This window comes from Eubalaena glacialis, chromosome 1, assembly GCF_028564815.1.
Source record: "Eubalaena glacialis isolate mEubGla1 chromosome 1, mEubGla1.1.hap2.+ XY, whole genome shotgun sequence".
NCBI lineage: Eukaryota > Metazoa > Chordata > Mammalia > Artiodactyla > Balaenidae > Eubalaena > Eubalaena glacialis.
In genome coordinates, this window is record NC_083716.1 from 8,044,113 (window position 1) to 8,166,008 (window position 121,896).

A 121,896-nucleotide genomic window follows, 5' to 3' on the forward strand; every position below is an offset into this window, starting at 1 on the left:
TGCTTTGAACTTTAACTCCGCTGCATACTGAGCAGTCATTTCCACGTGGGCGCACCAGGAGCATTAGAAATCTTTTGAAATGTGCATTGGAAACTTAGAATTTAGACAGCTTCTCTCTCCCCGTTACCACTGCCTCTAGCCCAGAGTCCCCCTCGCTTCTGGTCTAGACCATTCACCAGCTTCCGAACAGGTCCCCTGCTGCCAGAATGCCCCCCTCCTCTACTCTATCCCCTTCCAATCCATCCTCCACGCTGCCATGAGAATGGCCTTTCCAAAGTGCTCAGAGGACTGAATCACTCACCCGCTTAATACCCTTAAATAATTCCCTGTAGCTTTCAGGATAATTTCCTGCCTCCCTTAGCCTGGCACTCATGATTACCGCATGGTCTGTCCTTCCCGCAGCATCTGCAGCCTTGACTTTAAACACCCCCTCTCCACGTGTGCTTTAAACACCACGTTTCTTGTGGTTTCCCCACTCTATCTGCCCCACTACCCCTCAGCATCTTGGCTCATGCTCTTCCTTCCGCCTAGAATACCCTTCCTTCCTTCTTCATCTGATGCTCATACCTTTTCCCCTCAAGTTTAAAATAAAACATCTGGGCTTCCCTGGTGGCGCAGAGGTTGAGAATCTGCCTGCCAATGCAGGGGACACGGGTTCGATCCCTGGTCTGGGAAGATCCCACATGCCGCGGAGCAACTAGGCCCGTGAGCCACAACTACTGAGCCTGCGCGTCTGGAGCCTGTGCTCCGCAACAAGAGAGGCCGCGATAGTGCGAGGCCCGCGCACCGCGATGAAGGGTGGCCCCCACTTGCCGCAACTAAAGAAAGCCCTCGCACAGAAACGAAGACCCAACACAGCCATAAATAATAAATGAATAAATAAATAAAATAAAACATCTGTGTCCAAGGGTTATAAAGAATATCCTACCAAGCTTAAGAAATGAAGTAAATCAACACAGTCAAGGCCCTCTGTACCCCTTCCTAATCCTAACTCTCTTCCTCTCTTCTCCAGGTAACCACCATTCTGAATTCACTGTTTCATCATTTCTATAAAGATCTTTATATGTTTACCATGAATGTATGTACGCATCCCTAAGTAATATGCATTGTTGCTTAGAATGTTTAAAAACTTCATGCAAATGTCATTCTCTCTGTATTCTCCTATAGCTTGCAATTTGTGCCCAATATCATGTTTTTGAGATGTTTCATGTTGATGCATGTAGCCTTAGTTCATTCATTTTCAGTGCTGTACAATATTCTAGCATGTGCGTGCACATACGTGTGTTCACATCCATTCTTTTGTAGAAGGACATTTAGGTTTCTTTCTCTTTTTTTGTTTGTTATTACAAACCTTATTGCTATGAACACTATAAACACCTCTGCTTGGGCACATGGGCAAGAGCTCTTCAAGGGCATCCTACAGATGTGGAATTACAAATCACAGGGCAAGCATATTTTCAGTTTTATTAGGTATTGCCAAATAATTTGCTAAATTATTGGGGCAGTTTATACGCTCACCAGTGGTATATAAAGAAAATTCCCTCCAGTCTACAAGGTTGCCTGAACTTCCTAATGACACATTTTAAAGATTTTGACAACAAATGGGTATGAAATGAAATCCCATTGTGGTTTTGATTTGGCATTCCCTGATTGTAAGCGGATTGCTACGTTCCCCCTTCTGTGAAATGCCCGTTGGTAACTTCTGTTCATCTTTCATTTTTTTCCTCTAATAGTTTTTTTTTAATGTTTTGAGGAATTTAAAAAATAGATTCTGGATAATAATAGTTTTGGGTATAGATAGCAAATATCTTTTCCCTGTTTGTGGTTTGCATTTTTCTGTTTATGGTATCTTAACAGAAGTTTTAACAGAAACTTAACAGAAGTTAATAGAAGTTTAACAGAAGTTTTTTTTTTTTTAATTTAGTCAACTTCTTCTATTTTCCTTCTATTATTTATGTTTGTTTCCATATAATCTGAGGCAGGGATCCATTTTTTTCCATAATCAATTTTCCCAGCACCATTTATCCAAGTCAGTCCTTTACTCTTATAGTCAAATTTTTCTGTTGAATAAAAGCAGTGATCATAGACTTGTCTCATTCATCATTTTAAAAGGAATGTTTTTAAATGCTTTACTGTCAAATGTGATGTTTATATAGATTTTTAAATTTATTCTATCAGGTTAAAGTAAATTATTGTCTTTTTCTAGGTTGCTAAGAATATTTGTCATGAATGAGTGTTAAATTTTATCTAATGCCTTTTTCTGTCTCAATGAGATTATGATATAATTTTTCTTTAATCCCTTAATATAGTGAAATTTGCTATATTGCAATAATTTGCTAATAAACTATCTTTACATTCCTAGGATAAACCCAACTTGATGATTGTGCATTATTATTTTACAGACTTTGATAGATTTGGATTGTTAATATCCTGTTAGGACTTCTGCATGTAAACTTGTGAGAAATGTTAGCCAGTGATTTGCCTTCTCATACTGTCCTTCCCTGGTTTTATTATCAAGGTTATTCTAGCTTCACAAAATGGTTTCTCCTTTTATAGTCTCTGGAAGAGTTTAAATAAGATTAAAAGTTTGGTAGAATTCTCCTATAAAACCATAGGGGCCTAGCAGTTTTTCAGTGAATACAATTTACTTAGTGATCATAGAACTGCTCAGGTTTTCTATTTCCTCTGGAGTCCATTTTGGTGAGTTAATTCATTAGGACTTAAGACTGATCTCAGATGTCATATCCTGCAGGAAGCCTTCTGTGACCACCCCCTGCCCATATGGACTAAACTACCCTCCGTTAACTCCCACATAGCAGTGACATTTATTCACTGAAAAAACATTTATTGAGTGTGTACTATAGGTACTGTTCTAGATGCAAGGAAACAGTAGTAAACAAAATAGGCAAAATCACCATTCTTACAGAACATATATTCTCATAGGAGGAGGCAGGCAATAAACAAAATAAATGAAAGAAATTATAAGATATACTGGAGGGAAAAACCAAAACAGCACAGAAACAGTCCCAGGAGTGCCAAGGCAGGAGGGGCCACAAGCTGTGACACAGTGGTCAGAGATATCACTATACGTTCCTTCATTTAAGAAGTATTTATTGAGTAAATATTAGGTGCTGGATACTAGGATTAAAATGGACAACTGAATAGACAATGTTCTTGCTTTCGTGTTTATATTTTAGTGGGGAGACAAATAATAAATAAGTGAAAATCAAATAAGTAAAAATTATAGCTGTTGATGATAGGTGCTTTGATAGAGTCGGGAAGCCTGCATTGAATCAGGTGCTAAGGGAAGAAAGACCTTTTGAAGGGGTGGCCTTGAAGTTGGGGCTTGAAAAGTGAGAAGGAGACGGTTGAGCAGAGCATCACTTTGAAATAGTCTGTTCACCTCCTGTCTTTTCCTCTAGACTCTGAGCTCCTTGAGGGAAGATACCATGAATCATTCATTTGGGTATCCCTGACTGAGCATTGGGCCTGGCACACTGCAGATGCCCAACACACATGTGTTTAACTGTTAGGTACAGGAAATCAAGTGTAAGAGTTGAAAGACCTTTGGAAACTTACATTATTAGCTGGCTGGATGGACCAAAGTTTATAAAGCAAATAGCTGACCTCTATTCAAGTTGATGGGCTTCAGGTTGTGAGGGAGACCTCCCCTTGAGGGGTCATGATGTAGAAGGGGAGACAGACTGGGGTTTTTTTCTCTTTCAAAACAGAGTCCAGGCTCCCAGCAGCCTCAGCACAGAGAGGCTGGTGTGTGGAGTGGAAGCAGACCAGGGGCTGTGCCTCCAGTCAGTGGTGCACAGCCGGGGTGTGCCGCATCCCTTGGGATGCAAAGGTGGGCGCGGTGTGAGTGGTCTGGGTCCTCCTTGGTCCAGGGCCTTGGATATGGATTTGAGCAGTGACCAGACTCCACTGGCGGGTGAGCCCACGGACCCATCTGCTGGGTTCCTTGCGGACGGCAGGACACAAGCCAAGCCTGTTAAGGAGACAGCCCCTGCAGACATCACCCAGCATCCAAACCCTGCTTCCAACTGACTCAAAGTCTCTGGGGATGTTCCCCAGCCATCCAGCTGTTTAAATTGCAGAAGCCCTTGCTACCTTGTCTCAGGGAGTTTGATAGGACTGATGGGATGATTTGCACGCCGAGAGGGAGAAAAATGTCCTCCCCTGAGATGTGTCATCAAAACAGTGAGAGCATTTGGAATTAACTGGGCAGGTCCATGTTTCTTCATTTCCTAGCAGTGTCCAAGTGACACTTGCTGCCAGTTTGCTTCATGCAGCCCTCTTCAGATGGGTCAGAATGTGTTGATGTGCCTGGGCCTCTGATGGTTTGGAGGAGTCTGCAAAACAAGCTTTTAAAATATGCAATGACAACGTCTTGTTCCAATATTTACCTACACCTTGTAAATATGTGTTTCTAAGACTTAAAAACCTGGTAATTTCTTCCAGATAAGATTCAGTAAGTATGATATATTGAAAATAACAGAACACTCCTCTGCTAAAACAAAAATTAAAAAGGAATCTCCAGCTACTGTAAGCAAAGAAAGTAATTGACAATTTAGGACAGAAGTTAAATTATTACAAATGTATAGGATCAAGCAGGTACTTTCTCACATACTCTAGTTATCAACTGTCGGTGCTCAGTCAAAACCCAGCTTTGGGCACAGGCTGTCTCCTGACGGCTACAGGAACCATTTGGGGCCACAGGAATGCCCTGGGATGCTGGGATAAAAGCCGTGGTCAGCAGCACCCATCTGTTTGGATCCTCTGGCAGGAGGGACCTTCACTGCCCACCTTTTGTGGGGGTCACTGTAGCCCTCCACGCCGGCTCTGGGGTGCCCCCCGGGGCTCTGGCCTCCCTGGGCATGGCTGGTAAATCAGCAAGTGAACAACAAGGTCATAACAAGAGGCAGTTTTCCTAAAAAATTACGAAAGAGAGCCTATGACTGCCGCTTTTCTTACTTTTTCTATGTTTTCTCCCTTTTACCTTGCAATCACAAACAACTGATCTCTTTAGGAGGCTTGCAACCTGCCTTTCTCTTCTGCCTAAATTTAGTCAGAGCTTTTGACTCCTTAAAGAGCTTTATAAAATAGGCTTTATAAGCAAAAGTCAAACAAACAAAATTCTGTTCTTCTACGCAGAGTCAGGGTTTTATCTTCACTCCCTCATGGGGCTCGACATTGCTGGGCCAATGTCGAGTATCAAGTGTCGAGCTATCAAGCTACTTGATAGCTTTCAAATGAGTTCTTTTTTTTTTAATGCTTTTTTATTGTGGTAAAAGTCACATAATATAAAACATCCTATTTTAACCATATTTAACTGTACGGTTCAGTGGCACTAAGTACATTCACATTGTTGTGCAACCCTCACCATCACCCATCTCCCGGATTTTTCACCTTCTTAAACTGAAACTCTGCTCCCATTAAACACTAGCTCCCCATTCCCCCTCGCGACCCACCCCCATCCCCCGGCCCCCTGGCATCTACCAACGTACTTTCTGACTCTATGAATTTGACTGTTCGAGGTACCTTGTATAAGTGGAATCAAACAGTATCAAATCAGTTCTCGTCTTTGATCTTCACTGTCCTTCAGCTGGGTGTCCTGGTCAGGACTTGGCAGACACAGTTACCCCACAGCGCTGATGGGGAAACCAAGGCCCGGAGAATTCGGTTACATATCTAGCCCTACTCCCTCTTCTCCATCCTCACTGCCCTGAGATCAGACATCACCTTCTTGTCATTTTGCATTTGGAATCCACAGGGATCCCATCTCTGGCCTCAGTGCGTCCAGCTTTATCTGTCCCAGTCTCTCTGTGGTCCGGGACAGCTGTGGGTGCTGTCCTCAAGGCTGCCGCGCCAGCGCACGTGCCCTCCACCGTAGCAGATAGAACTCAGCGCTACAACCAGCACGGGGGGCGGGTGGGGGAAGACAGGAGGCAGGGACCGGGTCTCAGTCACAGCTGGTGCCTCGGTTGTCAGAACTGGCTACACGTTGAGTAAGGGGCTCAGTGAATTGTATGACTTACATGTAAGCAAATGCAAAAGAAAACTCTAAAAATGGAATAAGGTTCTTAAGGTTCCCTGGCTGGTTGGAAGCAGAGCTGAGGGCAGAGGCCAGGCCCCGATTCCTGGTCCAGGACCCTTCCTGTCTCCTTGTGATTCTTCTTCAAGTTCCGCCATCTTGCTTTACTTTTCACGAAACAGTATTTGTCAAATATGTGCTTTCTTTAATTTGCTTTTAAAGCCCAGGAGTAGCATAAAAATGTTCTTTTGCAGTCATCAATTTACAAAAGGGGGTTAAAAAGTGATCGCAGGCAGACCTCGTTTTATTGTGCTCCGCAGATATTGCGCTTTTTATAAACTGAAGGTTTGTGGCAACCCTGCGTCAGGCAAGTCTATTGGTGCCATTTTTCCAACGGCATTTGCTCACTTTGTGTCTCTGTGTCACGTTTTTGTAATTCTCGCAATATTTCAGACCCTCCATCAGCAAAAAGATGAAGAAGTTCTGAAGGCTCAGATGACGGTTGGCATTTTTTAGCAATAAAGTATTTTTAAATTAAGATGCATATGTTGGTTTTTTTAGACATATTGCTATTGCACACTTCATACACTAAAGTATAGTGTAAACATAACTTCTGTATGCAGTAGGAAACCAAAAAAATTTACGTGATATCTTGTTTGCAATATTTGTTTTATTGTGGTGGTCTGGAACCGAACAGGCAATGTCGAGGTCTGCCTGTACTGCTGAGATTGTGAAGTTCTGGTTGAAGGGTAAGTGCCCGCCTTAGAACTTGACTTTCCCTGTGATTGGGCCTAGGAGATGCCCAGGTGTGGGGGGAGGCAGTCTCTCCTCTCACAGAAAAGCTCCCCACTTGGCTACCTGGAGGGTAAGGTACTCAGTGCCAACCTGCCCTAGCAGCCAGATCCTCCCTGGGACACCTGGTGCCCTGTGCCTGGGCCCTCACGATTCCGACAGTCTCGGCAGGACTGCTGGGCTGCTGGCTGGGGGGGGGGGTCACCACTTTGTCCTCCCACCACCCCTGCCCCTGCCCAAATAACTGCAGGTACCACTGCCCCATCCTCTTTCTTCCCAGCCTGGCTCCGTCCAGGCAATTCTTTTTTAATAAATTTATTTATTTTATTTATTTATTTTTGGCTGTGTTGGGTCTTCGTTGCTGCGCGCTGGTTTTCTCTAGTTGTGGCAAGCAGGGGCTACTCTTTGTTGCCATGCGCAGGCTTGCAGTGGCTTCTCTTGTTGTGGAGTACGAGCTTCAGTAGTTGTGGTTAGTGGGCTTAGTTGCTCCGCGGCATGTGGGATCTTCCCGGCCCAGGGCTCGAACCCGTGTCCCTGCAGCGGCAGGCAGCTTCTTAACCACTGCGCCACCAGGGGAGCCCCGTCCAGGTAATTCTTATTGGAACAATGCTTTTGCTCTTTCTTCTGAGATGACAAATGGAGGGATTAACCTGACTGGTGGTTTGGGAAGTTTACTAATGTTAAAAATATGTAAAAATATTCCAGCAAGTTTAAATGGTGCCATTACCTTCAAGACCAAGCCAGGGATGTAGTGGGCGTGCCATCAACATTTGTGCAGTGAATGAATGGAAACGTCAACCCCTTGAACCACATGGGGCAGGAAAAATGATCACACGGCAGCTGAATTTCACATTATCGATTTTAGCTTGTTCTTGCTTTAAGAAAAATGCATGTGCTCATGTTAATGTTTAATATCTAGGAACTTCCAAGTTTGAGCTCGAGGCTAACTAGAAATATCAGTGACTCCGGAGAGATTTGGCAAAGTAACAGCAGAAAAAAGAAAGGAATGGCTTCCGCCCGAGGGTCTGCAGGGAAGTCCCAAGATGCTGAGTAAAATGCTACCAATGGTGTCATTTCAAAAGAGTTTTTCCTTATTTAATTTTTTGAGCTATTATGTATCCATCCTTATCTTCTCCTTCCTTTGCTCATGACTTCCAGGCTCCCATCTCTTCTCCTTATTTCCTATTTTAAGGGTTCATTTCAGTCCTCCAGGGACTAAACGGCACAGAGAATTTCTGCTTGTGATCTGAAACCCGGGGAGCACAGGGAGGCTGGGAGAGGCGTGAAGAGGCGTGAAAGGGAAACTGGGAAGCCAAAGAGGGGAAGGCGAAGAGGAAGAGGTGTTTTCTCCCCGCTGGTCCCCTGCCCTCCTGATGCTGGTCCCCGGGGGCCTCTCCCTGCAGCAGCCTCAGTACACCCCCAGACAGCGGGGCTGCAGCTGGGAGAGCGTTACTGGCCTGGCTTCTGATGTGCTGGCCATGGGCCCTGGGAAACTGCACACAGAGTCACACAGCCTTTCCCCACCCTAAGGTGACAGTATGCTGTGCATTCCGGGGTGGCTGCCTCAGTTTCCCTGCTCAGCGCTCCTGGTTTTAGCCCTATCCTGGACCCTTCCCTGAGTTGCCACCTTCTTGGCTGGAGCCTGATCAATGTCTTGGCAACCCTTAGGTCTTCCTCACTGCCCGTGGCCAGCCCCGCCCCGGCCTGGCCTCCCTCACAGCAGAGTTGTTTTCCAAAGTCCCTTAAATGTCTCTCCGACCCCAGCAGGCTAGCCTAGGATTCTGAGGTCCCTGTGCATCTCAAACCCAGGGCTATTGTGTGTGTGCGTGCATGAAGCTGTCAAGGCCTCTTTTTCTCCATCCTTCTATTTCCAGGGAGGAAGCCCTCCAGAGCCCCCAGCTTCCGCCCCGGAAGTGAGGAGAGAGCAGCCACCTCTCTCAAGTGTCTTGCAGGGAAAGGAGGAGCTCAGCACGGCGTGGGTCTGCTCGCAGAGCTTGGCGGCTTTGGGGCAGGGGAAGGGAACAGCATCAGGAGAGCTTGAGTCCAGGTCCTGCCATTCCTGCGCATGCCTGTGACACCAGGCAGGGTCCCTAACCTCTCTGGGTTCAGAGGGCACACCTGTAAACTGCAGCGGGGCTGACAGCCTGCTTCTCAAGGCTGCTGGGAGGCCCAGGATGCTGCCGGCACTGGGTTAAGGTCTGTGTTCCGGGCCAAGCTCCCGGACAGTGAGGATCAGCCCCTCTGCCCCTCTAGAACCCTCGGAATCAGGAAATCTAGTTACAAACAGGTCCTCCTTTGGAGAGCAAGAACGACTGTTTAAAAGCAGAGAGTAGAGGCTGAGAAATGGTGGCCTGGCGTCCGAGAGAACGAAGGCAGGGCCCTCGAGTGCAGTCTGCTCCTCGGTGACGGCTGTCCCCTTAACTTCTCGTGCCCTGGCACAAACGCCTGGACCCCAGCGGCGCCGGCCTCTTTTTTTAGTGATGAAAGGAACAGATGTGAGTGGACAGAACTCCTTCGAGGAAACAGATACTAAAGGCCTGGGTGCTTCTGGAAACATCTGAAGAGGATTTGCAGGGGAAATCAAAGTTGCAGCAAGAATCATAATTGGAAACCCCTTTATTACATTAATTACCCCTCTTGGAAACGAGAGCAAGGCTTCCCAGGAAGCTTTTAACATCCTGCATTATGGCCGTGGGCGTCTCAGGGCTCCACGCGGAAAGAATGGGGCTCATCAATTATACACGGGCCGTGTTGGCCGGAGTCGGCTCTGCTGGGAGTGGTGGGGATGGACCACGACCCGCTGGGAGAGGGAAGGGAACGTGGCTCTTCTCCAGGAGGCCATCCCGGCTGTGCCTCCCCTCGGGAGTGACTTGCGAGTGAAGAGAAAAATCGCTCAAGTGCCGAGGGTTAAAAGGGAAAATAATTGTTGGGAAATCTATGCAAAATATTAACGTGTGGAAGCAGAGGAGGAAGTGCCTGTGTTCGCACACGTGCTGGGCCCCACGGGTTGGATGTTTGGAAGGTTCGTGCTGGAAAACCCTTGGAGAGAGTCTAATCCATGCCCTCAATTTACCGATGAGGGTGCACAGAAGGGGATATGACTGATCCAGGGTCACACAGCGGTGGGAGGGGGTGTGTGAGACGTGGTGAAACACAGGGGGTGCCCCAAGGAGCTGCTTGGGAAAAGTGGGGTGAGAGAAGTGCCCCTCTAGGTTTTGTGCCTTCACAAACCTGGGAGCTGAAGACCTGCTGCTCCCTCCCAGCCAGACCTTTCAGGGCAGCCAGGACCCCAGGCCTTGCCTACTGCTCCCACCCCTTGGCCGTGGTGCTGAAGCGGGCCCTGCAGTGCCTTTCCTCCCGGCCCTTGGGGGGGCCAGTGTCCAGCCTGGCATCCAGGTGTCAGGGAGCCCAGGAGTGCCCCAAATTATTTCTGGCCAAAGCTGCTGCTAAATCCACAGACCCCAGAGCCCTGCCAGGTGAGGGGACAGAATGGTGGCTACAGCCAAGCAGAGAAGAGGACAGAATGTCCTGGGAGGGCTGACAGCTGGTCAGTGCTAGGGGAGGAGAGGCTGGGGGCTGGGCGGATGGGATCTCTCGAGGGTCACACAAGGGCTGAGGGCCTTGGGGTAGACCATCATTCCAGGGCTGGAGCAGCGGGGTAGGGTGGGGTGATGTTTGACCCCAGGGAGGTGCCCTCTGTGGTCTGCTAATATACACTGTGCAGATTGGATACATCATTCAAAGGCTTAATGTTTATCTCTGCAGGCGGCTGTGCTGCTGTATAGGTCTCCTGGGGTGAGGCTCAGCGGAAGGTGAGGCAGCCTGGCCCTGACTCACTTGCTTACTACCAGCTTGGTCACTTACCTGAGAGAAAGCTCTGATAGCCTGGCTGAGGACACAGAGTCCCTGGGGCCAGGGTGCCTCAGGCTTCACCGTCAGGGCCCCAGGGAAGGCTGGTAGGCTGGTGACAGGGCAGTGTGTGTGCTCCCTGGCAATCAAGAGGTGCCACCTGGCAGAACAGTAGGGCAAGAATACTCTCAGCCTCCAGGTGGGTGGTCGCTGGGGTGCTTGCGGTTTGCCTTTGTTGGGGTCCCAGGTCCAAGGGCTCGACGGCCAGGTGACCAGCTCCGGCATAGGAAGGCTCAAATCTTTTAGAATGGGAGCAAAATGAAAATTTCTAAAAATAGGACCTGTGGAAAGCAGCAGCAGAGGGGTTTTGTGCTTGCCTGGATAGGGGCAAGAGTGAGGGTTAGGGGATTCTCTGGGAGGGGGGCCAACTTTGGCCTCTCCCAGGACTACTGAGCTATCACAGTGTGAAATGTAGAGCTTGGTCTGGGTTCCGCCACTTGCCAGTTATGGGCTGAATGTTTGTGTCCCTCCCAATTCCTATGCTGAAGCCTTATTCCCTGTGGTGATATTTGGAGATAGAGCCTTTGGGAGGTAATTAGGGTCAGATGAGTTCATGAGGGTGGAGCCCCCATGATGGGATTAGTGCCCTTATAAGAAGGGACACCAAAGAGATTGCTCCCTCTCTGCCATGTGAGGACGCAGAGAGACGGTGACCATCTGCAGTTAGGAAGAGTTCTCACCAGAAACCAACCCTGTCAGCAGATGTTTAAGCTCCCCAGGGCGTGGTATTTTGTTATGGCCGCCTGAGCAGACTAATACACAAGCCACATGGTGACCTCTGCACCTCTCTGAATTGTACACAACATATTTTAGAGAGGAAGATACAGTGTGTGTTTATGTTTGGGTCTGCTCAGAATGTTATACCCCTTTCTTCGGGGGAATCTTCTCTCCAGTTGTGTGGCTCTGGGGGTACAGCTGAACAAATTCCATTCTTACAAGACACGATGGCATCTGAAAGCACTTGGCACAGTGTTGGCCGTAGAGAGGGCACTGGGTAAACACCCTCTCTCCACTGCTCCTTCCCCATCCACCACCACAAGGGGCCTGGGGCCGGGAGGCAGGGCTAGACCCTGTGCCCAGTAAGACCAGGCCACGATGCCCAGCAAACACTGGGTGATGAAAAGTGGTGGAGGAGAAGAGCTTTGAAGTCTGTTCTGGGCTTTGCATCCAATTCACCCTCCAAGGTTGCCTATGGGCCTCCCTCTGGTTCTTTATCCTTCACCAGAGCAGGGACAAGGAGGTCTCAGTCTCCTTCCGGAGGATCTAAACCCCTGATGGCTGGCATCTACTGCCATCCAGGACACTTGCTGGCTGTGTGTGTGAGTGATGGAGAGGCACCCTCAGGGACCTTGGCAGGAGGTCTAGGGCACATGCACTGCCTGATTAGCTCACTCTGGGGAAGAAGCTTTCTGTGAAAGCACACAGCTCAGAGGCCAAAGGAAGACCAGGGCTCGGTAGCTAAGAGGCCATACAACCAAACTCAAAGTGGGAATAGATTTGGCATCTGGCAAGAATGCCATATTAAGAGGTAATTTTTCTTCTGTTATAAATCCATTAGGAAATTAAAAATCTAGGCTGTGACCTTAAAATATGGAATGGAATTTGCTTCAGAGCCCTTGAAGGTAAGTCTTTTTCCCTTAGTAAATGCTGAAATCTAATGAATCCAAATCCCCTCACTAGGATAATGTTCCCAGAGGTGGCGTTTGCTTCTTAAGCATTCACTGGCTTGCAGCTAGGATTGTATTTTCAGAAATGTTAACATAGAGTCTGGCAGTATTTGCCCTGGGCTGGACCTGAAGCTGTGTTCATGAGTGTTAGGAGACACCTACTAGGTGGCAGGACCCACTGGGTGCTGAGCCAGTGTGGAGGCGGGAAGGGCCGACTCCCAGGTGGTTGAGGTCTGCTCAGATCCCACAGCTCAGGGTTGGTTTGGGAGACGTACATGAGAGAAACAATACACAAAGGTGCATGTCAACCAGGGCAAGTTAGAGTGCAACTAGGACTAGTTAGTTTTCAACCAGGGAAGTTAGTGTACAATCAGTTCTAGTTAATGTATAACCAGGTTAAGTTAATGTTAGTAGGACTAGTTAGTTTACTCCAAGGTCAAGTTAGTGTATAACCAAGACTAGTTAGCCTACCACCAGGGTAAGTTAATGGACTGCATGTAAGTGTTTTAATATTCCACCAACCCGGAAATCAGACTTTGAGGAAACCCGGGTTTAGAACAAACCTGAGGTCTGAGCTGGGTGTGCAGATGGGAGGCAGGGAGGCTCTGAGGAGCCAGGGTCTTCACTCTGAGTCTCTCCCCTCTGCCCCTGGGCTTCCAGGGAGGCCCAGGTTGGAGCAGAAGTGCATCTGCCAGCCTGAGAGGGGCCGTCGGACGGCAGCCGGAGGACCAGAGAAAAGACCCCCGCAGAGGCACAACGGATGAAGCAGGCCTCTCTGTATGAACTCATGCTCATAGGATAATCTTAAATCACCAAGAAAACTGTAGCCATCTACTGATGTCAGAATCCAAGAAGCACATAAAAATTTTAATCGAGGTTTTTGACCAAAGTGATTGAAATTTTAAAACTTCACGTCTGAGGGTGAATCTCACTGACCTAGGATATTTGATTTAGTTGATGCACATTCTCCAACCAGGCTGGATGGGTGTGAGAATGTGTGTGTGTGTGTGGTGTGGTCTGCGTGTATGTGGTATGTGTATATATGTGTGTGTGTGTGTGTGTGGTGTATGTGTGGTGTGGTGTGTGTGATGTGATGTGTATGTGGTTTGTGTGTACCTGTGTGGTGTGTATGTGGTGTGTGGGGGTGTGTATTGTGTGGGGTCTGTGTGTGTGTGGTTCCTGAGCACCGAATAAGTGCAAAAGAGGTGCCAACCAGGCAGGTAAACACGCAGGCACTGCTCTAAAGAGAAGGGGAGCTTGGCTGTCTCAAAGGTGGGCTAGGGCATTGGAAGTGGAAAAGACACAAGCAAATAAACAGACTGTTTTGATCCCAGATAAGATAACAGTTCTCTCAAAATATATTTACACAATTCAGTTGCATTCAATCCCGATCAACAAAGAGACATCTCCTCTGCCAATGTCCCAACAGTGGCATCGGAGGTTTACGAACGTTACAAGGAACCTGTGGATGTGGGGAGATCTGTCACAGACCCAATTGGGCATTAGGAGACCAAAGTCTGACTAGCTCTATGACCTTTCCGGGTCTCATTTTCCATAAAAATCTGTAAATTCTGTCTAGATGCTAGTGGATTGTAAGCAGAGTTTGTATCAGAATCACCTCGGATGCTTTTTCATAATGCGCGCACCCAGGTCACACACCTGATCTACTGAACCAGCACATACAGGTAGAGTTCAAGCACCTGGATGTCAAATAAGCTCCATATGTGATTTTAGTCTCAAGACAAAGTTGAGAACCCATTGTGTTAGATTATGCTACTCCTATAACAAACAACCCCCAAAGTTCACCGGTTCAACACAATTACAGTTTGTTCCTGGTCCTGTAACAATCTATGCAAATACCCCAGCAGCAATCTTCCCAGTGATGACTCCATCCTGACTCCTTCTATCCTGTGCCTCGGTCACCTTCAATATCATCTTCAGCCACATCTGTGGTCTAATTGGGGGTCGTCTCCATTCCAGTGGGCTGGAAGAGGAAAGAGTGTGGGGGACACATGGAGCATGGAAACCTTTGAAGGCCAGCCTTGGGAGGGTGCACGTCCTTCTTCTCACATCCCTCTGATGGGAAGGCAGTAATGGGGACACACGGGCACACGCACTGCAGAGCAGCCTGGGAAATGTAGTCTATAGGAGCTGAGGCGTTTTGGTGTCACGTGACTTCTTGCTGTAGCTGATTGGACAGGGATGACAATGACCCAAGGCCACTGACCAATCAAATTATTTCCCTAGAGAAATGGATTGACAATGTCAGCTCATGAGGGTCAATCTGCCCTGCTCGTGCTGTGTCCTGGCGCTTCACAGCACCTGGCAAACGGTAGGCACCTTGTAGGTATTTGCTAACTGAAGGACGAGACCAAGCAACTCAGAGGCTAGTCAGAGCGTCGTGGCCATTAAAACTGCAAGATCACATGTACTGTGGCAGATGGAAAAAGAGAGAAAAGAGAGGCCTGGAGAGGAGGGAGACCATGGGGTCCAGGGAAGAGAGACAGAGACAGATAGAGTTAGAAAGGACAGAGGTACAGAGATGCAGACAGACACAGAGAGAGACACAGAGACTTTGAATTCCTGAATTCTGCAGACCCTTAAAATAAACTCCCTTTCCAAGCTCTCTGTGCAGGTTTTGCTCTTAACCAAGGCAATAGCAGGGCAAGGATTAGGATTCAGGATCCCAGGATTTTCTCTACTAATCAACAGTTCCCGAACCTTGTATCTTTTTTCCCATCAGAGACCATATCAAAATCCCAGCCTCCTCTGTGAGAGAAATGGAAACCAGCTTTTCCGAGAGAATATTCTCAAGTCCTGGGCGTCCGGTGTCTTCTACAGAATTCCTAACATCTTCTATCTCAGCTGGACTCTGTCTTCCTGTCCTTTGGGGGTGCCCCTTCTGCCTGGAGAACTCCTGGGGGTCAGAAAGCACCCCTGGCTGCCATGGCCTTTGTTCCATCTGCATCCATGAATGGAGATCATCCCACAGGTGGCACACACACACACACACACCCCATATCCTGTTTTTCTTCGTTGTCAAGCCAGCCCGCTCCAGGGTTACCGCCTCTTCACACCAGCAGCATCTTAAACGCAAGGCTTCTGAATGATTCCACACTATTCCGGCAGTGTTCCAGTCCTGCCTCATTTCCTCCTATTGTTTGAAGAGGATGTGCTTGATGCTCTGTGTGTGTGTGTGTGTGTGTGTGTGTGTGTGTGTGTGTAACCGAGGAAATGGCTGCAAGATGCTCTGTTTGTCAGCTTTATTAGTGAGGGGACCACGGTTGTAAATTCTGATTCCTGGGGGAGAAGCTAGGAGGGGAGGCCATCCTATGTTCTCGCCTTCTGGGTGTTTTTAATGCACTGAACACGTGTTTGCAGAATGCCCACGCCCCCAGCCCTTCACCAGCCACTGAGCAATGCTCGGGGAAAAACAAAGAAAAATAACACCTGGACCCACGTCCTGGGGAAGCTGACGATTGGCAGGTGGTGAGGGGGGTGGGGGAGCAGGGAATGCCACCGACACTTGTGGAGCTCTCCCGTGTGCCTAGGACTGTGCCTACCTAGCCCTTTCCTCCCCTGCCACCCGGGAGGCAGTTTCCATTTTATAGATGAGGAAGTCGAAGCTCAGGATGTGACACAGCTATTAAGTGGGGAAGCCAAGATTTGAGCCCAGGTCTGCCGTGGCTGGGTCACCAGGCCAGGCCGACTTTGGAAATAAACAAAACTAGCAAAAGAAACACGCACAGACCAGGAGCTGGGTGCGGGCCCACTGCTGGGCCGGCAGGTGTGCAGAAGGGTTCGGGGAGGAGCCAAGAGTGAGGGCAAGGCTCCCAGGCCGAGGAAGCCCTGGGTCAGGTGGAGACGTGGCTGGTTCTCTGCTCCAGAAGGGAACCTGGGCGCCCAAGTTGGCTTAAAATCCTCATCCCGACCAAAGGGCTCGGAGGGAGCGGGCCCTGCCCAGGGGTCCGGGAGGCTGGGCAGAACCAGCCCTGCGCTGGGGACCATCCTGCGGCTTGAAGGGGACCTTGCTCTGGCAAACTCTGCTTCCCCTCTTCCCCACCTCCCCACCCCAGCCTCGCCCTCCTCCCTCCCTTCAGGCAAAGCTGGGCGGGGGGAGCAGTGTGATGCTGGGTCCCTCTGTGTCTGGAATGAGCTTAGATGTGAACCTGTTTCCTCAGGAGCAGAAAATTGCTTATCTTACAACGTGACAACGGGAGAGTCATCTTTCTCAACTTCGTGGAGCCCAGTCTTAATGAGGTACTCCCGTGGGGAAGGCAGGTGGCTTTAGAGTGTCAGTGTGCTCTGGTGGACTCACCCCGCTGATGGGAAATTAAGAGGACACGGGAGGACAGGACCCCACCTGGAGCCACGGCTCAGCCACTGGGAGGATTCGGGAGGTCGGCCCTCTTTGTGGGTCTTGCATGCTGGTCCCCGTGTCTGGTGCCACCAGCCCTGCATCAAGGCCTGCCTGGCCCGGGCAGCTTGGGGAGCTGGGGTCCAGCTCAGGCTTGAGATGAACTCGCAGTGTGACCTGGACAGAGTGCTCTCTCCTCTCAACCTCAGTGTCCCCATCCGTTCAGCGGGGCTGTGGGACCAGACGGTGGCCACACATCACCCCTGACCAGGGATTGAACCCGCGCCCTCGGCAGTGAAAACGTCGAATCCTAACCACTGGACTGCCAGGGAATTCCCCACCAGGGAGCTTTAAAAACATGACCAACGCCCAGCCCCAGGCCCAGAGATTCTGACGTAATTTGTTTGAGGTGGGACCCGGTTATTCGCACTTTTAAAAAATCTCCGCCAGCAGATCTGAACGCACAGCCGGCGTGGAAAAGCGTGGGCCTAGATGAGGGCGAGGGTTCTCCTCCGCGTCTCACCTGGGGGCGGGGGCTTTGCCTTGGGAAGGAGAAACAAGGTATTTGAAAGTCAGAATTATTTTCACCACTGATGGTCCTGTTTCTTTATTTTGTCCATCAACTCAGAGAATTTGTAGGTAACTTTATTGAGATATTGGCTAAAGCTTTCATAAAATTATCGATGAAGGTCAAGGGCAGCGAGGGTTGTGCTGTTCCTTACAGCAGCCGCTAGCCACACGTGCTGATTTAAATGGATAAAAGTTAAATAAAATTAAAATTTCAGTTCCTCAGTGTTCCATACTCCCACGTGGCTAGTGACAGCTGGATAGGACGGCAGAGCTGGATAGGGTGTGCCTGTCATCACAGAAAATTCTGCTGGACAGGGCTGATCTAGAGACTAGGTTCCAACTTTGCCATCCTACAGATGGGGAAACTGAGGCCCACAGAGGCTACGTGTCTCGCTCAGGGTCACAGAGCTGAGTGAGGCTGGGGCCCTGGGATCCTGACATTCTGTCCCAGATTCTCCACTTGAGGAGAACTGGGGAAAGAGTTTAGACTTTTGAGACTGGAGCTTTTGTGATCCACATGTTTTCTTTCTCACTATTGGCCTCCCCCATGAAAATGTCATGCTGGTGTCTGGTCGCCTCTGTCAGCCTGGCACACACTGGGTGCCCAAATATTTGTTGACTGAATAAACAAGGATCAGGAGGGTGGCTGGAATCGCACGGAGAGCAGAGAAGGGGCTGCAGGAGAAATCTTTTAAAAAGCAGGTTGGGGAGGAGCCGTAAGACAGGGAAGGGCCAGAGCTGTTGGAGCAGAACCAGGCAGAGAGGGAGAGAGGAGACTTCCAGGAGGAGGGTGACCACTGGTGCCTAAAGCTGCCAAAGGGCCAAAATAGGGACGAAGGGTAGGGAGACATCGGGGGACACTTGGTGGTATCGAGGCTGGCTGCGTTTGGGCGGCCGTGTTCGCTCAGACCTTGGTCAGCACCTGGCCGCATCCTGTCCTGCCAGGTGTGTCCCAAAGGACTTCCGTGCCCTTGCCCTGGGCCCATGCTCACAGATGCTGGCACAGGCCCGCTGCTGAAGGACCCTCGTCCCCCCAACGGTGCTAGTTGTGGGAAGAGGTGTGTCCCCCCAAGCCTCTTTCTCGGCTGGGCCTGGGGTCTGAGACAGGGGAGGGCGAGGCCTCCTCCCCGAGCCTGGGCCTTTCCAGCCGGTGCCCTGGGCTGCTGTCCGTTCCGGGGGCTGCTTCTGAAGCTGTCAGTGCTGAGCAGAGTGGGAAATGGATCTTCCTCTGCGGTCTTCCAGCTCTCAGCCCTGAAGCATCTTTACAAAAGGGTGTTGATTTTATCAAGCGTGGATCGGAGCCAAGTCCGTTATCTGAAGACAAGCCTGAGCTGGGCTCTCAGAAGCCAAAGGCCCCTCCCTCAGGCTCCTCCCCCTCCAGGCCTGGCCCAACCCCCTCCCGGAGCCTCCACCTCCTAGGCTTCAGGCTGAAGGGAAATTTCAAATGGAAGGTGTCTTTAGGATAACATCGAGTGGTTTTTAAAAAGTGCTATTTCATTTTCTATTCTTTTTTCAAAATCTCTGTGGAACGTATGAGCATTAGGGCTTTTTTAAAAAAAGTATTCAGGGGGCTGAGCTAAGGGCAATTAGAACAGTCACTTAAAATATTCCACGCCAATGCTCTGAAAGTGATGTGCTAAAGGGGATCGAATTAGCAGTGCGGGCAGGGTTCCCGCCAGAAGGAGAAAGAAGGGTGCAGCTATGCTGCGCTGTGCTCCAGTCTGTGACCTGGGATGGAGGAAATAATGTTGGCAGGAAGGTGTCCTCACCCCTGCGACTCAGTTGAGATGTTGCAAAACACGTGGCATCTTTTACATCCCTAGGTGTACTGGGAAGGGAGTCAGGATCGCTGTCTGAGAAGCAAGCCCTCTCCATCCTTAGGAAACCCTGGAAGTGCTCAGTGCATGGACTGAGGGGCAGATTGTAGCCCCATCGCCTCTCTCTGCTGATGGCCATGCACTTGCTTCCAAGAAAAAATTAGAGCAACCTAGGAGACTGTCCACAAGCTCCCCACCCACCTGCTTCTTTGCCTTCACAATCTTTGTCTTCTCTCCATGCAATGTGGATGGACCACGTCTGTGTCCAGCCATCAGGCACCAGATCTCATCTTATCTCTCTTGCTCTAAAGACACTGCTCTAGCAATTTCTCCTCCTCCCACATCAAGGCTTCCTTTCTCTATGGGTTCACCCTCATCAACATCGTACCATGCTGTGCTTCTCCCTGTAAACCAAAACTCCTCTTGTACCCCACTTCCCCTCCGTCTGCCACTCCATTCCGTTCCTTCCTTTCACAGCTATGCTGCTAGAGAATATCGTCTATATTCGCCGTTGCCAATTTCTCTCTGCCCAACCCGTTACTTCTTCCCTCCCTGATTTGTTTTTTCTGCTTACACGTCACTAGCATGCTACCGAATCTTAGCCACCTCCCTAGAGTTAATCTCCCTGAAGGCAGGGATCTGGTCTACTTTATTCATGGCTGTCACCTTACTACCTAGAACAGTGCTGGTCTAGAGCAGGGGCTAGATAAATATTTTTAAAATAAATGGATGGATGAATTGTAGATGACAAAACGTTTCCACCTACATTAGTGAGGTATTGCAAGGGATTTTCACAACCCGCCCTGAGGTTGGTCTCGGTCTATCTCATTTTGCAGAAGAGGAGACAGAAACATAGGGGTTGACTAGCTTCCCCCAGGTTGCTGGGTCAGGATGGTGGCTGGTCCAGCTCATGTCTCTGACTCCTAGTTTAATGCTTTCTGCTTTACCCCACAGCTGCCTCCAGCAAAGGGCCCCTGCTTCTGTGTCTCTAATGCCCTGGTGGGAGCCACCAGCTTTGCAGATGGCAGCCACCAGCTTTGCAGATGGAAGCCAGGACTCAAGCTGCGGGTAACATGCATTAACCCCATCACCCAGTGCCTTAGCGCTCCCCTCCCCCCATCCAGGGCTGACCTTCCATTGCCTCCCAAACCTCTCTAGTTCAGCAAAACATCGATTGCATGATGCGTTGGTTAAGATATTACATTTGGGGGTGTAATTATTTCAAAGGCAATTAGGTACTCGATATTTTTTATTCTGCCCGCCAGTAGGAATTAATAGAAAACCTTTCAATCAGGAACAACTGCAAAACAATTTCTGGCCCCAAAGATGATCAATATGACCCAGCAGAGCATTCTTCGAGCTTCAGGAGGCTATTCATTTCTGGTACTTTCAAAATAAGAGGGGAACGTTCTACTTCCATATTCATCAGAAGCCCCTGCCTGCATTCTTTACATACAGTCTTTAAAAAGACACTGAAATCTATATGGCTTTTTCTGACCATCCATCTCCATGTCACCTTCCAGGGTGCAGGTAGTTAGTCCTAGAAAACCCTACCCAGTGGCATTGTGAGTGACGTTCATGTTATTAGGAACACGAGTCACTGCTTTGTCCTGAGCTTTCCGACCAGACTTTCCAGGGCCTGAGATGGGATATGAGACTCTTAACCATCCACTAGATGGTACGTCCTAGAAGCCCCCCAGAGCCCACGGACCTGGCATCCTCCCAGGAGCACCTCCGGAGGGGTTGGTTCCCTCCCCTCTGTGGTGCAGGCCCAGTCCCAGGGCTGGCCTCTGTCTCAGTTTCCCTGCTGTCATGAGGGTTGGTGTCCTGCCTGCTTGGTGAGGTCCCCGACATCTTGTCCAGCTCTGGCCAGGCCCTCCCCAGGGTGGAGACTGTGTGTGTGTGCGGGGGAGGGGTGGAACAAAGGTATATTGTTGGATTCTGCTCTCTCTATCCCTCTGCCCCCTCATTTTTCTGTGTTCACATCATGTTCTGTTCTTAAGTCTGCAGGAATTATGGTGGAAGGGGAGTCACCAATGATGGCAATCAATGGAATGGGAAGATTTTTCATATGTTAGTAGGGGCAGTGATCTCAGACCACCATTTACATACAACAGGGTAAGGGACACTATAGGGCAATCAGGTCAGAGGGAGAAATGTAGACAATGTTCTAGAACAAAGGCATCTTTTGCATGGACTTCTTGGATAGGAAGATTCTGTTTCCACTGGAACCAATGTAATTTCTGCACTCCCAGGCTTTCCCATCCACAAGTGTGTGAAAGTCCCACACCTTGGGTTCATCTGTAATCTATAATGCTGGCTGCATAGGCTGCGGTCCTGGAGATGCTGTGGCAGACTTGAAAGCTGATGGAAAAATGAACCCACGAACCCTTTTCAGAAAGGAGATAGGGACCTATGAGCCTTAAAGGTTTGAAGTCAGAGGTAAATGGGCAGGCTCTCTCTATGGCCAGCTGAGCACAAGTGTGCTGAAGCCTTGGGGGTCCATTGGAGCACTACCTTTTCCAGGTTGTGATGATGTGGATTCAGGAGGGCTGCGGCTCAGCTGGGCCAACATGCAACGCATTTTCAAAACAATCTATTTAAGCTGAACTCAAAGGTGTAATAGTGAATCTATGGAAGAGAGTAAAATTTTAGGAGGCTGAGAACAGAAAAATGTTCATTTCTAATTATAAGCCAGAGAGTCCCCTCTTCCAGCTTTGTTCTTCCCCTCACGTCCCCCCTCCCTCCACCCCACTTTAATCCTCCGCCTTCAATTCCTCCAAAAAGCCATGGCCCTCCCCTCTACCTGAAGAGGATCTAACCCTTGCAAAAAAGTGTTTGGGGAAACCGAGGTGCAGAGAAGTAAAGTGATGGCCTTGTGGTCACCCAGTCAGGAAATGGCAGAGCCATGATGTAAACCCAGGGGTGTGTGATTCCATGTGACTCCCCAGCAAAGACTTCCAAGAGATTTGGGGTTAGCTCCACACAAACATCTGGTGAATGCCCTGAGCATCCTGTGGTCAATTCACCAAACATTTAATGAACATTTAGGGTACAGCAGGCGACAGTCTCAGGCTGAGTGACTCATCAGAGTAGCACACACAAGATCAAATGTCCTAATTTGATCCATTCTCTTCTCTGAAGACCCCACACTGGCGCTTCCTGGGCTTCTGATATGAGATTCTCCCATTGTTTAATGGTAAAGGGAATTAGGAGGTGATGGCTGTGATTACGTGGTTGTGTTTTCAATTAAAGATGCTCTCCAATGACCGCGTGTTGACATGGCAGGCACAGCGCTGTCTGTGGGCGGAGAGGTGATGGGCATTGTGCCTCTGGTGGGTGCCCTATCACGTTGGATGTCTGATGACCTTCTAGGCTGTGGCACATTCCCAGTGGCAGGATGGGTGAACTTCCCATGCCTGGTGAAGTTTCTTTCCCAGGTGGGGGGTGGCGTGGGCTGGTGGCTTCTAGCTCCTACTAGATGCCAGTCCTTCCTGCTCCTAACTCCCAAAGCCCCCTTTGCAAGACCCTGTATCCTTTATGGCAGCCTCTTGTTTTTTGACCAGGCAGTGGCTGTCTGTCCATCTGTTAACACAGCGGTCCCCAGCCTTTTTGGCACCAGGGACGGGTTTCGTGGAAGACAATTTTTCCACGGACGGGGTGGGGCAGGGGGATGGTTCAGGCGGTAATGCCAGTGATGGGGAGCTCACCCACCGCTCACCTCCTGCTGTGTGGCCCGGTTCCTAACAGGCCGCGGACCGGTACCGGTCCGTGGCGCGGGGGTTGGGGACCCTGTGTTAACACATCAGTCCCCCACCCATCCATCCACCACCAGATTTTCCACCTGTTCTCCACTGCCTCCAGGATAAGACCCAGACTCCTGGTGCATCCATTTAGGATGATTTTGCTCTGAGGAATAAGAGGCCTCAATCCAAACTGGTTTCAACTGTAAGGACATTTGTCATCTCATAACCCAGAAGTCCAGAGCAGGGCATGCTCTAGATGGGATGTCAAGGCTCTGACCTCACTTCCCCCGATCCCATCAGCTCTACCCAATCCTGCATGATGGATTTGTCCTCAGGCTGGAAGCGAGACAGTCACAGCTGCTCTGGGCATCCCACTGTCCCAAGGAAGAAGAGGGACCCTTTCTTCTTCTGTCTCTTTCGATGGCCTTTGGTTGTGGATTGTCTCATCCCCCGGAGAGACCATGAGCCAATCATGGGGAGTGAATTCAAATCCAATTGGCTGTCTCAGTGGGTCTCACATCAGGCCAGGCTGGTGGAAAGAGACAAACAACGACTTTCAGCTGATTCCTGGAGGCCAAGCGACTGGGCAGCTGAGCACAGCCGTTGTAAGATGCCCCTGTCCGCTGGGCAGCACTGAGCCTCTCTCTTCTCCCAGAGCCTGGCATCACACAGCCAGCCATTAAAGCACAAAATCCAAACTGTCTATTCACCTGGCAGCTCTTCTCCCAGCCTCCAAGCCCCCTCCAGGAACTGGCCTCCCTGGGGTCTTTCAGACAGTCTTCTCACTTGTTACCTTGGGTTCGATTTTCTTTTTGCCCAGGAAGGAAGACAATCAGCATAATGGCTCCCTTGTGCTAAATGTGACACCAGAGACAGGCTACCATGGCTGCCTGCAAGCTCCTCTCTCTCCCCTCCTCCCAGTGGTCATGACGACTGGCCTCAGGGCCCAGCCCAGCAATCCTCCTCTGCCCCCCAGAGCAGAGGCAACGTGGGGCTGGGAGATCATGTGGCCTCTGATGTCAGAGGGACCTGAGCTCAAACTGCAGGTGGGCTTCTCAGGAGCTGGCTGGGTAGGGGTAATTGCCCAACATCTCTGGGTCTCAGTGTTCTCATCTAGGGAATGGGGATAATAAGTCTGTATCTCAGAATCAAATGACATAAGATGCTTGAAAAGTGCTTTACACACGGGGAGGGCTGTGCAAATTTGGGGGTGGTGGCCAGGGGGCTATTCTAGGACTGGAGGGGCCAAGGCCTCTGAATCCCAGTGTCAGAGTAGAAGCAAGTGATGAGGACTGTGTCCATCCCATCCTTTCACAGTTTCCTTTCAAAAACAAAACAGAACAAAACAAAAAACCAGGCTCCATCACACACGAAAGTCTTCTGCAAACTGAGCTGAGAGATAATGTTTGGTGTGAGCTGCCCTGGAGGGAGAGGGCGTGGTGGGGATCTTTCTGGGCATAACTTGCCACTTGTCCCAGCACCAGGGGGAAGCCCCACCTCTCCCCTGAGGTCTACTACATAAAAGGAAGGCCAGAAAGCAAGCATCATTCATGAATTCATTCGACAAACTTCAGCGAGCACCCACTGTGTGCTAGAATCTGTGCTGAGTGCCGGGCATAGAGAAGCGGATAAGGAAGGGGTCCAGCTGTGGGCTTGGACAGACCGTCCCTTGGCACCTGGGCAACTAAACGAGCCACGTAACCTCTCTGAGCCTCAGTTTCCTGGTCTGCAAAATGGGAAGAAGAAATAGTATACACTTGATCATGAGGATTAGATGAGATGTGGTATGTGCGTACAGCATTCAGACAGTCATCATGAAATGATGAACGATGGTGATGATGGTGGTGATGATGGTGATGGTGACAGGGACTACAATGATGGTGATGACAAAGTTCCTCCCTTTGGGTAAATCGCAGGACACTGTAGAAGCATAGGCTGGGGACCTGAGTTTCACTGGCTTCTAGAGGGGGTGGCTCTTGAGTGTGTGGAAGAGGGAAGGGAGCTCCCCAGGCCATGAATCTGGGTGGGCGAGGCCTCTGCTACAGTCACTGCAACACTGACGTCTCAGGGGATTGACACATACAATTTGTTTCTTGTTCACACACAGGCCATGTATGTTGAGAGACTGGACATCAGGTGTCCACCTTACGGTGACTCAGTGATGGAGGTTGCTTTGGCCTGCGGGGTCCACCCCCTCCCCAGACAGCACAGGGAGAGTTCCCACCTGCTCTTCTGTGCTTCAGCTGGAAATGACACGCGTCATCCTACAGGCAGTCCCCTGGCCAGAACTCATGTGATCCCATCGAACCGCAGGGAGGGCTGGGATATGGGGGAAGCCATGCAGAGGGTGTGGGCGGGGAGAGCCCCCCAGGTGGAGGGAGGGCCCAGGGATGAGAAGAACAGTGCTAGAAACTGAGAGTCGATCAGGGCTCCTGCGGTTAGGAGAGCAAGGAAGGTGGGGGCTTGGGGCAGGGTGGAGGCAAGGAGACCCACTGGGAGGCAGGGATCTGGGCAAGGGGAGTGGAGGCCTGAGGCGGGCCCATGGCAATGAGGCGGGAGGAGGAGACAGCGCCTTGAACCATCAACAAGCAGAATCAAGAGACCCGTGGGAAGTGGGGAAGAAGGGATGAAGGGCAATTCCCAGCCTCCTCGCCTGGGGGACTGCCATTCCCTGAGGTGGGATCAGGGAGGCTGGGGCAGCTGGGCACCAGATGAAGTCTGGTGCCTCTGCCCCGGCCACGGGACATACAGAGCTTGGGAGAGAGGCCTGGGCTAAAGAGCAACCAATCCACAGAGCACAGCCGTCCTGCCCGTCCCATCTCCCGGGTGCCACACCAAACACCGCCTGTCACCCGCCCTCCGTCCACAGACCCCTGCTGGGCGTGCTTGGAGGAGACAGGGAAACCAGCCAGGCCTGGAAGAACAAAGGCGGGGGGTGGGGGGGAGATTAAAAAGCACCACGCGTCATCTCAGCTGCTGAAGTTCTGAAGCTGGTGATCAATTCCCAGGCTGAACACATCCGATCCCGGGGCAGGCTGGGAAGGGTTGGGGGACAAAAATTGAGATGCTAATTATGGCATATGGAAGTACAGCTTTAACACAGAGGATGGCCGGGACACATCACATCGGTATCAGTCTTTGCAACCGTTGAGGTAATTGAAACATGATTAACCCCCCGTCTTTGGTCTTTGGGATTTGGAATCCAATATACTGTAAAGGGCTCCCTTCTGAAACTGGCTCTCTCACCCGGTCCTCCGCAGACAGGAGCTACTCACATAAGCATCATCAAAAGCCTCGAGCATTATTGAATAGGAGAGGTAGCTTTCGTGTGCCCTGATGTCTTTTGTCGTTTCCTCTGGCATTTCAAAGGCTCTTTTCGAGTCAACATAGAGCCACGTTCAGCCTCCAGGGAGGAGCCCCCTGGCCCTGAACATGGAGGTTATTTGAAGATGAATCAGAGGCAGGCTCTTTACAAATCAATCAATACCTGCATTTTATTCTAGCCATTTCGCAGATGGGTAAACGGAGGTGCAGATGGGTCAGGTCATTTATTTGCCAGCCTCACCGAGGAAAAGCATATTGGGGTGAAAATAGGAACTGGAAGTTTTGCTCTGGCTTCCGTAAATTGCGGCTGCACCCGGCCTCTGCAGAGAGAAGACAAAAACCCTGCTAGAACAAAAGAGAAAGCAGCTTCACCTGAATCCTCCTGCACGAAAGTGACAGGCTTGGGAAGGACAGCCACACTTGTGGGAGCTTCTCTGCCCTGTAGAGAGGCCTGACCGCCTTTTATTAAACAGAGGACTATTCAACAATAAATATTTTTCACACCCGGCCAGAGAAGTTACCACTATTGCCTCTTTCCCAGCCTGGTTGAGTCAGCAGGAAATTAGCCAAGGTGCAGAAAACCTTGTGTTCTGTGGTTCTGGTGTGTTGATATTTTTAAAATACTGAGCTGGAAAGCAACAGAACTAAAAAACACCCTTGAATGCCATCACCCTTGTGGGTCCCTTATCCCGGAAAAAATGGGTCAGGGTCCTAGGGTGCCAGGAGCCTCCTTAGGGTGAAAGGATGGGTGGGTGAATGTTACAGGGGGTTTGGGAAGTGGCCCAAGGTGACGCTCTCTCAGTTACAGTTTCCTTATGTATAAAATGGGTGGAATAATGTACTTTCCTCAGGGCCGCGATGAGGCTGAGATTTTTCTGCTGAGTGAAGAGGGTTTAGTAGGGAAAGCACTGGCCTTGGATTGAATCCTTCCTTTACAGTTAGGACTTCTGAGCTGAGTCCTTGGGCAAGAACCTTTCTCTCGCTGAGACTACTGCTTCTTTATAAAATGGTGCATTAATATGTCGCATATGGATCTTTAAGAGTTAGGTACAGGGGCCCAAAGGACTGGACGAATGCAAAAGTGTCTGCAAATTGTAAAGCCCTAGAGGTACTCCAGGTATGATTTTTTTTTTTTTTTTTTGGTGCTGTTGTTACCGTGGCCTCTACCGAGGGCAGGTCCCGAATGAGGTCAGGCAGCGGCTTGTGGGACCTTGCTTATTTGTGTTAGGCTTTTAGCAGAGTCTGGGGACACCTCCTTCACTGGGGCTTAACAGAAAAAAAACGACAAAAACTGGTTCTGTTGTTCCCTTCACATAATTAATATTCCAAAAAAGAATCATGCAGTCGTTTCTATGAATATTTGATTCCTTGACTCCTCAAATATCAGCTTAGCTCTCTGGCTGATTTGAAAGAAGAAATAATTGTTTTCACACCGACCCGGACAGACCAGCAGCTGTAGGCCCTGATCACGGCCTGAGGAGGGATGACTTAGTTTGGCTGACAAGATACATTGTACAAATGTCTGCATCCTGGTTGCTGAAGGGGGAGAAGCACCCCTCGGCTCCTTTTGAGGTGAGCATCGAAGGGGTGGACTTCGGGGGTCCTGGGCCCCTGTGAAGCAGGAGGGAAGCCCGGCAAGAGGCTGGTTTCAGGGGGGCCCCATGACAGGACACCCAGGACTCACAGAGACCCAGCCTTGCGGGGAGATCAGTGCCAGTGCATGGAGAAGGCGGCTTATCTCCGATGCAGCCCCCAGTGGGCACCTGTGGAAAAATAGTTCCTCCCTCAACTGGGCGCAAAGACGGTGGGTCCTCCCGGCTCAGGAAAGAGGGACAGCAGGCCTGCATATGCTGCAGCGCACACGGGTCTCTGGGTCCAGACCCTTCTCACTTCTTGACTCCTTCCTCCCAGAATTCTCCCTCCTGCAGGCCAACCAGAGGCCAGATACATCACAACTACCATGATACAGGCTGGCTTGGCCAGGCAAAAAAGGGAATACACGAGAAATGACAAACTGCTCTGAGGATTGTAATTGTAACATTGTCATCTGAGAATGCTCACAGTCATTGGCGTGTGCCACTGGTGTGTAAGTATGCAAATCGGGAGTGAGGTGACTGGTGGCCTCTGAGGCTCCTGGAGGAGACCTCTGACTGAGTGCTCCAGCCTTTTCAGAGCTAACCTTCTGGATGGGACTCTTAGGTGACTTCTGGTCCACTTCTGGGTTGGGGGGGTACCCCAAACAGAGCACTGATTCAAGGGGCAATGGGCCCCACCCCATCTCCTGCTCTGCTATTTGCAAAGCTGTGTGCCTTTGGGCAACTATCTGAGCCTCAGTTTTCTGACCTGTAAAATGGGATGATAACCTCTTAGCCCCTCCCAGACCTTCACAGAAGCAGCTTGCTGAAGTGTCAGGAGCCATTGGTACAGAGCTACGGAAGTGGTAGCCTGTAGACATCTCTCCTGCAATCTGAATGGGTTGGTTCCCACTGTGCCATATAATTTTTTTCTCTGATTTAGTTGCCAATCCAAGATTACTTTTAAAATTGAGCTATTTCACAATAAAACTCAGATTTCTGGCTCCCATGCCCCATCTAGCAGGAACTGAGACCCAGCTATCTCCTTGGATGGGTGTGTGTGCTCCACAGTGCCCCAGACCCCACCCTTCCCCATTGCCCACCTCTCGTCCCCTCAACAGTGTCTCGGCTGGAAGGAATGTGCACGGCCCCCAGCAGAGTGCCTGGCAACAGACAGGTGTGCAAGAAACATCCTCTTCCCCTGTCTCTGTGCAGCCGTGAGGCCGGGAGAGCACCCTGTATTCCCGGGGAGGGACTGGTCCTACTCTCTCCCCTTCCCTCCCCTGTGGCCACGGTATAGCCAGGCAGTTGGCACATCTCCTTGCTCTGCCCGTGTCCTTGGGAAACTGGGGTGGGTTGGAGACCAGGTCACTGCAAAGCACCAGGAAGTCATCAGGCCTACCTCACAGTTGACCAGAAGGGCCCACAGCTCAATTCTGGATGGATGGACTTGGCGTGATGCCAGCGTCTTGTTAGTTCCACTGATGCGGCCCATGGGTTAGGCCTTCAAGTCGTGCCTTGGCTGAGTACCTCCCATCTCAACCTCCTCAAATGTTCAGGATGCCTGAGACTTAGGAGATAAAAAAGCTACCTGCAGTCTCCTCTGAGACCTGGGGATGGGAGAATGGCCTTCATTAGACATTCATTTAAGGTGTGGAGGCCCCCAGGCTCTTTCCCAGGGCCAGCTTGCGGTCGGGGTATGAGCAATGCTTTGGATCTTGAGTCTTGAGTCGTGAGGGGAGTGAGATTTGGAGAAGAGGTTCAGGTGCCAAGGTCAGAGGAGGGCAAACTCGGAGCCCAAGCTTTCTTCACCTAAGGGGACTCTCCCTGGTGGCCTGGGCTGTTCCTCTCCACCCTCTGACCCCTCCCCATCCACATCCCCTCTCTGCACACACACAGTTACAGTCTGGGACACTGCAGAGTCCAGAGGGGCCTCAAGAGCTTGTCCAGGCCACAGGGGACTTTTAGGGATACATGGACCAGGCATTAAATATAATGGAGATGCTTACTGGGAAAGTTAGATCAGAAGGATTTAAAGAAAATTGTGAAGTCCTCTTAAAAACTATCCCAGTGCGAAAGCTCACTGGGTTCTAGTCCTTAAACTCTGACACTTGCTAATTTTCCTAACAGGGAGTATTAACAGGGAGAAAACACCTCTCAGTACCTGGCTGGAATTTAACCACTTTGTTTTTTTTTTTTTTTAATTATATTTAATTTTTGACAAATTTTTATGGTGAATGATAGTGGTTTTTCCATTCACAAGGAAATAACTCATCTTTTATAAGAATAATTTTTAAACTCTTTTTACTGTGGGGCTTTCCAAACACAGACCAGAAATAGAGATGGGTGCCCAACACCCCACCTTCCAGCTCCAACCGTCATCAGCCCGTGGCCAGTGCCATTTCTCTGTGCCCCAACCTCTTCCCACACCCCATTATTGAAGCAACTCCCAGCCACCTTACAGCTTCATCTGTATATATTTCAGTATGTAAATTGCTTCTATGTGAGCATATTGAAAGAACGTGGTAAGTGAATCACTGTTCCAGATAAAGCAAAATCTGAGAGCACCCTGGATGACTGGGGGTTGGGGACGCTTATGCAGGCCAGCTTCTTATTGAGTGCATGACAAAGCTGCCCCCCCCACCCCCCCACCCCCCCGGGCCCCTGCCCCAGCACTGGCACAGGCTTGACACTTGGTTTTCCCTGTCTGTGTCCTTTTAGACTGTGAGCCTCTAGAGGGCAGGGCTGCTGTTCTGGGAGCTCATGAGTGGTGTCCCTGGACCCACTCGGGAAATGTTCCCTGAAGAAGTGATGCGGGCAAGAGCCGCTAGCCTTTTGGCTAGCCCAGCAGCAAAGCTGGGCAGGAAGGGGGTGCAAATCACCAACAGCTGCTTGGCGCCTCTGAGTGTGGGTGTGTCATTCCCCTCATCCTCCCAAGCAGGGCTTTGTAACATGTGACTGCATTAAATGCTCAGCCAGGAAAATGAAACGTGTTTAGAAGGCTCAGGTATTTCACAGCTAGGGCAGGCAATGCTACTTTAAATTTACTAAGTCAACAGCTCATTTTTGCTGTTGGGTGGGTTGGAGATTTTATGACAGAAGCGAGTAAGTGAAAATGCTACCAGCTGTAAACTTTATCTTACTGGCGAAATGTCTATTATGCAGCTAAAAACATCCAGTTAATAGGCGACGCCCGCCAACAGTTGGCAGCAACGGTCTTAGGTGGTGATAACAATGACATTACGTCTCTTTCATCACCTGTAGGTTCTTTTTATCACCAATTACTGGCCATACGCTCACTCGTGCAGGATGAAGAGGTGATGATGCTGTCATCACTAAAACCACTTAGAGTCTTCATCTGATTTTCCTTCAGAGGTTTCTGCCTGTGCTTTTTGGATCCCCAGTCTTCATTGGTGGGGAAGGCATTTGATTTTAGAAAATAATTTGGTGGACAAGTCGCTAATCAAGCCAGGAAATTCCACCTGGGTCATTCACTGGATGTGTCCGTTGTGCCAGGCTCTGAGCTAGGGGCTGGGAACACAGAGACTTACCCGACCCTCTTCTTGCCCTCAAAGGGCTTACAGATTTCCCTGGAGGGAACTCAAAATAGAGTTCTAAAACCTTTCAGCTGTGGCAGCATCTTTAGAGTAAGTGAACTGACCCCCGGGGGGGGACCCCATTAGAATAGGCAATGCTCGTGTAAACACACCCATTCCGACGTTTGTTTAAAACTGGCCCCATTGCTTTCTTCACTGAAGTTTCGATACAGAGTTGAAGCCTGCAGCTTTAAGGAATTTGTTATTATCCTAAATCTGGTTGAGGTTTTGGATCGAGTGTAGGAAATTTTCACAAGAACCTAAATTTCACGTTGATTTGTGATGGATTAGCATACCAAAATTGGCTTCAAGTGCACTTAATGGATGCATTACTGCAGAAGGGATCTGTCTAACCACAGTATTTTTAAATTTATGAAATTGAAATGCACTTCAGGTTACTGAGCAGTCTAAATTCGTCAAAGTCACAGGGCTGGAAGCAGGTCGCTGCTGGTGGCAGAGATCTGAAGCCAGCTCCAACGAAACAAATTGGAGAGCCTGTGCACTGATCCCCAGGGGCCCCATGGCCCTCAGGAGCAGCCCTTCCCAGCACAGGAACTCTGACTCTGGCAGTCCCCACCCCCCAATGCCGTCCCCTTGGAAACAACCTCGAGTTGGGGAATAAGCTGAATGTGAATTGAACTTCATCCCAGTCTCTGCTAAAGTGTTAACTGAAAATTAAGGCGTTAGCTGAAAACTAAGTCCTCTGACATGTAAAAGGGGCATTCCATTCTAACAGAAGTTTCTTGGAAGACCCCAAATGCTCTGGTCTTAATGCTCACATGGTGGAATGACCAAAGGCAAGGTTGCGGCTGTTGAGTTGGGGCTTGTAATGAGCAGTGCCCATGGCCCGACCTTATCTCCTTTCCCCTTAAGTGGTCTGTTGTCCCCACTTTCAAATTACTGGGCCAGTTCCTTGCACTGTGATTCCCATCCCTTAATCCCTTTAAAATGAACTTCCAACAGCAATGCCTCTTGAATCAAGAGCTTTAGAAGATGCCAGAGCCGCAGCTTTCAAGGTCCTTCTCCCCTGCATGTGGGGAAACTGAGAGTCAGAGAGGGGCTCAAGGGCTTACAGAAGCAGAACTTGGGTCCCCCAAGCTTCAGTATTTCTTAAGCAAATTGCACATAAGACGCCTGGAGAGTGACACAGCGGTGTTTACTTCTTTATTCTCACTACGCTTACCTGATGGGTGTGCCCACCATGAACTTGAATTCACTGGTACGAGTGCACACTAAAGGTATAGGAGTGGGCTTTGGTCTTTTCCTATGTTGTTTTTTTTCCTGAGCCTCAGTCTCCTCACCTGAAAAATGGGGATTAAATAATATTGGCTCACAAGGCTGTTGTGAAGGTCAAATGATGTAGCACGGGGAAGTACTTAGTAGTGTTTGTCACATGGTGGGGATCTGTAGGTCTCCATCCTCAGGAGGGTTTGGAGACTTAATCTTCTTAGTGGCTCCAACATTCACTCCAGTGTGTGGCACAGAGCAGAGGTTCAGGGAGTGTCTGTTGAATGAATGAATGAATGAATGAATGTAACTTGGGGATCATGGCAGGTCCCTGGTCTTCCAGTTTTCTGATGTGCTTGCATTCTCATAGAATCTTTACTCAAGTAATACTTGTTCATTAATTCAATTAACCAGTTCAATAACAGTTCTTATGTGACTATTATATGCAAAACCACTTTCAGTAATATTGATTACTAATAATAGCTAATATTTCTGAGCTCTTACTAGGTCCTAAGAATTATGCTTAATGTTTTTCAAACACTGTATCATTAGTCTTCACACCAGCCCACTGAGGGAATGTATCAGTCAGCCACTTCCACAATAATGCTATGTAACAAAATTTCCAACATTCAATAGCTTGCAACAAGCATTTCCCCCTTGTTCATGTGTTTGTAGGTCAGCTGAGGCAGTTCTGAATCCAGGCTGGGTCACTTGGCTCCAGGCTGCAAGTTGAGTTCAGGTCTGCTCCATGTGTGTTTATTCTGGAGCCTTGCTGGAAGAGGCAGCAGCTTCTCAGGATGTGTTCTTCTCATTATGGATCCAAAGCACAGGAGAGCAAGCCCAGCCCTGCAACACATGTCAAGCCTCTGATTCAGTCACATTCTTCAAAATCTCATTGTCTAAAGCAAGTCATATGACCAAGTCCAAAGTCAAGGGATGGGGAAGCACATTCCATGTGCTATGAGGCTGTGACAAAGATGTAGAAGCGTAATACCCCCATGGGGTCAATAATTCAATTTACTGCTTGTAGGGGCTATTATAGGCCCCAGACTGAGGCAAAGAAAGAAGTGACTTGCCCAAAGTCACTCAGCTCGTTGGTGTCAGCAATAGGGGTTGAAGCCAGACAATTTAATTCCAGAATTATGGAGGCCTACGTGTGCATATGGTGAGGGGATATTTGTTTTCTTAAATTACTTGTATTTTTTTACCCATTAGTTGCCAATGTCATGTTGGCACCAGCCTCTCTCACAGTTACCCATCCATCTACTCACCCACCCACTCACTCACACGTCTGGCCTTTGGGTATTCTCTCAACTCTCCAGAATAAAAGACTCAAGTGCAATTCTTGGGTGATTTTTTGAAATTGATGTTGAGGGGAAAAATTGCCATCCAGTTAATCTCAGTCACGTATATAAATACCTTTAGAAAGTCCCTGGTGGAATCCATATCAAAGCGGCACCGTGATTTTACTTAAAAACAGTTTGTTCTGAGTCAACTGAGATTTCTGACACCTGAATCTGAAAGTGATCTGGGTGGGCCCTGGCTGTCTCCACAACGGAGTGGTGTGTTTACTTGGAGGGAGGAGAGGAAAGACGAGGTATGTGTGGCTGTGGAATAAGGTTCCACACACGCTTACAGGAGGGGATTTCCTCCTCCGTGTTTCCATAGAACCTTCCCTGTGTTTGTTTAAGCCCATTGCACACTCTGGTCTGACAGCTGCCTGGCCCAGGGCCTTCCTTGCAGAAGCATGCACAACCAACCTTCTTTAACAGCACCCTGCACTGTGTCCCCCGAGGCAATTACTTGAGTCTATAAACCTTACTGAAAGGCAGGCTTTTCTTGGGAACTAATAAATAAGCCTCAAAGCCACAACGTGGGTAAGACCTTGAAAAATGGCATCATCATCATCTATTGGGAATTGTGAACCCTGCAAAAAGCAGCTCATTGTATTTTCAGAAAAAGCTTTTTGTTTAAAAAAATAATAATGAACAAAACCCACCAAGTGGAGTCTATATGGAAAAAGCAATCTCGTCTGAGATTCTAAGGCTGGTCTCTTTGCTGCATTAATCTTTCTTCGTAGACTTTATGTAAGAGGCATGATTTGCAGGAAAACAAGATACCGTTTTGAAGAATTCCCCTCTCATCCCAGCTTTCCATCTGCAGTTATAATCCTCTGATTGTGACCTCTGCATCAGTTGAGCAGAAGTTTGTGGCCTCAGGATGGGTTATAGTTTCTTGGGGGGGGGGTGAAATGAAGCCTCAAGCAATAAAAGTCACGTATTTCCAGAAAGAGAGGAAAGGGGGAAAAGGCACCCTCAGGACGCATCCCTCAGCGGTGTGCCAGCGCTTGACATTTATGGAGCATTTTAGCTCCACTCTTGGTTGCTTTGTTGCTTTGAGGACAAGATGCTGGATTGTAGCCATGGGGACACGGGCAGGCAAAAGGCTATGTGACTGAGGACAAGGATTTTTTTTTTTTTTTCTGTCCCTTGGACCTGTTTCCTGAGAGGCTGGGCTTGAGTCGAGTCTTCCAGAATTCAAAGTGTCTTTTCTTTAAGTGACGGTATCTTCAGTCAAGAGCCCGGGAGTCGACCACTGGTGCCGCTTCCTTGACCTCGGGCAGCCCAGGTGGTTTCCTGGAGCTGCCGCCCCCCTGGGCCACTGCGGCCGGCCGGGCTCGGGGTCCCGCTGAGCCTTCCCTCACCGTGGAAGCAAACAGGCTGGGCCGAAGAGCCTGGGAGAGCCTTCTCGGGATGCAAAAATACAACAGAGGGCGCGGAACCCACCAGCGCCGTGGCCTTGAATATCAACGTATGGGCTGGCTCCAGACCGCCAAGTTCGTTAAAAATGTCTCTGGCAGGGTGTCATTGGCCGACTTTAGGGGTTTCGGTTTGCTTTCTATTTGGAATCACCGCATCGCACAAGCCGTGTTTACTTGGAAGGGGAGGGGGCGGGAACCAAACCCACCGCTCCGCGCACACGCCTTTTTCTCACATTCCAGACTCGAGCTGATGTGTGTCAGCGCGACACGGGGCGGGGGGAGGGTTCTTTTCGGATGTTTCATTCGCCATCCGCACGTCACTCCCAAACTTTTCCTCCCTGCGCTCGGGGAGTCAGGTTGACGCGCCCTGGATGAGGGGCTCGAGGCGCGGGGCTGGGCGCGCTCCCGCGGAGCCGGAGCCGAAGAGGCTCCCGGGCTGGACTCGGGCTTCTCAGGTACAAGTTGGGTGCCAGGCGCGGCGGCGGGGGCGGCGACGAGCGGCGGGTGGGTGTCTGGCTCCGGGCTCCGGGCTTCGGCGCCCCTCCGCGTTCTGGCCGGGCAGCGCCGGGGGCGGCCCGGGCTGGGCGTAGGGAGTCCGGGCTGGCGGAGGCTGCGCGCAGCCTCACTCCCCGCGGCGCTCCCGGCGCGGCGGCGGCGACGACGGCCCAGGCAGACAATGAACTTGCGAGCGCGCGGAGCCGAGGCAAGTTTGGGCCCCGCGACCCTCGGCCCAGTCTCCCCGAGGCAACCGCGGCCCCCAGCGGAGGGCGTCCCCTCGCCGCCGGTTCTGGCCGCGCTCTGGGCGCCCCGCGCGCTGGGGACCCCGCGGGAAGGGTCGCACGCCCCCCTCCCCGGCTCGGGAAAATGCGGTCGGAGCTCGGGGACGGGGGAATCGGCGGCAGGGTGGTGGCGCTGCGGACAGCCGGAGGCCGGCGGGGGGCGCACGCCACAGGGCACGCACGGGCCGGCTGTCCAGGAGAACGACCCCAGGAGTCGGAATCGGGGCGGCGCGCTGCAGGCGGAGGACCGACGGACCGACAGATCCGTGCTTTCACCTTAAGAGCGCGCTTTGGGTGGGGATGGGGGTGGGGATGGGGGTGGGGGTGGGGATTCCCCAGCCATGCGCTCCGCTTCCCGGCGCACTTCTGGGAAGTTTCCAGGCGCGGCCCGGGGCAGGTAGGTGTGCATCTGCCACTCTCTCCGGGACTCCGGTTCAGAACCGCCTCCTCGCCCCGGCTCCAGTCCCGCGGCCGCACAGGGAGGGGAGGCCTGGGGGGTGGGGTGTCCCAGGCGCCGAAGCCTGTGGGACCGGGTTCCGGGAGGGGGACCGCGGGGGCGGGCCTGGGAGGAGACGAGGGCGCGGCGAGGCCCGGGGCGGCCTGAACTTTTGCCCCCCGCTCCCTCTTCCTGCCCCCTCCCAGCGCCCCGCCGCAGCTCAGGAGGCGGCGTGACTCCGGAGTAGCCGGCGCTTCCCGGCTGCGGTGGCGGCGGCGGCGGCGGCGTCCCCGGCCGGCCTGGGCGCGGCGAGCCGAGCGCTGCAGGTCTGAGCCGAGTGGCGCGGCGGGGCGGCCGGGCGGTGGGGCTGCGGGGTGACGAAGCTGTGGGGAGCCGGGGTGGCAACGGCCCCTGCGCGGGGGCGACGCTGCCGATCGTGATGGGGCGCGAGTCTTTTGGGTTGTGTGTGCGGGTGGAGAGGACTCGGCGGCCGTGGGCGGATGGCGGGCGGCTCGTGGCGCAGTTGGCCCCCTTGGAGCCCCCTAGGGTCTTGGGATGGAGGCGCCCGGGAGAAGGGAACCTCGCCTTTGGGGGAATGAATGAAGAGCTATGGAAGCGCCTTCCGACTCCTCCGGGCGAACGGATTGGCCGGCGCGCGCGCTTGTGTGTGCGTGTGTGTTTAGGATTCGGAGCCGCCAGGGTCCAGGGCGCGGCTGCTTGACCGCCCCGTCGCGGTCCTGGTGCCCACGCTGCCCGTCCGCCCTGCGCCCGGGGTCGGCCCGCGGGGCTGGCGCGGCGGGTGTGGACTGAAGGCTGGGGCTCGGGTGCCGGCTGTAGGCAGCTGGGCGTCCGCGCCTCGAGCAGGGAGGTTCGCGAAGGAGGCGGCAAAGGCTGGGGCTGAGACTCGCTCCTCCGGCCCCCATATTCCGGTTCCCCGAGGCCCTTCGCTGCATTCACGTTGGGTGAGTTGATGGCACGGAGTTTTGGGGAATGAAGTTGTATGTCCAGGAAGCCGCAGGACGCCCCGGGAAGGGATGTGGCGCGCTGTTCTGTGAGGCTGAGCCGAGGGGTTCGCAGGGCCCCAGCTCCTTTTTATCAGCTGCGGTTCCTAAGAGGGCAGCCAGCCGGTGTTGGAGCAGAAAGCAGCCCGGGGGCACGTGCACCCGCTGAGGCGCCCAGGTGGAAACTGAGGCCTGGAGATTTGCCCCAAGTTCCTCTAGAACCTCGCACACCATTTTCCATGCCCAGCTTTCCTACTCCCGCCCCCCTCCCAAATGGTGCAAAATCAGGAACCCTCCCTTCCAGAACGTGGCACTTATTAATTTTACCAGCTGTATGTTGAATCAGGCTGTCTTGAGGTGCAAATCATATATGACTTTGTTTAAAATAGCATGGGAATAAAAATGCCTTTTTATTAGGTAGTTTTTAATCAAGTACGTTTTTCTCTCTCATACTCCTGAAAGATTGGCAGGAAAATGTTTTCCTTGCCTCCTGCTGCATGGGGAAACTGAGCCAGCAAGGTGAAGCAGCTTGCCGTGGTCTCTCTCTCTCAGTGCATAGGTGCGTAGTTGAGCCAGAAGTGGAGCTGCAGGGCTCTTCTTCCCTCCCAGGTGCAGCTCCCTGGGAGAACCATTTCTAGGGCCCTCTGAAGGAAATTCAATAATGTTCTTATGTTTTTTCTCTCTGGGTATTGCATGACTGCAGTGAGCAGGGTTAATTCATCCAGGATATTGTGTGTGGGAGGTGGAGAGGCAGGTTTGTCCATAGTGGATCCCACGTGAGCCTTGCTTTTCTTTGACGGTTAGATGGCCAGGCATCCCGGCACTGTCACTGTGGCTGCCGTGAGGGCTCTGTGTCTGCACCTTTCTTCTCCTCTGTTGTTGCTGCCCCTGGCCAGAAGAGGTGAGGAATTTGATTTTCCGCTGGCCTGAAGGAGAGAAGATTAATCCCTGCATCTGGAAGAGGCTATGTTTACAGGAAAGTTTGGGAGAGGTTGGGAAGTGGACTCTGCTTATTTGGTGTCTGGAGAAAGAGCAGAAAAGAAACTCCAAGTCAACCAGCTGGGCCACGGGAGCCCCAGGCTCTTGGAACCTGCACTAGCAGAAGCTTTACGTTAGGGCTGGGTTGTGATTAGACTGTGGCTGTCCAAGGCCACCTAGGGCTTGGCTGGAGGTGGCCGGCTAGCATCCGCCTAGCATCTGCCGATGGCATGGCTAGCATCCGCATCCGGGCTAGCTCCAGGGGATGGGGAGAGGGGAGACACTCTGGGGCTGCCCTGGGCAGGTGAGCACATGCCCTACCTAAAGAGGGCAGCTTCGACTCAGCTCCCGCCAGTTGGGGGAAAAAAAAATCAACTTGGCAAGTCTTGTTACTTTTCAAGAGAATTCTCGAGCCTGGACATTTAAGTGTGGGCTCCAGTTCTACAAGTAGGGGGTGGGGTGAGTGCTCTGCCAGGAGGTCTGAAGCTTGACATCTGGCCCTGTGTCTGTGTACTGGGGAGGGCATCCCACTGTCAGAGACATGTGACACCTGACAGGGCATGGGGATCGCATCTCCCCGAGGCCGAGGGACTGAGAATTGACGGGTGCCCAATATGCCTGTGGCCATGTGCCCGGCTCCTTCATGTGCTGTGTGTCATGCATCCATTCAATAGCTATTTGATGAATTCTTTTTTTTTTTTGAATTTTATTTATTTATTTATTTGTACAGCAGGTTCTTATTAGTTGTCTATTTTATACATATTAGTGTATATATGTCAATCGCAATCTCCCAGTTCATCACACCACCACCACCCCCCTTCCCCCCTTGGTGTGCATACATTTGTTCTCTACATCTGTGTCTCTATTTCTGCCTTGCAAAGCGATGAATTCTTGTCATGTGGAAAGAGACACCCTGCCTAAAACTTTTCATATAATTTCATTATCAAATAGTATACCATGATAAGACAGAGTCCCAGCCCTCGTAGGAAGGGAGCAGGCAAAAATGCCTGTACCTGATGGACAGATGAAAAGCGAGCTGCGTTCAAAGGTGGGCAGGACAGTAAGGCAAGGAAAGTGAGAGGTGGGTTGTGGAGGAGGGGTCTCCTTTTACTGATGTGGAAATTGAGGCTCGGAGCAGTGGGTCTGAAGTCACACAGCCCAGAAGTGGAAAGTCAGCCCAGGTCTCTGATTCTCCAGCTCCTGGGCCGGCTCTTTCATCCCACCCTGCTGGGCTGGAGCCTCTTGGAAACTTCTAGATGAATGGACATTCGCTGTGGTGGGGAGCTCTTGCTTCCTGTCCCTGTATTCAGACCCTGTCCTGGTCCCCAGGTCTCAGCAGGCCCTGGATTGCCAGGTGTCATTTGGGACGCATTTGTATGAGAGAGGAGTTTCCTTAAATTCTAAAAACAGAAACTATTTGGAAACGTAGCTGGCCTGGGAGTGTCACTGTGTGAGCCCTCTGTCACTGGGCATCTCTTTAGCAGCACGTGATTTAGAAGCGACACTTTCAGCCACTGGTGAGAACGGTACATCCACCTGAAAGTCAGGATGCTCAGGTGATGTTGACTGAGTTCCGCCGTAACTGTGTTGCTTTGCTGTGAATCCAGAGCCTGTCTTCTCACTTAGCTAACAACGTACTGGGAGACTGTTTTGACTTGCGCAGGGTCTTTCGTTATTGTTCTCAAGTGCTGGGGTCTGATTTCCTTCCTGAGGCGCTCATCCTTTAAAATGAAGCACTGGGACGAGATGATCTATGTGTAGACCCGTGTCTTCACAGCATGAAATGAAGCATAGAGGTGGAAGTTTTCTACTGAGTATCCAGTCTCCATATCTAGGAAGAAAAGTAAAGGTTTTCTGTGGATTTGGGCCAAAACAGAATATATATATTTTTTAAGTACGGGGGTTGGGGAGGAAGACATTTGGTCATAACAGCTGTCATTTGCCGGGCCCCTACTGATTCCCAGCTGGCCCTGTGCCAGCCAGGTCAGACAGGTGTCCCCCTTTGTCTCAATCAGAGGGCAGGGAGACTGCTGGAGATCACAGGGAAGAAGCTTTTAGCCATCCGGATGTGCAGGAGCTAGGAGCACAGAATGGCAGTGGAGGAAGGAGGGAAATGGGGCTGGAGGTGGAGAAAAACAATCGTGGCTCTAGAAGGGGAAGGCGGGTGTGAATCAGCAAGTGGTAAGGGGCGGGGAGGTGGCAGAAGAAAGCAGGTTCTCAGTCTCTGCTGATTTCGAAAAGGATGTACTGGAAACGCGAGCAGCCTCTTTCATCAGCAGCAGCTACATGCAGCATTTACGCCTTCTTCCAGGTGCAGGCCCAGGGCCAGGTGCGTGGGAGCTGAGAGGCAGCACTCAGAGTAGTGGGCGAGGCAGAACTTGCGCAAGTCAGAGTTACACAGTGCTGCCCAGAGTGCGGCAGGAGCCTGGGTTAGCGACTCTGACATTGGAGTGGTCTGGGGCGACTTCACCCCTGGCCTGAGGGCTGGGGTCCTATACATGACAATACCTGCCAGACACTTGCAGTGGTGCCTGACATACAGTAAGTGCTTAAGAAACATCGGCTTTTGTGGTGTTCTTTAGCTCTAGAGCTCATAACCAGGGACGGGGGACGTCTCTGATCTCTCTGAAATTGCACGTACAGATTTTTATGTAGATGTGTATATTTCTTGGTGTGTGTGTGGGGTGGAATTCTAGCATATTCTACCTCAGAGGGCTTCTCTGACACCCCGTAAGGCCAGGAGCCCCAGGACACATTGGATTCTAGTCAGGCTGGTTGCTTCACCTCTCTGGGCTACTTCTTCATCTGTGCAAAGAGGGGGCTGGATCCACAGTTGCCCTCTGGGATGCTTCCAGCGGAACGCTGTGGACAGGCTGTAGGTCCGTTTGGCTGTGCTCCTATGAGATGCGCTTAAGCCCAGGGCACACCAGGAAGTGTGCTGGGGTGGCTGGCTTTTGAATGTTACATCTTGAGCACCACTGCAAGCTTCAAAGAGTCCTGAGCAGGTGTGGGGGGGGGGGGCCTTTTTGCCGGGGCAGGCTCTCCCTGACACCTATGCTACATTTCTAGAGTTTGTCCTGGTCCAGGCCTTTCAGGTCTCTGAAGAAAGTGAGGCTGGCAGATCCTCAAAAGCAGAGAGTATCATTATAATGGAAACCTGGACACTTTCCAGAATTGTGTTTGTGATAAAAATATTGAAACAGGCAGCCTAGTTACCCAGGTGCCTGCAAAATACCCCAACATGGGCAAATAATTGGATTACAGGGCAGGCGCAATTGTTTTTTCCAGTGATATTCGGGAACCTGGTGGTTTCACGTCTTCTCTTGAAATGGGGTATGTGTTTGCTGGCCCTTTTTGCTCCCTGTGGTCGAAAACGTAGTGGAGTTGCCTCTGAGGGGGAAAGGGCCTGAGAGTTGGCAATTCTATCCCTCTCGGGGCAGCCCTGGATCTTGGGGGAAGTTCTGTCCCGCTGTGCTGTGCCCTTGTAGGGTGCTGCCCCAAGGGCCGGGGCCCGTGGCACATTTGCTGTGATGTTAGAAGGTGCATTTCAGAGTCTGAGAGGTCTGTGAAGGCGTGTTATTTTCTCACCCCTTGTTGAAAGGGGTCTGGGCAGCTCTGTCTGCCCTTCGTGACACACGTTAACTGACTCGGGCTGGATGAAGTAAGTTCGGCCAGCACCTTCATTTTCCAATCAACCAAATGTTTGGTGCCCATCATGCGGATGTTCTTTTAGCCTGGGTGTTGAATCCTGTATAGACCCTTGGAGGTGGTGGGGTGAGCCTGGGCACCACGTTGACCTGCGTTTGATCATGACCCTGGGCAAGTGGTTTAATCTCCTTGTGCCTCGGTTTGCTCATTTGTAAAGTGGGGTTAATAATCTCTACCTTGTCCTTGTAGTGTAGTTTGAGTACCAGTAGTACAAGTTAGGGTTCAAGGGAGCTCCCCAAACTGAACCCCTCTTTCCTGGCCAAGTTCTGAACCTACTGAGAGAGAGGGGAGGAGAAAGAGGGGTGGAGGTAAAAATGCAATGTTTGTTCCCGACTGAAGTAGACATAGTAGAATGTGATCGAACCGGTGGGCACGTGGGCATCGCAATCCTCAAGTGAGAAGTGGGCAGTTAGGCCGGCTGACCTCCCCTGAGTCACAGGTTGAGTGGGAAAGCGGCAGCCTCTCCCTGGGGCGGCCCCCTTCCTCCACAGGGCAGCCAGCAGGGGGCAGTGCCTACTCTGTGTGGGAAGAGGCAAGGCCAGGCTACCTATGTCTAGGTCCTCCTTGCACACTCCTGGGATGGGGGTGGATGGACACCACCAGGTGTAGACACAAGTGGTGGTACACAGGTGGCGCTCTCTCCACGAGGAAGGAAACATCAGGAGTGGGCAAGAAGATACCCCCCCCCCACCCCCCGATCCCCCACCCCACCTCTACACACAGCAAATAATAAGTACTTAGCCCAGGGCCTGACCCACGGGGGCGGGGGGGGCGGGCAGGGGTTTGGGGCTGGCACGTGGCACCTATTGGGCATAAGTTGATAAGGGCAGCATTAGATATGCAGTTGATAAGGATATTGAGGGGGACATTGAGATTAGGAAGTGAGCCTGTTAACCAGGCCTTGTTATCTGCAGAGCATGGCAGTGATTAGCCAGATTGAGATAATGGTTAGCCTTTGTAACACACATGTAATTTACAAGGGGGGGGGTGTGTGCCCACGGAGCCAGGGGCTGACTGACAGCCTGGTAGCCTGAGTGGGAGAGCCTTTTCTGCCTCCTCTTGGTTCTCCCTCCTGGTTCATCCCAGAGGGGAACTGTGGATCCAGCCCCCTCTTTGCATGGCCTGAACCTTCATCAGCCCCCTGCCCCCCCTCCCATCACCACCTTCGGGAAGCTTTGCCAGTAATTCTTACCATCTCTCCATATCCTCCCATCCAGGTGTTACCATCCTCCTCTGAGCGTCTGCAATTCTACGCTATTGAACTCAACCTACTTTATACCACGTTCTTTCTAGTTTTCCTGGGTGTGGTCCACTCACCCAGGCCCAGCAAGCCTCTCAAGGGTGAGGAGGCTGTCTGGGGGCCCACTCAGTCACGAGAGACTGTCATTTGTTGAATTAATGCATCAAAAGCCAGCTAGTCCTGGAGAAAGGGCTGTGATGGATTTCATGTGGGCCTCTGGGTGTGCAGCCAGAAGACAGAAAAGTATCCCCAATTTGGCAGCATGGTGCAGGAGAGTTAATGCTTGTCACTAAATTTCTGAAGGAGTCAAGAGCCTAATGTAATAACCTTGGATTTCCTGACACTAGATTCTTGGGCTATTAAAGGTAGTGACCACAGTTTTTTTTGTGTCTTGAGAGTCTTGGGGATAAACGTTATGGAATTTTGGTTGGTATTTCAGGAATAGAAGCAGGAGCCATTTACTCAGGAAAGAAATGTGGCGGCCGTTAGTGTTTCTTATGGCCAGTATAAATAGCTTGTCTTTAAGTTCCATGCTCCTTTGTTTGGAATGTAAATATTTGCATTAAAAATATAAAGTATGTCCTGGCACGTATTTATAGGGACCATAATTTCCAAACCAAAAATCAGAGTATTGGTCTACAGAGGATTACTGCCTCCGATTCATGAACCTGTTTATATAAAGTCTTCCAAATGTACACACACAGAACCGTATTTGCTTTGTGCACGTAAGGGATCTCCAGGATTACAAGAAAGCAGAGTTGCCCCGGGGAATTGGGTCAAGTAGTTGGGTTTCCCGGCAGACACTTATGATCACGCTGTCTATTAAGTTGCAACCACCCCGGGCAGGGCGAAGTTTTGGCCCAGGTCCCGTGGGACCGGCCGGCTTCTCTGTCCTCAGTTTCCTAGACATCCAGGTGGGAGTTGGCCGCAGCTGGCTCATCTCTGGGTCATGTAACCAGACACCTGATTTCAGAATTGCTGTTGCTGTAGGAAGATGTGAGAAGAATGCGGGGATTGGTGTTCTTTCCGCCATCTCGTTTCTGGTTCAAGGATGAAGTCTGAGGGCCCCTGGAGGATGTCATCCTCCATCAGATTCTTGGGGCAGTTTAGCTTTTTAATTTTCCATGAAGAAAAGTGCAGATTTGTCAGACATTTGCTGGAGGCAGGATATCACCACTTATTTGGTCTCTGCCCTCTTCTTTGCAATGAGAGATTGGGGGCTGCAGTCGGGCTGGGCCAGGGCCTCTGCTCCTGGCACTGTGTGTGTGTGTGTGTGTGTGTGTGTGTGTGTGTGTGTTGGGTGGGTTTATTCTCCAAACTCTCTGTTGGCAGCCCTCGATGGAAAGTCTCTCTCCAGATTCTCAATAGAGTGGGGGATGTCTGGTCTGTTGGAGAGGGCCAACATAGTCCATAAGCCAGCCCTGAATCCAGGCTCGTCCCCCGCCTGGAAACCTCCCTATCATCACAGGGTGAAGGACAAATGAGTGGGGACCCAGGGGGGTCTTGGCAGGGCCGGGGCCCCCAGCTCTGGCCTCTGTTTGGCTGCTACCAGGACCTCCTTTGTATGGCATCCCAGCCAGCCCACGGCCCTTCTCTCTGGTGGGACCAACACCTCCTCTCCCACTGGGCACTGTTGCCTTAGGACTGGGACTCAGTTTTGAGGTAGCAGGACTCCTTCCCTGTCTTGCAAAGGGCATGGTGTCCTGGCTATAGGAGTTTCAAGCATCTTTCTGCTTGGGGTCCCAGGATGCTGAGCCCCACCCAGGGGAGGAAGTAAAACAGGGTGGTGGTCTGAGGGGAGGGGCGTGGAGAGCTGAGTTGTAGGCCCACGCTGCCTGTGTACCATCCAGCATTAAGCACTAAACTTCCCCTGTTTGCCTCTTACTTTGACCCATCAGTATTTCTTGTCTGAAAGAAACACCGTGTGGGCTTAGAAATGGTGAGTCCTTAGGGAGGACCATCTTCCTGTGTACCTGGGTGTTCTTGAACCGTGGGAAGCTCACGATTGCCTTTTCTTTGGTCATCTGTAGCCTGACCTTCAGTGATGGGACCTTCCCTTATTCTGTCACAACTCTCTATAAAGATAATAGTTCCAGGAAGGCCCCATCCAACGCCACTTCAGGCTAGTAATCCAAGTGCACTATATTGAAAGTCAGAGGAAATAGCTGCTTTTAGGACATGTTGAACTTGGCTAAGAAAGTTATCAGCAGCACTAAATGAGAGGATGAAAGAAGGCTCCGATTAATGAAAGTGGGATCAGCCTGATATCTGTGTTGCCCTAACTTTGAAAAGCTATTTATACCTGCTCTGTAGCAGTTTCTGTGAGAAATTAGATATGGAAAGATGTACAAAAGGGAAGAGTGAGCTTAACAAATGTGGCCTCTTTATTGGAAATAGCTTCCAGGAAAAAAAAAAATCTTTTGCCCATGGGTCGACAGCTGAAAATCCACGGATCTTTTGCATTGTTCACAGTTTGGCTCAGAGAATAAAAATGATGTATTGGAAAGTAGATGAAACCTCAGTTGCCATTTAGATGGTAGAAAATAAATTTGCTTTTGGCTGTTAAAACTGAAACAAATCAATAGAAAAATGCAGGCCTGCCCACTTTTAAGTCAGCAGTTTCTTTTTTTCTGTGTGTGTGTGTGGGTTTATGTACCTTTGGATCAGTTATGAAGGTACAGGATTGTTTAGGGAGACGTGTGTGTGTGTGTGTGTGTGTGTGTGTGTGTGTGTGTGTGTGTGTATTTATGTGTATATATATTTTATGAAGTTCTCATCTGATTTTTTTAATTTGAATTTTATTTCTTTTATTTTTTTATACAGCAGATTCTTATTAGTTATCTATTTTATACATATTAGTGTATATATGTCAATCCCAATCTCCCAAATCATGCAACAGACTTTTTTGCCCATTCAACCTGTCCTTTTTATAAAACAGCTTTAACGAGATGTAATTCACACAACATAAAATTCACCCATTTAAAGTATACAATTCTGTAGTTTTTAGTATGTTCACAGACATGTGCAACCAGCACCACATGTAATTTTAGAACACTTCATTGTATCAGAAAGAAACCATGTACCTATTAGCTTTCAGCCCTCTATCTCTCCATTCACCCCCCACCCTCCAGCCTTAAGCAACCAGGAATCTATTTTCTACCTCTATTGATTTCTCTATTCTGGACTTCAGATGAATGAAATCATATAATATGTTTTTTGTGTGGGTCTGGTTTCTTTCACTTAACATAATGTTTTATGGTTCATCCATATGGTAGCTTACATCAGTACTTCATTCCTTTTTATGGCCAAATAATATTCCATTGTATGAATAGACCACATTTTATTTATCCATTCATCTGTTGATAGACATTTGGGTGTTCTCCACCTGTTGGCCCTTATGAATAGTGCTGCTATAAACGTTCATTTATGAGTTTTTGTGTGGACACGTTTCCATTTCTAGAATTAAAATTTATGAGATATTTTTACTTGCTTTTAATAATAAGATTCATTTACTTTTTTATGTGCTTTTTCCCTGGCCCTAGAGAAGGCTTGATTCTCAGATGAGGTTCTGATCCCCACCTGAATTGTCTGAATTCTAGAGCTTGGAAAGGGCTTCAGGGAAACATAGTGCAGCCCCATTTTGTAGATGGGGAAACCGAAGCCCAGAGAGGCCACACAGAGTCAGGACTGAATCGGGGTTTTCAGAGTCAGTCCAGTTACCCTGAACGTTTTCCCTGAGCGCTTAGTCAAACCGCAGGTCACCCTCTTGATTGGCTGGCGACAGTAAACACAGGCTGGTCGGGTGGACAGACGGTGCCCGCCTGGCCCAAGCCCACCGTTCTAATCCCCTTTGATCGGCAAAGGCCCCAGAGCAACCCATCCTCCACCAGCTGCCAAGGGAGAAGTGCAGCTCGTGGCTCATGGCGCCAGTGCCTTCTGAGTCCGTCCCCTGCAGCCATGGGAGGCCAGCGCTTATCCGGAGAGTAATTAAATTAGGAACCAATTCAGAGAATGAAATTTTATCTGATCTGGCCGAGCCCATAAACAAGGGGCTGTGACTGTGACTCCAGGGTACATTATGAAGTTGTTTTTTAAAGAGTTAGGCTGGGCCACAGCCAGGAAGGAAATGTGCGGGACCTGCGGGCAGCTCTCCCGGGTGGGTGTGTTGCAAGGGCTGGGGGTGCGTCCCGGGGTGTTGAGCTGAATCCCCAGACTAGCTTTTGTTTTTTTGTTCTTTCCTTTTTTTTTTTCTAGTTTTACTGAGATATAATTGACATATAACATTGTATTACTTTAAGGTGTACAACATCATGATTTGATATATGTTTATGTTGCAAAATGATCACCACAATAGGTTTAGCTGCCATCCATCACCTCACGTAGTTGCAATTTTTTTTCTTGTGATGAGAACTTTTAAGATTTACTCTCAGCAACTTTCAAAAACACAATACAGTATTGTTAACTATAGTCACCATGCTGCACATTCAATTCCCCAGGACTTATTTATCTTATAACTGGGAGTTTGTACCTTTTGACCACCTTCACTCATTTCCCCTCCCCTCAGGCTTCCCTGCCCCCCAACAATCACCAGTCTGTTGTCTGAACCTTATCATTCAGCCTCGCTCTAGCTCGTCTCTTTTTTTTTTTTTTTGAATTTTATATTATTTATTTTTTTATACAGCAGGTCCTTATTAGTCATCAATTTTATACACATCAGTGTATACATGTCAATCCCAATTGCCCAATTCATCACACTCCGCCCACCACCCCCACCCCCACCCCCCAGACTAGCTTTTGTTTTGTGACTGGAATGTTCTCAATGCTTAGGAAAGTTTACCTGCTAAGCTCCTCCTGGATACATTTCACGCTGTTATCATTGACCTCTACAACTGTAATCAGAAGGAAACTTTGCAGGAGGCTCGTTGACTCTAAATCCAGGGTGCCACATCAGAACTCCTATGGGGCGTTTTGAAAGAAATATGCATACTCCAGTCCTACATGAGTTCTTCAGGGGTTGGCCCAGGGCATCTGTGTGTGTGTGCTCATGTGTGGTCACATGTACTCATGTTCGTACGTGGGCGCGTGTGTTAAGCTCTTTGGTTAAGATGGAATGTAGCAGTGATTGTAATTGTTCTCCTGAGGAGGATTTCCAGTCCTTCCATGGCAAAGATGGGGGACAGATAATCAGAAATCTCAGGAGTGATCCTCTTCTGTCCTCAGCCTGTCCTCGACTGTGACTGTCTTTGGGTTTCTTGATCAGATTCCCTGGATGTAACTAACATCCATGTTCCATCACTGCAGCATCTGTGGGTTTTAGCTCTGGTTTCCTTCTCTGCATGAATGGCCCAGCCGGAGACCCAGGAGTCTCCTTGGCCCTTATTAGCTGGTCAGTGCAGGAATTACCTCCTTTCGCTCTCTGCCACTAGAAGGTTATTTGTCCCTGTAGGATAGGAGGTGTGTCTCACTCAAGGTTATATCCCCAGGACCCAACCCATGGGAAAGAATGATTGGATGGATGGACAAATGGATGAAAGGAGGAAAGGCAAGAATACATTGATTGATTGAAAACCTCGACCCACAGTGCGGAAACGGCAAGGGTCTTACCGGTCGTCTGGGTTGTTTTCCTGTCCTGCTCACCCCGCTTTTCCAGCTGGAGAAACCGAGACCTGCGGGGGTGAAATGACTTGCCCCTGATCCTTCAACTTCGTTAACGAACACCATTTGAGAGCCTGACCCTTCATCTTCAACTCTTCTGACTCAGGCTCTGCACCCCCTTTAAGAGCCATCCTCCAGTGATTGAGGACCTACTGTGTGCCCAGTGCTGTCCTAAGAGCTGGGAATCCAGCAGTAATTAGACGGACAGGGTCCCTGCACTCACAGAGTGTATATTCTCATGGATGAGTTCACGAATATCAGAGAACAGACAATAATAAGTGCTATGGGATGGGAAGTGACTGTCTGGGTGATCGGAGAAGGCCTTTCCAAAAAGGTGACATCTAAGCTGATTCTTGAATGACAAGAAGGCACCACTTTCTGGAGCTCGGGAAGAGCATCCCAGGCAGAGGGAACAGCCAATGCCAAGATCCTAGGAGGGGATCAGTTGATGGGATGGGATCAGGTAGGCTTGGGAGAGCTGGTCAGAGGACTTGGTTTAGAGCACCCTTGGGTTGATGCCCGTTGTTTTCTGTTCTACATCCCCCGAATTTTCCTTTATAGCTTCGCTTTCTCACTGTCTCATCTCTGGGTGAAGAACCCTTGTCCCATGCTGGCTGGCCCACAGCTGCTGCAGTTTCAAAAAGCAGGGCTAGTGAGAAGCAAAGAAAACCCCCATCCTCCTTGTCCTCTCACTTAGGGTTTGAGAGCAGAAGTTATTTTTATGTAAGCACATGCTTGACGGGGGAAGTCTTGGGTGGGCAGCTGAAACCACACTCATAAAAACAAGACTGAAATAGTCTGTGAAGTCCCAAAGGTGAGCATGTGGCTGTTCACTTGAATTCGGTGACAGCTCCAGGCAGCCCACTTCGGGGAGAGGGGACCCTTTGGAGGGGGGACCAGGGCATAGCAAACTCCCGTGCTGGTGCGGCCCCTGCCTTGAGCATCGCTTTCTTCCCCTGGCCTTGACCGAGTCCCATCCGTCCCTCAGGACTTGACTTCCTCCTGTATGCTCTCACGTGGAGGTTCTTCCTCCCTCCCATGGCTACCCCCAGATGTTTTGACATGTTGAAGACTTGCCAAGAGTCCCCTTAATCTTTTGGCGCTCCTAGATTCTGCCTCATAATTTTATTTTTGCTTTTTATTTTGAAATAATTTTAGACTCACAAGAAGTTGCAAAAATAATACAGAGTTCCTATGTACTCTTCAACCAGCTTCCCCCAATGATAACATCTTACATAACCATAGAACATTATTAAAACCAGGAAATTGACATGGGTACAATGCCATCACTAAGCTACAGACCTTATTCTGCTGCCATCTAATTTTATTAAACCTAGGGACCCACAGCACTTTGGAAGCATTTTAGAATTTCATGAACTTCAATGTTGTCATTTATCTTTTAGATTGTTTTTGGATTCCTTCCAATTGGCCATCAGTTAAAATTAGTTTTCATCAGATCAAAACAAATTCTGGAAGACCCACAATTTATGCATTTCATGTCTCCGTGTGCCCACCTGGTGCTCTGTAGGTGCCTCATGCCTGGGGTGTGCACACACATAGCCTTCTTCCCTAGATCTGGGAGATTCTCAGAGGTAAAGAACCTATAATATAAAGAACAGTTTGGTGAAATAGAACACAAGACAGGGAATTGAGAAACTTGAGTTCTGATAATAGTAACCCACATTTGGGTACTTAGTATGTCCTGGACTTTACATTATTCCATTTACTCTCAGCAACCTTTGAAACAAACACGATTAACACCCCCATTTTACAGATGTGAAAACTGAGGCTAGAGAGGGTCACCCTGCCCAGGTTTTGGTAGCTTATGAATGATAGTATTGAGACTTGAACCCAGGCAGTCTGACTTTAGAGGTTGCTGGCTCTTACCTTGTAGGGCTGCCCTCATTTTTTCAGGCCGTTGCATCTCTGGTCCCAGTTCTCACTGACTACTCTGTGTCCTGGGGCTGCTTACTTGACTTCTCTGAGCCTCTTTCCTCACCTGCAACACGAGGGGCTTGGCTAAGAAGATGTCATGTCCCTTCTGTCTTTGAGTGCAGTTGATTTTACTGGTGAAAACAGTTATATCAGTAGAGGAAGAAACACTCCAAAGAGCTGAGTGAAATTTCTACCCTGTACCTTGTAGGGACTTTTAAGGTTGGGAAGATTTCTGCTGCCTAATTTGGTTTGATGGGAACCTCAATTCCGATTGAATTATGCTCTGGTGTATTTTAATTGAACCATCTACAAACTGATTTCTTAAAGACGCAAAATCCCCATGCATTATGCTGTGTCTGAACCCCCTATGGGGTCAGAATGGGTCAGAATGATGCTTGTAATAACGAGAAGGTGTTGTGTGAAGCCGCTCACGGTCAGCCTCATGGACTGCATTAATTGTGAGATGCCACCAGAACGTGATGCGAGGACGTTATCAGCAGATACGTAATTGATTTTGCATCCTCCGCAAAGGAAGGTTAAAATGAAGCTTGTTGGTAAATGGTATTTAAACCTCTTTGTCTGCGGACGAGCTGTAAAAACTAACAGAGCAGAGCACTTGTGGAAGGGCTTAATTTTTTTTTTTCAGATTGTGGAATGAGTTCATCCCTCAACTAAGGTAAAGATTTTCCCATTTAAAGGGGCTGGAAGAGCGTAAGCTTCAGATCATAAATTTCACAGGCGGGGCCTCCACTTGAGAGCCTCTGAGATGGCTAGACTCTGGGCTGGCTTTGTAATCACATTAGCTTGATAAATTAAAGGTCCCCGTAATTTTAAAATCGTCAGGCCGAGCTGCATTAGAAAAGGTGCTGTTATAGACCAGAGTTATGATAAACAGGCTCATGGAAACTGATTTTGCTAACTTCACTCCTGGTATAGTATGGAAGATTCTGATTCTGCAATGACCCTGGAAAGGTCTCTCCTTAAACCAATGATGGGATTAAACCCAGGGTGTAATGTCATTTCCAAGTATTCATTTGTACTTTAGCTGTTACATGTACCAGGAATAAGAGAAGCTCTCTGGATGTGATTTTTCTCTCCGTTTAATCCTGACTGTATTACTCTTTCGGTATCTGCAGAACTGGCTCTGTAATTTGCAGGCCTTAGTACAACATGAAAATGCAAGCCCCTTATGAAAAAATTATTAAGAACTTCAAAATGGGGACAGTAGAGCATTAAACCAAGTGCGGGGCCCTTCTGGGCACCGGGCCCTGTGTGACTGCATGGGTTGCAGCCCTCGGAGCTGTCCCTGGGCATCTTGTATCATGCTCATCCTAGATCACCTTGACCTGTAGCAACTTGTGGGAACAGTAGATTGTAAGCATCAGGAGGACAGGGCTGTGGCCACGTCACCTAGGTGTGCTCTGCGGGCTCTGGCAGGGCTCCTGACCCCTGTACATGCTTAGGAGAGATTTGCTGAGCTGAATCGGTTCATGGAGGGATTGTCCTGGTCTGCTGGTGGGATTTTATGTGGCTTTCTGAGGTTCCATGCATCAGGAATCTGGAAAAATCCACCTTTGGACTCTTCAGAATGGACAGGTACAAGGACCAGAATTCCTACTGTGTGACAGTTCAGCTTGGAGGAGGATACAAAACCCTTCTAGATTTTGGGTGTGTGCGTGTGTGTATGTGTGTGTATAAAGCCAGTGATTTTTCACTGCAGAATATAAAAGGCTGACAAAATCCAGCACCTCGCAATGGTTAATGTGTGTTTCTGTTTGTAACCCTGTGCCTCGGTCCCTAGAGGGCCAGCTCCATCCTATCTTGGCTTTCATCTCTGGTGTCCACTGCTTGGGCTGTGCCCTCCCAGCTGAGTGGAAGGCCTCTGGAGAGGTCCAGGCTCTCAGGACCCCTGTAGGTCACCCTTCTCCTTTTCCAACCCTGGAGAGAGCCAGTGTGCAAAGTCGGGGGTGGGAGGGGGCGGACAGCGCATCTTGGCGAGGAAACAGACTCCAGCGCCTGAAGCATCCCTCCTCTGGAGCAAGTGGCTGCAGGGCTTGGAAGGCCCGGTTCTTCTTTGTGTTAAGTCTTTGTTCTCTCCCGCGTGTTGAGCTGGGACTTGTACAGGCTCAGCGGGTGCCAGTTTCCTCTTAGAAGCCGGTGGAGAAGCAGAAAGTAGCATCCAGGGCTGCCTGCCAAAGAGAGGGGAGGTTCCAGCAGAGGAGAGCCGGGACTTGCAGGTTTTAAATTGGAACCGGTGATCTTGAATGAGGATTAAAGTTATTTTTTATTGGGGGAGGAGCTTGGGGGTTGCTCTGCTCAGAATCCCTAAGGAAAGCTCTTCAGAGGCACGTCTCGGGGGAGTTACTGCCACCGCCACTGGATTCCCCGCCTTTTGTTCTCAGTTTGTACAGAGGTCACTGGGGGTGTGTGTGAGCTCAAAGGGAGCCGGGACGCTGTGCTCTCCTTTCATTGTCGCAAGCTGATGGGTCTGAATGGGGCTGTGATGCTCGAAGAAAGAAAGAAACCGTCTTTTATACATCTCCTGGCTGGGGAGAGATTGCTGGTCAGGAATCAGGTTCTGGAGGCCATAGCTGCCCTTGCTGAGCCCAAGACTGTCTGTGGTACCTGGGTGGCCGGAATCAGGTCCTCCCTTTCAAGGCTACACTCAGCCAGCACTTAACTTACTCAGGAAATGACAAGTTATAGCACCTTGGTGTGCAAACAAAAGCTGGTTTTATTTATTTTCCCTGTGAAGACATCTGCAATCATTGTTTTTATTTTGAAAAGAAAAATAATAGGAAAAAAACCTATAATATTTTTATTACCCGGTGCGGGAGTCTTAGATAAATAATATGTTGGGTTTAAAGCTATTGGGGAAAAAATCTTGATGCATAAACCAAAAGAGAGAGAGAGAGAGAGAAACATGAAAAGATGAATGTGCAAACAACCTCTCCCCGCTGCAAAACCTCACAAACACCGAAGCGGCTGGGATCTTGTCTGTGGGGTCCACCCACTGTGTCCCGTGCCTGGGCCAGCTGCACTGAGTGGAACCTGTTAATGAATGAATGAATCAGGTGCTGGATCCCTGTTCTGGCCTGCGAGTTGGCCTTCTTGGACAATGGCCTCAAATGGAAGGAAACTGTAAAGATACAAGAAAATAATGCTATCATGTTTGAGACACTGTGGTCAGTGATTAGCCTAAGTCAGTCTCCCCTCCAGCCCTGAGGGGTAGATAAAGCTCAGAGAGGTTTGGTAACTTGCCCAGGGTCAACCAGCTGGCAGCGGCTGGGCTGAGATTTGATTCTAGGACTTGCCTCACGGCTGCACACCACTCTTTCTACAGGAGATGTCAAGGAGAGGGAGAAATAAGATTGATGGAGAGCCAAGTGTTGGGAATGCCTTGGTGTCCCCACTCTGAGCCTTAACCCACAGATGGACACAGACAAGGAAATAAACATCGGCTGCTGGGAGCCGGTGGTGGCTAAGACATGCCCAGCCTCTGCCCTCATGGAGCTTGGGTTCTGTTGGGTGGACGAGGTACAAAAACTGAGTCAAATGATTATTTAATTTCAACCGTGATGAGTGCCATGGGGAGACGTGGGGGGCAGGGGTGATATGTGAGCGTGCCTGTTGGTACATTGAGCCAGCGTGACCAGGGAGGCGTCAGAGAGTTCCAGGGAATGATGGAGGAAACTTGGAGGAGAGTGGGGCACCAAGGAAGCTCTGAGCCCAGAGGGGAGGGAGGGAAGGTCCTAGAAGGCCTCCTGGACGGGCAGAGTCTGTGATGTTGGGTGAGTGACAGGGGTGGTTGTGGTGAGCTCGAGGCACATGCATCCCAGGGGGGTGCCAGGACGTGGGGTTCTCTCTCTTCAAGTTTCAGAATGTGGGGACTTCCCTGGCGGTCCAGTGGTTAGGGCTCCGTGCTTCCACTGCACGGGGCATGGGTTCGATCCCTGGTCAGGGAACTAAGATCCCACAGCCGCACAGTGCGGCTGAAAAAAAAAAAAAAATTCAGAATGTGGTGGGCTTCTGGTTCCTGGGCACTAGATTGATTCCAACTCTCCCCAGGATCAAAGAGCGAGCTCCCTTCCCTGGGGTTTGCTGTTGATCTAGCAGCTTCTGCCCCAGAAAGTCTTCTATGGAAAGTGGCAAAAAGAATACATGAGGGACAGACCTTTTAAGCCTGCACTTTAGACCTGATGCCTGCCGGGGTGTGCCCGGCCTGCAGGGGGCTGACAAGCTGAGCTGGCCACATGACGTGGCCCGGAAGGACCGGGGCTTGTCGGCCTCCTTGCCAAGTCCACCCTGGATGGAGCCCTTTAAGACCCTGGAAACCCTTCGAACCTGGGAACTGGAGGTCATTATCCTCTGGACTCTGTGCTGGGTCGTAAAATCAGCCCTGAGTGGTTGTGAGCGGAGGTGACTTTGGTTTGGTGCCTCTGAAAGGAAACGGGGGTCGATCTGATGGGAGGACATTGCCCTTTGCAAGGCCAGAGAGCTGGATTGCATGTGCGCTTTTACGCTCGCGTCAAATTGCCTGCGTACCCTTTGCTGCTTTCTTGGGTTCTTATGGGGCAGAAACCTACCACTGCCCATTCTAACTTTCTTTTCTTTATGAACTTTTTTCCCCCGTGGTGTGTAACAGACCTAATTAGAGAGCACCTACCAGATGCTTACAGCTCGATGCATTTGCATAAACAGAACTCACCTGTACAACCGGCACCTTGGTCAAGTGTGTCAACAGCACCCCAGAAGCCCCCAGTTCCATTCTGCTCACTGACCACCCCCCGAGCCCCCAGTCAGGGGAGATCACCATCCTGATCTCCACGGCCTCTGCTGGTTTCGCCTGTTCTTTGTACTTTATATAAACGGAACTATGTGGCATGTTCTCTTTTGTGTCTAGTTTCCTGCACTCAATACTACGTTTGTGAGATTCTTTCCTGGTATTGCTTGTGGCTTTAGTTTGGCCTTACAGCGGGGGCTCTGAGCATCCTAATTCTAGTACATGCCTTTGATCAGCATTGGGATCGTTTCTGTTGGGCGCATACCTAGGAGTAGAATTGCTGGTCTTTGGGAATCAGTGTGCTCAGCGTCAGTAGATGTGGCTACTTTTCCAAGCTACTGTATCAAATACAATTCCCACCAGCAGTGTGTGAGTCTCCTGAAAGATGAAATAAGAGCCTGGAAAAAACATGCCGTGAAACTGACGCCCGTTTACCCCCTGCTCCCCGCTCCAAAAAACCCCGGGGGATAACTGCTGACTATTCCTCAGGTTTGCATTGAATGGATAAACTGGGAACTGAGTAGAGAGTCCCTATGATGCCCCAGAGAGATGTCCATCCCTACTGGGATTCTGCACCCCATGGTCACGGTTCACTTGGAGCCAGTCTGTGTGCCTGAACTTGGGAATGGGGATTTGTTGGCGTCTGGGAAGAGCCCAGAATCCAGCATTTAGTCACTGCACTTTGGGGTGTCTGCTTGCATTGAAGTAGAGCCTCCAGGCTGATCCTTGAGATGAAAGTGGCTGGCCTGGGGTTCCTCCCTCCTGGAGCGGTGGGCAGGGGAGGGGGCTGCCACCACTCAGAAAGATTTTATTTGCACATCAATCCAGTCCCAGAACCAACTGGTTCTGCACACTCCCTCCTTTTGTGTAGCCTGACCGGCCAGATTTTTCCACCCCATGTTCAAGGTGGGGAAAGAGCTTTTCCTTCCCCCAAGGCTGATGTTCAAGGTGACTGGGGGTCCAGAGCAGTGAGAAGAGGCAGCTGGCATTTCCTGAGCGTCCCTGTGTGTTGACAAGAGCTATGGGCATAGGCATGTTGGTGTCCCTGATACGCACAGGGAACTCAAGGAGAAAAGACTCTATCCCTGAGTGCAGGGCCAGCCCTGGCTGAGTTCCAAGGTGTATGGGCTGTCCTGGCTCCGTCAGATTCCTGACTCACACAATGGCCGTGGCTGGATAAGGGAGTATTGGAAAGAAGGAAAATCTGTGGCCATTGGCTTGAGGCTTAAAAGTCACCTGGGGTGATTGCCCACCTGCCTCCCCCTGCCTGCAGTAGATTCTGCAGATCTGGGGCAGGGGTGGAAGCTGTGTTTTTTTTGGGTTTTTTAAAACATCTTTATTGGAGTATAATTGCTTTACAATGGTGTGTTAGTTTCTGCTTTATAACAAAGTGAATCAGCTATACATATACATATATCTCCTCCTTCTTGCAGACGCTGTGTTTTATCTAGTACCCTAGGAGTCTTACATCAATTTTGGGAAACAGCGATTTCCCAGTGCCTTTTTTTGGGAGGCCAGGTCAGGAGAGGAATGAAGGAAGTAAGAAACAGACCTCACCCTCAAGAAGCTGTCTGTCCTGAGCAGTAGAAATTTCTGGGACAGTGGAGATACTCTGTATCCGTGCTGCCTGGGCTAGTAACATGAGCCACACGTGGCCAATGAACACTTGAAACGTGACTAGTTTCGGTTCCACCGAGGAACCGAAATTTTGAATTGCATTTACTTTTAGTTAACTTAAATTTTAAAACATATACGCAGTTCAGTTATTGGAAAACTTTTAAGAATGTTTGGAGCATCTTGGGCATGTACCTCTCCATTTTCAACTGTAAATTTTATAAAATCTATATACAGATCAAGTACTTCCAATGAAAATTTAGCATCCAAGTTGAGATGTGCCATAAGTAGAAAGTACAGGACTTCCCTGGTGGCACAGTGGTTAAGAATCCACCTGCCAATGCAGGGGACACGGGTTCAAGCCCTGGTCCGGGAAGATCCCACATGCCGCGGAGCAACTAAGCCTGTGCGCCACAACTACCGAGCCTGTGCTCTAGAGCCCACAAGCCCCAACTACTGAGCCGGCATGCCACAACTAGTGAAGCCCGCGCGCCTAGAGCCCATGCTCCACAACAAGAGAAGCCACCGCAATGAGAAGCCCGCGCACCGCGACGAAGAGTAGCCCTCGCTCGCTGCAACTAGAGAAAGCCCGTGTGCAGCAACGAAGACCCAACGCAGCCAAAAATAAATAAATAAATAAACAGATAGATAGATGAATAGATAAATAAAAAAGGAAGTACACACTGGATTTTGAAGACTTAGCATGAAAAAAAATAATGTAAGCCGCATAGCACAGGGAGATCAGCTCGGTGCTTTGAGACCACCTAGAGGGATGGGATAGGGAGGGTGGGAGGGAGACGCAAGAGGGAAGAGATATGGGGACATATGTATATGTATAACTGATTCACTTTGTTATACAGCAGTAACTAACACACCATTGTAAAGCAATTATACTCCAATAAAGATGTTAAAAAAATAATGTAAACTACATCATTAATAACTGTTATACTGTATACACGCTGAAATGATAATATTTTGGATATATTGGGTTGAATAAAATATATGGAAATGAACTTCATATGGAACATTTACTCTTGGGTGTGAGGCTCATGTTCTCTTTCTTGGGCACCGCTGCTCCAGGGATTCTCCCCTCCCTTCCTGGGATTTGAGCCAGAGGGCCAGGGAACGGGGAGATGAGCGATGCCCCTCCTGTCCGCCCACGGTTGCGCTCATCTGGGTGCGGGGTTTCGGGCTGATTACGCACCTGGCCTCAAGGGTGCCTTGTCCACAAGAGGAGGAGCTGTCCTGGGGCTCTGTCCTTCCTGCCACTTCTCTCTGGTGGTGCCTTTAGAAATGAGCATCTGCTCTGATGCTCCTCACTAGGAAGGAAGCCTTAGCACATGAACGAGCCCATCTGCAATGCAGTCATGCGTGGATGGGCCACGACCAGCCACCAGCCAAGTTGAGAATTTTGCCTTGACTTTTAAATTAAATTTAACCTAAATCTCTACCCCGACGGGATGGAGAGCCCCTCCAAACTCTAAGCTACAGAAATGTGGTCCAGAAAGTGAAGCGGATTTCATTTCTGCCTCCCTCCTCGCCCCACCCCCATTTCTGGGGGACAGTGGGAGTCCCCGGAGGGAGTCCCGTGGAAGTGCAGAGGGTGGTGAGGCGGATGTGAACGCATTATTCTGTCAGCAGCTCGTATTCACCCATGGCACTCAGCCCATCTGACATTTGTCTTCTCTGTGGGATTCTGGATGCTTCTACCACTGGCCTGCAGGCTCCCCTGGGCATGGCCTTGTTCAGTTCACCGCTGTGTCCCTGGCTCTACACTGGGGGCCGGCACATAGTAGGGGTTGAATGAACTTTGTTGACTGGGTTAACTTGGAATGTACTGTCTTCATCTGAGGGTCAAATATGGTCTTTAGGGGTCAAGGGATTGGAGCATACCTCAGTGGATGGGCGCGGGATGTGGAGGTGGTTAGGAACTTTGGATCTACCTTGTGTTTAGTCTAAAACTCCAAGTGCAGGGTCTTCTTTTCTTTTAAAAACTGTTTATTGGATGACACCATAACTTTTATGCAGAGAAAAGAGAACTCTCCCTGTCTGTACAGACCTCTTCTTTCTACCAAGCCCTCCCTCCACCGTGGTCTGCCATTTGCTCTGACAGCACCCTGGGTGACATCAGTATCTTCATGTGGTCCCCGGAAACAGGTGGGGCCATGTGGCCAGAGTCGAACGGCTGACGGGGGTACAGCCGGAGCTTAGATGCGGGGGAACGCCCATCTTGGGGTGACTTCTTCACGATTGTTATAGCCCACACTTAATGCGACCTAATGCATAAATCCTGGTTGATCAGACCCTAGGGAAACAGGAAATGTCAAAGTCAAGACCGAGAGAGAGAAATCTGTGCCCCTCAGAGGGGAGGATGGGGTCTGGTTAGGCAGGGACGAGCTGGTGGGCTGGGGAGGGCCTCAGGCTGGCCTCTGTGCTCAGGTGTCCCTTGGCGGGAGCTCGTGGCAGGACACTGGTCTTGGTGTATTGGTCCTCTGCTCTGCCTCACGTGTTCAAAGTCAGTGACTCAAATTTCTACAACCTGAAGCCGTAAACTCATGAGTCCTGCGGTCCTGTTGGTCTCTGGGGAAATACCCGGCTCCCCCGCCCCCTCAGCCTTCCCCCGGCCACAGGTCCTGCACTCTGCTTGTTTGGGTTTCTCCTTCCATCACAGTGTGAGGTGGGGCACCCTTCAACTTGCCAGAGACCCTGGGCTCCCCCGCCCAACTGCCGAGGACCAGCCCTCGTGACTCCTGCAACGTCACACCCTCTGCACCACAGATGGTGTCTGAAAACTGCAGGGATGAACTTGAACTTCACAAGACTGTTGCGTTTCTTGGCTGTATTATGGTTTGTGTGGACTTGATTTGTGCTAGAGCTAAACTTGCAGAATTCGGTTGAACCCAGTTCTCCCTGTATTTAGGGGTACTATGGGATGTGGGAAAGCAAGTGATATGTTGGTTTGGGGAGTTTGCACCTTTGCCCCGGGGAGCCCGAATTTCAAACTCACTGCCTCCATGGGAGGGGCCTGTGGGGCATGATGCTGAGCTGGATGCAGGGACAAGGGACATCTTCTCACCACTGAGAGGCAGAGTCGCCACCCTGACTGGTTGTGTCCCACTCACATCTGCCCGCGGCTTAGCCCAGAGAGGGACGTGTTCAGACCTGTTCAGACACTTTCTTCCTAGCTTGCATTATCTCCTTGCTCTGCCATCTTTGTGGGCTTGGGGCCCCAAATACCATCAAGACCTAACATTTAAAATAAAAATGATCCTGTTTTTATTGTTTGAATTTATGTTTCTTAATAAAATGGAATTGAATTTATGTTTCTTATTAAATGGAATTTATGTTTCTTGCGAATGCTTTGCAGTTATTCACAAGATAAGGTCTTTTTAAAAGAATAACTGTTTCCTCTTTCTGATTTTTTTTTTTTTTATTTAAGAGTAGGGCTATCAAGGCAGGTGATATGAAAGCAGAATTTTTAATAAGAGCGTAGCAATTCTTTTTCAGCAGGCTTAGAAGACATTAAAATAAATGTATGTGCTTTGATCTTCTTTTTCTGGATTAGAATATGAAGAATCAGTTGTTGCAACAGACAGCAAAGTAACTCGTTTCTGATACCTTTCGGCGAGCTGGCATTCTAGAAGAGGCCAGCATGAAACATGGAACTGCGTGACACAGACCAGACCAAAGACATGCCGACATGTTCACTAAACACAAACCCTAAAAGCAGGTGGTAATAGGAGTAATAGTGAGCACCTACGGGGTACCAGGCTTCTTGCTCAGCGCTTTCCAGGGATCATCGCAGTCCTTCCCACAATTCTGTGAGACTAGACGTTATCATCATCATCCTGTTTTATCAGATGGGGAACTGGAGTGGGCTTGGGGTCAGGCCGTGGAGCCAGGATGAGGACCCTGGCCCCCTGGATGCCCCCCGTGCTCGTAGCCACCACCCTGCTCCCCAGGAACTGCTCACGAGTGGCGACGAGTCTCCACCACCCCCTTGGCTCTGCCTCTGACCCCCAGAGAAGGTGAGGACTGGAGGCGGCTATTCCTGGAATTAGCCATATGCTCATTTTTTTGCCTCAGTTATTTCACTAATTGAGGCAAAGGTTCTGGGAGTTTTGACGTTAAGTAACTGGATAATTGTCTCAATACGTCATTTTCATTTTACATGTTTGGACACAACCTTTAATGAAATTTGAAAACCCAGCTCTACTTGGGGAAACGATAATTACCTTATATTTCTAACTTTGTTTGCCCAAACTATTTGACGGATTAGGCTTCCAGTTATAAGTTTAATTGCCCAACACATAACCTCCTCCCAATGCCCTGTTTGTTGAAAGTCAGCTTGATTTGGGGCAGGTTCACTGACCTTTCCTTACCTGGGAAATGAAGACTTTTAAAAAGATGATCTCTCAGGTGCCTGGCTTTGGTTCTGAGGTTCTGTTCTGGTGGCTTCTATGCCTAACTGGATTGCAGGTCTTAGGAGGGCAGGATGGAAGTCTGCCCTTTCCTTCGTCCCTCCTCAAGGCCCAGCACTGATGACTGAACAGATGGGTCAGGACAAGTGTGAAGATGCCAGTGGTTTCACTGAATGATGTGAATGTAAATTACTGGCCAGAAAATATCCAAAGAAGATAAGTATCTAAGAGCTTCACGCTACCTTTGACATTTTTTCCCTAATTTCTGCTTTGAGATCCCCAAAGAGAATTTTAAAGAGACTTCAAGTATGCTGCTTGCAAGAGTCCTGGCACATGATCGTATCCCTGGAATAAGTGCCGAATGTGACGTGTGGGGTGCTATTGTCACATCACTGGGGATTGGGGTCTGCATACCCACTGATGCTTTGAGAAGCCCAGCCAGTTGCTCTGGGATGTGCAGACCGCTCCTCTGCTCCGGCTACAAGGCGCCTTTTGGGTCAGATCTCAGTGGGAGTGGGGGTGAATGGGGCAAGAGGAGGTCGAACCCCTGGTACATGCTCACACAATCCTGCTGTCACCAAAAGGCCCTGTCTGGTCCCAGGAAGCTGTGAGGGGACCAGAAGGGGAGCTGGGGGAGGCAGCCCTGAGAAGGAGCTGCTGCTGTGTGGACCCACCCCTCTGGGAGGGAGGTGATTGGAAGTCCAGGTAGGGGTGCCCCCTCCTCCCCAAGTTGAAATGCCTCCATCTCCTTTCCATTGTAAAGTGAATGCTGCTGGCCATTCATAGGGAAAAGCATCTTTGGAGTCTGTTCATAATCATTCATTTCTGCTCAAGGTTTCACAACTGCAAAAAAGGGTGTGAAAACCTCAGAAGAACTGAGTTAACCAAAGACGGTCCAGCAATGTCATAAACTGTTTTGTCATCACAAGGTGAAAATAATCCCAGGGTAAGAACATTCAGAAAAAAAAAAAGTCAGCCCAAATTGCTTTGTGAGAACGTAAACTTGTTTCTTGCAGCCAATTTCATAGGAGGAGGCGTGGGTGAGGGCTGGAAACAGAGGAAGAAGCAGTGACAAACCTATTGAGGGTTCACTCAAGAGGCTCCAGAAGCATCAGTTTCCCCCTGCCCACCCTAACCTGCTGGAACAGAGCTGGTTGACACTTAAACTTTTCCAGCCCTGGCACTCTGTAATGCCATGAATAATTATTTTAACCTAAAAATCTGGTTTCTCCCACCCATAAAAAACAGTAAATCCTTCAAGTTAATTAAATGGAGGAACTCATTTAATTACATAGTGATTGGTATTTTTATCTCTTTTAAATATAGATGGGAGGAAAGTAGCTGAGGAGACCAAAAAAAAAAAAAAAAAAAGAAAGTAAAAGAGAAGGAAAGAAGGGAGAAAGGTAATTTGGATTTTTAGTCCATTCTGAATACTTGATGTTTTTGAAACATTTCCAGATTTCCTTTACAGGAAAGGAATGAAAATGATCCAAAAGGAGGAGGGAATTTTTTTTTTTTTTTCCTTTTGTCCTGAACTCAGTCCTGGGGTTTTGTGGCATGTGCTGAGAAACTGGGTAGACAGAGTGCGTTCAGAAATTTGCCCGAAGGGGTTGTAAGAACTGAAAATGAGTAAAAACAAAACAAAATGGAAAAAACAAAAAGGAAAAAACATCCGGCCGCAGATAAGAATCATGTAATTTGCTAAGACATATCATTTTGATGTTTTCTTGAGGATGAAAGCTAATTTAGAAAGGCAGGGAGGTACACTTGTGGTTCGGGGGAGTGAGATCCACTCCCGGGCCCTTGGAGGCCCTTGTTTCTGCTCTAGCAGAACCGGGGGCGGGTGGAGGCAGCTCTGTGGGTGTCAGAACCCGGGGCCAGCCCACCAGACAGTCCCACCATGGAAACCAGTGCCAGCTGCAGGCCCGAGAGATACCAGGAAATGGGTTTTCAGTGCCATCAGGACTAATCCTAGAGAGGCAGACTTCAAAACCCTGCAGAATTTAAAGTCCTATTTTAAACATGAACCCTGCCCCACCTTCCCATCATTGGGAATTCTCTGTTTATGACTGTGCTATATTTGTGTAAGTGTTGCCTGCTTCCTGCCTGCCTTTCTAATTTCCTTTTTTAGGAAATATTTATAAAAGTCAACAGAAGAGACACTCTTGCCTTCATGGAGCTTATAGTCCAGTGGTCAAGGCAGATGTCAGCCCAAAAAGCACACATGAAGATGAGAAGTAGAAGGGGTTTGGCGGTTGAGGGCAGGGGCTGACTTGGTCTGGGGGCTGGTGGTGGGGGGAGCTTGGCTGACATCGGAAGGGGGAGCGGGAGTTCATGGGTCAAGCAGACCAGTGTTGGTGGTGATGGTGGCCATCCAGGGAGGCTGGGAGATGCAGATGGAGACAGACAGAAACAGAGGCGGTGGGATAACGATAGCCAGAGGAACAGGGGCAGCACCCATGCGGGGCACAGTCCCGCTTCTTTCCTTGGGTGGTGAATGTCCCCATTCACAGCGAGGCAGCTGACCAGGGCTCGGAGTTTAGGTGACCTGCAGGTTAGGCGGCCGGCCCAAGGTCACCTAGTCGGGCAGTTGTTTCAGGACCTTGTGGTGTAAGAGCCATCGAGTCAGGTGTGTGTCTCCTCTGCTCGCCATGTGTCCCCGTGGACTCCACGTCCAGTGCTCGTTTGGCGGCTCCATGGCCTCTGCTGGGCCTGGGAAGGATGGGCATGTCATCACGTAGGCACTCGGATTCTGTCGGGAGAAGTTCTTATTGACTCTGAGCTGACTCTAGGTCTGAACATCTATGTGCTTTGGCCAAATATTTATCTGAACCGACCAGAGCAGTTCTTGACAGAAAGTCAGCTACGGGGATTTTTTTTTGGCCGTTTTTAAAAATTTGAGACTTTTTTTAGCCCAGGAAGAAGTCGGCTCTCTGCAAACAAGTCCCAACCTTCGGAATGAGGCCTGAACGCTTTCCAGATCTTTATGGAAAAGATTCCGCTCTTCCGTGGTTAATTCCAAGAGGTTACTGAGTAGCACTGAGTTCGCAGGGCAGCTCGTGCAGCCCAGCTGTCTGCTTTTATACCGTGTATTGCTTGCTCTCCTGTCGCCACTCTGCTTTACCTCGTTGCAGAAGGAGGCTAGTCCTCTCCGTCAGCAGGGCAGCTGTGGAGGGCTCCGTTGAAGCAGCATCTTAGCGGACTCCAGGGAAATGTGGTTATTCTTGGAGAGCATGCCTTTGTTATAATGTTTATTGAATGTCCACCTCTCCAGCTTCAAGTATCAAAACTTGGAGAGATGTTTTTTGAAAGAAATCATACCCCACCAAACACTTTGAGCGCCTCTGCTTAATGGAGAAGAGAAGAGAACTCCTTTTCGACAGACTGATCTGTGTTTAGCGTCTTGGGTGATATGTCTGTAAATAAATACTTACTTGATCTATTTATTTTACAGAGGTTGGGAATCTGGATTTCAGATTTGAGTGGGGTTATTAGAAACTGGGTCTCTTCTCTAAAAGTGTCAAGGAAGTTATTAGAAGGAGAGTTTGAAACTACCATTTTAAATGATTTATTTATTGAATACTAAGGAGTTTTATTTTGCAATTATTTTAACCGGTACGACTGCGTATATTTTGGTTGCCATTTACTTTTTAAAAAAGGTTATGTTCCATTTATAGTTATAAAATATTGGCTAAAACTACCATTTTTTAAAATTATTTTTTTCCCTGGGTCTTTCCTTGCATCCAAAATCTAGTTCTTGGCTCTGGGTGTCCTGGTGGGACCAGCGCGTTTGTCGCCGTGTCACTGCAGGACAGGGTGTATCTCAGTCAGTCTCGTTCAGACGTTGCTGACCCACAGCCTTTGCAACTTTCCTTCTTCCTATTTTGCATCCAGGCTTGGCTGGGTCTTTGTACCTCGGGTGAGAGTCCGTACTGCGGGGCTGAGATCCTGTCTGCAGAGATGGGAGGGACAGAAGGAAGAGAAATGGGGGAGGTGGTGGTGGTTTGGTTGCTGTTTATGGAGTTTAGGGTTGGGGGTCGGTGTTGGCAGCACCGTAGAGGCATTTTGCACGGACCATCCCGTTTGATCCTCGCAGCTCCCTGGCGGTAGGTAGCACCATTGTCTCCATTCGACAGATGAGCAAACTGAGGCACAGAAGTGTAACGCGGTCTGCACAAGGGCACAGAGCAACCAGATGGGCGGGTGTGTGTGTGTGTGTGTGTGTGTGTGTTCACATACTTCTGGGGTATGGACTTTCATCTTTGGTCCCCACCACCACGCTTCTCTTTCCATGGGGGCAACGTGCCCATTCCCACCCTCTGTAGCCGTGTGAAGCAGGATCCTGCGTCAAAAGAGTTAGAGGCTCATTTGGCCTCAGCAAACAGTCAGTCATGAGAAATTGTCGTCTAGGGTCCCACTGTCCTTTTTGCGTGTTGTCCCTTGGTGCTCTTTTGGAATGTGCATGTTTATAAACATGGATGCCCACTCTGGGGAATTCTGTGGTCGGCTCCGGGATTTCCATGGCTGTGGCAGAGAGGGCAAGGGAGATGTCCCTCCTGGACTCACTCCCAGGCATGTCATTCTTAGCTCAATGGGAACTGGATTTTTTTTTACAACAGTCGAGCATTATAGTATATCCGGTGGGGGGGATATTAATGCAGAGATAACTTGAGAAGTGAGGGGATGAAGTGGGGCTTGGATGTAACTTCCCATTTGGCAGTTTGCATAAACCCCTTCCGTGCCATGACACCTTCCCTCGTATAGCCCTGCAGCCTCATTGCCATCCCTTGTGCCACCTGATCTGCAGAGAGAGGCAAGAGTGCACCCATTTTCAACAGACGAGGAAACTGAGGTTCAGAGATGGGAACTCATGTCCTGGGGAGCTTGGCCCGGCCCATTTGCTTTTCTTTAGCTTTCTTTTTTTTTTTTTTTAACATCTTTATTGGAGTATAATTGCTTTACATTGTTGTTAGTTTCTGTGGTATAACAAAGTGAATCAGCTATACATATACATATATCCCCATATCCCCTTCCTCTTGCGTCTCCCTCCCACCCTCCCTATCCCACCCCTCTAGGTGGTCACAAAGCACCGACCAGCCCATTTTCTATTTGCCACTCCTGTTTGTCAGCATTTATTATCATTGTTTCATCTTTCTCATCTTTGTGGTTATAAAAGTAATACACTATGTAAGTAAAGTTGGAAGCAAGGTGATTGGAAACTATAATGTGCATGTGGTTCCCACCCTCCCTGCGGGGAGGGGCAGTTTGGGCTTCAGCTTGTGTTTTTTTTCTAAATAAATTTATTTATTTTTGGCTGTGTTGGGTCTTTGTTGCTGCGCTGTGGGCTTTCTCTAGTTGCGGCAACGGGGGCTACTCTTCCTTGCAGTACGCGGGCTTCTCATTGTGGTAGCTTCTCTTGTTGCGGAGCACGGGCTCTAGGCACGCAGGCTCAGTAGTTGTGGCGCACAGGCTTAGTTGCTGCGCGGCATGTGGGATCTTCCCGGACCAGGGCTTGAACCCGTGTCCCCTGCATTGGCTGGCGGATTCTTAACCACTGTGCCACCAGGGAAGTCCCTCAGCTTGTGTTTAAATCCAGATCTGCCACTTACTTGCTGTGTGATTTAGGACAAGCCACTTCGCTGCCCAGAGCCTCGGTTTTCTTGCCTGCAAAATGGAGCAATTGCATCTACTTTTAGCATCGCCTCAAAGTCGGGGTAGATGAGAGGCAGCATAGTGCCTGCCGTGGAAGAAGTGTTCCGTTCTTGTTAGTTCTCCCCCCTGGCCCTATATCAGTGCTTCTCAAACTCAACTCCAGGAGAGCCTGAAGGCAGAAGATAATAAATTCTCACTGGAGTGCCATAGTCTGCCCACAAGCAGCTTGCAGACAGGAAGCAAGCTGCAACATTGTGCAGATTTTGTATCACTTAGTTATGTATCTGAGTATAACTTAATTTAAAAACAATGTTTCAAATGCTTAAATATTTTAAACGTGGAAGCTTCAAACTGTCTTGTAGCTTCCTGCAGCTCCTGGAGTACCTCTGCACAGCCCTGGGGGGCTGGCACACACCTCCCCACAACCCTGGGGTCTACACACCCAAGCTGGTGTTGGTGCTGGAGTTGCTGTCCTTGCCTCTTGCCACACCTCGTAAGAGCTAGAGCTGTCTGTGGGTAGACAGTGGATGTTCTGGAGAAATCCCATTTTACCCTCACCTTGTTCTAAAACCCTCCAGGGGACACTGCAATTCAGTCAGATGGCTCACTTTTTCCATCCAAAAGACATAAATTCCAAAGAAGTGTTTTCAGGCGGTTCTTCTTGTTCAAGGGTTAACCAGATTCTTATTTTGCTTATCTTTGGAAATAAAACAATGTTTAAAACTATTCCGATCAGCAAGGCCATCTGGTGGGGAGTATGCAGCTGCTCCCCATTCAATTGTGCCGCCTCTAATGTATTCATTGTCGGTCCGCCGTACAGCTGCAAAATCATTATTCGCAGTTGGTTTTGAACAATGAGCTCTGTGTCTGGGCAAGACCTCTCTCCTCCGCCTGTCCTGAAGGACATTTGGATTGGTCACCTTCTGATGTTTGGCAGCCTTTTCACTCTTCCTGAAGTCACATCAAAGCAGGTGAGAGGGTTCTGGGCGCCCAAGTGAGGCGGGACAGAGCCCCTTGCTCCTTTTGGCCCTAATACTTAGTCTCTGCGTTATGCTTGGAGCCACTTCTCCTTTTCATTCATTTTCCTATTTGTTAAGGAAGAATTGTGGGAAGGCAGCTAGAATCTTCCTCTCATCTTTGTGGTCTAGTTGCACAAGAGCCAAAAGGACACACTAGTCTGAAAATGTGTGACTTTTTCCCCCCAGTAGTTAAGGTTTTTTGTTGCAGACGTTTGAATCCTTAAAAGCGTACAAAAAGAATAATAAGAGAATTTATCAGATACCTGGGCTCCTGAGATCACTGGACTCTGTGATGATGTGTCGTACTTTGAGAAAAAGAGAATGAGGGTCTAAGTGGTGCTGGGGTTTGCTTATGGTCACGTGGCTGGTTAGTAGGTGCGGCAGGTGGTCCACCCAGTCCTTTTGATCCCCAGGCCCTCTCTCTGTCCTATACTCTGAGTCATGGGCGGGGGGAGGAGGTGTATAGCATTAAATTCATCTGTAAAATGGGAGTACTCATTGTGCTTTCCTTTAGATTATCATGAAGTATAGACAGAATTATCCATATAAATCCCAGCCTGGTGTCTGGACATCAGAAGGCCTTCAATAAATGTAGCTCCTGTCACTTTTGTTGTTGTCACTAAGTGGCAAGAGCCCTGTCCTGGATTTCTGCCGAGAGTTTGCTCCTTCATTCATTAATTTAAGAACTATTCAGGGAGCACCCGCCCCCGTGCCAGGCATGGTTGATGTACAAGGAAATCTAGTACCTGCACTGATTTGATTTCAGGTTGAGCATCACTGACCCTGTCCTTGTAGAGCCGACAGTCCCATCGGACAGTCCCCAACTCCAGCCACACCTCCTTGCCTGGGAGACAGGGTGGCCGGTGGGCTGGGTGAAAGCTGACCTTGCTGCTCTTTGAGCCTCGAGTTCTGAGCAGGTTTCTCCCAGAGCTGCCATCTTACATAATGGTGTGTTATGGGGAAAGATCATAGGCTTTGCAGCCAAACAGATTTGTGGTTGGATTTTGGTTCTGCCACTGGCTGGCCATGGGGTTCCGGGGATGTTTTTAACCCTGTGGTGCCTCAGTTTCCTGCATTTAACTTGGGGGTCGCAGTGCTGACCTCAGAGGGTTGCCATCAAGAAAGGACCTCGCGTGGTGCTCTGTGCGTGGCAGCGGCTGGATCAACATTTGTCACCTACTCTTTTCACCATCCCTGGAGTCACTTAAAACCCTAAACTGGGCCCATGTTTCGAAGTATACATCCTCATCTGCACAGAGAGTGATATTTCATTTCTAATTTCAAATGTCTTCAAACAGACTGCACATTGCTTCCTTGACACACTTTACGTTATAGGACTGTCCTTGCTTTCTTGCCGAGAGCCATGTAGGTGGGCGGGTTTCACAGCAACCTGGTAAGCTTGTCTCAAGTAGGTTCTACTCTAATGGAAAACCACCACCGTAGGTGTACAGGCTTGAGTGGAAAATCAAGTACCTAAATCCAGCACCAATTTACATTACAGTTACTACTGGAAATAATAAAATGAGTGGTTAGAAATAGTTCCTCCTCCCATTTGCTTTCAGAAAAAGAAAATTGTCAGTTGTGTCACAAAGACCTTTAGAATCTTGTGCCCATTGAAATTGCTGGGTGACCGTGCAAAGTGAACGTAGTGGCAGCCTCTTGTTCACCCTGCTGCTGGTCGTTCTCTGCATTTTAGAGAGACTGGGGCACTGGCTGGGTGTCGTCCATACATCTGGCGGTTGCACAAGGGTGCTGGAGCAGGTTACCCTATGGGAGAGTGAGCCATCCCAGAGGATATTAAAAAGATCCCATTTGCCCTCCCGCCTTCAGCTGTCGGATATCCCGTGGGTCAATGAGGCAGCCCCATTGTTAGGGTACATTTTGAACCAGCGCTGGTTTCCCAGCTCTGCAGATGCTCAGGGGCTGGTGGGCTTTGGGGCTGCCCTTGAAAGGGGATCTATGATTCTGAGTGTGGGCTTTTTTCTGGAGCCTTTGTTCTGGAGTTAGATGGGATGTTACAGAGGACCTGGGCTGTACATTTTTCATACTTGTAGCCTCAACAAACACAGTGCCCTGCACACCGTGGGTGCTTGATAAACATGTGCTCACCGGTGTGGGCTACTAATAAGGAGAGAACACTGTGTGTTTGGGGGTTAATTGTCCAGCTTTTTTGCCTAGCATAAGGCAAGTACTGCACCAGTTTTTCAGTGCTTGCTGCAAAATTTTTGGCTTCTTAGCAGCCCAAAGACATAACAGATGATGATACTGGGTTTTTATTAGGGAGGAGTTTAATTGCAAATCATCCACTCAGGAGTGTTAGGGCTGAAAGAGGTAGTCCTGACTCCATATTTTACATACAAGGTACAGGCTCAGAGATGCAGTGACTTGTCCAGGGTTACCAGCCAGGTGAATGTCAGGTCTGGATGGGGACCACGCTTGGGAATCTCAGCTGAGAGGCCACACCCCGTGGCTCGCTGCCTTGTTGGAGACAGATGATCACTGTGAGGGGGGTAAGCTTTTCCCAGGGTGCACCCACAGCTGTCCCAGGCTCTCCAGCACTCCCCACCCTGGTTATTGAGGCACCTGAATGATCCCAGTCAGCTCTGCTTTTCAACATCTTGTTTCTACTATAAAACTTGGCTGTTATTCCTGCATCTGTGTGCCTGCCTGTAGCTGCCACCTGCCTCTTCTCACTCATTACTTCAGATTAGTTGCAGACAGGAAAATCAGACATCTATGCTAGAACTATATATACACTGAAAGCAGGTAGCCTGGAATGAAGGTCTGAGGGTCTCTCCTATAATAATACAAAGAATACATATCATTTATTGTGGCTTGGTGTGTGCTAGATGCCAGGTTAAGCATTTTCTGTATATTATCTCATTTCCTCTTCACATCCATGCTGGGAGGAGATAGTTTTATTCCCATTTTACAGATGAGGAAGTAAAGTCACAGAATGGTGAAGTTAGTTACCTGAGATCATAAAGCTGGCACAGACTTGAGTCGGATTGAAATGCAAGTCTGCCTGAGTCCTTTGGCAGTCTGACTCCTGTAAGGCTTTGTTTTGACTGCTCAGAGAACATTTTTGCTACATCCCAACTTTCTACCAAGTTGCAAAGCATTTGGTTCCCTAGGCCAGATGCAGAGGAGGAGCTGGCTGCGTATTTGTGGAGATTTGGTCTCAGAGAAAATGCCTTGTTTCGTAAAGATATATTTTATGTAATGAAATAATAGTTTAGAATGTGTTTTCTAGACTGTAATGCATGTGAAGTGGTCATTACTAACAAATAAAATGTTCATGATGAACTTAATGTCGAGTCAAGTATGCTTTAAAAATAACTTCAAAAAACTGCCTGTGTTTTGTATGACACACATTTTGAGTGAGCCAGGAAGATTCTGCAGGCCACAGTTTGAGATCCCTCTTTTAGACAAAGCACGGAGAAGGTGTCTTAGTCATCAGGAAAGACGAAATCTGGCAAGGAAACCATGAGCACAGGATGCAGGAAGGGCTTGCTCAAGGAGAGGAGCAAGGAGGAAATTATAGTGAGTCCAAAAATAGGCAGGGAGGAAGGTTCTTCATCAGGGACTGGGGAAAATGTGGTCAGTCATCTGATGACTAAAACATAACAGCTGTGGTTCTTGTAAGTACACATTTTGCCAGAAAATAACCTGATGTGTGACATTTGGGTAGTTTTGTCTTGATTTGGGAACAGCTGCCATCTGCGTTTCCAGCATTATTTTGGCATATCTGCTTCTGGTGTTAGCCAAAGCATTCTTCAAGGCCACAGCATTGATTCAGTTGATTCACTGGGTCTTTGGATGAATTGCTTTGACCTGAATTGCTCACTTTACTCAGATAAAGACACTTTTGGAACTCTTAAACTTATAATGATACCAGCTTAATTTAGTAACATCTATTGTTTGTAACCTGTAGAAGAGTGTATCAGTTAGCTTTTTTTTTTTTTTGAGTTAAGAGATTCTTTTAAATTTAATCATTTTGGTTGATAATAAAGCTTATTTACACTTGTTCTTCCCTTAATAGGAACAGAAAATAACCACCCACTATCAGTCCTACATTATCCAGTAACATCTTAAAGATTAACCAACTCTCCCTACATTTTTTTCTTTTATTTTAATGAGGTTTTTTTTTTTAACATCTTTATTGGAGTATAATTGCTTTACAATGGTGTGTTACTTTCTGGTTTATAACAAAGTGAATCAGCTATACATAAACATATATCCCCATATCCCCTCCCTCTTGCGTCTCCCTCCCACCCTCCCTATCCCTCTAGGTGGTCACAAAGCACCGAGCTGATCTCCCTGTGCTATGTGGCTGCTTCCTACTAGCTATCTGTTTTACATTTGGTAGTGTATATATGTCCATGCCACTCTCTCACTTTGTCCCAGCTTATCCTTCCCCCTCCCCATGTCCTCAACTCCATTCTCTACATCTGTGTCTTTATTCCTGTCCTGCCCCTAGGTCCGTTAGAACCTTTTTTTTTTTAAGATTCCATATATATATGCATTAGCATATGGTATTTGTTTTTCTCTTTCTGACTTACTTCACTCTGTATGACAGACTCTAGGTCCATCCACCTCACTACAAATAACTCAATTTCATTTCTTTTTATGGCTGAGTAATATTCCATTGTATATATGTGCCACATCTTCTTTATCCATTCATCTGTCGATGGACACTTAGGTTGCTTCCATGTCCTGACTATTGTAAATAGGCTGCAATGAACATTGTGGCACATGACTCTTTTTGAATTATGGTTTTCTCAGTGTATATACCCAGTAGTGGGATTGCTGGGTCGTATGGTAGTTCTGTTTTTAGTTTTTTAAGGAACCTCCATACTGCTCTCCATAGTGGCTGTATCAATTTACATTCCCACCAACAGTGCAAGAGGGTTCCCTTTTCTCCACACCCTCTCCAGCATTTGTTGTTTGTAGATTTTTTGATGATGGCCATTCTGACTGGTGTGAGGTGATACCTCATTGTAGTTTTGATTTGCATTTCTCTAATGATTAGTGATGTTGAGCATCCTTTCATGTGTTTGTTGGCAATCTGTATATCTTCTTTGGGGAAATGTCTATTTAGGTTTTCTGCCCATTTTTGGATTGGGTTGTTTGGTTTTTTGATATTGAGCTGCATGAGCTGCTTGTATATTTTAGAGATTAATCCCTTGTCAGTTGCTTCATTTGCAAATATTTTCTCCCATTCTGAGGGTTGTCTTTTTGTCTTGTTTATGTTTTCCTTTGCTGTGCAAAAGCTTTTAAGTTTCATTAGGTCGCATTTGTTTATTTTCATTTTTATTTCTGTTTCTCTAGGAGCTGGGTCAAAAAGGATCTTGCTGTGATTTATGTCATAGAGTGTTCTGCCTATGTTTTCCTCTAAGAGTTTTATAGTGTCTGGCCTTACATTTAGGTCTTTAATCCATTTTGAGTTTATTTTTGTGTATGGTGTTAGGGAGTGTTCTAATTTCATTCTTTTACATGTAGCTGTCCGGTTTTCCCAGCACCACTCATTGAAGAGGCTGTCTTTTCTCCATTGTATATTCTCACCTCCTTTATCAAAGATGAGGTGACCATATGTGCGTGGGCTTATCTCTGGGCTTTCTATCCTGTTCCATTGACCCATATTTCTGTTTTTGTGCCAGAACCATACTGTCTTGGTAGCTTTGTAGTATAGTCTGAAGTCAGGGAGCCTGATTCCTCCAGCTCCGTTTTTTTTCCCTCAAGATTGCTTTGGCTATTTGGGGTCTTTTATGTTTCCATACAAACTGTGAAATTTTTTGTTCTAGTTCTGTGAAAAATGCCATTGGTAGTTTGATAGGGATTGCACTGAATCTGTAGATTGCTTTGGGTAGTATAGTCATTCTCACAATGTTGATTCTTCCAATCCAAGAACATGGTATATCTCTCCATCTGTTTGTATCAACTTTAATTTCTTTCATCAGTGTCTTATAGTTTTCTGCATACAGGTCCTTTGTCTTCTTAGGTAGGTTTATTCCTAGGTATTTTATTCCTTTTGTTGCAATGGTAAATGGGAGTGTTTCCTTAATTTCTCTTTCAGATTTTTCGTCATTGTGTATAGGAATGCAAGAGATTTCTGTGCATTAATTTTGTATCCTGTTACTTTACCAAATTCATTGATCAGCTCTAGTAGTTTTCTGGTAGCATCTTTAGGATTCTCTATGTATAGTATCATGTCATCGGCAGTGACAGCTTTACTTCTTCTTTTCCAATTTGGATTCCTTTTGTTTCTTTTTCTTCTCTGATTGCTGTGGCTAAAACTTCCCAAACTATGTTGAATAATAGTGGTGAGAGTGGACAACCTTGTCTTGTTCCTGATCTTAGAGGAAATGGTTTCAGTTTTTCACCACTGAGAACGATGTTGGCTGTGGGTTTGTCATATATGGCCTTTATTATGTTGAGGTAAGTTCCCTCTATGTCTACTTTCTGGAGAGTTTATTTTTATCATAAATGGGTGTTGAATTTTGTCAAAAGCTTTTTCTGCATCTATTGAGATGATTATATGGTTTTTCTCCTTCAATTTGTTAATATGGTGTATCACGTTGATTGATTTACATATATTGAAGAATCCTTGCATTCCTGGGATAAACCCCACTTGATCATGGTGTATGATCCTTTTACTGTGCTGTTGGATTCTGTTTGCTAGTATTTTGTTGAGGATTTTTGCATCTGTGTTCATCAGTGATATTGGCCTATAGTTTTCTTTCTTTGTGACATCTTTGTCTGGTTTTGGTATCAGGGTGATGGTGGCCTTGTACAATGAGTTTGGGAGTATTCCTCCCTCTGCTATATTTGGGAAGAGTTTGAGAAGGATAGGTGTTAGCTCTTCACTAAATGTTTGATAGAATTCACCTGTGAAGCCATATAGTCCTGGGCTTTTGTTTGTTGGAAGATTTTAAATCACTGTTTTAATTTCAGTGCTTGTGATTGGTCTGTTTATATTTTCTATTTCTTCCTGGTCCATTCTGGGAAGGTTGTGCTTTTCTAAGAATTTGTCCATTTCTTCCAGGTTGTCCATTTTATTGGCATATAGTTGCTTGTAGTAATCTCTCATGATCCTTTGTATTTTTTCAGTGTCAGCTGTTACTTCTCCTGTTTCATTTCTAATTCTGTTGATTTGAGTCTTCTCCCTTTTTTTCTTGATGAGTCTGGCTAATGGTTTATCAATTTTGTTTATGTTCTCAAAGAACCAGCTTTTAGTTTCATTGATCTTTGCTACTGTTTCCTTCATTTCTTTTTCATTTATTTCTGATCTGATCTTTATGATTTCTTTCCTTCTGCTAACTTTGGGGTTTTTTTTGTTCTTCTTTCTCTAATTGCTTTAGGTGTAAGGTTAGGTTGTTTATTTGGGATCTTTCTTGTTTCTTGAGGTAGGATTGTATTGCTATAAACTTCCCTCTTAGAACTGCTTTTGCTGCATCCCATAGGTTTTGGGTTGTCGCTTTTTCATTGTCATTTGTTTTTAGGTAGTTTTTGATTTCCTCTTTGATTTCTTCAGTGATCTCTCGGTTATTTAGTAGCATATTGTTTAGCCTCCATGTGTTTGTATTTTCTACAGTTTTTCCTGTAATTGATATCTAGTCTCATAGCATTGTGGTTGAAAAAGATACTTGATATGATTTCAATTTTCTTAAATTTACCAAGGCTTGATTTGTGACCCAAGATATGGTCTATCCTGGAGAATGTTCCATGAGTACTTGAGAAGAAAGTGTATTCTGTTTTTTTTGGATGGAATGTCCTATAAATATCAATTAAGTCCATCTTGTTTAATGTATCATTTAAAGCTTGTGTTTCCTTATTTATTTTCATTTTGGATGATCTGTCCATTGGTGAAAGTGGGGTGTTAAAATCCCCTACTATGATTGTGCTACTGTCGATTTCCCCTTTTATGGCTGTTAGTATTTGCCTTATGTATTGACGTGCTCCTATGTTGGGTGCATAAATATTTACAATTGTTATATCTTCTTCTTGGATCGATCCCTTGATCATTATGTAGTGTCCTTCTTTGTCTCTTGTAATAGTCTTTATTTTAAAGCCTATTTTGTCTGATATGAGAATTGCTACTCCAGCTTTCTTTTGATTTCCATTTGCATGGAATATTTTTTTCCATCCCCTCACTTTCAGTCTGTATGTGTCCCTAGGTCTGAAGTGGGTCTCTTGTAGACAGCATATATATGGGTCTTGTTTTTGTATCCATTCAGCCAGTGTATGTCTTTTGGTTGGAGCATTTAATCCATTTACATTTAAGGTAGTTATCGATACGTATTTCCTATTACCATTTTCTTAATTGTTTTGTGTTTGTTATTGTAGGTCTTTTCCTTCTCTTGTGTTTCCTGCCTAGAGAAGTTCCTTTAGCATTTGTTGTAAAGCTGATTTGGTGGTGCTGAATTGTCTTAGCTTTTGCTTGTCTGTAAAGGTTTTAATTTCTCCATCGAATCTGCATGAGATCCTTGCTGGGTAGAGTAATCTTGGTTATAGGTTTTTCCCTTTCGTCACTTTAAATATGTCCTGCCACTCCCTTCTGGCTTGCAGAGTTTCTGTTGAAAGATCAGCTGTTAACCTTATGGGGATTGCCCTTGTATGTTATTTGTTGTTGTTCCCTTGCTGCTTTTAATATTTTTTCTTTGTATTTAATTTTTCATCATTTGATTAATATGTGTCTTGGCATGTTTCTCCTTGGATTTATCCTGTATGGGACTCTGCATTTCCTGGACTTTATTGACTATTTCCTTTCCCATATTAGGGATTAGGGAAGTTTTCAACTATAAGCTCTTCAAATATCTTCTCAGTCCCTTTTTTTTCTCTTCTTCTTCTGGGACCTCTATAGTTTGAATGTTGGTGTGTTTAACGTTGTCCCAGTGGCCTCTGAGACTGTCCTCAATTCTTTTCATTCTTTTTTCTTTATTCTGCTCTGCAGTAGTTATTTCCACTATTTTATCTTCCAGGTCACTTATCCGTTCTTCTGCCTCTGTTATTCTGCTATTGATTCCTCCTAGAGAATTTTTAATTTCATTTATTGTGTTGTTCATCATTGTTTGTTTGCTCTTTAGTTCTTCTAGGTCCATGTTAAATGTTTCTTGTATTTTCTCCATTCTATTTCCAAGATTTTGGATCATCTTCACTATCATTACTCTGAATTCTTTTTCAGGTAGACTGCCTATTTCCTCTTCATTTGTTTGGTCTGGTGGGTTTTTACCTTGCTCCTTCATCTGCTGTGTGTTTCTCTGTCTTCTCATTTTGCTTAACTTACTGTGTTTGGGGTCTCCTATTTGCAGGCTGCAGATTCATATTTCCCATTGTTTTTGGTGTCTGCTTCCAGTGGCTAAGGTTGGTTCAGTGGGTTGTGTAGGCTTCCTGGTGGAGGGGACTGGTGCCTGTGTTCTGGTGGATGAGGCTGGATCTTGTCTTTTTGGTGGGCAGGACTGCGTCCGGTGGTGTGTTTTGGGGTGTCTGTGACCTCATTATGATTTTAGGCAGCCTCTCTGCTAATGGGTGGGGTTGCGTTCCTGTCTTGCTAGTTGTTTGGTGTGGGGTGTCCAGCACTGTAGCTTGCTGGTCATTGAGTGGAGCTGGGACTTATTGTTGAGATGGAGATCTCTGGGAGAGGTTTTGCTGTTTGATATTATGTGGAGCCAGGAGGTCTCTGGTCGACCAATGTCCTGAACTCAGCTCTCCCATGTCAGAGGCACAGGCCTGACACCCGGCTGGAGCACCAAGACCCTGTCAGCCATACGGCTCAGAAGACAAGGGAGAAAAAAAAGAAAGAAGGGAAGGAAGGAAGGAAGGAAGGAAGAGAAAATAAAGTTATTAAAATAAAAAATTTAAAAAATTATTAATAATAAAAAAAATTAAAAAGTAATAAAGAAGGAAAAAAAAAGAAAGAAAGAAGACAGCAACCAAACCAAAAAACAAATCCACCAATGATAACAAGTGCTAAAAACTATATTTAAAAAAAAAAAAAGGACAGACAGAGCCCTAGGACAAATGGTTATAGCAAAGCTATACAGACAAAATCACACAAAGAAGCATACACATACACACTCACAAAAAGAGAAAAGAAAAAAATATATATATCTATATATAAAAAAAAGGAAGAGAGCAACCAAATCAATAAACAAATCTACCAATGATAATAAACTCTAAATACTAAACTAAGATAAACATAAAACCAGAAACAAATTAGATGCAAAAGTAAACCCCAAGTCTACAGTTGCTCCCAATGTCCACTGCCTCAATTTTGGGATGCTTCATTGTCTATTCAGGTATTCCACAGATGCAGGGTACATCAAGTTGATTGTGGAGGTTTAATCGCTGCTCCTGAGGCTGCTGGGAGAGATTTCCCTTTCTCTTCTTTGTTTGCACAGCTACTGGGGTTCAGCTTTGGATTTGGCCCCGCCTCTGTGTGTAGGTCGCCTGAGGGCGTCTGTTCCCCGCTCAGATAGGACGGAGTTAAAGGAGCAGCTGATTCGGGGGCTCTGGCTCACTCAGGCGGGGGGAGGGAGCGGTACGGATGCGGGGCGAGCCTGCGGCGGCAGAGGCCGGCGTGACGTTGCACCAGCCCGAGGCGCGCCGTGCGTTCTCCCGGGGAAGTTGTCCCCGGATCATGGGAACCTGGCCGTGGCGGGCTGCACCGGCTCCCGGGAGGGGCGGTGTGGAGAGTGACCTGTGCTCGCACACAGGCTTTTTGGTGGCAGCAGCAGTGGCCTTAGCGTCTCATGCCCGTCTCTGGGGTCTGCGCTGATAGCCGCAGCTCACGCCCGTCTCTGGAGCTCATTTAGGCGGTGTTCTGAATCCCCTCTCCTCGTGCACCCCGAAACAATGGTCTCTTGACTCTTAGGCAGGTCCAGAATTTTTCCTGGACTCCCTCCCATCTAGCTGTGGTGCACTAGCCCCCTTCAGGCTGTGTTCACGCCGCCAACCCCAGTCCTCTCCCTGGGATCTGACTTCGGTTAACTTTTATCACATAACAAAACAAGGCTCGGTGACTTAAAACAGAAACCGTTTATTATTTCTCATATGTCTGTAGAGATTGGCTGGGGGTCAGTAGGGTATTGGCTGTTCCAGGTTGGGCTCGGCCAGGCGGCTCTGGTCCACGTGTCTCTCATCCTCCTCCTGGCCAAGCCGCCATGTTCTTCCCACAGCGATGGTAAAGGTGCAGAGGGTAGGTGGACACACTCGACCCGTCTTAAGGCCTGGGCTTGGGACTGGCCTGCTATCACTGCTGCCTCATTCTTCTGGCCAAAGCAGTTTCCAAACCCAAGCCAAAGGCTGGAGAAGTGTATTCCACTCCTTTGATCGGAGGAACTGCAAAGTCATTTATGTGGTGAAGGTGGTGAATATAGGGAGGGATAAGAAACTGGAACCAAAATGCAATCTGCCATAAATAGTAATAAACTGCTACTTATCCAATACTTATTGTGGGCCAGGACTATGTATATATATTAATAACTAACATTTATTTAGCACTTACTGTGAGCCAGACACTTCTACGCACTTGGCATGAATTGTTTCATGTAATGCTCACAGCAGTGCTATGATACAGACCCTAAGATTATTCCCAGTTTCCATCCAAGGAAACGGGAGGAGAGAGGTTTAGTGACTTGCTCAAGGTCAAAGCCGGGTAACCCTGCTTGAGCACCCAGGCTCCAGCGCTGTATGTGATCTGTTACTATCGTCAAGGACTTTTGAGAATACAGAGGCCTAGATCACTTAAGGGACTTGTCTGCAGTCACTAGGTGGACACAACTTGAGCATCCTGGCCCACGTGACTGCTGACTGTATTCTTCCCACTGTGCTATCGGCCAATGAGTTTTAATTGAGGAATGTAGCTTTATTCTGTTCACTGACTGTGATGTGGTCAAAGGCATAAAATCCAGGTATGAGACTGAAGCTGATCATCTGTTGTTTGTCCAGAACCCTCCAGTCTTGTTAGCTTTCATCTCAGTCCCAGTGACAAACTTAGAATATCTTTGAGCTAAATGTGAAAGATGTTCCTTTTGCCACTTGTTGATTAATATTCCTTGAAAAAGACTTATTTCCATATGCATAGCCCAAAGAGAAATGTCAGCGGTTAGACATACTAATCAGAAGAAGGCTTTGTGTTTTAGTAAAGGTTAATTAAGACCCATCAATTTTTTTTTCTTTAAAACATTAAAGTAAAATAATGTAATTAGCTATTTTTTTCCTCTCTACTCCCAGAGGGCAGATGTAAATGTTCTACCTAAATGAAGCTATTTATTTAAATTCACCCAGATTTCTTTGGAAGTTTTGTACATCTTTCTTCTGCCATATCAGCTTAGAGCTACAATAATTTAATAAGTTTTTCCTAGGGTGAAATTGGATGCCCTTTATCGATCTTACACTGAGGGGGCATTCAATTACTTAATCTGAAGTGGTATATCTGGGTCTCTCGATTACAATTTTGTTATAAACGGCTTGCTAATGATGTTCAGGGTGCATAGGTTAATAGGGGCCATCCTAGCCAGGGCTGGGTAATTGAATGCTTTCTATTTTGGGACCAGTTATGTGATCTCTTACAGTGGTACTAGGTTCCCACAATTACAGCCTGCATCCGCAGGGCACCGTACTGAGCCCAGGCTGGGGAGCAATCTCACTGAAATGTATACCTGCGAACTCTGGTTTAATACCTGAATGGGAGCGCCAAGGGTCCTGTCTCATCTGAGTCCACTGGCACCAAAATGTGGACATTCCAGACAGGTGAAGTGCAGTGATATCCACGGCTTATTTCTTAAGAAAGAATAACCTGAGTGTTAGGTTTCGGAATGACTGTTCTTGGGATAATTTGTGGCATATGGAAAAGGCCAATCCAGGAAAAAAGGAGCAACCCATTTTCCTTTCAATCCAGTCACATGAATTTGATTTTTCTTCACCGAGTTATGTTAGTTCATAGTTATATTTATTTTAAAGATCTTTTTGAAACCATATATAGTGTGCATCTATGTATTTGGACAAATACAAACACTCTTTGTGTTTGGACAAATCCTAGCCCTGACCCAGCCTTCCAGGCCTTCCAGAGTCTGGTCCCTGCCTTTTCTCCCATCCGTTTCCCCTGCCCACACCTGCCCCATAGCCCAGCGGTCTGCTCTCCTGGTGGTCCCCATGGGCTTTGATCTCCAGCTTCTCTTCTTCATGGGGTCTTTACTTCCCTGATCTCCACGTAGCTGGCTTCCTTCTCATCATTCAGAGGTCCCCTCCTGAATTAGATCTTCCCTGGCCATCCTCTCTACTCTATCTCCCCTTCCGCTAAGGCATCAGCTCTCCCAGGGGGTGGAAGCCAGGGATGCTGTTAAACATCCTAAGTGTACAGAACAGCCCCTGACAACAAAGAATTATCCGGCCCTGGTGTGGCATTGAGAGCTCCCGTTCAAGGGTTTCCTTGTTTTCTCCCTTTATATTTTCTTCCTACCCTTTATTAGCATCTGAGATGATGTTATTCATTTGTGACTTTTTATTGTCTGTTGCCCTGCAGCCCCTAACTCCTGGTGGAATATAAACTCCAGGTGGAGAAAAGCCCTCCCTGTCATGGTCACTCCTGCACCATTGCCGTCGAGGCTGACAAGGGTGGCCTGGAAGCCTCCAAGCTCCAGGTCCTGCACTTACAAAGGCTCACAGCAATGTATTCACCTGGTTATATGGCTGTTGTTTTTATTTTTATTTATTTACTTAATAAATTTATTTATTCATTTTTTATTCTTGGCTGTGTCGGGTCCTTGCCGTGGAGCGCGGGCTTCTCATTGCAGTGGCTTCTCTTGTTGCGGAGCACGGTCTCTAGGCGCGCGGGCTTCAGTAGTTGTGGCTCGCGGGCTCTAGAGCGCAGGCTCAGTAGTTGTGGCGCACGGGCTTAGTTGCTCCGCGGCATGTGGGATCTTCCCGGACCAGGGCTCGAACCCGCGTCCCCTGCATTGGCAGGCGGATTCTTAACCACTGCACCACCAGGGAAGCCCTGGCTGTTGTTTTTAATCAAGTATTTGACATACTATACGCTGGCCGTATGTTTTGATGGAATTTGTAAGTGTAAGATTTACATTTTTTTCCTCCAGGAGAGCACCCCCGGGGTTTTTTCCCACACCAACAAAATCTCCAACTCTTCAGACACCAGCTGGGTGTCCTACAATTCAGTTGAATTCTTACAGTAACTCCCTGGAATTAGCACAGACTTCACGGGTCAGGGGCTCAGTCCTCTGAGACTGCCCCCACTTCAGGCCCCAGTCACAAGTCTTGGGTCCCCAGGCTTACCTACACTTCTGTCCTAATTGGCTGCAAATTCAGAGGTTCCCACAGCCCCCTCCTCAGGTTCCACAATTTGCCAAAATGATGCACAGAACTCAGGAAAGTGCCTTACTGACTATTACAGAGGAGATGATACAAGAACAGCCGGATGGAGGAGATGCACGGGGCAGTCTGCGGGAAGGGTCTTGGACCTTCCATGCCCTCTCTGGCTGCACCACCCGCCCAGCACTGCCATGGGCTCACCAACTAGAAAGCTCTTGGAATCCTGTCATTTAGGGGGTTTTATGGAGGTTCCACTGTGTAGGCACGAGTGATGAAATCTTTGGCCATTGGTGCTTAACTCAATCTCCAGCCCTTCTCCCTTTCCTGGAGGTTGGAGAGGCAGGGCTGAAAGTTCCAAGCTTCTAATCAAGGTTTGGTCTTTCTGGCTAGCAGCCCCATCCTGAAGCTGTCTGGGGACCCCAGCAATAGTCACCTCATAAGCATAAATTGAGGTGTGATTGAAAGGGGCTTGTTATGAATAACAAAAGGTGTTGTCCCTGTCATCCCCTATCACTCAGGAGGTTCCAAGGGTTTTAGAAGCTCTGCGCCAGGAACAGGGGACAAAGACCAAATAGGTATTTTTTGTGACATCACACCCCCCATCACATCCTGGTTTCAGGCCTCCACACCGGGACTTGCATCTCGGGCAGTGCCCAGTGCAGTCTGCCTTCAGAAGGGATCTGGTGAATCCCAGAAGGGATGAATGAATGAATTATAGGAGAGTGTTTCTTTGAGGCCCTTAAGGCATCTGGAATTGTCTCCCCAGTTCTCTGCTCCCCGTTTTACATTTAAAAAGTGAGACGTGGAGTGGGAGGTCTGGCTGGAGGGTGCAGCCTGCCCAGGGGACAAATCCTCTGGCTCACCACGTCCCAGGCCTCTCGGTTGAGACTGTCAGCGTCCCTGCCTACTCAGGTCTATTTGTTTATTTTGCTTGTCAAAGGAAACCTTTGTTCTTGTCGAGGAATGTTTTGCCCATCCTGTTGGGTCCAGATTTTGTACATTCTTGTCTTGGAGCTTCAAAGACCATGTTTGGAAAAAAATTGAATTAGGCCTCCTGTAGCCAGAGAGACAGAAGGGTGCGACTGGCTCCTCGCTGCGATGCTGGTTGGAGCCTCATTTTAACCCCACTTGGCTTTGTTTTTGGCGTGTGGAAAATGTTTTCCTGGCCTAGTGAGGGGGTTTCCAAGCAGGGGAGCTTGCCCTGTTGTTTCTTCTGTTGGGGAGAATTGTTTGTACCCAGTGATGGGTCAGGGGTGGTTGAACAAGTTGGGGGCAGAGGTTTGAGCCTTGAGGTTCCCGACACGTCCCTCCCATTGCTCTCCGGGACGAGCGGGTGGCGGAGCCCGAGGTGCTGGCCTGGTTCCGGGGCCGAACCCTCCCACAGCCCCTGCTCCTCTGCGTTTCTCAGAACTGCTCTGACCCGCATCTCAGCCTTTACTCACTGGCATTCCTCAAATTGTTTCCTTGAGACAGTAGTGAGAGTTCTTTGGCCAATTATGTTTTGGAAACGTTGTGTATTATATTCTTCTCCTGGGAAAAGTCCTACTCTAAAGAGGTCTGTGTAGTTTGGTCCATCTCACCTTTTCTCCAGGTAATTTAAGCACTGAAGACCTATTGACAACACGCAGGACATTTTGTGGAAGACATTTTAGGAAACTGCTTGGCTATTTCTTGGTCATTGTGTTTTGACAAAACATGGGCCTTTCGGTCCAAGGGAAGGGAATATTTCTGCTGGTGAGTTCTGATTGTTCAGCCTTTCAGCCAATATGAGAGGGGGCTTAACGCAGGGTTAGTTAATATCACCTTCTCTAGGATTGTTGGAGGAGTGTGTGTATGCAGAATTGGAGGTGAGTCTGCCACCCTTGGGTCATTCTCAGGTGCTAAGGAAAAATAATGGGATGGGATCACCCATCCTTGATTCCACTTCAGATGTTCTCGGCATTCATTGACAATTAAAAACATAAGAGTAATAGTCATTGATGATGCTATTATTATTCATGTTATCTACCTTTTATGGGATGCTAAATATGCGTAGGCATTATGCAAAGTCTTCACATGCATTAGCTGATATAGTACTTGTTACACACTTGAAAGGGAAGTACTTTTTATCCTACTTTGACTGGTGAGGAAACCAGAGCTCAGAGAGGTTATATGGCTGGCTCAAGGTCACATAGCTAGCTTGTTAGCATCGTTCTACCACTGCTGGAAACTAAGTAGGTCTCCTTTTTTGCTCTTTTTACAACATCCACAAAGAAGTGTCATTTGGGCAACAATACATTTTATAACCGCAGGATTCTATTAATGGATTTTGAAGATTCATGTTTTCCCCAGGATGATGAAAGTGAAAAATTGTTTTAGGGTCTAAAGTGTTTTGTTGCTCAGGGGAATAACTGCACGTTGGATTTAATTGCTTAATTACTTAAAGTCAAAAAAAATTTTTAATATGATACATTCTACTGAAGGAGAGATTCATTTCAGTGTTTCTAAATTTTCATTAACTTTTGCATCCTAAACTAGTCATAAATGTTAGCTCTAGGTTAAGAGACTATTGTTGCTACTGGGAGAGTAAAAACCATTTTCTCTGCCTGCTCCCACCCTAAACATCCTCCTTCTTGGGTTTTTTGTTGACTTAACAGCACTGACATTTCAATTCATCCCTCAAATTCATAGTGTGACTGTGCATGAATCTGAGAATGACTGCAAGTCCTGGGATAGGGGGAATCCAGTCACTTAGATGTGTCAAGGCAAAGGCATTACAGAATATGTGGGTTGTGCAAAGTAGGAGGTGTTTAATATGGTGCTGGTGGCGCTGGTGTTGGGGCCGCATTTGGAGGCAGAGACTGAGCTCCAAAGCCAAGCACCAAAGACCCGAAACCTCTCCCTTTATCCTATATGATTTTCTGTAACTTGCTTGTGACCCAGCCGGCTTGGCTAAAATTGAGAAGTGGAAAAGAAGCGTGAACGTCTCTCCTTGGAAGATGGTCCCAGGGTTATTGCTTTCATCACATAATGTAATAATAAAACCTCTTTTCTTTGTGTTTTAGGTAATCTGACATCTTAAAGATTTTGAAGAGGAAACATTTCAAAGGAACACAGGCTGTAAAAGAAGAAATCTTCATGGACTCTGTGTGGATGGTGCACCAATCCATCCTTCATTGAGGCCATGAGCTCTTCTAATCCCTTGGGTGTTCCCATGTTCTCCAGTGAGAACTCCTCCACTTCATTTGGTGCCATGGGAAAAACCTGAAGGACAGGAAGAATTGCTCCCGACCTTGTGGCTTTTTCCAGGATTGCAGTGGCTCTTACAGACCATGACAATTGGAGATCATTCGTGTTGTCTTTCGGAGTCGAACCAAAGAACACGCTTCCTCATTCTCTGGTGTTTTAGCGCCTGATCATTTTTATATTTGTTTCTGTTGCTCGTGCCTTTCAACCATCTTATGTGATCACGAGACGTCCTTGAAGTTTTCCAGCACGACTTGAAGGCATCCGGACTCCTTGGGGGCTCGCCCATGGCTCGGCGGGCCAGCAGTCCAAGGGCATTACGATGAGGCACTGCATTAATTGCTGCATCCAGCTCTTGCCCAACGAAGCACACACACAGCAGGTCAGCTGCCGAGGAGGCCCCCATCACAGTCGCCAGGAGTGCCCCATGTGCAAAGGAGAAAACAAAATTGTGTTTCGAGTGGACGGTAAGCAGATGAACTTGCTTGCCATTCTCGAAGTGAGGGCTGAAGGGAATGAGAGCTGGAGTGGGTTTTTGCGCTTCAAGAAGGGGAAGCGATGCAGCCTCGTTTTTGGATTGATAATAATGACGTTGGTGATGGCTTCTTACATCCTTTCTGGGGTCCACCAAGAGCTTCTGATCTCATCGCCTTTCCATTACGGAGCCCTCCCCAGCAATCCCAGCTTGATGGACGGTGAAAATCCGAGTGACACAAAAGAGCATCATCACCAGCCCTCTGTAAATAATATTTCGTACGTGAAGGACTATCCAAGCATTAAATTAATTATCAACAGCATCACAGCCAGGATTGAGTTCACAACCAGACAGCTCCCAGACGTGGAAGATCTCAAGAAGCAGGAATTGCACGTGAGTAGCCTGGTGCTCATCTCTGTGGACTGATTCTTAAAGAATTGCTGCTTCCTTTCCTGTCACCACCTTTGGGAAGAAAATGACCAAAACTTTCTCAAGTGTAGCAATGGTAATTTGACAGCCTTATGGATGAGAGTTCACTGGGAGGTCTGTGTCCACGCTGTTAGCCCAAAGAAGGGAATTCTGTACTGAATGGCGCAGTAAGCAATGTTGAAGGACGCCCCTCCTAATAATTCCTTTCCGGGACTTTTTGCTTGAAATGTGGCCCTGGCAGTTAAAGTTGCTTTTGTAGATCACCGTCATCTTGTTTCTAGTCTGTCCTAATCACGGTGTTTGCCTCTAACGGCCATTTAAATATCCAACTACATAGTCAAAAGTTCCAACTCTTTAATTTAGTTAGATTGCTGTGTGTGTGTGCGCGTGTGTGTGTGCGTGTGTGTGTGTGTGCAAGATAAATCATGGTAGAATGGATTTTGATTGAACTTTTATTTTCATTCTCTCCAAATTTTATTTTTATTTGGGGTTAAGGAAAAGCATGCTCATTGGCTGTTTACCAAGTTTTGCTTTGTTTTAGTATTTAGTCATCCTCCAATAATACTTCCAATGTGAACGCTGTAATAAGTCTCAGGACAGGATCATGCTGTGGACAGAATGCGCTTGTGCTAATGTTTTCCCCTCGGTGCGTCTCTCCCCCTTTTTGTCTTTTTGACTGCAGATGTTTTCAGTCATCCCGCACAAATTCCTCCCCAACAGCAAGAGCCCCTGTTGGTACGAGGAGTTCACGGGGAGGAACACCACCGACCCCTACCTGACCAACTCCTACGTGCTCTACTCCAAGCGCTTCCGCGCCACCTTCGACGCCCTGCGCAAGGCCTTCTGGGGCCACCTGTCCCACGTGCACGGCAAGCACTTCCGCCTCCGCTGCCTGCCGCACTTCTACATCATCGGGCAGCCCAAGTGCGGCACCACCGACCTCTACGACCGCCTGCGGCTGCACCCGGAAGTGAAGTTCTCCGCCATCAAGGAGCCGCACTGGTGGACCCGGAAGCGCTTCGGTGCGTGCCAGCGTGGTCCCCGGTCCCCGTGGCGAGGGTGCACGTGGGGGGTCTCTCACCAAGCTCGGTGCATCTGCCGCCTTCATCCAGTCGCTCCTTACGCGCACGTCGGGGTCGGGATCAGGGGTCATCGTCAGGTTCGGGGTCACGGTCAGGGTTGGCGTGGGAGCCCTGAGACTGACCCGAGCAGGGCTGTGCGAGGCCCCAGGAGGGATGCAGGGTGGGGAGATGGGAAAACACGCCGAGATGCAGCGATCAGACAATTCTCTGGTTTAGGGATCCCCAGGCAGACATCCAGCAGGACCGAGCACCCAGCTCCCGACCACCCGGTGAGCATGCATGGAGCGGTGTGTAGGGCGAGGGAAAGGGGGCAGCTCTTCTTGTTCGGAAGGGCACACGCAGCACCCGGGAGTGGTGAGTGCTGGCCGGGTGGACGTCTATCGGGGGCTGTCCGTCCAGCTCCCAGCTCCGTGCTGTTCCTGCTAGAGCGCGGCACCCACACGCCCACCCCCGGAGGTGGCAGGAGAAAGAAAGATGGCTGCATGAGCGGGGTTTCCGCTTCCTGCTGGTTCATCCCAGGGCCCTGAGCCTGTCATTGAGCTGCTTCGGGCTTCTTTTCTCTGACCTGACCCTTCGGCTTCGCAGGGTCAGAATGAAAGCCCCAGGGAGATAATTCTGGGAGACCCTGCTCACAGCACCCCACCCCTTTCCCACGGGGTTGGCATGCAGGCTGCTTACTGCTGGAGCCACCCGTCCGCCCTTGGGTCACTGTTTCCTCTCCTTAACCTTTTCCCTTCTGCCAGGAGACGTTTGGTCACTGGAGCTAAGGGATGACAAATGCCAAAGTTCGGGAAGCCCTCGAGGGTGATTTCTGTGCAAAGGACCTAGGTTGCTTGGAAGGGAATTTTGAAAGTTTTTCTTAGTACAGCCTAAGTTGAGACCAACTCTTAATGTGTTTCCCAACAAACGTTTGACTTAATCCCTTTGATGTTCCTTCTGGAGTGAACAGAAGCGTAAATGTGTCTTTTGTGCTTGGCAAGGGCAGCTGTGGGAGCCAGGGTTTCTCTACTTGTCTGAAGAGCGGCCTCCCCTACACAGCTCACCATTTTCCCCCGTGAAAACCAGGTTCCCACTGGCAGAGGAGAGAGAGGCACAGGGGCATGTGGGCCTCTGGAGTCTGGGCTCCAGTGTCACCTTGAACCTCTTGCTGTTTTGCCCCGGATGCTCTCTCTCCACTTTCCATTAACCTTGGTGGCTGTGGTTTAGGGCAGTGTGTTGTCAGTACATTTTCAAGTGAAATGTACCCACTTCTGGGGCAAGGGCAAAATTTAGGCTGCATGTGGCTGATGCCAGAATAACCCAGGTGTCCGTCCGGGGACCATCGATTCCCCTTATTGTTTGGACAGATGGACAGACTGCTTGTTGGAATAGAACCTCAGGAAGGTGCTGGTCGGACCTGGTGAAGAAGACTCATCTGAGCTTCAAAGGATGCTGCCCCTCCGATGGGCTGCCTTTTCTTTTGATCCAGTGTGTGTATCCTGACACCATTGCTGCCCCGCCCCTGGGGGGCCTCACCTGGTGCACATGTTAACCAGCCCCAAACTCTCTGTCCCTCCAAGTAGACTCGATTATAGTTCTTGAACAGGCATGCCAGCCTTTCAGTGGCTACCGTGCAGCTTAATGGTGGTGCATTCCACCCCTCGAAGTGCACGTGGGTTAAAAGATCATGGCCCATTCACAGACGGCCCTCCCTCTCTTGCAGCTCCTTGGGCTGAGCCTTGGCTGCTGCAGCTGGGCCCTTGGACCTTTCCATCCCCCCGTGGTCACTCCCCGGCAGCCATCAGCCCAGCCATGACAGCTTTGTCCTAACTCCTGCTTCCTGGTTCTTGTAGGAATCGTCCGCCTGAGAGATGGTCTGCGGGACCGCTATCCTGTGGAAGATTATCTGGACCTCTTTGACTTGGCTGCACACCAGATTCATCAAGGACTGCAGGCCAACTCTGCAAAAGAACAGAGCAAGATGAATAGAATCATTATCGGTATGGCTTCCGTGTAACTCCCGCGAGGGCCCCACTGCTTCTGCCCTGGGCCAGGCCGGGCTTCACTGCACCTGCGAGCATTTGCATGATGCCTGCCGGCAGCTGCTGAGCGTGCACTTCCCCGCTAGCCATCACTCTTACCCCCGTGTAAAATGTTCATAGTGCTCGTGCAACTTCAATAAAGCAGAAATGTTTAGTAGACTGTCTAGTTCTGTGGAGACTCAAGCATACCTGAACTGGCTTTTTGAAAAAGTTGCCATTTCTTTGCTTTTACTTGAAATAAGCTTGCATGCTTGATTTTTTTTCATGATACACCCACCTGAGTAAGTTTGGTTGGGGGATCATGAATGTAAAATGAACCAGTTAGTCATCAGTTTAATTCTTGTGGCTTTTGTACTCCCTGGCCGCTGGGACCCTGCAAAGACGGAGGTGGCCTCTCCTGAAATAGACGCCGCCCTATTGCATCGTGGGTGACTAACTGCTGTTGAAAAAGCTTAGGCCTTGTGAAGCTAATGCCTTTAGACATTCAAAATGAGGTGGTTTGATTAATAGTCATTTTTTAAAAATTTACAAGAGTGTTTTATAGAAAACATATCTATTCACTCTCTCTATTGGATTCAGCTTAGGAGAAGACATTTATCCACTTACACCTCTGAAAGGGAGAAATCGAATCACGTATTTTGCTTAAATTGATTACCTGAGGCAGTGATCTATTTTTTTATTCTCCTAAATCTGTTATATTTTGATTCTCCAAATTCGGTGACTATATTAGTGACTAAAAGGAATTGTAATCAACCATTTGAAAGATGGATCTTTACTTAACTCCCATATCCAGGGGGACAGGCTTACATGCCTAAGCCCCAATTTATTTATTTATTTTTAACTCAAAGAAATCAAGTCCTAGGAGCCGGATGAGATCACACCCTCTCACCCAGTGTGAACTGGCTACTAGCTATTTTCTTGCAGCCTTGAATTCTAACACCCCAAATTACAAATCTTAATCAATATTTGACTGTGACTCCCATACCATATGCCTCTGGGAAAATCTCATGTTCTTAGGAAAGAGCTAAAAATATGCATCCTAGGGTCAGGAAATAGAGCCTAAGATAATGAATGAAAAAGGAAGGCTTTAGTTTGGTTTCCTAATTTTATTTACTTCTGGATTTAGAAATGAAAACTAAGGAATATATCTACTGCTCTGATGTTTACCTGAAGCAGAGTTTATTGAGTTTTACGGTAGATGGAAAGCTGGCATCCAGCTCTGATCGTGCCACCAGGCAGCTCTGTGCCATGTGACAAGTCGGTCTTTGTGTTCATGAACTCAGTCTGCTCATCTGTAAAATGGGCTTGTTGGACCAGATCAGTTCTGGGCTCCTCCCAGCCCTGAAATGTGATTTAACTCTGCTTCAGCTTCTTTCGTTAGATCCTTGGTAGAAGCATACTGGTCTTTTTTCATCTTGGCTGATGGGTCAGAGAGGGTCTTGTCTTAATGGTCTGGGCTAATGGCTGGAGTCATGAAGGACTCAAGTGGCTGGGTTCTCTGGGCTGGGGAAAGGCCAGAGAACCTTTCCCCAGCGCAGAGAAAGGCCCCTGCCTCTGCTCTCATGGCCACCCGGCTCTGCCCTGTCAGAGTGCTCACATGGGGCTCTGATTGTTTATTGAATTATTGATCTTCCCCTAGATTGTAAGGTTTGAGAGGGAAGGGGATTGTCTGTCTTGTTTCCGGCATCTATCCCCAATGCCAAGCATAGTGCCGGGCACATATTAGACACCAAATCAGAGCTTTCTGCCTGGATGGATGAAGGATGAATGAAGGAAGGATGGATAGATGGACGGGTGGATGGACAAGCATAGAACCAGTTCATTTATGGGACTGACAAAATTTGTGCCAACTTAGTTTTAGATACTTCCCTTGTCCTAATATTCCCTTATTCATTGTGAGTAGAATTTTCAAAGGACTTCTGATTGACTTGTTTTTTCTGTATTCTATGGTATTATCTCTTAAAAAAAATAGAAAGAAAGATCAGAATAGTAATGCTCACCTGGACACGATTGCACATCCAACAGAATAAATAGGGCCCTGCTAACACTCTGCATTACTGTGATGTGCTCACCACTGATCAAAGAGACTTAGTCTTTTGGCTCAGCTTTTCACTGAATAAGTGACTTGGAGATGTATCATATAGTCCCATGTACCATGTTGGGAAATCGAATGTATAATTAATTGATTGATTTGTTTTTCTTTCTAAATCTCTGAAGACTGTCCTGAAAAAAAAAAGTCAGGGAATTGGTTCAGTTATCTGAGACAGAAATGTCGAAATGTCTGTGTCTTGGCCTCTCCACTGTCCTAGAATGTGTGTTTAACGTTATCATGCTTCATTCACACAGACTGTGATCAAACGGGGGCTAGAACCAGCTTCCTGTTCACGCAGTCAGCACTGAGTGAATGCCACCTGTGTGCAGGGTGACGGGGTGGGTGGGCACGCAGGACCGAGGTCCCATGAGCCTTCCTGCAAAGCCTTCCTCTCGTTTGGTCTTAGAGTGTGCACTGGGACTGACCCTTGTGATTTCAAGGGAAGATCGATGCAGATTGCATGCAGTTTCCTAATGAGAAATGGGGATAAAAACAATGCTGGAAGCAATAACTGTCATTGAGAGGGAGAAAGGTAAATGATCAGCGAAAAAGGCCACCACAGCAATTTCAAGGAGCAAAATTATTAATCCAGAAGTTCGGATCCCCGAACTTCTCCTTCATCCCTGACACTTTCTGAAGGGAACCATCTAGGACAATCTCAGCGGGCCCTTAGAAGGCCACAGAGCTACGCACCGTTAGCAAAGTTAAACATCGTGAAATTGGGAGGCCAGATGCTAGTAGCGGTTTCTTGGCACATCCTGGAGAGAGGAGCTGGGAGGAAGAGGGATGCTCAGTGTTGCGTGGATCACCTTGATCTCCAGATGGAGGTCCTGGAGGGGAGGGGGTGACACGGCGGCAGAGGGTGGTCATCAGCCTCCTTTTCCCGGAGCCCCGTCTGCCAGCGTGGCAGACCAGCTCACCCGCTCGCACCTATTTAAGAAGGTATCACAGCCAGGGTTGGCCCCTAATTCAGGCTGCTCTGTGGGAGCCCGTAACTCAGCACTGCTCACTCGTTTTCTGTTTCCAGGGGAGGCCAGCGCCTCCACCATGTGGGATAACAATGCCTGGACGTTCTTCTACGACAACAGCACGGATGGTGAGCCCCCCTTTCTGACCCAGGACTTCATCCACGCCTTTCAGCCAGACGCAAAACTGATCGTCATGCTCAGGGACCCCGTGGAGAGGTGAGCAGTGTAGATTTTTCGTTTTGGGAAAAGAAAAGGCAGTTCTGAAGAACAGTCTTCCTTCTCATCACAAACAAGATTTTGCTGCTGCTGCTGCTTCTTTTTTTAAAAAATAAACAAGCTTAACTTGCAATGTTACTGCTATTTCTTATGTAAACATTATTCTTGGGGCAATCTTCACTGCATCTAAACAAACCGAGGATTTTTTTCTTAGCCATTTTGACCCTGGTCTCTGGGCCTTCAGCCTCGGCCGGTCTGACCTCGGGACATGCCCCTTGGGTGATGTCCGGCCATGAAAAATGCCCTTAGAATCGGGGATATCGAGGTTCTCCGCAGGGTTTAACTCCTAGAATTCCTTGTCTCCCGACCTGATTGATGCCTTTATCCTGTTGGCTCTGAATGTGCAAGCTCCACCTTTCCTTGAGACACCAAAAGGCAGAAGACGACAGACAGAGCTGCTTTGTTGTAGAGAACAGGAGCTGCCCGGTGTGAATGAGGCCAGGCTAGCACGGTATCAAACCGAGGGCTGTCTGACGGTGGCCAGGCCGGCACTGGGTGATGCTGAGGTCACTGACGACGCCTGTGTGGATGGCAGAGTCTTAGGGCTGCCAGGACCTTAAAATCATTTAGTCCACCCCTCCCCCCCCCCCCGCCCCCACCCCGACCAGTATCCCTACACCAGAGATAAGAGGCTCCAGTATGGTCCAGGAGTTCCCCACCCAGGATGGCCAGTCCCGCTCAGACAGCTCTGAGAGAGCATCCTTCCTGTTTTGAGCCCAAGTCTGTCTTTTGGGAGCATCGACACTTCAGACCCATTTCTTCCCTACGCAGACCATGTCTAATCCTTCTAAATGGGAGAGCCTGCCAGATATTGAAGACGGTGGCCATGGCCTTGTGTCTTATTTTCCTTTGAGCTAAATGCCTCTTGTTATGGGTTTAATTAATTAATTACACCCTCGCCCACAAAGATGTATGTGAATGTGACCTTGTTTGGAAATAGGGTCTTTGCTGACGGACTCAGGTTAAGATGAGGTCACATTAGATGAGGGTGGGCCCTAATCCAAGAGCTGGTGTCCTTATGAGAAGAGAACATTTGGACACCGAGACCTGCAGACACAGGGAGGACACATGTGAGGACGCAGGCAGAGGTTGGAGTGATTCTGCCAGAAGCCGAGGCTGCCCGGGGAGGCCGGCAGCCCCAGCAGTGGGACACAGGCCCAGAACAGATTCTCCTCAGAAGCCCCAGAGCGAACCGGCCCTGCTGACACCTGGATTTCAGACTTCTGGCTTTCAGAACTGTGAGAGAATAAATTCCTGCTGTAATAAGCCACAAGTTTGTGGTAGTGTTACAGCAGCCCTAGGACACTACTACCCCCCAGTTCCTTCCTTGGATGGCATACATTCCTGGCCTCGTAGCCTTGCTGATGATGACAATTTTAAAAACACCTGTAATCTCCCACCCAGATAGTCATTATTTTTATTTTGCTTAGTTTCTTCCAAAGTACTTATCTTTGTAGATAAGTGTAGTGTGTGTGTGTGTGTGTGTGTGTGTGTGTGTGCGCGCACGCGCGTGTGGTGTGTGGTGTGTGCAGCTGTGTGAATATGCAGTCTTACATCTTGCTTCTTTCATTTCGAATTGTCGATTTACCTCCTTGTCCCCCTCGTGGCGTCTCCGAATGGCCCCCGGGCACCACAGTCATCTGGCCAGAGAGCTGGATGGCCCTTGCTCCATCTCCACCCCTGCAGCCCTCCCGTGTCGCACCGTGGGGCCTGTCTCGATGCTGCACGCGGTTCCTCGCTGCCCTCTGCATCTCCTCCAGCCTCGGGGATCCATCGGCTCTGCTGACGAGGCAGCCCTGACCTCGGAGCAGCTCGCCGCGTCCTACCTGCTGGTTCCCGTACCTCGGGAGGCAGGCATTTGGCCCTTCTGCTCCGGGCGTGGGCTGGTCCCCCTCGGCTTGAGAACACTTGACACAAACCAGCCATGCTCTTGTGTGGACATGATTACATAACCGTCAGCCTTGAAAGGCCTGGTGACTAAGTGACCCCACGCTGCCCACTGAGGTGTTTTCACAGCTGCTCTGCCATGCCCCCCCCCCCCGCCCCCGGGCCGCCCCTGCTGCAGTTCACGAGGCCGGAACATTCTCTCTCGGGGGTGCTCGCTGCTCACCCAGTGTCTTCCTGTCACATCTCCCTGTTCCTCCTTCTGTGGGAGGTCACACTGCCTTGACTCCAGAGGGCCAAGAGGGTGAAACTTCAGCCTCTGTCACTCCCTGGGCACAGAGGTGGGAGCCTTGGGGATGGGGCGCTCACAGGCGTGGCCGTGGTCGTTACCGTCTGCGGTTCAGCCTGGGTGGGGAGGGAGGGCGAAGTGTGGCACCGAAGAGGGAAGGAGCTCCTAGTCGGGGGTCCAGAAAGGCCGTTCTGGAGGAGCTGAGGCCAGGCGGGGTTTTGAGGGCTGTGTAAGAGTTTGCCAAGTGAACAGAGTAGCAAGGTGGTCAAGGGGAAGGAGCGTTCTGAGTAGGGAGAACGGAGAGCACAAAGGGAAGGACCGCGTGTTCTCTTGGAGAGTGGGGCCAGCTTCCCTGAGTGTGTCCCTTTCTCCCCGCAGTCCTGATTCCACCTCTGAGGACACACGCACCATAAAGGCGAGCTTTTAATAGGTAGGGTCGTCATGCTGCCTGGGTTCAGACACTGAGTGGGGAGCTGGACCTGCCTGACTCTCCTCTCAGACCCCAGCCCGAAGTCCCCCTTTTAGAAAGCTCTCGGGCCCAAGATCGCATCCTCTTGTTTCCTTTTTTTTTTTTTTTTAAGGAACAAATACTCTATTTATACCAGGAACTGAAGGTTCTTACCTTCCTGGTGCTCACTTAACAGAAAGAGTTCATCAGTTAAAATGTTCATTGATTCCCAGTCACATGCTGGGCACCGTGCTTGGTGCTGAGCAGACATGTGTAGGTGCCTGTCCTCCAGGAGCTGCACTTTGTCAGGAAAGCGAGACATTGACTCTCATGATGCATGTGATGGTACCAAGGAGAAGGGCAGGTTGCCATGGTGACAGCCTCATCAGGAAGCTGACCCAGTCGTGGGGTTGCCTACTGTATTTGTCATCTATTGCTGCGTAACAAATCACCCAGAAACTTGGCTGCTTAAAACAACACACTTACTATCTCACACTATCTTCTGTGGGTCAGAACCTGGCACAGCTTTCCTGGATCCTCTACTTCAGGGTCTCTCCCAAGGTTGCAGTCAATGTGTCACCAGGGCAGGACCTCATCCGAAGGCTTGACTGGGTAAGGATCTGCTTTCAAGCTCGTGTGGTTGTTAGCAGAATTCAGTTCCTCAAGAGCTGTTGGAAGGAGGGCCACCGTTCTTTACTGGCTGTCGGCTAGAGGCTGCCCTCGGTACCTTGCCACTGGGCCTCACCAACATCAGAGGTTGCTTGCTCCATCAGAGCCAGCAAAGGAGGGAGCTGCTACCAAGTTGGAAGCCTTCATCTTTGGTAATCTGAGCATGAGAGTGACAGCCCATCACCTTTGCCACGTTCTCTTGATGAGAAGCAAGTCACGAAGTCCAGGCCATAGTCAAGGGGAGGAGATTACAGGGAGTGAATACCAAGAAGTGAGGCTCTTGGGGACCATCTTAGAAGTTACCTCCCGGGACTTCCCTGGCGGTCCAGTGGCTAAGACTCCACGATCCCAATGCAGGGGGCCTGGGTTCGATCCCTGGTCAGGGAATTAGATCCCATGTGCCGCAACTAAAAGATCCCACGTGCCGCAACTGAAAGATCCTGCATGCCGCAACTGAGACCTGGTGCAGCCAAATAAATAAATAAATAAATAAATAAATAAATTTTTTTTAAAAAGGAAGTTACCTCGCACACCTCCTTTGCCCATGCTGCTCTCTGTTCCTCCAGGAAAGCACACCCTTACAGCCGGAAGAAGAGCAAGTACCAGTGTAGCACCATGTGTAGTGGCAGGGCCCGCACACACATAGGGGAGTTTGTGTGCATGTGTGTATTTTCTGTGTGGGTTACCGACAGTAGCAGCTGTTCTATTGCTTTTTAAACATTTCTAAAAGTATGTAACAATAGGAATTTCTTCTTTTTTGAACCCCGTGACTCATGGCCTGTCTGAAATGACTGGCTTATTTCCCATACCAACCAGAAAGGATGATAAATTCTGGGTGGTTAGGTCACTCTTGAAGAAACAAACACTTGGGACCCAAGTTCCTATTAGTCTAACTGGGTCCTGTGCCGTTAGCCACTTCAGCCATTCCGTGACCTTGCACTTCTGCAAGTGGGAGATTCCCTGAGTTGCTTGCTGCCAGTGGGATTGGACCAAATTTTTCTTTCCTTCTACAGATAGGCTCGGAGAGGAGTGGGGAGAAACCTTTATTTCTAGTTTTAGATTGACATTTAGCCTTTATTTCTATAATTGATCAAAGGCAGAGGGTTTGAAAATGTTGGAATTGTAAGCAAAATCAAATCAATCCCTTTAAAGTTTCCAGAGGAGGTTGTAAACAGCAAGTCCATTTATTTTTCTGGAGGGGAAGAGAGAATAGTGGAAAGCGGATGGGATGGTTCTTAGGGCCAAAAGGGCCAGCCAAGAATTCCTGTTGCAAGTTTCTCTATGTTAGAGATAACGACACTTTAAAATTCAAGTTAATTAATTTTAATTAGGCTAAATCGACCCAGTTAATTAAAAAGAAGCCACCAATTACAAGCAGGATTTTCCTTCATTTCGTTCAGTGCTTAAGTGGAAAAGACTTATTTTCAACAGTGCTCACACTGGCCTCCTGTCTCTTCATTTGTGAGACGGTTGATAGAGGTTGACTCTTAATGCAGAGGTGGTTATCTCCAATGTAGTTCATTCAAAAGGCATTTGGAGAGTGGTCCTGCACCATCGGTCATGGACTTCACCGTCTCTGTATCTTGGTCTTAATTCTGGGTGTAGTCTTGCCGCAATGCACGGAAATGACCACCTCAGGAGCCTTTGGTTTTCACGGTTAATGAAGGTAAGTCAGAAGGGAAGGAGAACTCAGCTCCATTAAGGGTAGAACTTGATTTTGACCCAAATGTTTTGAGCCTTGGAACCTAAGGAGTTTTTTTCTTCCTCTGCTTTTATAAACTGATTTCTTTTAACAACTGACTGGTCTGGTTAAAGAATTATTCTACTTACGGTGATAAACTAGGAATGGAAGGAATGAGGCTCTAAATGAAATGCATCCATTTATGTACCGTTGGTCATTCAAACAGAGAGTAATGAGTGGGGATGAACCTTTGGACTAGAACCTTGAAACTTTCATGAATTTCACTCCATCTCCAGAGTGGCTGGTGGGATGTGTGGATGGTGAACAAGGACCAAGGATCATTGTGGTAGAGAGACAGCCTCAGGGACCAGATGGTCTGTATTTGAACCCCAGCTCTGCCACTCACTGGCTGTGTGACCTTGGGCAAGTTACTCAACCTCTCTGTGCCTCATTTCCTCATCGGTGAAATGGGGGAAAATAGTCCTACCTCTAGAGTTGTGAGAATTAAATGACTTAATATGTGTAGCATGTTTAAACACTGCTGGGCAAATGGTAAATATTATATAATTATTAGGTATTATTGTTAGGCCACATTAGTGGCAAATAATAACAATAACCAAATTGAGCACTGATGTACTCATGAGACATTTATTGAGCACCCTTGGTATGCTAGATGCACTGCATAGATCGGAGAGCAAAGGCCTTCCTGTCTGCCCTTCTGCAGTCTTCAGTGGAGGGGTGGGAACCTAGCATTAATTGATCACTTACTCCACCCTGGCTCTGTGCTAAGCCCTTTTCGGGCATCGCCTCCTTTGAACCTTGCAAGCAGGTGAGAGGGCTGTCATGATGTGTCGCAGGTGAGGTGTGCGGGCTCAGTGGGGTTAAGTCACCTATCCACCGTCACCTGGTTAATACGTGGCCAGACTGGGATTCAATCCCATGTCAGTATGACCGAGGATCCAAGCTTTCCACCTCCATCGTAGGTCAGTTATTGGGATGCAGACTCTGAGACAGCATTTTGTGTGCAGGAGGTTTATGAGTGCTTTCGGGACAACCCCTGTGAGGGGCGACAGGGCAGGACTGGCAGAGGGAGGGGTCACAACAGAGGTCTCAGCCAACTGCATGGGGAGCTGTGCAGCTGAGATGGCCCTTCCGCGAGGCATCTCCCACCCACCAGCCATTGGCTGTGTCTGACCTGGGGAGGTTTAACCTCGGGTGGGGCAGGGCTTTTCAGTGAAGGGACTGAACTGCGAGCCTTGAGCAGGATGGCTCCCCACTTTTGCAAAGTTCTGTGAGCAGTAAGGATGCCAGGCTGTGTAGGTGCCTAAGCCTGGACTCTGCTCATTCACTTATCTCCATATCAGTGACATCAGGATGCTGACCCAGAGCAATAACCAGGTCTCGTAGGAGGGAGCTGAGCCGGATTGAAGCTTCTGAATTGCCGTGGACCTCTGACTCCGGACGAGAATCTCTATTGTGACTCAGCAGGTGCCGAAAACCTTCTCCAAACAGCCCAACTTCTCCAGGTCTCTGGAAGCACCGATTTAGTGCCAGAGACATGTTCTCAGGCAGAAGAGGAGCTCTGGCACTCCAAGGCCGTGAGATGTTTTCTCTATAACAGATTTGCACGAGGATTAAAAAGCAGGCTGTTCCTTAGCACCGACAGATTGATTTTTAATGTAAACTATCTCAAAGGGAGATTAGGAGAGCTCCCCTGTGGGCAAGAGATGGAGTTGCGGGGTGTAGGGGCGTTGGAGTATAAAGGTCGTGAAAACAGCCACAGATCAATTTCCGGTCCCCCCCCACCCCACCCAGGTCCTGCTCTCTTCCCTTTTCCCGCTTTAAGACCTTGGAGGATTAGGGATCCTAAGCAGCCGTCTTGAGGAAGACTGTTGTGGAGCGTCCTAAGCTGCTTGTTAATTTCCTGGTGAATTCAGGCATTTTGCTTCTCAAAAACTGCCTGTCTGGGTGTCACTGACACACCTTTGTATGGGCCCTAAAAGTGGTGTGAGGTCACTTTGATAGAGCTGCGCTGTGAGCCGCCCAGGGCAGGGAGAGGGAGCTGGCCGGGCCCGGGCTGGGGCCACTCACCCTGTTCTCTGAAAGCCGTTCAGGAGTGACCGCCTGGGGAGGGACCACATCTTGTTGGTGGGAGAAAAACCATCGTGCTGAAAACTCCTGTGTGTGGAACGCTGTTTGTTTTTTGGGGAAGTGTTTACAAAGTCATTGGCAGACCTGAGTATTCCCACATGGGTGGTTTGCAGAGGGAGGTTCTGTGTGCTGAGGAGCACTGGGAAGAAGAGCCCCCTCAGTCTGCAGAGATTGGAAGGTGATGCGGGCACGGAGCACTGACTCTGGGCCGCCAGGTGGAGTTCAGGGACCTCTGCTACCCAGAGTGTGGGGCTGATGAGTGAAGGCGGCCCATGTCACGGCCCGGCCAGCCTGGGGAGTGGTGGCCATAGCTCTGCAATGAGGTCCGCTACCTGGGGATCTAGATCTGGCTTCGCTGCTGCCTTACCCGGGGGTACCCCACCCATCCTCTGTGCGCCTGCCTTTCCTCACCTGTAGAGACACCTGGTATCGGGATCACGGGCGCATCAAGTGAAAGTGGTTTGTGAGCCGTACCGGGCTCGTAGGTAGAGAGGATGTTGGCATTGCCTCCATCTGTGGATGTTCACCAAGGCCCCGTAATTGGATGTTCAGGGAGAAATGGGGGGGGACCCAGAACCCCTCTCATGCTCAAGGGAAGCAGAAGACCTGGCCCAGGCAGCCCCCATGAACCGGAAGCTTTGCATCCCTTTGGACCTTTTTAGGCCCAAACCTGTATGTTCTTCTGTGGCAGAAAATGAGCTTCATCAGTGTCATCCCCAGGCACAGCCTGGGTGACTCTAGACATTTCCTCCAAATAAGCTGCTCTGGCCAGTCCTGCTTCATTGTTCCTCGTGATGAGATATGTTCACGGTGTGTGATTCAGTGGACGAAAAGGCCTCCTTCCCAGCTACATTAAAGGGTACTTTTTCCTGTAGGATAAATAAATATAATCATTATTGATGACACCATATCGGAGGTCGGGAAGTGATCAATCAGTGATTTGGATATGGATGCCAGCAAATGGAGAGTAATGTCGGGCTGCTCCGGCTGTCACTTTGGTAACCACGTGTACGTGACCCTCCACAGCCGCGGAATCCTGTGCTCTCACGGGGGGGGTGGATTAGAAGATGTGAGCGAGCCCACGCTGTGGGGCTGCTCATGATGAAATGTGACCTTTCACACGTACGTGGCTGGCCGGCAGGTGCTCCGGGAACACAGGGAGGCCGGGGCGAGCGTGGCCTGGGGTGAGCCCATCCAGCAGCTGTGGCCGCCCCCAGCCATCCACAGCTTCAGCATCTGCCCCGGGTCTTTCCTCCAAGCACGGCTCCCTGAGACGGCCGAGGGGTGAGTGGAAGCCAGGAGAGATGGCGAAGCTCCAGGCCTCTGACGGCCTGCACTTGGCTGGGCGGACCTGACCCTGAGGCTCGAGCTTCTGCGGGCCTCTTGGACTGGGGGATCCGAGCGACTTCTGACCCAGGCCCTCTGGGGACTGACAGGTGAAAGCCATCAGTCCCTTTGGGGTGATGAAAATGTTCTGGAATTAGGTGATGCTGGTGTTTGCACAAGTTTGTGCATTTACTAAAAACTACTACATCGTTCACTTTAAAAGGGTGAATTTTACAGTGTGTGGATTATCTCTCAATTTAAACATGGTATGAACAAAAATATCACAAAAGCAGGAGAAACCCGCCGCAGGGGGTGGTCTCACTGAACAAGTAACGCACGAGCTGGAACCTGCAGGGGCCCCACCTTGAGGGAAGGCCGATCAACATGTACCTTGTCCTCTCAGAGCCAAACGGGTAAAATCGAATGAGCTATTTGCAGTGACCAATGAATAGTAGCTTACCCAAGTGATGAAAGATCAGGAAGTGAGGACGGAAATTGTGACAGGTACCTGAACCTCTGTTCGTTGTTGCTGTGATTTCTAGATGCCCAGTGCGGTGCTCCGTGAACGCATTTGCTTTTCCCGGTCGCGCAAGTGCAGCTTCTCCTGTTCATCCTGAACGTTTGCTGCTCTATTACACGTGTAACTGCTTTTCGGTCTCCTGTAACTTATTGAGTAGTTCCGTAACAGAACTGACTCTTGCTTCCAAATCACTCTGCACCTAAAACAATAAAATCTTAAAAACAAACAAAACCCCCAGAGCATCAGCTGGCTAGTGCCCCACTCAAGTCAGCTGCTGATTTGGCTACATCCCTAAACTATGAGGCTGGGCCAGGTCCTGTTGGGTCAGTGGGCTTTGGGGTCAGGCAGGCCTGGGTTGGTTTGGGGCCAGCCCTGAGGCTTCCTGGGCCGCATGACCTTAGGAAGCTCTGTAAGACTGGTAACGACAGTGCACATCTCAAAGACTGGTTATGAACAGGGAAGGAGAATACACATGCAGTGCCGAGCACAGGGCCGGGGGAGGGCGGCCCTCAGTAGCCACGAGCAGGCATGCGGCGGGTGGACACCAAGAGGATTCTGGGAGCTGAACCTGTACAGCACTCGAGTGAGCCTGGCTGGAGGAGGGGCCCACGGAGTAGTGGTTGCCCCTGTTTTCCGGATGATCAATACACCCATCTCTGCTCACCTGGGCTCAGAGCAGTGCCCTGTCGCTGTTGGGTGAATTCAGCTGTGACCTTGGGGTAACCACCAAGATTTTACATGTTGAGACCTGCAAGCTCACTGATGGCCACTCCTCTGTTCCCTTGGGAAGAGACGCAATCCCTTCCAGAGGCAGCAGGTGGAGGGAGCCCCTGCCACATCCACTCCCCTTCCCAGCAGTGCTGGGGTCCCGGGACCTCTGCCCTGCACAGAAAAGGCGCCTCACCCCCACGAGCAGGCCTGCCGTCCCAGGGCCACCCCAGCGGCCTTCAAAATAACTGCAGCACAGAGGCCTGGAATGTCTTTGGACTTATATTTGGAATTGCTGTTGGAAACAGTTCTGGCCACATATAACACCCATCTGTTTGGGAGGGTTTGAGAGTCAGAAAATGAGGTGGTTCCGCAGGAGGGGGGTTGGCAGCACCAAAACTCAGGGCTGGGGGCGGGGATCAGGGTCAGCTAGCCCTCACCCAGCCAGGGAGCTCTCACCCCCTCCAGCCTTGACTTTTGCCGCCGGGGCCGCTCCCGTCATGCTGGGCGGGATCAAACCAGCCTTTCTTCCTGACCCTTCTACCTAGGGTCAGTCCTTCAGGGGTCTGGGACATGTCTTCTCCCAGCTCTGAATACCCTTTTAGCTGTTGAAGCTGGCACCCTTCTTGCTGAGACCTTCTTCTCCAGATGGAACGTCCCCTTCCCCCTTACTGTTTGTCAGCCAGCACTGAAGGCAAGTGTCCTTTGGGGCTGGGACCTGCCAGGGTGGAGGAGAGCAACACCCCCCCACATTCTCAATGCCGTACCTTTATTAATGTTTCCCGAAGTTGCATCAGTGTCCCTGCAGTTTTGTGAGGATTCATTATATACTTATGTCAACTAAACCCCTTGTGTATTTTCCAGGTTGGCCTGTTTCCCCTACTTCATCATTGTACAGTTGGTTTTAAAGACTCAAATGTGGACGTTTAGGCTTATTTCTTTACATTTCCACTTGTCACATGAGTGTGCCTGTAACCGAACGTGGGGTCCAGCTGCTTGCCTCTCAAAAGCCAATAAAGAGGCCAGGTTGGTGGAAGGGAAAGTTTGCTTTATTTTGGATGCCGGCAATCAGCGGGGTGGGGGAGGGCGGACGCCTGTCCAAAGGCCGACTCCCCCCTCCCCCGACAATCAGGGGCAAGAGCTTTTATAGACAGAGGGAGGGGGCTGCATGCAGAAACAGCACAGCCAGCTCTGACAGTCATCTTGAAATTGGTCATCGGTGGTCTGACCAGCATCATCTTGATTGTTTTAAGTACAGTTAATCTTCAGTTCCAGGGTCGGTTTGTTCCCATTTTCCCGAGGCCAGTTCTCGGAATTGTGGCAGCTTCTGTCGTGGCTACAGTCTTGTCATCATGTAGTTCACGTCCTCCACCTGGTGAGGGTTTCAGTATCTATAAGACAGCTCGCAGGATACGGCTCAGAATATGATCTATAGCCCTCGAGGAGGAACTAAAGGTCCTTGACTTTGCTTTATGACTAAACCGGTATTATTTAGTCTGTTGGACTGTTTTCCTTTGTTTCTGCATTTTCTCATTTCTCTGATTAACCTTATTCTTCGGCTACAGTTTTTCCACAGACCAAAGGCAGGCGGAGGGCACGGGGCGCAAGGACCATGGGGTGCCCCTCCGTTTCACGCCTACTCTAGCGTTTCGAGGTCCGTTTGGATACTTATTCATGATATATTTGCTGTCCTTCTCAACGTTTTCTGAATGGTTTTAACCCATCCAAGTGGCTTGCACTAATCCAAGGTCATTATCTGACTCTTTTTCTCTAGTTGTGGGGAAATCATAGTATTGTTTATTGAAGACGTTCTTACGAAGCACCAGCCTGATTCTTCGGGAGGACCCAATAGTGCCCTCCGCGAAAGTAAGGGTCCTGTTCTGCTTTTCCTCCTTCATATTTCTCTGTGGAAGAGCTGGCCACGTGGCCATCGTCCTCCTGTACACACAGGTCACTCTTCTAGGGTCTCAGGGTGGGAGAGAGGGCTGGCAAAAATGACTCCTCAGGAATCTGGGTTTAGAATCTGGACTAGTTTCCTAGGAGATCTTGTAACAAATTATCACAAATTTAGTGTCTTAAAACAAAAGGAACTTATTCTCTCACGGTTCTGGAGGGCAGAGGACAAAATCAAGGTACTGGCAAGGTTAGTCCCTCCTGGAAGCTCTGAGGGAGAATCTATTCCATGGGCCCCCAGCTTCCTGTGGCTTCCGCAATCCTGGCATCCCTTGGCTTGTAGGTAACACTTCAGTCTCTGCCTCTGTCTTCACATGCCTTCGCACCATGTGTGCCTGTCCAAGCCTCTTCTTATAGGGACACCAGTGCTTGGATTTAGGGCCCACCGTAAATCCAGGATGATCTCATCTGAAGGTCTTCAACATAATTAGGTCTGCAAAGACCCTATTTCCAAGTAAGATCCCATTTGCTGGTACTGGAGGTTAGGACTTGGGCATATCTTTTGGGAAATCTATAGAATCCAAATGGGAGAGGGGGAGGGGAGAGGTCCCTGCTCAAATAGGGCATGAAGGACTTGTTACAGACATGCATCCCAACATGTGTGTGGGCTCTAGGAAGCCCACCACCCACCCTTTGGGCAGATCCAGGGTCCCTGGGGGACTGAGGGGCAGGGGAAATCTCCCCTCACCCTCCCGAGGAGGTGGGCCTGGCCATGAACCTGATTCACAAAAGGTGGGGTCCTGAGTTCATTTCACTGTACCCCAGACAGATGACAATCAGTATTCTCACCCCGGTGGGCCTGGGCTGGCCTGGTTGGACCATTGAACACGTCCCAGTTTGTCCCCTGGAATTAGTTCTTGATCTCTAAAGAATTGTATGGAAAGATTCTTCATGAAGTTACTCTTCTTCATGAAGTTACTATGTGTTTAAAATTCAGCCAGGTTTAGAGGCTCTTGTTTTATTTATGAGCCACACGCCTACAAGAAATGTTATTACCACAAAATAAACTCAGCATGGAAAGCTTGAGCCGAGGGTTGGGTTTTTAAGTGGCAGTTTACGTAATAGAATTACAATTCTACCAACGAATTTGGATAGCTGTGTGGGAGACCTTGGTAAGAACTCTGGACTTGGACTTCCTATTAGGTACAGATTTTGATGACAGTTTGAGAGGCGTCTTTCTTGGGCAAAGTCGTAATATCGACGGCACTCATAGGAAATGTGTGAGCCAGAAGAAACCCCCATCAGACCCATTGCCACAAGGTGCCCAGTTGCGTACAGCTCAACTGCACTTTGAGGTCCATGCAAATCTGGTTTTGGCGTTTATCCATCAGCTTTTAGATTATACTGTGACCGACCCTGCAGTGACAGGTGCCGTGTTTCAGTCTTGATGGAGGTCCTGTTTTTGAAGGGGGAAAACAGCACAGCCAATGTGGGGGGACACTTGTAATGGGGGGACAAATGTAGTGTCATCTGGGTCCTGTATTTGGGTGAACATGGATCTGGGGGAGGATCTACTCACCTGAGCATCTCTAACGACTAGTCTTGAAGCAAGTCCTTTTGGAGGTTCGGCTGACCAGGCTGAGATGTACGAACACTTTCCAGTGTGTGTTCGGATTCTAGGCAATCTGTGGGCAGATCCCAAACATCTCAAGACCTCTCAGAGGTGTCCTCTGTGGACACTGGCAGTGGATGATTTCTAAAGGGCCGTGTAGAAGGCACTGTGCCAAACGCCAGAGGGGAAGACAACCTGGTCCCTGAGAAGCGCTGCTCTTGTTAGGAAATCATTGGAAACGCCTACAGCTGTAGCGAGAGGTGAGGGGTGCTGGAGAAGGAGTGTTTGCGGCTGACCTGTGCTCCAAAGGCGCTGCCGTCTCTGCAGGGGTGAGGTTGGCTGAGTGCCACGGACGGAAGCCCTGGGTGCAATCAGCGGTGCACATCTACAATCCCCAGACCTGTGGGTACCTAATACGATTTGCTGAATTTCCTTCACTGGACAGAGGGAAGCTGGGTTGGAGAAGTTGGGGGAATAGAAAGTATGGAGCTGAGAAAGAGAGAAACGTGACACCACAGAGCAGGGAGCCAGTCTGAATCAGCCTGGTTTCTGGGCAGCTGGGGGTTGAGTGTGAGTATAGGGTGTCAGGCAGAGCAGTGGGGGGCCCTAGGGGGTATGCATTGAAACAAAGGGGTGGTTTTTGAAAAGCAAAAAAAGATAAAGACTTACCCTCTCTGCCTGCAGAAACAGAGGAGAAAAAGGCATAGGAAACTCACAACAGAACTCAGAAGTTCTGTTAATGTAAGAAATGACTGGGGAGTTCCCTGGTGGTCTAGTGGTTAGGATTCGGTGTTTTCACTGCTGTGGCCCGGGTTCAATCCCTGGTCAGGGAACTGATATCCTGCAGGCCACGTGGCGTGCCCCCCCCCCAAAAAAAAGAAAAAAAGAGAAAAAATTACTGGGTGACAATGGAATAAGGTTTATATTGGGCTGCTGTGTATGTACTGTCGTATCTACTTTTACGGATGTTCAAAATTCCCCCAAATTAAATAATTAGGGGAGTGCCGTAATAATAGATATATTAACTGATCCCATCCCATATGACCTGATACATCTATGTTTTTAAAAAATACAAAATATGCAGATATATATTTGAGTGTGCACTGAAAATTTCTGGAAGGATATATAAGAAACTGATAACGAGGGTCACCCCTGGGATTTATATGGATTATCTTGTTTATACGTCACGAGGAACGCACAATTAGTATTCCTGTTTTACAGACGAATTTAATGCTAGACACCGCCTCCCCCCTATGACTTAGAGTACGGGAGAGAGAGCGGGCCTGGGGATCAAAAGTTGAGACCACAGGGGAAATTGGGGCCAAAAACTTTAAAACAAAGCTGTGCTCATTACAGTGTTGTAACTTGTTTTGTTTTACTTTTTGTTTATTTGATATAAGAAAAGAATTATCCCACGGTAAAAGAAAGTATCTATCTGTAATGTTGAAAGTCCAGTAAAATATACTTTCAGAAGATTTGTGGAAAAGAAAGAAAGAAAGAAAATTACTCTGACTCGTGTTAAAGAATGGTAAGGCAGACTTTATTCAAGGCTGTAGCAGTAGGTGTAGGGACCACTGTGGTCGGGTCTTGCAGTAGGGGAAGGAGATTGTGGTCAACTCCAAATACAAGGAAGAGTGGGAATTTATAGCCAAGGAGGATGTGGGTCGGTGGATGGGAAGTTACTATGAAGAAACAGCAGGGGTAAGGGGGGGGTTTGGCTAAACCGACCTAGCAGGATTCTTGTTGAAATGGGGCGATACAGAGACCCACAAGGAAGTCTAAAACTCAAGGCCAAGTTGGGAAGAAGGTTCAGAGGAACCTGAGAATAGTTTGGTCGAAGAGAGACACTGTCTGCTCCTGCGTGAAAGCACTGTTACATACGTGCGGTGGGGTTTGTGTGAACAGATCCGTGTGTGTGGACACACGTGTAGGCCTACAGGCCTCTGCCTGCGTACATGGGGGTATTTTTACACTGTGTTAAAAAATAGGTCCCTATCAACCTAGAAAGATACGTTTCGTAATTTTTGTTTTAACGTTCAGAGTCTGTGGTAAGGGCTGGGAATTTCACGCGGAATTGTGATACGGGGAGAGCGACAGCTGTGCCGTTATTACTGCCGCCGGCAGAGGAGAGAGGAACCGGAGGGGACGTAAAATTTTCACGGCCTCTCTCTGCTGTTGTACGATCTTCGTAATCTGGTGTTTCGAAGTTCACTGTTACTGTGAAAACAGCCGCGGCCTGAGGCGCCTAGAAAGAACCAAAAAAAAGAAACCACAGAAACTACGGGTGGCTTGTCTGGGGCCAGTGTAGCCTTGTCTGGGGCCAGGAGAGCGGGTGGCTCTGGAAAGAGTGAGGGTGTCCAGGGTGGTAGGAAGTGGCTCTCTGCCGGGGGGCGAGAGGAATGGTTGTGTTTTAATGAACCAAATGAGGTCATATAATCGCTTGTAGATTTCCATTATCACTCAAATGGTGAGATTTTACATTCCCGATGGTAAAAGATACCCATTTGTTTTATTCACAGGTTGTACTCAGACTATCTCTACTTTGCAAGTTCGAATAAATCTGCAGATGACTTCCATGAAAAAGTGACAGAAGCGCTGCAGCTGTTTGAAACTTGCGTGCTGGGTTATTCACTGCGCGCCTGTGTCTACAACAACACTCTTAACAACGCCATGCCTGTGCGTACGCGGAGGGGCTGCTCGGCGGTTATTATGCGAGGGCATTGTGCATCGGGATTTTAGCATATAAACAGAGAAGCATTTTAATGTGCAAATGCCTCTCCCCGTGCCTTTGAGCGGTGGCTAATGCAAAACAAATATTCATGGATGTAAAAACTGTAAAAGCTGTTGGACCCTTTCAGCTGGCTCCCTGCTTTCTCCTGCGCCGATCTCCCAGTTACAATGCTCTCTCCTCCCTCTGCGAAAGAATGAGGGCGCATTTAGGAAGATTACTATTTAGTGAGGCTCCGAAAGCACACCCTGCAATTAGGATTGGCAGACCAACTCTCTGATTGTCTTAAGAGCGTTCTCTCCAATGCTGGATTGTTTTGTTGTTTTAAAAACTTACCCACCAGTGACTTTCAGTGCTTCTCCGACAGGGTCTTAATGGAAACATATTTTCTATTGATCCCTTTTTTTCTTTGTTCTTGTTCGCCTTCAGGAATATAGCTGTACGTTTCTTGCCCCCCCCCCTTTTTTTTAATGCAAAAGAAGCTGTTAATGGTGAATTCAGTACGGTTTAGCTAAGGGATGGTTTTCTGCTGCACAGCACCTGGGGTTGTCCTAAGTGCCTTTTCAGCAGGTTTGCCGCAGTGGGTAAGCCTTCTTCAGCGAAGCTAATATGTCACCTGCCCCGGAGCGTGGTTCACAGCCTTGCTCTGCTGAGCGTGCCATGTGGTGAGATCTGCTTGAGGTGGAGGCTTGGGACTCCCCAGGTGCGGTGGGGTTCAAAGTCAAGAGGGTTCACCCCCTCTTCCTCATTATCTAGGCCATCTTATCTGGCAGGATGCACAGAGGCAGTAGGTAGGATTCCAGGCTGTCCCGCTGGAATTTATAGTTTGGCAGGGAGGATGCACACAAAGGATCAACACAGAATCTGGCTGGGGGTGTGGGGTAGAAGGAGTGGCCTTTGGAGCCAGAGGGTGGTGTGGGTTCAGTTCCCACTCGGGCAGCTGACTCTGGGCAGTTGTCTTAGCTTCTCTGAGACTCAGTTGCTTCATCATAAAATGGGGTAATAACACTGCTTTACTAGGCTGTGGTAAGAGTTGGAGAGTGGTAGTTCATTCGCGTGTAGGGGGCGAGAAGATAATCCTTTTCCTCTACCCATCTCAGGTTCGTTGACCGGGGCCCTGTAAATTAGACTGATGGAAGATAAACAAGAGAAAAGTAAACAGAAGTTTATTAACATGTGCGTACGCACACATGCACATATACACGGGAGCCCCGGTGATGAGTAACTCGGATGGGTGGTTAGAACTCGGGCTTGTATAGCGTCTTAACAAGAGAGCCATAAATATGTAGAGAAGTGACAAGACAAAGGAAAAGGACTTTGACTTTCTAGGGTGGCAAGTTGTGGGAAGGCAGATGTATGTGGGAGCCCGTGGTCAATAAGGGCTAGTTTTAGCAAGGTCTGTCATGTGGACTCCTTTGGTGCTGTCTCCAGGCTGATCAGGGTCTAGAGTTGTCCCCAGTGATTAACTTCTGTCCTTCCTGCTAGAGAGAGGACGAGGGGCACCTTGCAGGGCATCATCTTGTTCAGTCCTCTCCGTTTCCCTGAAATCCAAGCCCATTTTACAGATGAGGACACAGAGGCTCACAGAGGTTAACTCTCCCACCCAGAGTCACGTAACTTGTGATGGGCAGGCTCAGGGTTTAATCCCAGGTCCCATGGCCTTTGATGAGACTCATGGCATTTCCACCTTCCCTAGCTGGCTCCTAAAAAGGAGGGTTTGAACCGGCAGGAGGCATGTGCTTTTTAATTCAATTCCATGTTTTGCTGAGGATGACGAGGCATCTCTGGTCAGAATGAGACCCCAGGGCAGGATCAGTGACAGGATGGCGGGCCCATGATGTAATGCGGATCGCCGTGACCCTTCGGTCCCTGGAGAGCTCCTGCACAGTGGGAAGGGCCAGGCAGGCGAGAGTGGTCGGAAACCCTCCTCTTCGGGGTGAATCTTCATTTCTGGGATGAGAGAAGCGAATTTCCCTCCAGCTGTGAATCCCAGCTCAACCACAGTGCAGGGAGGCCCATCTTTTTCAAACGTACGTGGAGCGTGGCGCTACCCCGCTTGAGACCTTCCCTGCCTTCCTGTGGCCCCTGAGTGCACGAGCCCGCCCTGCCCCCCTGTCCACTGCTGCTCTCCGGCCATGCTCTCTCCTGCTAGGTCCTCTCGCCTCAGAGCAGGGCTTTGCAAGGTGTGCTCCCTGGACCAAGAAAATCAGCCCCCCCGGGAACTTGTCAGAAATGCACTCTCAGGTCGAGCCTCAGACCCCGGAATCAGGAGCTTTGGGGGTGGGCCCATCAGTCCAGTCTGTTTAACAGCCCTCCAGGTGGGTGTGTTGTGCGCTTGGCTCGGAGAAGCCTGGTTCCAGAGCCTTCCACACTCCCCTCCCCGACACGCGCTTCTCCTGGTTTTCACAGGACTCCTCATCCTTCAGGTCTTGCTTTAATCTGACCTTCTGTTCTCTCTCTCTCCACACTATTCATTTCCCCACAGCATGTGTCACAACTGGCGATTATAGATAATTGTTTCTTCACCATTTTAGCTCTGTCTCCACTAGATTACAAGCGCCACGTGGCCAGGGGCCACGTCTGTTACATAGCAACGTCTCTCCGTTGCTTAGCAGGGTACCTGGCGTGCAGGATGCACTAGATTATTTGCAAAATGAATGAATGAATGAATGAATGGGGAGTTTGTGAAACTAGTGGAGAGGCTGGGTAGAGAGTTCCAACCAAATCCCTAATGGGGACTAAAGAGGTTCGGCATGTGCCTGCCAGGGGAGACGCTGCACTGGCTCCTCAGCTGTTTCCCAGCACGGGGGGGGACAGGCCCCAAGCGCAAGTACCTGGCTTCAGGACCAGGCTCTGGAGGGTCTTCTCCGCTGACCCTGGGCAGGCAGGACCCCGCACTCCCTGGGCCTCGGTTGGTTTTTCCATCAAGAGCCGGCTGAAGCAGGTAACCTCAAAGGCTTCTCTCCGCTCTGGTGTTTTAAAATTTTAAATGTATTGGGCACTTCCCCTCAATAACCTTTTTATGTTCATTCCATTTTGATTCTCTGGCCGATACTGGGGAAGGGTACGGAAAAGGTGTTGAGCAGGCCTGTCTTAGGTTTGTTAGTAGTGATGCTGCGCCCAGAGGAAACTGTCACTTGTGGTGAGCGGCGCTTCCCTTAACTGGTAAGAGGGCTGGGGGTTGGAGTGAGCCAGAAGATGGAGTGTTCAGGGGTCCAGGGGAGGCTTCCCCACCTCTCTTCCCCTGCAGAGCCCCCAGGGTTGTTCCCTGCCTGCCCCCAACGGCCCCTCCGCTGCCGGACCAGCCCTCCTGGGAAGGAAGACTCAGCTGCTGGAGGCCTGGGCCAGTGGAGGGGGCTCTCCTCACGAAGACACAGACACGTTTCAGGGAAATACTGTCACCCGTGGACAGGTGCAGGGACCGCTGCAGCTACTTAAATCACCCTCATCCTGCCGCAAACTCCCAGCTCCTTTCCTTCTAGAAGGTTCTGAGTAGCAAAGGCGGGTTCCCTGGAAGATATAAAGCTCATCAGGCTGGTCCTCCCTGGGAGGGGCCGGCCTGGGAGCCTGACAAAGAACCGAAAAGCTCTCGATGACTTAACAAGGAGACGTTCTCATAGCGGGTTGTCTGTGTTGGAGGCGACTCGTGTATTTATTTCTGAGGCTGGCACGTGCTCATTTTCTCTTTAGCTCTGGCCCAGCTTGACGTCTTTTCCTGAGCTGGTGTCTAAGGTAGTGACAACCTGAGGACTGTAGGCAGCTAATGAATTTTGGAGACAGCTTCTCCCCTCTAATTGTTTTTCTTCCTCCACCACCTCCCACACAATTAGAAAAACAATGAAATAGAGTGAGAGTAGCGAGAGATGAAACTAGTGTCTGTACCTATTTTGTCAAGCGTTTCACCGTCTTATTGTTGCCACCGCGCTCAGTGTGAGTGTCTGGGCGCAGGCCACTTGCGGCTGGGATGATGGAAGAGTCTGGTCCCCGCCCTGGAGGAGCTCAAGGTCGAGCTGGGAAGGAGAGGAAGTAGGATGTGAAAGTGTCGGCTGCAGGAACTGAGACTGGGTGCTGGGAGGGGGTGGGCCGGGAGTCCAGTCAGACCAAGGACTTGCCCCATGCGGAGAGCCAGGCAAGGCCAGGCATTGGCGTGGGAAGCTCACGCTCAGAGACTAGAGGTGGGAGTGCCAGTCAGGGGGCTGTGACAGTGCCAGGCAGGCGCTGATGTGGCCTGAACAGAGACGAGACGGGGGCAAATGAGAAGCAATTGGGAAGACCACAGCGAGGCAGAGCCAGAGGCAGGACACGGAGCGGGGTCCCAGAGGACGCGGTGGGTAGGGGCAGGGGTGGGAGTGCTGGAGAAGGGGGGGCCTCAGAGCAGAAGGGGAAGGGCCTCTTCTTTTTTGGAGCCTCGCCAAGAGTTTAGAGCCCACTTTGAAGTTAGAGGGGGCAGTCCCCAAGACCGCTCTTCCTTCTGACACCATGTGCAAGTTGGGTGGAGTCCCCCAAACCACTGTCGGGTTCAGTAATTCACTAGAAGGAATCATAGGACACGCTGATGGCTGTTACACTCGTGGTTGCGGTTTACAGCAGGGAAGCGACACAGACTAACATCAGCCAAGGGAGGAAGTACGTGCGATGATACACGTAGAGTGTTGCCAACCAGGGAAGCCCGCCCAAGCCTTTGGTGTCCCAAGCACATCTTGAGGCTCCCTCACGTACGCCCTGCCTGACCGACCTTTACTGTCCAGTCCCTCCTGGAGGTCAGGCCGGTCGGTACTGCATGGCCCAAAGCCCCCATCATAACTCACACTGTTAGACTGTCCAGTGGCCAGACCCCCCCAGGCAAGCAAGATACTCTTACCAGGCAGGACATTCCAGGTGGCCTAGAGATCACCTCCCAGGAGCCGAGGACAAAGGCCAGACCTCTCTGGTCAGGTTAGTGCTTCACCACACATGCTTGCAGTTTGGCATGAGAGAAGGCACAGGAGGAGGACGAGGACCCCGACGTGTAGGCGGGAAGGGATGGCTTCGTACAGCTCTGCTTATACTGGGGTGTGCTCACACACTCAAGGTCGTGGGCGTCCGTGCGGCGCCGGGCATTTGGCTGTTCCCTCTCGGGGCTTGTCGCTGGAGCATTTGCCGCTGTTTCTGACGGCTGTGGTGCGCTGGGCATAGGAGCTGAGGCAGCCGGGATATGTGCAAAGAACATTCGCGCCATCGGTGGGTGTGACCTTGGCCTCTCCCTTCTCCCCACTCCTCACTATGAAGTGGTGTGGAGCTACCTACAGGGTTGACCTGAGGAGGACACGGGACCCTGAGGGTGGGAATCCTTTGTGCGGGGAGCACCAAACCCAGCATGGAGAAGCAGGAACGTGTGGCGTTTAAAATCCAACTTCTGAAGGTGAAGGCGGTTGTTCGCTGGGACGACTCTTCACTGTTGGTTTATAATGACGTGTGTAATGCGTTTGGAAAAGCGCCTTTGGTGTCGGAGGAATTACCCCTGAACTAACGCCTGCCTTCTTCGGTCCTAGGTGAGGCTGCAGGTCGGGCTGTACGCCGTGTACCTTCTGGACTGGCTCACGGTCTTTAATAAAGAACAGTTCCTCATTCTCCGCCTGGAAGACCACGCCTCTAACGTCAAGTACACCATGCACAGGGTCTTCCAGTTTCTCAGCCTCGGTATGAATGTCGCACTGGAGGCCCACGGAGCAGGGCGCGAGCTCCGAGGACACCGGCTCTGTGAGGCGCTCCCCGCGTCCCACGCAGACCCCTGAGCCGAGCAGGGTGGGCTGAGCCGGGAGGCCAGTTAGTACCTGTTTGTCAAGCACCACGTGCGCACGGGGCCTTGCGCGTGGTGTGGGGAGCCGTCTCTGGGGAGGAAGAGGTGGCCTCTCGTCTGGGAGCTCCCTCAGAGGAGGGAGAGGGGGAAGCCGAGGCTCGAATAACCGAGTCACTGGTAGAGTGACGTGGGGGAGGTTAGCGATCTCACGCTGGGTCCGTACACGTGACTTGGGGTCCCAGCCGCTGAAGCGATCCTGGAAGGGAGGGTGTGAGCTGCGCCTTGAGGATGGACAGGGTTTCTGGGCGCCTGGGACCGTCTTGCAGAGGCCTCAGGGCCTGGAGGAGGGGATGGACAGGTCCGTGCTTGTCTCAGCTTTGCTGGGAACCCCCGGAGGCAGAGCCATGTGGCTGGGTTTGGGCTCCTGGGCCTCTGGGGAGGGGAGCCTGCCCCCAGCCAGAGGAGACCGTCCCCCAGAGTCCTGAGTGGCACTTTGTGGCAGCAGGCCAAGTCGCTGGCCATGGTGACGGCTGGTAGAGGCGGGTACACGGGTGCAGAGTGCTTCCCCGTGGACGGCACCCAGGACCGCTGGAGAGGCTGGAGCATCCTGCACATTCCTCCCCAGATGCCCCCTGCGGCCCTGTCTCATGAGCTTGCCTGGGAATTTTGTTAATTGAACTTTTCCTGAAATCTGTTTGCTCGCCACTGGGACTCGGGACCCTTTTGTCATTTGATTTTCTTTTTCCTTTTCTTGGAGAGCTTGTAATGTGATGGAGTGTGATTACTTTTTCCTTTTAAGGCCTAGAACCATTTTTCTTTGATTTGGCCACCTGTAGACTCTGTCACATTCATGAGCTTGTCTTTAATCCCTGAGATGGACAGTAGGGCCAGTTCTGTTCCTTCCCTGTCACGTAACCCAAGGACACTGGGATGTAGTTTTTCTGTGCATGGGCTCAGGACTTCAGACTGATCCCGAGAGCCCGGGGCACAGAGGCCTGAGCAGTGGTCCTGGGGGTTAAGCCAGTGAGAGGCTTGCGGTCCTGAGGGCCGAGGGTGGAGGTGGCAGCCTCAGGTGGCAGCACCAGCTGGCCGGTTCCCGGCCTCTCCCCATGGATATGCCTGCTGCAGGTGGAGGTTCAGCCAGTGGGGGTCTCTGGGCACAGGTGGCCTCTCCCCTCCCCCCATGGCCACTTCACAGCACGACACACAGGGTGAAATGTGGCCCCATCACGAGGCCCTTTGCATCGGCCTGAAGTAGAAGCAGCGGGGGCAGACTTCCCGTGGCTGGTGAGCAGGAGAGGCTACGAGCAGGGACTGTGTGTGGCAGGTCGCACAGTTACCCAAGGGCAGGCTGGCTCCCGTTTACGGGCAGTTGGAAATGAAACTGCGCCCCAGAGTCCCAGCCTTGCTTCCAAGGGTGGGGTAACACACCGGACCACAGAATCTCTGCTCTTTCACACTGGAATTTCCACCTTCCACCCTCAGCAACTCAGAAATAGATCCAGCCAAAGAATTTGAACCTCCAAACACATTCTTACGGGAAACTCCTGTCTCAACAGGAAGCACGGCTGGGATTTTCTCAAAGTTTCTTTTGCCTCCTGCCTCATAGGCTCTTTCCTTTGTGTTCCAGGGCCCTTAAGTGAGAAACAAGAGGCCTTGATGACCAAGAGCCCCGCCTCCAACGCGCGGCGTCCCGAGGACCGGAACCTGGGGCCCATGTGGCTGGTCACACAGAGGCTCCTGCGGGACTTCTACGGGCCTTTCAACGCCCGGCTGGCGCAGGTCCTCGCCGACGAGGCCTTCCTGTGGAAGAAGACGTGAGGCCGGGTTCCCGCTGCCGCCATGATTTCCATGCTTTGAAAATCTCTCTTGGTGGGGAACCCTTTCGCTCAGAGCCTGGAGAAAACCCCTCCCCAGGCCCACGTTTATGGAAACCAGTTCAGAATTTCCTTTGTGATGTTAAACAGCCCGGCGATGGACCCTTCACCGAGCCTCGGATGGAGGCTGTTGGAAATTCCACTTGGGAAAGGGTCCCCTTGTGCTCCGAGAGTGGCTGGGGTCCAGGGTGAGGCCGGTGGGCGCTGGGCTGCGTGCCGGGAGGGAAGCGTGGAGTCTGGGCTTTGACAATTCTGAGTGGAGGTCCCGCCCCGGGGCTGGCCAGACGTACACTACACATTCAGCTTCGAAACCCTCTGTTTAGATCACTAACCTCATGTTGACGGAGAATGGAGGCTCTCATTTTTTTTCCCCTTTTACCCCAAAGTCAGCCCTTCCGTCTCTTCAGATTTAAACCCTGTTAACTTCACTGTTGACGAGAAAAAAGACACAAGTCGATTTTTGGTAGCACATTCGTGTCTCGGACCTCCTCCCCTTCTGTCCTTATGGACTTCACTTATGTTTAACAGAAAACGAACGCATTTAAAACAAACCACTTTCTACATTTCACTGGCTGGAGCTTTCTTTTCTGCCCCTTTAGATGTTTTCTCAAGGGTTTTTTCAGTTTCTAATTGGAATATAACTTCAGTTTAAAATCGGAAGGGAAATTTTTCCTGTTAATGCCAGACTGAGCACCTCGAAGGAACTGATGGAAAATCTGGGCATCTTGGCCCTCGCCGTGCATCTGAGGTCCTCAGAGAACTGCAGCCGTTTGAGGTTTTTAGTTCCGGGTGCGACAGGCTCCGTTGCTCTGCCTTCCTCCCAGGTGAACTTGTTATCACATTCTCCGCCGTGTGTGGCCAGAGGTCCTTCCTCACTCAACGAACTGCAGGATGCTCTTTTCTGATTCGGAAGCACAGCACATGAGCTATGCCTGGGCCGGACATGCTGTGCTGGGATTTGGAACGAGAATGCCAGGAGCTGTGTCCTTGACAGAACTTTCTGGGCCACTTGGCAGCCTGGTTTACTGTTGCATGGGCTGAAGGTCTTGCTGTTACTTGGAGGTGATGGGAAAGATTGAACACAGTCCTTGCACACAGCCCCAGGCGGGACCCCAACCAAGCTTTGCACGTGGTTGTCAAGGGAAGCTTCTGCGAATCAGAGCTCTCCAAGTCGAGGTGCCGGATGCACACCAGTCAGAGAGTGCAAATGCCTACACGCCCAGCTGCCACTCTTGGGAGTGAGGATTTGCTGAGTTATCCAGCCCTAGTGCCGTTGGAGATGGGATGCTCGGCCCATTTGAAGGCGTATGGAGGGCTCTGAATGGCACGGCCGGGCTGTTTCTGCTGTGAAGGAGCCATGGGCCTGAACACCCGCTTTCCGGGACAGGCCCCCGTTTCTCTCCTGGTGGCACTCGGAGCAGCAGCCAGCAGGCAAACCTGGCCTGAGCACAGGTGCCGTAGGGGACGTCGCTTGCATGTGCGTGTGTATTTATTTGCACTGCAGGTGCGGTGTGCGTGGGGGTGTGTGTGCGTCTCTGAGTGGGTTCCCTTCAGTTTTGTTGCTGATCAGCTTTCTCCGCTCTGGACACACCCCTTCATGGATTTCTTTCTCTTTCAGTTCGCTTGTCACTCCTAGCCCATATTTTTGCTCTTCGGCCCCGACTGTAATTACAAGGACTTTTCTTACGCACCCCTGTGCATGTGAGCAACATGTAGCGTAATTCTGCTTCTTACAGAAGTATTACTGAAAGTCTTATTTCCAATATTATTTGGTTTATTATACAAATCTTTTTATAGACGATCCCTCGGTGCCGATCAGCGCCGTGCAGACCCGGTGTCTCCAGGGGCCTTTCTCCGAAGGGCTGTCTGTCTGTCCCTTTGCTTTCCTCTGCTCTCTCTCACTCGAGGCCCCACTCTTGGTGACAGCATAGCTGCCCTCTCGAGCCGTGGTCCTCGAGCCTGTCATCCCAAACCAAAGCGAAACGGAGGATTTCTCACGACCCGGTCTGGAAGTTCCTTTGTGTCCCCAAAGCTGTGCATCGGGTTGTGTTAAATTGTACTCCCTTAGTCGCGTAAGGTATGTTAATGAACCACTGTTATGCTGTACTTTTATTAATATTGAACATAATTAAATGTGGACCCCTGTGACTGGGACGCAGGGGTGCATGCCCTTCCTCATAAGCCGTCAGAGCACTTGTGGGAGGTTTTCCGCCGTGTCCACTGTGTGTGAATGAACCACGGGGGTAGTTCTGTGTCTCACCTGCGTGTGATGTGCACCCGGTACGCAGGGGACCTGCCGCACGTGGTGACGGTGCGAGAGAGAAGAGCAGGCAGGAGAGGTCAGACGTTACCAGGGACTCCCACGTGAGGCCAGCCAGGGGTGTGAGTCAGGGCGGCGAGGGCCAGCCCTACCCACAGAAGGGCCTAACGTCGTCTTCAGACATTTAGATTTGATGGTTGGGTGGCCGCAGGTCCTGCTGCCCCAGCAGGCTGCTTCCCTCATTCCCGGGGCCTGCCTGGCCTCTGGGGGCTGCGAGTTTGAGACCCCTGGTGTCACTGGGTGCGTGGCATTGTCACTGGACACTCAAGGCCCCCACGTGCAGCCAGGGCAAGCCTGAGAGATGAGGTCTTCTCAAGTTCGGGGCTCTGGAAGCCTGGGCCATCCTGGGAGCAGCGGGGAGCCTGGGTTGGTCCCCGAATTCTGGAAAGACTCACCCTGGACGAGCGTCTCCCCAGCACTGCCCCCCACGGTTGTGTGCTGGGGGAAGAGGGGCTGGCGAGTCCAGGCCTGGAAAGGAGGAGGACCCCAGCTCTTGATGGCAAAGCCAGGGACGGCTTCACTCAGCAAGGAAGATGCTGTGCCCATGAGGAGAAGCGGCCGGTGGGAGATGGGGGTCGGGACAGACGGGTGAGTCTGGAGGGCTGATGGCACAACTCCCTCCCCCAGGGCCTGTCCAAAACCCTCTCTGCTGCGGGACCACCTCCCGCCCCGACTTGGGAACCAGCTCTCGGGGAACATTCTGGCGAGGATCATCTCCGTGTTCGTGTAAACCTCCCCTCGGAATGACCTCTCCCCACATGACTCCGTTTGGGAATTGAAGCAAAGGCCATGCGGCGGGGGGAGGAACTTGGGCCTCGTCCAGCAGTGAGAGGCCTCATGTGGGGCGGGTACTTTTCTGTTGCTCCAGAACCCTCACCCTGTGGGCAGATCCTGTTGAGACTCTAGGAAGACATCACTTTCCCAGAGCTTCACCTGGCAGGGCTGCCTGCAGAGCAGCCCGGGGAGCTATGTTAGGGTCCCGCGGCGGCTGCAGCAGGTTACACCAGACCGCGTGGCTTAAACTAACACCACAAGGCTATTACCTCACAGGTCTGGGGGTCAGAGATCCAAGCTCAGTCTCACGGGGCTCAAGTCAAGTTGTCGGTCGGCAGGACTGGTGCTTTCTGGAGGCTCTGGGGAGAATCCGTTTCCTTGCCTTTTCCAGCTGCTAGAGGCCGCCTGCATTCCTTGGCTCGTGGCCCCTTCCTCCACCTTGAGACTCTCTCTGACACTGTTTCCCTCGTCTTGTCACCTCCTCTGCTTCTCCCCCTCTGGCCTCTTGCAAGGACCCTTGCGATGACTCTGGGTCCACAGGATGCTAATGCAGGATCATCTCCTCATCTCAAGGGCACATCTGCAAAGCCCCTTTTGCCAGATAACGTAGCACTTATAGGTTCCAGGAATTAGAATGCAGACATCTTCGGGAGGCGTTATTCAGCCAGCAATAGGGGGGTGGGTCCAGTAGGGTGGTCGGATGGAGTGGGTGCCCACTGGTCTGTCCCTTTCGGCTGTGCCCTGAGGGGCCCACGCAGGTCTGAGTGCCTAGCAGAGGGCTGAGCTTCCCGACACGTCTGTTCTGAGATGGCGAATATTCCTGTCCAGGCAGGACCCTGTGACTGGGGTGAGGGGGGCAGGGTGAACAGCAAGTTGTCCTTTTGTATGTTTCTCCCGAGTGAGCCAAGTGGCGGCCCCAGGCCCAGATAGGGTTCTTTGTCCCTCAGGAGACCCACAGAAGCCACATGGGCAGTTTTGAGTTTCTCAAGTTCAACGGTTTCTGAGTGAGTTATGCTTCCAAGGGAGCAGCTTGTGAAAACTACAAATATGGTTAGAATGTTTTCTGGCCCCTGAGAGAGTCTCGGGGGCCAGTGGCCTCGTGGCCCCATGCTCCAGGGATGCCTTTGGAAGGCAACCACCAACCTCACTTTCAGTGCTCCTGCCTGATGGCCCCCGAGCTGGCCTTGACTCCACGACCTCGACTCTGTCCCTGCTCCCGAAGCCCCACGCCGTCAGCCTGGCCCTTGTCCCCAGCCCTCCTGCCCCTCCCCCTCTGGGTTCCCATCCTTTGCAGAACTGCTCCCGCTCAGGTTCCGAGTGGCAGGGCGGAGGCTGGGCGGTCCTGGGCCTCTTAGGCCTGCAGGTTGCTGTCCTGAGAGCCTGCAGGTGACGAGGACGCCACAGAGGCGGAAGTGGTGGCATCTCAGTGACTGCAGCAGGCCCCCGAGAAAGAACAGTTCCCCCTCGGCCGCCACCTGGGAGTGTCTGAGTCTTCCTGCCGGGGGCCCAGGACCCGCTCAAGCTGCACCTGTGCTCATTAGCCGCACACTTGGGGCGAAGCAAGGAGTAGGGTGGTCCATCCCGTGTGACCACCCTGCTCTGTGGGTGCCCAGCTCCGAGTCTGGGGCACAGAGGAGAGTAGGAAGGGGGCTTCCTTCTCCACAGTGGAGGACCCCACGGGTGCAGCAGCGCAGGGAGCACGGAGGCCGCTGGGGCTCCTGGGCCTTTCTGGTGCACCCC

At 49.5% G+C, this 121,896-nt stretch overlaps 1 protein-coding gene across 2 annotated transcripts; it reads left to right on the forward strand.

The window, feature by feature from the left end:
* The first annotated feature begins 35,701 nt into the window (after positions 1 to 35,701).
* CHST15 (carbohydrate sulfotransferase 15) lies at positions 35,702 to 117,646 on the forward strand. Of its 2 annotated transcripts, none has more exons than XM_061185657.1 (8): positions 35,702 to 35,835; positions 85,974 to 87,022; positions 87,741 to 88,080; positions 89,973 to 90,119; positions 93,281 to 93,437; positions 109,198 to 109,354; positions 114,938 to 115,085; positions 116,816 to 117,646. In XM_061185657.1, exons 2-8 carry the CDS (start codon positions 86,477 to 86,479, stop codon positions 117,004 to 117,006), a joined length of 1,686 nt encoding a protein of 561 aa, XP_061041640.1. In that variant the 5' UTR covers positions 35,702 to 35,835; positions 85,974 to 86,476; the 3' UTR covers positions 117,007 to 117,646. The 2 variants fall into 2 exon arrangements, with proteins under 2 accessions (XP_061041640.1, XP_061041719.1); XM_061185736.1 differs by lacking the exon at positions 35,702 to 35,835 and adding an exon at positions 36,849 to 36,921.
* Positions 117,647 to 121,896: the final 4,250 nt, after the last annotated feature.

Bases quoted from the DNA above. Each gene is read 5' to 3' on its own strand.
- CHST15 (XM_061185657.1), top strand. From the start codon at position 86,477: ATGAGGCACTGCATTAATTGCTGCATCCAGCTCTTGCCCAACGAAGCA. The intron at 90,120-93,280 runs GTATGGCTTCCG...TTCTGTTTCCAG, and splicing joins GATGAATAGAATCATTATCG to GGGAGGCCAGCGCCTCCACC. The intron at 109,355-114,937 runs GTGCGTACGCGG...CTTCGGTCCTAG, and splicing joins CTCTTAACAACGCCATGCCT to GTGAGGCTGCAGGTCGGGCT.